Raw genomic sequence first — 144,179 nt, forward strand, 5'->3', positions numbered from 1 at the left:
TAAGGAGTTCAAAGCCTCTATTCGAGTGAGGTCAGATGCACAGCCCATCTGTAGGAAGGCCAGACCGGTGCCTTATTCCCTCAGAGAACCAGTGGAAAAAGAGCTGGACAGATTGGAAGCTATGGGCATAATTTCCAAAACGGACAGAAGTGAATGGGCATCGCCAATTGTTGTAGTCCCAAAAGCTGACAAGTCAATACGCATATGTGGTGATTACAAAGTTACCATAAACCAGAGCGTGGAGGAGGAAACATATCCACTGCCGAATACCGAAGATCTGTTCGCAACATTGGCTGGAGGCAAACTGTTCACAAAATTGGATTTGTCACATGCCTATCAGCAACTACAACTGGATAAGGATTCAGAAAAATACCTCACTGTAAACACTCACCGTGGGCTATATGTCTACCACCGTCTCGCTTATGGTGTCTCTAGTGCACCATCCATCTTCCAGGGAGTGATGGATCAAATACTGCAGGGTCTTGACCATGTGACCTGTTTTCTCGATGACATTCTAATCACAGCAGGGTCAAGACAAGATCACCTGAAAAAGCTGGAGGAGGTCCTGAGTCGTCTAGAGAAGTATGGTGTTCGAGTAAAACGATCCAAGTGCAAGTTCATGGAAAGCAGAGTGGAGTATTTGGGCCACATGGTGGACAGTGAAGGGCTTCACCCAACAGATGAGAAGGTGGAAGCTCTAGTCAATGCTCCATGCCCCACAAATGTGTCCGAGCTACGCTCGTTTCTAGGGCTCTTAAATTACTATGGACGTTTCCTGAAGGGTCTGTCCACCCTGTTACAGCCCCTGCATGCGCTACTCAAGAAGGAGAGTCCCTGGAAATGGACACCGGAATGCGAGGGAGCGTTCACAAAGACCAAGAAACTGTTGCTAGAAAGCAAAGTAGTTGTACACTACGACACCAAGAAGCCAGTGAGGCTAGCCTGCGACGCATCCCCTTACGGCGTGGGAGCGGTGATTTCACACATCATGGAAGATGGCGAAGAAAAGCCGATTGCCTTTGCGTCACGCACTCTATCGGATGCAGAGAGCAAGTATGCCCAAATAGAGAAAGAAGCTCTATCCATCATTTTCGGAGTGAGGAAGTTCCATAAATATCTCTACGGGAGAAAGTTTATCCTCACTACTGACCACAAGCCGCTCTTGGCGATCCTGGGGCCCAAGTCAGCGATTCCCACTTTAGCTGCTCTGAGGATGCAACGGTGGGCACTAATACTCATGGCCTACAACTACGACATTGAGTATCGCAAATCAGCAGATCATGCAAACGCAGACGCCTTGTCCAGGCTGCCGAGGCCAGACAAAGACAAAACAGCTGAAGAAAGCAGCATCTTCTACTTCTCTGTGGTGGATGACCTGCCAGTGCATGCCAGAGACATAGCGCACAGCACACGGAAGGATCCAGTATTGAGCAAAGTCAGAGAGTTCACTTTAAATGGGTGGCCCGACAGCGTTGATGATGAGACTCTCAGACCGTTCTTCACCCGGAGAACTGAACTGTCTGAAGAGCAAGGGTGTGTACTGTGGGGAATGAGGGTCATCGTGCCGCCCGCACATAGGGCGAGGCTGCTAAGTGACCTACACACCGGACATCCGGGTATCTGCCGCATGAAAGCACTGGCCAGGTCATATGTGTGGTGGCCCCACTTGGACAGTGACATTGAAGCAACCGTACAGAGCTGTGGGGCGTGCCAGTCAGTGAGAAGGCTGCCAGCGGTAGCCCCGTTGCACTCTTGGAGGTGGCCGGAACGTGTTTGGCAGAGAGTACACATAGACTTTTGTGAGAAAGACAAGCAGTACTTCTTAGTACTTGTGGACAGTCACTCTAAATGGCTGGAGGTCATGCCTATGAAGACCACCACATCGGCAAAGACCATTGATGTTCTACGCAACCTGTTTGCTTCTCAAGGTCTCCCGGAGGAGGTCGTAAGTGACAACGGACCTCAATTCACTTCCTGTGAGTTCAAACAGTTCCTGAGGAGCAACGGTATCAAGCAGACACTGGTGCCGGCTTATCATCCCGCGTCGAACGGCGCCGCTGAAAGGTCGGTGCAGACAGTCAAAGCTGCACTCCTGAAGCAAGTTCTTGGAGAAGAGTCTCAGCAGTTGACATTGCAACATAGGCTGGCTAATTTCCTGTTGATGTACAGGAGCACACCTCACGCAGTGACGGGGGTTTCGCCAGCGGAGTTGTTCCTGAAACGTCAACTGAGGACCAGGTTCAGCCTGCTTAAACCGAGCCTGGCTAGAACTGTTGAGGAAAAACAGCTTCAACAGAAGGTTCACCATGACAAAGCCACAACCAAATTGAGACACCTGTTCCCGGGTGATTTGGTTCGTGTGAGAAATTTTCGTGAGGGGAAGGAGAAGTGGTTGAGAGCCACAGTGGTGAAGCGCCTTGGACCAGTCACGTACCTGATCAACGATGGATTTAGAGAGCGCTCCGTCCATATCGATCACCTATTACACTCTAAGGAAGCTGATCTGCAACACATAAACTCCAGAGACCACACAACGCATCCCAGAGACTTAAATGAGCCATTCACCAGCCAAGTCTCTACTCTGCCTCAGTGGAACTGTGAGTCTACTCCTGGGCTGACACACCCGCCGCGGATGACTCCAGGAACACCTGCATGGACACCTGGTAGCAGCGACAGCTCTACACCGCCGCCGCAGAGCCCTGTCAAGCCCAGCACTCCGCAGCAGAGCCCTGTCAAGCCCAGCACTCCTGCCATGCGCCGCTACCCGGACCGGGTGCGCATGAAGACATGCAAGTACAATGATTAGTAGGGAACCAAGTCAAGGGCAGAATAATCCCTTTTTGGCTTGGTATACAAGGGTGGAGCAGTCTACCTCTCCCTTGTCAGTTAGGGTCAACAAAGACTCATTTTGCTTAAAGACATTCCTTTATTACAGTAAAAAAAATGTTATTTGAGAGTTATAGTAAAGAAGAATTTATTAGGCTGTTATTGCCAGCTGCACAAACAGAGGTTAAGTTGTTTGACAGTAAATTGTTGTTGTTGAGTTGATTGGTAAACAAGAACTTAAAGGGAGCTTTCATATAAAAGGGAGGACTGTAATGTATTGGCTTTAATACATATATTATGCTGTACTAGGGCTCCCCCTGTTGGCAACTGTTGTTGTGTGCATTCCAGCACACTGCGCATGTGCACAAACCCATGTTTTGCTCCCGCTTTCATTCAGTAAATAACCAGGCATCTAACACTAGCACTGTGTCCGTGTCCTTTCAATAATACTACTGAGAACCCGATATACTACACTTATGACATGCTGTATACCCACATAAAAACAGTAAGTAACTTACAGAGGTCTTGATGGTCATTGTGTCCTCCCTGTTGAGCAGAATTGATCCTGGTGTCCTTGATAGAGTTCATCTTCACCTGAAGCCTGCAGTCCACAGACAGATCTGATCAGAAATGATTGATATCCTGGAGGAGTTGTGGAGAACTGACAATTACAAGCTCTTCTTATACTAGAGAGCCTGAGTTGGAACCATTAACTGCTTGGGATTGATTGGCCAAAGAGGTGAACAATAGAACCCGCTCTAATGAGGCTCTTGTCACACTGTTCACACTAAACACATGTATCTCTCATATGTGTGCATGCCACGAGTCTCTCCCCCTCTTGTTATTCAAACGAACCATTAGATAGACAATCAAGTCCATATAGAAACCTAATTTTCACATGATTGCTCCAAATCCTTCCAGCTTTAGTGAAAGAACAGCTGTTTGTGATATTGTGTTAATAGTATTTGATTGTTCATAACAGCATCTTCATTAATCACTGTTATGTGATCCTACATTACAAGGTGTGTTATTGCCTCCCAAAGGGTATTTCATGTGATTGACTGAAATTACCACAGACTGTACTCCTATAAACACAAGCTCAAAAAACATCTCTTGACTTTGAAAGTTTGTCTTTATTTGTTGACTGCAAGACATAAAGTAATAAACACAAAATTACATCTCACTACATAGTGTCATTTTAAGTATATACAAAAAAGTATTAGTATTGTAAAAAGAAAATCCCAATTGCAACAGAAAAAAAGAATCATAGCTATTTTAAATATCCGTTGAATGACTAAATATATAGGCAGTTTGATTTAGTTGATTTAAACTAATAGTTAATGTAACCTAAAATGTATACAAAAATGTTTTTAATGAACAATTGCTTTACAAAGTCCATAATGGATCATCATGCTACACTTGGTTGTGTGGATTTGTTGATGTTTCTCACCTGCTCGAATGAAGCTCTTGTCATACTGTTCAAACTAAACAGATATGTGAATTCGTATTGTATTCTTTCCACACTGACCACAAGGGAACAGTTTAAATTGCGTGTACAGCCTTGTGAACTTCTATTAGTTCTTTTAATTACTACAATCTTTTCCGCACACATCACAATGATTTGGGTTTCTCTCCAGTGTGAATTCTCTGGTGTGTTTTAAGGTTTGACATTTAAGAGAAGTGTTGTCCACACTGATCACAAGCATAGGGTTTCTCTCCAGTGTGAACTCTCTGGTGGCTTTTAAGGCCAGTCAATGCAGATAAGTGTTGTCCGCACTGAATACATCCATAGGGTTTCTCTCCTGTGTGAAATTTCTGGTGTGTTTTAACGCTGGACATATGAGAGAAGTGTTGTCCACACTGACTGATCACATCCATAGGGTTTCTCTCCAGTGTGTATTCTCTGGTGGCTTTTAAGGCTGAACATATGAGAGAAGCATTGTCCACACTCATCACATTCATAGGGTTTCTCTCCAGTGTGAACTCTCTGGTGGCTTTTAAGGCCGGACAATGCAGAGAAGTGTTGTCCGCACTGAATACACCCATAGGGCTTCTCTCCAGTGTGAATTCTCTGGTGGATTTTAAGTTTGGACATTGTAGTGAAGAGTTTACCACACTGATCACAGCAGTGGCACTTGTGTTTAGCAAAGACTCTTTGTTCATTCACCTCTGGTAGAACAGGGAAGCCAGACTGTTCATTCAACACTGAAATGGAAACAAAGACAACGGTCAACCCCTATATTGTTTAAAGGTAATTTATGGTCAACAACAACATAAACACATTTGTACACAATTAACAATTTTACGAGACATTTCAAATTTGATTCTACAATTTCCCTCGCTATCTCTCCTGGCACTCCATCATGGCACAAATTATATGTATACAACAGTTATTCTCTGTTGATTTGTTAGTATTCTAGGCAGGGTTAAGATGGATAAACTGTTACATGTAGGCCTATGAGCATGCTGATTCTATATTATTTAGACGGTAATGGAACACATGTTTATGTGTTGATTAATTGCAAGGGAATTGTTGTGCATTTTAGAAAGACACAAAACAGGTTGTCTTTTAAGTCTATGCTAATGTTGCTAACAAAACGGTAAACATGACTAGATTAAAACATCCTTATGACATGCTGTATACCCACATAAAAACAGTAAGTAACTTACAGAGGTCTTGATGGTCATTGTGTCCTCCCTGTTGAGCAGAATTGATCCTGGTGTCCTTGATAGAGTTCATCTTCACCTGAAGCCTGCAGTCCACAGACAGATCTGATCAGAAATGATTGATATCCTGGAGGAGTTGTGGAGAACTGACAATTACAAGCTCTTCTTATACTAGAGAGCCTGAGTTGGAACCATTAACTGCTTGGGATTGATTGGCCAAAGAGGTGAACAATAGAACCCGCTCTAATGAGGCTCTTGTCACACTGTTCACACTAAACACATGTATCTCTCATATGTGTGCACGGCACGAGTCTCTCCCCCTCTTGTTATTCAAACGAACCATTAGATAGACAATCAAGTCCATATAGAAACCTAATTTTCACATGATTGCTCCAAATCCTTCCAGCTTTAGTGAAAGAACAGCTGTTTGTGATATTGTGTTAATAGTATTTGATTGTTCATAACAGCATCTTCATTAATCACTGTTATGTGATCCTACATTACAAGGCGTGTTATTGCCTCTCAAAGGGTATTTCATGTGATTGACTGAAATTACCACAGACTGTACTCCTATAAACACAAGCTCAGCAAACATCTCTTGACTTTGAAAGTTTGTCTTTATTTGTTGACTGCAAGACAAAGTAATAAACACAAAATTACATCTCACTACATAGTGTCATTTTAAGTATATACAAAAAAGTATTAGTATTGTAAAAAGAAAATCCCAATTGCAACAGAAAAAAATAATCATAGCTATTTTAAATATCTGTTGAATGACTAAATACATAGGCAGTTTGATTTAGTTGATTTAAACTAATAGTTAATGTAACCTAAAATGTATAAAAAAAATGTTCTTAATGAACAATTGCTTTACAAAGTCCATAATGGATCATCATGCTACACTTGGTTGTGTGGATTTGTTGATGTTTCTCACCTGCTCAAATGAAGCTCTTGTCATACTGTTCAAACTAAACAGATATGTGAATTCGTATTGTATTCTTTCCACACTGACCACAAGGGAACAGTTTAAATTGCGTGTACAGCCTTGTGAACTTCTATTAGTTATTTCAATTACTACAATCTTTTCCGCACACATCACAATGATTTGGGTTTCTCTCCAGTGTGAATTCTCTGGTGTGTTTTAAGGTTTGACATTTAAGAGAAGTGTTGTCCACACTGATCACAAGCATAGGGTTTCTCCAGTGTGAACTCTCTGGAGGCTTTTAAGGCCAGTCAATGCAGAGAAGTGTTGTCCGCACTGAATACATCCATAGGGTTTCTCTACTGTGTGAAATTTCTGGTGTGTTTTAACGCTGGACATATGAGAGAAGTGTTGTCCACACTGACTGATCACATCCATAGGGTTTCTCTCCAGTGTGTATTCTCTGGTGGCTTTTAAGGCTGAACATATGAGAGAAGCATTGTCCACACTCATCACATTCATAGGGTTTCTCTCCAGTGTGAACTCTCTGGTGGCTTTTAAGGCCGGACAATGCAGAGAAGTGTTGTCCGCACTGAATACACCCATAGGGCTTCTCTCCAGTGTGAATTCTCTGGTGGATTTTAAGTTTGGACATTGTAGTGAAGAGTTTACCACACTGATCACAGCAGTGGCACTTGTGTTTAGCAAAGACTCTTTGTTCATTCACCTCTGGTAGAACAGGGAAGCCAGACTGTTCATTCAACACTGAAATGGAAACAAAGACAACGGTCAACCCCTATATTGTTTAAAGGTAATTTATGGTCTACAACAACATAAACACATTTGTACACAATTAACAATTTTACGAGACATTTCAAATTTGATTCTACAATTTCCCTCGCTATCTCTCCTGGCACTCCATCATGGCACAAATTATATGTATACAACAGTTATTCTCTGTTGATTTGTTAGTATTCTAGGCAGGGTTAAGATGGATAAACTGTTACATGTAGGCCTATGAGCATGCTGATTCTATATTATTTAGACGGTAATGGAACACATGTTTATGTGTTGATTAATTGCAAGGGAATTGTTGTGCATTTTAGAAAGACACAAAACAGGTTGTCTTTTAAGTCTATGCTAATGCTGCTAACAAAACGGTAAACATGACTAGATTAAAACATCCTTATGACATGCTGTATACCCACATAAAAACAGTAAGTAACTTACAGAGGTCTTGATGGTCATTGTGTCCTCCCTGTTGAGCAGAATTGATCCTGGTGTCCTTGATAGAGTTCATCTTCACCTGAAGTCCACAGACAGATCTGATCAGAAATGATTGATATCCTGGAGGAGTTGTGGAGAACTGACAATTACAAGCTCTTCTTATACTAGAGAGCCTGAGTTGGAACCATTAACTGCTTGGGATTGATTGGCCAAAGAGGTGAACAATAGAACCCGCTCTAATGAGGCTCTTGTCACACTGTTCACACTAAACACATGTATCTCTCATATGTGTGCACGGCACGAGTCTCTCCCCCTCTTGTTATTCAAACGAACCATTAGATAGACAATCAAGTCCATATAGAAACCTAATTTTCACATGATTGCTCCAAATCCTTCCAGCTTTAGTGAAAGAACAGCTGTTTGTGATATTGTGTTAATAGTATTTGATTGTTCATAACAGCATCTTCATTAATCACTGTTATGTGATCCTACATTACAAGGCGTGTTATTGCCTCTCAAAGGGTATTTCATGTGATTGACTGAAATTACCACAGACTGTACTCCTATAAACACAAGCTCAACAAACATCTCTTGCCTTTGAAAGTTTGTCTTTATTTGTTGACTGCAAGACAAAGTAATAAACACAAAATTACATCTCACTACATAGTGTCATTTTAAGTATATACAAAAAAGTATTAGTATTGTAAAAAGAAAATCCCAATTGCAACAGAAAAAAATAATCATAGCTATTTTAAATATCTGTTGAATGACTAAATATATAGGCAGTTTGATTTAGTTGATTTAAACTAATAGTTAATGTAACCTAAAATGTATAAAAAAAATGTTCTTAATGAACAATTGCTTTACAAAGTCCATAATGGATCATCATGCTACACTTGGTTGTGTGGATTTGTTGATGTTTCTCACCTGCTCGAATGAAGCTCTTGTCATACTGTTCAAACTAAACAGATATGTGAATTCGTATTGTATTCTTTCCACACTGACCACAAGGGAACAGTTTAAATTGCGTGTACAGCCTTGTGAACTTCTATTAGTTCTTTTAATTACTACAATCTTTTCCGCACACATCACAATGATTTGGGTTTCTCTCCAGTGTGAATTCTCTGGTGTGTTTTAAGGTTTGACATTTAAGAGAAGTGTTGTCCACACTGATCACAAGCATAGGGTTTCTCTCCAGTGTGAACTCTCTGGTGGCTTTTAAGGCCAGTCAATGCAGAGAAGTGTTGTCCGCACTGAATACATCCATAGGGTTTCTCTACTGTGTGAAATTTCTGGTGTGTTTTAACGCTGGACATATGAGAGAAGTGTTGTCCACACTGACTGTTCAATTACTACAATCTTTTCCGCACACATCACAATGATTTGGGTTTCTCTCCAGTGTGAATTCTCTGGTGTGTTTTAAGGTTTGACATTTAAGAGAAGTGTTGTCCACACTGATCACAAGCATAGGGTTTCTCCAGTGTGAACTCTCTGGAGGCTTTTAAGGCCAGTCAATGCAGAGAAGTGTTGTCCGCACTGAATACATCCATAGGGTTTCTCTACTGTGTGAAATTTCTGGTGTGTTTTAACGCTGGACATATGAGAGAAGTGTTGTCCACACTGACTGATCACATCCATAGGGTTTCTCTCCAGTGTGTATTCTCTGGTGGCTTTTAAGGCTGAACATATGAGAGAAGCATTGTCCACACTCATCACATTCATAGGGTTTCTCTCCAGTGTGAACTCTCTGGTGGCTTTTAAGGCCGGACAATGCAGAGAAGTGTTGTCCGCACTGAATACACCCATAGGGCTTCTCTCCAGTGTGAATTCTCTGGTGGATTTTAAGTTTGGACATTGTAGTGAAGAGTTTACCACACTGATCACAGCAGTGGCACTTGTGTTTAGCAAAGACTCTTTGTTCATTCACCTCTGGTAGAACAGGGAAGCCAGACTGTTCATTCAACACTGAAATGGAAACAAAGACAACGGTCAACCCCTATATTGTTTAAAGGTAATTTATGGTCTACAACAACATAAACACATTTGTACACAATTAACAATTTTACGAGACATTTCAAATTTGATTCTACAATTTCCCTCGCTATCTCTCCTGGCACTCCATCATGGCACAAATTATATGTATACAACAGTTATTCTCTGTTGATTTGTTAGTATTCTAGGCAGGGTTAAGATGGATAAACTGTTACATGTAGGCCTATGAGCATGCTGATTCTATATTATTTAGACGGTAATGGAACACATGTTTATGTGTTGATTAATTGCAAGGGAATTGTTGTGCATTTTAGAAAGACACAAAACAGGTTGTCTTTTAAGTCTATGCTAATGCTGCTAACAAAACGGTAAACATGACTAGATTAAAACATCCTTATGACATGCTGTATACCCACATAAAAACAGTAAGTAACTTACAGAGGTCTTGATGGTCATTGTGTCCTCCCTGTTGAGCAGAATTGATCCTGGTGTCCTTGATAGAGTTCATCTTCACCTGAAGTCCACAGACAGATCTGATCAGAAATGATTGATATCCTGGAGGAGTTGTGGAGAACTGACAATTACAAGCTCTTCTTATACTAGAGAGCCTGAGTTGGAACCATTAACTGCTTGGGATTGATTGGCCAAAGAGGTGAACAATAGAACCCGCTCTAATGAGGCTCTTGTCACACTGTTCACACTAAACACATGTATCTCTCATATGTGTGCACGGCACGAGTCTCTCCCCCTCTTGTTATTCAAACGAACCATTAGATAGACAATCAAGTCCATATAGAAACCTAATTTTCACATGATTGCTCCAAATCCTTCCAGCTTTAGTGAAAGAACAGCTGTTTGTGATATTGTGTTAATAGTATTTGATTGTTCATAACAGCATCTTCATTAATCACTGTTATGTGATCCTACATTACAAGGCGTGTTATTGCCTCTCAAAGGGTATTTCATGTGATTGACTGAAATTACCACAGACTGTACTCCTATAAACACAAGCTCAACAAACATCTCTTGACTTTGAAAGTTTGTCTTTATTAGTTGACTGCAAGACATAAAGTAATAAACACAAAATTACATCTCACTACATAGTGTCATTTTAAGTATATACAAAAAAGTATTAGTATTGTAAAAAGAAAATCCCAATTGCAACAGAAAAAAATAATCATAGCTATTTTAAATATCTGTTGAATGACTAAATATATAGGCAGTTTGATTTAGTTGATTTAAACTAATAGTTAATGTAACCTAAAATGTATAAAAAAAATGTTCTTAATGAACAATTGCTTTACAAAGTCCATAATGGATCATCATGCTACACTTGGTTGTGTGGATTTGTTGATGTTTCTCACCTGCTCGAATGAAGCTCTTGTCATACTGTTCAAACTAAACAGATATGTGAATTCGTATTGTATTCTTTCCACACTGACCACAAGGGAACAGTTTAAATTGCGTGTACAGCCTTGTGAACTTCTATTAGTTATTTTAATTACTACAATCTTTTCCGCACACATCACAATGATTTGGGTTTCTCTCCAGTGTGAATTCTCTGGTGTGTTTTAAGGTTTGACATTTAAGAGAAGTGTTGTCCACACTGATCACAAGCATAGGGTTTCTCCAGTGTGAACTCTCTGGTGGCTTTTAAGGCCAGTCAATGCAGAGAAGTGTTGTCCGCACTGAATACATCCATAGGGTTTCTCTACTGTGTGAAATTTCTGGTGTGTTTTAACGCTGGACATATGAGAGAAGTGTTGTCCACACTGACTGATCACATCCATAGGGTTTCTCTCCAGTGTGTATTCTCTGGTGGCTTTTAAGGCTGAACATATGAGAGAAGCATTGTCCACACTCATCACATTCATAGGGTTTCTCTCCAGTGTGAACTCTCTGGTGGCTTTTAAGGCCGGACAATGCAGAGAAGTGTTGTCCGCACTGAATACACCCATAGGGCTTCTCTCCAGTGTGAATTCTCTGGTGGATTTTAAGTTTGGACATTGTAGTGAAGAGTTTACCACACTGATCACAGCAGTGGCACTTGTGTTTAGCAAAGACTCTTTGTTCATTCACCTCTGGTAGAACAGGGAAGCCAGACTGTTCATTCAACACTGAAATGGAAACAAAGACAACGGTCAACCCCTATATTGTTTAAAGGTAATTTATGGTCTACAACAACATAAACACATTTGTACACAATTAACAATTTTACGAGACATTTCAAATTTGATTCTACAATTTCCCTCGCTATCTCTCCTGGCACTCCATCATGGCACAAATTATATGTATACAACAGTTATTCTCTGTTGATTTGTTAGTATTCTAGGCAGGGTTAAGATGGATAAACTGTTACATGTAGGCCTATGAGCATGCTGATTCTATATTATTTAGACGGTAATGGAACACATGTTTATGTGTTGATTAATTGCAAGGGAATTGTTGTGCATTTTAGAAAGACACAAAACAGGTTGTCTTTTAAGTCTATGCTAATGTTGCTAACAAAACGGTAAACATGACTAGATTAAAACATCCTTATGACATGCTGTATACCCACATAAAAAACAGTAAGTAACTTACAGAGGTCTTGATGGTCATTGTGTCCTCCCTGTTGAGCAGAATTGATCCTGGTGTCCTTGATAGAGTTCATCTTCACCTGAAGCCTGCAGTCCACAGACAGATCTGATCAGAAATGATTGATATCCTGGAGGAGTTGTGGAGAACTGACAATTACAAGCTCTTCTTATACTAGAGAGCCTGAGTTGGAACCATTAACTGCTTGGGATTGATTGGCCAAAGAGGTGAACAATAGAACCTGCTCTAATGAGACTCTTGTCACACTGTTCACACTAAACACATGTATCTCTCATATGTGTGCACGGCACGAGTCTCTCCCCCTCTTGTTATTCAAACGAACCATTAGATAGACAATCAAGTCCATATAGAAACCTAATTTTCACATGATTGCTCCAAATCCTTCCAGCTTTAGTGAAAGAACAGCTGTTTGTGATATTGTGTTAATAGTATTTGATTGTTCATAACAGCATCTTCATTAATCACTGTTATGTGATCCTACATTACAAGGCGTGTTATTGCCTCTCAAAGGGTATTTCATGTGATTGACTGAAATTACCACAGACTGTACTCCTATAAACACAAGCTCAACAAACATCTCTTGCCTTTGAAAGTTTGTCTTTATTTGTTGACTGCAAGACAAAGTAATAAACACAAAATTACATCTCACTACATAGTGTCATTTTAAGTATATACAAAAAAGTATTAGTATTGTAAAAAGAAAATCCCAATTGCAACAGAAAAAAATAATCATAGCTATTTTAAATATCTGTTGAATGACTAAATATATAGGCAGTTTGATTTAGTTGATTTAAACTAATAGTTAATGTAACCTAAAATGTATAAAAAAAATGTTCTTAATGAACAATTGCTTTACAAAGTCCATAATGGATCATCATGCTACACTTGGTTGTGTGGATTTGTTGATGTTTCTCACCTGCTCGAATGAAGCTCTTGTCATACTGTTCAAACTAAACAGATATGTGAATTCGTATTGTATTCTTTCCACACTGACCACAAGGGAACAGTTTAAATTGCGTGTACAGCCTTGTGAACTTCTATTAGTTCTTTTAATTACTACAATCTTTTCCGCACACATCACAATGATTTGGGTTTCTCTCCAGTGTGAATTCTCTGGTGTGTTTTAAGGTTTGACATTTAAGAGAAGTGTTGTCCACACTGATCACAAGCATAGGGTTTCTCTCCAGTGTGAACTCTCTGGTGGCTTTTAAGGCCAGTCAATGCAGAGAAGTGTTGTCCGCACTGAATACATCCATAGGGTTTCTCTACTGTGTGAAATTTCTGGTGTGTTTTAACGCTGGACATATGAGAGAAGTGTTGTCCACACTGACTGATCACATCCATAGGGTTTCTCTCCAGTGTGTATTCTCTGGTGGCTTTTAAGGCTGAACATATGAGAGAAGCATTGTCCACACTCATCACATTCATAGGGTTTCTCTCCAGTGTGAACTCTCTGGTGGCTTTTAAGGCCGGACAATGCAGAGAAGTGTTGTCCGCACTGAATACACCCATAGGGCTTCTCTCCAGTGTGAATTCTCTGGTGGATTTTAAGTTTGGACATTGTAGTGAAGAGTTTACCACACTGATCACAGCAGTGGCACTTGTGTTTAGCAAAGACTCTTTGTTCATTCACCTCTGGTAGAACAGGGAAGCCAGACTGTTCATTCAACACTGAAATGGAAACAAAGACAACGGTCAACCCCTATATTGTTTAAAGGTAATTTATGGTCTACAACAACATAAACACACTTGTACACAATTAACAATTTTACGAGACATTTCAAATTTGATTCTACAATTTCCCTCGCTATCTCTCCTGGCACTCCATCATGGCACAAATTATATGTATACAACAGTTATTCTCTGTTGATTTGTTAGTATTCTAGGCAGGGTTAAGATGGATAAACTGTTACATGTAGGCCTATGAGCATGCTGATTCTATATTATTTAGACGGTAATGGAACACATGTTTATGTGTTGATTAATTGCAAGGGAATTGTTGTGCATTTTAGAAAGACACAAAACAGGTTGTCTTTTAAGTCTATGCTAATGTTGCTAACAAAAGGGTAAACATGACTAGATTAAAACATCCTTATGACATGCTGTATACCCACATAAAAACAGTAAGTAACTTACAGAGGTCTTGATGGTCATTGTGTCCTCCCTGTTGAGCAGAATTGATCCTGGTGTCCTTGATAGAGTTCATCTTCACCTGAAGCCTGCAGTCCACAGACAGATCTGATCAGAAATGATTGATATCCTGGAGGAGTTGTGGCGAACTGACAATTACAAGCTCTTCTTATACTAGAGAGCCTGAGTTGGAACCATTAACTGCTTGGGATTGATTGGCCAAAGAGGTGAACAATAGAACCCGCTCTAATGAGGCTCTTGTCACACTGTTCACACTAAACACATGTATCTCTCATATGTGTGCATGCCACGAGTCTCTCCCCCTCTTGTTATTCAAACGAACCATTAGATAGACAATCAAGTCCATATAGAAACCTAATTTTCACATGATTGCTCCAAATCCTTCCAGCTTTAGTGAAAGAACAGCTGTTTGTGATATTGTGTTAATAGTATTTGATTGTTCATAACGGCATCTTCATTAATCACTGTTATGTGATCCTACATTACAAGGTGTGTTATTGCCTCCCAAAGGGTATTTCATGTGATTGACTGAAATTACCACAGACTGTACTCCTATAAACACAAGCTCAAAAAACATCTCTTGACTTTGAAAGTTTGTCTTTATTTGTTGACTGCAAGACATAAAGTAATAAACACAAAATTACATCTCACTACATAGTGTCATTTTAAGTATATACAAAAAAGTATTAGTATTGTAAAAAGAAAATCCCAATTGCAACAGAAAAAAATAATCATAGCTATTTTAAATATCCGTTGAATGACTAAATATATAGGCAGTTTGATTTAGTTGATTTAAACTAATAGTTAATGTAACCTAAAATGTATAAAAAAAATGTTTTTAATGAACAATTGCTTTACAAAGTCCATAATGGATCATCATGCTACACTTGGTTGTGTGGATTTGTTGATGTTTCTCACCTGCTCGAATGAAGCTCTTGTCATACTGTTCAAACTAAACAGATATGTGAATTCGTATTGTATTCTTTCCACACTGACCACAAGGGAACAGTTTAAATTGCGTGTACAGCCTTGTGAACTTCTATTAGTTATTTTAATTACTACAATCTTTTCCGCACACATCACAATGATTTGGGTTTCTCTCCAGTGTGAATTCTCTGGTGTGTTTTAAGGTTTGACATTTAAGAGAAGTGTTGTCCACACTGATCACAAGCATAGGGTTTCTCTCCAGTGTGAACTCTCTGGTGGCTTTTAAGGCCAGTCAATGCAGAGAAGTGTTGTCCGCACTGAATACATCCATAGGGTTTCTCTACATTGTGAAATTTCTGGTGTGTTTTAACGCTGGACATATGAGAGAAGTGTTGTCCACACTGACTGATCACATCCATAGGGTTTCTCTCCAGTGTGTATTCTCTGGTGGCTTTTAAGGCTGAACATATGAGAGAAGCATTGTCCACACTCATCACATTCATAGGGTTTCTCTCCAGTGTGAACTCTCTGGTGGCTTTTAAGGCCGGACAATGCAGAGAAGTGTTGTCCGCACTGAATACACCCATAGGGCTTCTCTCCAGTGTGAATTCTCTGGTGGATTTTAAGTTTGGACATTGTAGTGAAGAGTTTACCACACTGATCACAGCAGTGGCACTTGTGTTTAGCAAAGACTCTTTGTTCATTCACCTCTGGTAGAACAGGGAAGCCAGACTGTTCATTCAACACTGAAATGGAAACAAAGACAACGGTCAACCCCTATATTGTTTAAAGGTAATTTATGGACTACAACAACATAAACACATTTGTACACAATTAACAATTTTACGAGACATTTCAAATTTGATTCTACAATTTCCCTCGCTATCTCTCCTGGCACTCCATCATGGCACAAATTATATGTATACAACAGTTATTCTCTGTTGATTTGTTAGTATTCTAGGCAGGGTTAAGATGGATAAACTGTTACATGTAGGCCTATGAGCATGCTGATTCTATATTATTTAGACGGTAATGGAACACATGTTTATGTGTTGATTAATTGCAAGGGAATTGTTGTGCATTTTAGAAAGACACAAAACAGGTTGTCTTTTAAGTCTATGCTAATGCTGCTAACAAAACGGTAAACATGACTAGATTAAAACATCCTTATGACATGCTGTATACCCACATAAAAACAGTAAGTAACTTACAGAGGTCTTGATGGTCATTGTGTCCTCCCTGTTGAGCAGAATTGATCCTGGTGTCCTTGATAGAGTTCATCTTCACCTGAAGCCTGCAGTCCACAGACAGATCTGATCAGAAATGATTGATATCCTGGAGGAGTTGTGGAGAACTGACAATTACAAGCTCTTCTTATACTAGAGAGCCTGAGTTGGAACCATTAACTGCTTGGGATTGATTGGCCAAAGAGGTGAACAATAGAACCCGCTCTAATGAGGCTCTTGTCACACTGTTCACACTAAACACATGTATCTCTCATATGTGTGCACGGCACGAGTCTCTCCCCCTCTTGTTATTCAAACGAACCATTAGATAGACAATCAAGTCCATATAGAAACCTAATTTTCACATGATTGCTCCAAATCCTTCCAGCTTTAGTGAAAGAACAGCTGTTTGTGATATTGTGTTAATAGTATTTGATTGTTCATAACAGCATCTTCATTAATCACTGTTATGTGATCCTACATTACAAGGCGTGTTATTGCCTCTCAAAGGGTATTTCATGTGATTGACTGAAATTACCACAGACTGTACTCCTATAAACACAAGCTCAACAAACATCTCTTGACTTTGAAAGTTTGTCTTTATTAGTTGACTGCAAGACATAAAGTAATAAACACAAAATTACATCTCACTACATAGTGTCATTTTAAGTATATACAAAAAAGTATTAGTATTGTAAAAAGAAAATCCCAATTGCAACAGAAAAAAATAATCATAGCTATTTTAAATATCTGTTGAATGACTAAATATATAGGCAGTTTGATTTAGTTGATTTAAACTAATAGTTAATGTAACCTAAAATGTATAAAAAAAATGTTCTTAATGAACAATTGCTTTACAAAGTCCATAATGGATCATCATGCTACACTTGGTTGTGTGGATTTGTTGATGTTTCTCACCTGCTCGAATGAAGCTCTTGTCATACTGTTCAAACTAAACAGATATGTGAATTCGTATTGTATTCTTTCCACACTGACCACAAGGGAACAGTTTAAATTGCGTGTACAGCCTTGTGAACTTCTATTAGTTATTTTAATTACTACAATCTTTTCCGCACACATCACAATGATTTGGGTTTCTCTCCAGTGTGAATTCTCTGGTGTGTTTTAAGGTTTGACATTTAAGAGAAGTGTTGTCCACACTGATCACAAGCATAGGGTTTCTCCAGTGTGAACTCTCTGGTGGCTTTTAAGGCCAGTCAATGCAGAGAAGTGTTGTCCGCACTGAATACATCCATAGGGTTTCTCTACTGTGTGAAATTTCTGGTGTGTTTTAACGCTGGACATATGAGAGAAGTGTTGTCCACACTGACTGATCACATCCATAGGGTTTCTCTCCAGTGTGTATTCTCTGGTGGCTTTTAAGGCTGAACATATGAGAGAAGCATTGTCCACACTCATCACATTCATAGGGTTTCTCTCCAGTGTGAACTCTCTGGTGGCTTTTAAGGCCGGACAATGCAGAGAAGTGTTGTCCGCACTGAATACACCCATAGGGCTTCTCTCCAGTGTGAATTCTCTGGTGGATTTTAAGTTTGGACATTGTAGTGAAGAGTTTACCACACTGATCACAGCAGTGGCACTTGTGTTTAGCAAAGACTCTTTGTTCATTCACCTCTGGTAGAACAGGGAAGCCAGACTGTTCATTCAACACTGAAATGGAAACAAAGACAACGGTCAACCCCTATATTGTTTAAAGGTAATTTATGGTCTACAACAACATAAACACATTTGTACACAATTAACAATTTTACGAGACATTTCAAATTTGATTCTACAATTTCCCTCGCTATCTCTCCTGGCACTCCATCATGGCACAAATTATATGTATACAACAGTTATTCTCTGTTGATTTGTTAGTATTCTAGGCAGGGTTAAGATGGATAAACTGTTACATGTAGGCCTATGAGCATGCTGATTCTATATTATTTAGACGGTAATGGAACACATGTTTATGTGTTGATTAATTGCAAGGGAATTGTTGTGCATTTTAGAAAGACACAAAACAGGTTGTCTTTTAAGTCTATGCTAATGTTGCTAACAAAACGGTAAACATGACTAGATTAAAACATCCTTATGACATGCTGTATACCCACATAAAAACAGTAAGTAACTTACAGAGGTCTTGATGGTCATTGTGTCCTCCCTGTTGAGCAGAATTGATCCTGGTGTCCTTGATAGAGTTCATCTTCACCTGAAGCCTGCAGTCCACAGACAGATCTGATCAGAAATGATTGATATCCTGGAGGAGTTGTGGAGAACTGACAATTACAAGCTCTTCTTATACTAGAGAGCCTGAGTTGGAACCATTAACTGCTTGGGATTGATTGGCCAAAGAGGTGAACAATAGAACCCGCTCTAATGAGACTCTTGTCACACTGTTCACACTAAACACATGTATCTCTCATATGTGTGCACGGCACGAGTCTCTCCCCCTCTTGTTATTCAAACGAACCATTAGATAGACAATCAAGTCCATATAGAAACCTAATTTTCACATGATTGCTCCAAATCCTTCCAGCTTTAGTGAAAGAACAGCTGTTTGTGATATTGTGTTAATAGTATTTGATTGTTCATAACAGCATCTTCATTAATCACTGTTATGTGATCCTACATTACAAGGCGTGTTATTGCCTCTCAAAGGGTATTTCATGTGATTGACTGAAATTACCACAGACTGTACTCCTATAAACACAAGCTCAACAAACATCTCTTGCCTTTGAAAGTTTGTCTTTATTTGTTGACTGCAAGACAAAGTAATAAACACAAAATTACATCTCACTACATAGTGTCATTTTAAGTATATACAAAAAAGTATTAGTATTGTAAAAAGAAAATCCCAATTGCAACAGAAAAAAATAATCATAGCTATTTTAAATATCTGTTGAATGACTAAATATATAGGCAGTTTGATTTAGTTGATTTAAACTAATAGTTAATGTAACCTAAAATGTATAAAAAAAATGTTCTTAATGAACAATTGCTTTACAAAGTCCATAATGGATCATCATGCTACACTTGGTTGTGTGGATTTGTTGATGTTTCTCACCTGCTCGAATGAAGCTCTTGTCATACTGTTCAAACTAAACAGATATGTGAATTCGTATTGTATTCTTTCCACACTGACCACAAGGGAACAGTTTAAATTGCGTGTACAGCCTTGTGAACTTCTATTAGTTCTTTTAATTACTACAATCTTTTCCGCACACATCACAATGATTTGGGTTTCTCTCCAGTGTGAATTCTCTGGTGTGTTTTAAGGTTTGACATTTAAGAGAAGTGTTGTCCACACTGATCACAAGCATAGGGTTTCTCTCCAGTGTGAACTCTCTGGTGGCTTTTAAGGCCAGTCAATGCAGAGAAGTGTTGTCCGCACTGAATACATCCATAGGGTTTCTCTACTGTGTGAAATTTCTGGTGTGTTTTAACGCTGGACATATGAGAGAAGTGTTGTCCACACTGACTGATCACATCCATAGGGTTTCTCTCCAGTGTGTATTCTCTGGTGGCTTTTAAGGCTGAACATATGAGAGAAGCATTGTCCACACTCATCACATTCATAGGGTTTCTCTCCAGTGTGAACTCTCTGGTGGCTTTTAAGGCCGGACAATGCAGAGAAGTGTTGTCCGCACTGAATACACCCATAGGGCTTCTCTCCAGTGTGAATTCTCTGGTGGATTTTAAGTTTGGACATTGTAGTGAAGAGTTTACCACACTGATCACAGCAGTGGCACTTGTGTTTAGCAAAGACTCTTTGTTCATTCACCTCTGGTAGAACAGGGAAGCCAGACTGTTCATTCAACACTGAAATGGAAACAAAGACAACGGTCAACCCCTATATTGTTTAAAGGTAATTTATGGTCTACAACAACATAAACACACTTGTACACAATTAACAATTTTACGAGACATTTCAAATTTGATTCTACAATTTCCCTCGCTATCTCTCCTGGCACTCCATCATGGCACAAATTATATGTATACAACAGTTATTCTCTGTTGATTTGTTAGTATTCTAGGCAGGGTTAAGATGGATAAACTGTTACATGTAGGCCTATGAGCATGCTGATTCTATATTATTTAGACGGTAATGGAACACATGTTTATGTGTTGATTAATTGCAAGGGAATTGTTGTGCATTTTAGAAAGACACAAAACAGGTTGTCTTTTAAGTCTATGCTAATGTTGCTAACAAAAGGGTAAACATGACTAGATTAAAACATCCTTATGACATGCTGTATACCCACATAAAAACAGTAAGTAACTTACAGAGGTCTTGATGGTCATTGTGTCCTCCCTGTTGAGCAGAATTGATCCTGGTGTCCTTGATAGAGTTCATCTTCACCTGAAGCCTGCAGTCCACAGACAGATCTGATCAGAAATGATTGATATCCTGGAGGAGTTGTGGCGAACTGACAATTACAAGCTCTTCTTATACTAGAGAGCCTGAGTTGGAACCATTAACTGCTTGGGATTGATTGGCCAAAGAGGTGAACAATAGAACCCGCTCTAATGAGGCTCTTGTCACACTGTTCACACTAAACACATGTATCTCTCATATGTGTGCATGCCACGAGTCTCTCCCCCTCTTGTTATTCAAACGAACCATTAGATAGACAATCAAGTCCATATAGAAACCTAATTTTCACATGATTGCTCCAAATCCTTCCAGCTTTAGTGAAAGAACAGCTGTTTGTGATATTGTGTTAATAGTATTTGATTGTTCATAACGGCATCTTCATTAATCACTGTTATGTGATCCTACATTACAAGGTGTGTTATTGCCTCCCAAAGGGTATTTCATGTGATTGACTGAAATTACCACAGACTGTACTCCTATAAACACAAGCTCAAAAAACATCTCTTGACTTTGAAAGTTTGTCTTTATTTGTTGACTGCAAGACATAAAGTAATAAACACAAAATTACATCTCACTACATAGTGTCATTTTAAGTATATACAAAAAAGTATTAGTATTGTAAAAAGAAAATCCCAATTGCAACAGAAAAAAATAATCATAGCTATTTTAAATATCCGTTGAATGACTAAATATATAGGCAGTTTGATTTAGTTGATTTAAACTAATAGTTAATGTAACCTAAAATGTATAAAAAAAATGTTTTTAATGAACAATTGCTTTACAAAGTCCATAATGGATCATCATGCTACACTTGGTTGTGTGGATTTGTTGATGTTTCTCACCTGCTCGAATGAAGCTCTTGTCATACTGTTCAAACTAAACAGATATGTGAATTCGTATTGTATTCTTTCCACACTGACCACAAGGGAACAGTTTAAATTGCGTGTACAGCCTTGTGAACTTCTATTAGTTATTTTAATTACTACAATCTTTTCCGCACACATCACAATGATTTGGGTTTCTCTCCAGTGTGAATTCTCTGGTGTGTTTTAAGGTTTGACATTTAAGAGAAGTGTTGTCCACACTGATCACAAGCATAGGGTTTCTCTCCAGTGTGAACTCTCTGGTGGCTTTTAAGGCCAGTCAATGCAGAGAAGTGTTGTCCGCACTGAATACATCCATAGGGTTTCTCTACATTGTGAAATTTCTGGTGTGTTTTAACGCTGGACATATGAGAGAAGTGTTGTCCACACTGACTGATCACATCCATAGGGTTTCTCTCCAGTGTGTATTCTCTGGTGGCTTTTAAGGCTGAACATATGAGAGAAGCATTGTCCACACTCATCACATTCATAGGGTTTCTCTCCAGTGTGAACTCTCTGGTGGCTTTTAAGGCCGGACAATGCAGAGAAGTGTTGTCCGCACTGAATACACCCATAGGGCTTCTCTCCAGTGTGAATTCTCTGGTGGATTTTAAGTTTGGACATTGTAGTGAAGAGTTTACCACACTGATCACAGCAGTGGCACTTGTGTTTAGCAAAGACTCTTTGTTCATTCACCTCTGGTAGAACAGGGAAGCCAGACTGTTCATTCAACACTGAAATGGAAACAAAGACAACGGTCAACCCCTATATTGTTTAAAGGTAATTTATGGACTACAACAACATAAACACATTTGTACACAATTAACAATTTTACGAGACATTTCAAATTTGATTCTACAATTTCCCTCGCTATCTCTCCTGGCACTCCATCATGGCACAAATTATATGTATACAACAGTTATTCTCTGTTGATTTGTTAGTATTCTAGGCAGGGTTAAGATGGATAAACTGTTACATGTAGGCCTATGAGCATGCTGATTCTATATTATTTAGACGGTAATGGAACACATGTTTATGTGTTGATTAATTGCAAGGGAATTGTTGTGCATTTTAGAAAGACACAAAACAGGTTGTCTTTTAAGTCTATGCTAATGCTGCTAACAAAACGGTAAACATGACTAGATTAAAACATCCTTATGACATGCTGTATACCCACATAAAAACAGTAAGTAACTTACAGAGGTCTTGATGGTCATTGTGTCCTCCCTGTTGAGCAGAATTGATCCTGGTGTCCTTGATAGAGTTCATCTTCACCTGAAGCCTGCAGTCCACAGACAGATCTGATCAGAAATGATTGATATCCTGGAGGAGTTGTGGAGAACTGACAATTACAAGCTCTTCTTATACTAGAGAGCCTGAGTTGGAACCATTAACTGCTTGGGATTGATTGGCCAAAGAGGTGAACAATAGAACCCGCTCTAATGAGGCTCTTGTCACACTGTTCACACTAAACACATGTATCTCTCATATGTGTGCACGGCACGAGTCTCTCCCCCTCTTGTTATTCAAACGAACCATTAGATAGACAATCAAGTCCATATAGAAACCTAATTTTCACATGATTGCTCCAAATCCTTCCAGCTTTAGTGAAAGAACAGCTGTTTGTGATATTGTGTTAATAGTATTTGATTGTTCATAACAGCATCTTCATTAATCACTGTTATGTGATCCTACATTACAAGGCGTGTTATTGCCTCTCAAAGGGTATTTCATGTGATTGACTGAAATTACCACAGACTGTACTCCTATAAACACAAGCTCAACAAACATCTCTTGACTTTGAAAGTTTGTCTTTATTTGTTGACTGCAAGACATAAAGTAATGAACACAAAATTACATCTCACTACATAGTGTCATTTTAAGTATATACAAAAAAGTATTAGTATTGTAAAAAGAAAATCCCAATTGCAACAGAAAAAAATAATCATAGCTATTTTAAATATCTGTTGAATGACTAAATATATAGGCAGTTTGATTTAGTTGATTTAAACTAATAGTTAATGTAACCTAAAATGTATAAAAAAAATGTTCTTAATGAACAATTGCTTTACAAAGTCCATAATGGATCATCATGCTACACTTGGTTGTGTGGATTTGTTGATGTTTCTCACCTGCTCGAATGAAGCTCTTGTCATACTGTTCAAACTAAACAGATATGTGAATTCGTATTGTATTCTTTCCACACTGACCACAAGGGAACAGTTTAAATTGCGTGTACAGCCTTGTGAACTTCTATTAGTTATTTTAATTACTACAATCTTTTCCGCACACATCACAATGATTTGGGTTTCTCTCCAGTGTGAATTCTCTGGTGTGTTTTAAGGTTTGACATTTAAGAGAAGTGTTGTCCACACTGATCACAAGCATAGGGTTTCTCCAGTGTGAACTCTCTGGTGGCTTTTAAGGCCAGTCAATGCAGAGAAGTGTTGTCCGCACTGAATACATCCATAGGGTTTCTCTACTGTGTGAAATTTCTGGTGTGTTTTAACGCTGGACATATGAGAGAAGTGTTGTCCACACTGACTGATCACATCCATAGGGTTTCTCTCCAGTGTGTATTCTCTGGTGGCTTTTAAGGCTGAACATATGAGAGAAGCATTGTCCACACTCATCACATTCATAGGGTTTCTCTCCAGTGTGAACTCTCTGGTGGCTTTTAAGGCCGGACAATGCAGAGAAGTGTTGTCCGCACTGAATACACCCATAGGGCTTCTCTCCAGTGTGAATTCTCTGGTGGATTTTAAGTTTGGACATTGTAGTGAAGAGTTTACCACACTGATCACAGCAGTGGCACTTGTGTTTAGCAAAGACTCTTTGTTCATTCACCTCTGGTAGAACAGGGAAGCCAGACTGTTCATTCAACACTGAAATGGAAACAAAGACAACGGTCAACCCCTATATTGTTTAAAGGTAATTTATGGTCTACAACAACATAAACACATTTGTACACAATTAACAATTTTACGAGACATTTCAAATTTGATTCTACAATTTCCCTCGCTATCTCTCCTGGCACTCCATCATGGCACAAATTATATGTATACAACAGTTATTCTCTGTTGATTTGTTAGTATTCTAGGCAGGGTTAAGATGGATAAACTGTTACATGTAGGCCTATGAGCATGCTGATTCTATATTATTTAGACGGTAATGGAACACATGTTTATGTGTTGATTAATTGCAAGGGAATTGTTGTGCATTTTAGAAAGACACAAAACAGGTTGTCTTTTAAGTCTATGCTAATGTTGCTAACAAAACGGTAAACATGACTAGATTAAAACATCCTTATGACATGCTGTATACCCACATAAAAACAGTAAGTAACTTACAGAGGTCTTGATGGTCATTGTGTCCTCCCTGTTGAGCAGAATTGATCCTGGTGTCCTTGATAGAGTTCATCTTCACCTGAAGCCTGCAGTCCACAGACAGATCTGATCAGAAATGATTGATATCCTGGAGGAGTTGTGGAGAACTGACAATTACAAGCTCTTCTTATACTAGAGAGCCTGAGTTGGAACCATTAACTGCTTGGGATTGATTGGCCAAAGAGGTGAACAATAGAACCCGCTCTAATGAGGCTCTTGTCACACTGTTCACACTAAACACATGTATCTCTCATATGTGTGCACGGCACGAGTCTCTCCCCCTCTTGTTATTCAAACGAACCATTAGATAGACAATCAAGTCCATATAGAAACCTAATTTTCACATGATTGCTCCAAATCCTTCCAGCTTTAGTGAAAGAACAGCTGTTTGTGATATTGTGTTAATAGTATTTGATTGTTCATAACAGCATCTTCATTAATCACTGTTATGTGATCCTACATTACAAGGCGTGTTATTGCCTCTCAAAGGGTATTTCATGTGATTGACTGAAATTACCACAGACTGTACTCCTATAAACACAAGCTCAACAAACATCTCTTGACTTTGAAAGTTTGTCTTTATTTGTTGACTGCAAGACAAAGTAATAAACACAAAATTACATCTCACTACATAGTGTCATTTTAAGTATATACAAAAAAGTATTAGTATTGTAAAAAGAAAATCCCAATTGCAACAGAAAAAAATAATCATAGCTATTTTAAATATCTGTTGAATGACTAAATATATAGGCAGTTTGATTTAGTTGATTTAAACTAATAGTTAATGTAACCTAAAATGTATAAAAAAAATGTTCTTAATGAACAATTGCTTTACAAAGTCCATAATGGATCATCATGCTACACTTGGTTGTGTGGATTTGTTGATGTTTCTCACCTGCTCGAATGAAGCTCTTGTCATACTGTTCAAACTAAACAGATATGTGAATTCGTATTGTATTCTTTCCACACTGACCACAAGGGAACAGTTTAAATTGCGTGTACAGCCTTGTGAACTTCTATTAGTTCTTTTAATTACTACAATCTTTTCCGCACACATCACAATGATTTGGGTTTCTCTCCAGTGTGAATTCTCTGGTGTGTTTTAAGGTTTGACATTTAACAGAAGTGTTGTCCACACTGATCACAAGCATAGGGTTTCTCTCCAGTGTGAACTCTCTGGTGGCTTTTAAGGCCAGTCAATGCAGAGAAGTGTTGTCCGCACTGAATACATCCATAGGGTTTCTCTACTGTGTGAAATTTCTGGTGTGTTTTAACGCTGGACATATGAGAGAAGTGTTGTCCACACTGACTGATCACATCCATAGGGTTTCTCTCCAGTGTGTATTCTCTGGTGGCTTTTAAGGCTGAACATATGAGAGAAGCATTGTCCACACTCATCACATTCATAGGGTTTCTCTCCAGTGTGAACTCTCTGGTGGCTTTTAAGGCCGGACAATGCAGAGAAGTGTTGTCCGCACTGAATACACCCATAGGGCTTCTCTCCAGTGTGAATTCTCTGGTGGATTTTAAGTTTGGACATTGTAGTGAAGAGTTTACCACACTGATCACAGCAGTGGCACTTGTGTTTAGCAAAGACTCTTTGTTCATTCACCTCTGGTAGAACAGGGAAGCCAGACTGTTCATTCAACACTGAAATGGAAACAAAGACAACGGTCAACCCCTATATTGTTTAAAGGTAATTTATGGTCTACAACAACATAAACACATTTGTACACAATTAACAATTTTACGAGACATTTCAAATTTGATTCTACAATTTCCCTCGCTATCTCTCCTGGCACTCCATCATGGCACAAATTATATGTGTAACCAAGTGGAGTCGCTACGTACTCCTAATGTCACAGTATTACTACGCCACTCCCAATTACAGGGTGGGAGACCCGGAATACACAAGGTAAGTGTTCAGTTTGAGTGAACAATAACTGTCGGTTGCTTCATGGAATATAACTTTATTCAGAGAAGATACACAGTATTGGCATTTAATAAAAACATTTAAATGTCACCAATATAGATTGCAACCGGCTTAATTAGTCAGATCATAACTTGGGTAAATAGCTGTACTGAGATGTACTATTTGATTAATTCCACACACAGTTAGCACAGCAAATCGAAGCCACTCTGAGCCAAAAGTAATTGGCATTAAACACTTTAAACACAGCAAAGATCACTGCAAAATAATATCAAAAGGCTAAAAGCCATAAACACAGCAAAAGGGTCAGTAATCAAGTGCCAGTCTGCAGCATAACCATTAACCAAGTATATGTCTGTCTTTAAGGGTAGCCTATTACAGCCTATTACAGCAAGACGACAATGCGGGACTCGTTTAAAGCCACCTGGGCTATTTCAGTACTAACACAAAAGAATAAAACGGTAGCAGCATAGAGTTTAAAAACCAAAACAAAAAGGTAAAAAAGAACAGCGGTTCAACAGTACACAGTCCTGTAATAGAGCAAACATTGAATTAGCCTCATTGAATTAGCATCACAATTCATCCTGGGTCTAACGTGCTTGTTCTAGTTGTACTTAATACAATTCGGACATCGCCATCATTAGCATTACACTAGTACTATGAAGTGCATTCAAAGTATTTATGTAGATTAGCACATACCCTGTTAACAGGTGTCAGGGCATCCCAGGTTGTTTGTACAGTGCGCGTTTGCTCGTTCAGAACGCCATCTGTGTAATATAAAGGCATCATGAGAACTCACATTGTATACATTACAAAAAGACGTAATGCTGTCGCAATACAGACGTTAAGCCTACCTCTAGTCTAGACTCATGTCACACACACACTTGCAGTCTCTCGTTCCAGGTCGTGTGTGTACCACGCACACACACACACAATAGCAGGGCTCTCGTTCACAGCGTCTACCAATGAGAGAAGCATTGACATAAATAACTGGAACACCATTTCTTAGATTCACGGATTGTTTGTGCTGTCGCCGTACGAGGCAAGCCTACCTTTGTTTCTAGCAGTCGGTGTATACCAACACGCCTACAATAACAGGGCTGTCCGCTCTAAGTCAGAGCTCCACCAACGTCTAACAAGAGAAGATATAAACGTAAGTACTTGGGAGGTTGTCTACATAAGTCAACCTAGAAACCAGACAGCACTATATTAATTAAAGCTTACCTCGACACGGCGACGCGGACACAAACATGAAGCAGCGCCAGACAGCTTAAACAAAGACGCCGGAAGTGGGCAACCTGGGTAATACGCAGCCTCACCCTATGCCTGACTAGCTACGTTATATGCTGAGCTGAGGGGGTGGTGCTATGAAACTATTGGTTCAGTCCCACTGATTACATTCGCCCCCCCAAAATGGAATCGGCGTCCCGACGATATGGCCCCTGAGAAGCAGGCCCCCCATTGTGCTGGTGACATACTGTTTGACGGTATGGCAGCCGGTGAGGGTTGGGGTGGCAACCAGCATTCCTTCGACTGCTACGGCGCAGACCAGGGGAAGGTGGCGATAGATGTTCTTCTGAGCCTTCAATGGATCCCGGGCTACTTCCCTGGTCTTGTCCCGGATGCAGTGGGCTCCCTTGATCCTCCGGTTCTGGTGTTCGTATGCCTGGATCTCTTCTCACCTCCTCCTCCAGGACCATAACGATCGATTCCTCCGAGTCACTTAGGGCATGACCAGGAGTGGTACGGTCCAGAGTGACAGGTACTGGATTTACCGGTTGGACATCAGGTCCCTCCCTCTCCGGTGCACTCCGCAGCTCTGTTCGGTGTAGTCGCAAGGCAGGGCCGTCCTGGTGGACAGGGGCAACGGTATATACCATCCCCTGGTCATGGGATCTGTTCACCACCCGATAAAGGCAGGAGTGCCAGCGGTCCTGGATCTTGTTCCTCCCTCTCACCTGGTGATTCCTCTTGTACACGAACTGGCCCACTTCTAGACCAGGACTAGTCACCTGCTGGTTATGTCGTCGGTTCCGTTGCTCTGCTTTGGTATGGAGTTGTTGCCGTACGTGGTCGTACACTGTCCTTAGGGACTCTTGGTGTTTTCGTACCCATTCCTCTGGGGCCTCCTCACCTGGGTCTTCGTCAACCCCAAGGAGAAAATCGACAGGGAGCTGGGGTTCGCGGCCAAACATGATATAGTGGGGAGCTAAACCAGTAGTGTGATGTGCAGTAGTATTGTAAGAGTAGGTTAATTGGGACAGGTGCTGAGGCCAGCGTCTTTTTTGCTCTGGTGGTAGAGTACGGAGGAGGTCATGGAGCGTCCTATTGAACCGCTCACACTGGCCATTTCCCTCCGGATGGTATGGGGTCGTCCTGGTTTTTTTGATGCCGTAGGTGGCACACAGCTGCTTTATTATTTTGCTTTCAAAGTTTCGGCCTTGGTCAGAATGAATGCGGCTGGGGGCCCCGAACAGGTGGAACCAGTGTTTCACCAATATATCTGCCACAGTGCTCGCCCGCTGGTCTCTTGTTGGTATTGCCTGTGTGAACTTAGAGAAAACATCTGTGATCACTAGAACATTTTCTCGTCCATCACTGGCTGGTTCTAGTAGAGTAAAATCCATAGCTAGTAGCTCATTAGGTCGAGATGCCTGGAGGCTTCCTCTGTATGCCCTTATTCTAGGGCCTTCCTTTGCTAGGATGCATCTCCCACAGTTACGGCACCACTTTTCAATGTCCTTTGACATACCTGGCCAGTACCCCCGGTCCCGTGTCAATTGTAAGGTGCGGTCTACACCCTGGTGTCCATGGCCATCGTGCACACTCTGGAAAACCTTTTCCCTCAGACACTGGGGTAATAGTATTTGGAGAAGTTCTTTACCCCCACCTGGAGGGTAGATCTTTCGGTAAAGGACCCCTTCCCTCTCCACCAGGCGTCCCCACTGGCGAAGCAGCTCTCTGCTCTCTTGGCTCAGCCGTTCACGCTCTTCCCGGCCAGGGTTCCGCCCTTCACGCCAGTATTTCTCCACAGGGCCAATTACTGCATCTTGCTTCTGTAGCGATGACAATTCCAGCAGTGACAAACTAGGCATGGCAGCCATCTCACGAATGTGAGTTTCATGGGAGACAGGCGAGGCAGGCTGAGAGTGGTGTAAAGCCGCCGGAACTTCCACCCCAGGGGCGAACCGGTCCAGATACTGTCTTGATAAAGCATCAGCATTGCCATTACTACGACCTGGACGATATTCCAAGGTGTAGTCGAAGGAAGCCAATTGGGAAGCCCATCGCTGCTCCAGTGCTCCCAGCTTAGCGGTTTGGAGGTGTCGGAGGGGGTTGTTGTCGGTGTAGATCGTTACTTTATTGCCCAAGAGGTATTCTCTAATTTTTTCTGTAACGGCCCATTTAAGGGCAAGGAACTCAAGCTTCATGGAGCTGTAATTCTCCATGTTTCTCTCAGTTGGTTTAAGGCCTCGACTAGCAAAGGCTATCGGCCTGCGCTTCCCGTCATGGTCTTGAGAAAGAACTGCCCCCAAACCACCATGGCTGGCGTCGGTCTCAAGGATGAAGGGCTTCTGAAAGTCGGCATAAGCTAGGACTGGGGCTGTCGTCAAGCCTTCTCTCAGCGCCATGAATGCCTGTTCACAGTGTTCGTCCCAGAAGGTGGACAAGGGGGTTTTAGGGGTCTTACCCTTTTTGTTGGGTCCACTCACACGTGCCACCAGGTGATGGAGAGGGGCTGCTAGCTTTGCGAAATTCTCCACAAACCTTCTATAATAGGAGGCGAAGCCCAGAAAGGATCGTAGTTCAGCCAAATGCGAAGGCCGCCTCCAATCACGCACTGCAGCTAACTTGTCTGGGTCTGTGGCTACCCCCTCTTCCGAGACAACATGGCCAAGATACTTGACTTTCTTTTGGAAGAAATGGCATTTGGATAGCTTGGCCTTCAGACCTTGTTGATCGAGACGGGAAAAGACCTCTTCTAGACGTTGCAAGTGTTGTTGTACAGTAGAGGAGTACACTATGATGTCATCAAGGTACAACAAGACAGATTGGAAACGCTGGTTGCCAAACATGCGCTCCATCAAGCGCTGAAAAGTCCCGGGTGCATTACATAAGCCAAAAGGCATTCGGTTAAACTCAAATAAGCCAAAGGGGGTACAGAATGCCGTTTTAGCCCGATCTGCTTCGGCCATCGGCACTTGGTTGTAGCCACTGGCTAGATCTAGTGTGGAGAACCACTTGGCTCCCGTTAAGGCATCAAGGGACTCTTCGATCCTTGGGAGTGGATATGCATCTTTCCGGGTCTTTGCGTTCAGCTGCCTGTAGTCAACGCACATGCGTAGGCCCCCATCCTTCTTAGCCACCAGCACAATAGGGGATGAATACGGGCTGCAACTCTCTCTGATCACTTGACTTTCAAGTAACTGTTTAATGTGTGCCCTGACTGCCTCATACTGCGAGGGGGGAATGCGGCGATAAGGTTGACGGACGGGTGCGTCGTCTAAGAGTGGGATCTCATGTGTAATGAGGTTGGTACATCCTAAATCGCCCTCACTTTTAGCGAATACATGCTTGTATTTAGTCAATAGGCGCTTTGCATCAATCTTATCTTCAGGCAAGAGGCCCGGAAAGTCAAGCTGTTCAATGTCAATGGAAGCCTTACTGTTCATCTCTACAGCCTGTACTGAAACATACGCTGTACATTCATGGGTGGATGCATCGATGGACAGGTCTATGCAAGGGGTATTACCCGCTACAATATCTCCACTCTCTATAACCTGTACAGTTCCTATCACTCTGCGGGGCACTAGCCATACATCAGACTGACCTACATTAGTGACGGGGGCATAGAGGGTACCTTTCTCAGCGTGGACTAGGGCAGGAGAGACAAGTAAGCCTTCTGGGAGACCAACATCCAATGGCCCAAGGGGTTCGAGCAAAAACGCCATAGATGGAACCTGGGGACAAGTAACCGGGACCATTAACAGTGTTCCAGCTGTAACACATATGGGGCGTTTTCCTTGTACCCTGACTTTAAAGGCAGAGGATGAACTTACTATGGCTTCTATTTTCTCACATTGGCGAAAGGCCAGCTTCCACGCCACCGCGGCAGACTGTACAGCAGAGCTCTGGAATAAGTTGGTGCCATGTTGTGCAAATAGTTCACGGTAACAGTCAATGATGATATTCATGCCCAGTATACCAGGGGTGGCTTTCTTTCGACTGGTTAGAACACCATCAGGTGGGTCTTTCACAATTAATATACCCATACTAGGCAGACAGGTGCCAAGCACCTTTACATCAAGCTCAATGTAGCCCAAATACGGTATGTCCAACCCATTAGCTGCCTTGAGACCAAGCCACTTACAGTCGCGCAGTTCATGTTTAGACAAGTGTGCAAAATGTTCATGGAAACAGCTTTCTGTAATGGTGGTAACCATGGAGCCAGTGTCCAGCAGACAAGGAACCTCCACTCCGCCCATGGGCACCACCACCACCGAGCAAGGCCCAATTAACTTGCGGATTATCTCTTGGTGTTCAGTATGTGAGTCGGAAAACCCCCCTTCCAGCGTTTGACTCTGCACACAGGAAGGTTCTAGTTTTCCGCCGGTGTAAGCGGTGCAGCCGTAGTGCTAGCCTGTGAGGGCGGGGTGCCTTGAGTACAATAACGAGCAATGTGGCCTGGCTGCGCACAACTAAGACATATGGGTCGGCCATCAGGGGCACGCTGGTATCTATTAACGCTGGAGAACGATCTGCCTCTACCTGCACCCATATTAGAATTTAGAGTCTGTGTGATCTTATCCAATTGAGCTTGTTGCTTAACAAACATGTGTTTTAACTCTTCATATTCCGATTTACCCACTCCAACTGCTTCACTAGTTGCAGTGGCCTGAGCTTCACAAGTTTGTGGAATGGGGCGTACATACTTTTCTCTTGAAGGCTGACCCTCCTCGACCCATCGGATCGCCTCTTTGCGAATGTCAAGTAGAGACAGTTCTCCATTTTGCCTCACCAATGTCTTTAGTTCTCTGCGCAGCATATGGTCTCTCACATTTTCACAGAACTGGTCTCGCAGCAAAATCTGTGAATTGGACATAGCGTTACACAATTGCACTTTTTCCATTAAAGTCATAAGAGCGTGGGAGAAATCCTGCAATGATTCTCCCTCTTTCTGTTTTCTCTCAAAGAATTTTTGTTGCAAAGTTACAAAGGATTTTGAACACCCATAGAACTCCTGTAGTATTGTAATAATCTGCTCAGAATCCTCCCTTACCCCTTGAGGTCTAAATTTAATTTCGGTACGAGCAGCACCTTCTAAATGGTCGTACACAAACAAGGCTCTGTCAATAGTGGACATGTGCCTTGCCCTCAAACAACCCTCCACCTCCTCCACCCACTCGTCCACAGTTAAAGCCCCAGAAAGTGAAGACCCTGAGAATTTGGAGCATTTTCTCTCCCTAGGGAGGTAAACAGTCTGTTCTCTTCTCTGTGGGGGTGGGGGTGTAGGTGCATTGTTTGCAGCCGTTTGGTCTGACCCAGAGAGTCTCTCAGTTTGACTAGTCGACAGTCTTCGATTTTCAGCTCGGAGCTGAGCCATCTCCTCCCGTAGGTTCTGGAGCTCTTCCTCCATAGCGACTGCAGTCCCAGGGAGAGCGACCAGTGGATTGAGTCGCGATAGGAAGGTTGACTGCCAACCGCTGTTCTTTAAAAAAAATAAAAAATAAAACCAGCTATGCTGCTACTAACAAATGCCAAGACCATGTACAACTCTCCAACCGACCAACAATAAGTCACTGCCGACTACGCCAATTGTAACCAAGTGGAGTCGCTACGTACTCCTAATGTCACAGTATTACTACGCCACTCCCAATTACAGGGTGGGAGACCCGGAATACACAAGGTAAGTGTTCAGTTTGAGTGAACAATAACTGTCGGTTGCTTCATGGAATATAACTTTATTCAGAGAAGATACACAGTATTGGCATTTGATAAAAACATTTAAATGTCACCAATATAGATTGCAACCGGCTTAATTAGTCAGATCATAACTTGGGTAAATAGCTGTACTGAGATGTACTATTTGATTAATTCCACACACAGTTAGCACAGCAAATCGAAGCCACTCTGAGCCAAAAGTAATTGGCATTAAACACTTTAAACACAGCAAAGATCACTGCAAAATAATATCAAAAGGCTAAAAGCCATAAACACAGCAAAAAGGTCAGTAATCAAGTGCCAGTCTGCAGCATAACCATTAACCAAGTATATGTCTGTCTTTAAGGGTAGCCTATTACAGCCTATTACAGCAAGACGACAATGCGGGACTCGTTTAAAGCCACCTGGGCTATTTCAGTACTAACACAAAAGAATAAAACGGTAGCAGCATAGAGTTTAAAAACCAAAACAAAAAGGTAAAAAAGAACAGCGGTTCAACAGTACACAGTCCTGTAATAGAGCAAACATTGAATTAGCCTCATTGAATTAGCATCACAATTCATCCTGGGTCTAACGTGCTTGTTCTAGTTGTACTTAATACAATTCGGACATCGCCATCATTAGCATTACACTAGTACTATGAAGTGCATTCAAAGTATTTATGTAGATTAGCACATACCCTGTTAACAGGTGTCAGGGCATCCCAGGTTGTTTGTACAGTGCGCGTTTGCTCGTTCAGAACGCCATCTGTGTAATATAAAGGCATCATGAGAACTCACATTGTATACATTACAAAAAGACGTAATGCTGTCGCAATACAGACGTTAAGCCTACCTCTAGTCTAGACTCATGTCACACACACACTTGCAGTCTCTCGTTCCAGGTCGTGTGTGTACCACGCACACACACACACAATAGCAGGGCTCTCGTTCACAGCGTCTACCAACGAGAGAAGCATTGACATAAATAACTGGAACACCATTTCTTAGATTCACGGATTGTTTGTGCTGTCGCCGTACGAGGCAAGCCTACCTTTGTTTCTAGCAGTCGGTGTATACCAACACGCCTACAATAACAGGGCTGTCCGCTCTAAGTCAGAGCTCCACCAACGTCTAACAAGAGAAGATATAAACGTAAGTACTTGGGAGGTTGTCTACATAAGTCAACCTAGAAACCAGACAGCACTATATTAATTAAAGCTTACCTCGACACGGCGACGCGGACACAAACATGAAGCAGCGCCAGACAGCTTAAACAAAGACGCCGGAAGTGGGCAACCTGGGTAATACGCAGCCTCACCCTATGCCTGACTAGCTACGTTATATGCTGAGCTGAGGGGGTGGTGCTATGAAACTATTGGTTCAGTCCCACTGATTACATATGTATACAACAGTTATTCTCTGTTGATTTGTTAGTATTCTAGGCAGGGTTAAGATGGATAAACTGTTACATGTAGGCCTATGAGCATGCTGATTCTATATTATTTAGACGGTAATGGAACACATGTTTATGTGTTGATTAATTGCAAGGGAATTGTTGTGCATTTTAGAAAGACACAAAACAGGTTGTCTTTTAAGTCTATGCTAATGTTGCTAACAAAACGGTAAACATGACTAGATTAAAACATCCTTATGACATGCTGTATACCCACATAAAAACAGTAAGTAACTTACAGAGGTCTTGATGGTCATTGTGTCCTCCCTGTTGAGCAGAATTGATCCTGGTGTCCTTGATAGAGTTCATCTTCACCTGAAGCCTGCAGTCCACAGACAGATCTGATCAGAAATGATTGATATCCTGGAGGAGTTGTGGAGAACTGACAATTACAAGCTCTTCTTATACTAGAGAGCCTGAGTTGGAACCATTAACTGCTTGGGATTGATTGGCCAAAGAGGTGAACAATAGAACCCGCTCTAATGAGGCTCTTGTCACACTGTTCACACTAAACACATGTATCTCTCATATGTGTGCATGGCACGAGTCTCTCCCCCTCTTGTTATTCAAACGAACCATTAGATAGACAATCAAGTCCATATAGAAACCTAATTTTCACATGATTGCTCCAAATCCTTCCAGCTTTAGTGAAAGAACAGCTGTTTGTGATATTGTGTTAATAGTATTTGATTGTTCATAACAGCATCTTCATTAATCACTGTTATGTGATCCTACATTACAAGGTGTGTTATTGCCTCCCAAAGGGTATTTCATGTGATTGACTGAAATTACCACAGACTGTACTCCTATAAACACAAGCTCAAAAAACATCTCTTGACTTTGAAAGTTTGTCTTTATTTGTTGACTGCAAGACATAAAGTAATAAACACAAAATTACATCTCACTACATAGTGTCATTTTAAGTATATACAAAAAAGTATTAGTATTGTAAAAAGAAAATCCCAATTGCAACAGAAAAAAATAATCATAGCTATTTTAAATATCCGTTGAATGACTAAATATATAGGCAGTTTGATTTAGTTGATTTAAACTAATAGTTAATGTAACCTAAAATGTATAAAAAATGTTTTTAATGAACAATTGCTTTACAAAGTCCATAATGGATCATCATGCTACACTTGGTTGTGTGGATTTGTTGATGTTTCTCACCTGCTCGAATGAAGCTCTTGTCATACTGTTCAAACTAAACAGATATGTGAATTCGTATTGTATTCTTTCCACACTGACCACAAGGGAACAGTTTAAATTGCGTGTACAGCCTTGTGAACTTCTATTAGTTATTTTAATTACTACAATCTTTTCCGCACACATCACAATGATTTGGGTTTCTCTCCAGTGTGAATTCTCTGGTGTGTTTTAAGGTTTGACATTTAAGAGAAGTGTTGTCCACACTGATCACAAGCATAGGGTTTCTCTCCAGTGTGAACTCTCTGGTGGCTTTTAAGGCCAGTCAATGCAGAGAAGTGTTGTCCGCACTGAATACATCCATAGGGTTTCTCTCCTGTGTGAAATTTCTGGTGTGTTTTAACGCTGGACATATGAGAGAAGTGTTGTCCACACTGACTGATCACATCCATAGGGTTTCTCTCCAGTGTGTATTCTCTGGTGGCTTTTAAGGCTGAACATATGAGAGAAGCATTGTCCACACTCATCACATTCATAGGGTTTCTCTCCAGTGTGAACTCTCTGGTGGCTTTTAAGGCCGGACAATGCAGAGAAGTGTTGTCCGCACTGAATACATCCATAGGGTTTCTCTACTGTGTGAACTTTCTGGTGTGTTTTAACGCTGGACATATGAGAGAAGTGTTGTCCACACTGACTGATCACATCCATAGGGTTTCTCTCCAGTGTGTATTCTCTGGTGGCTTTTAAGGCTGAACATATGAGAGAAGCATTGTCCACACTCATCACATTCATAGGGTTTCTCTCCAGTGTGAACTCTCTGGTGGCTTTTAAGGCCGGACAATGCAGAGAAGTGTTGTCCGCACTGAATACACCCATAGGGCTTCTCTCCAGTGTGAATTCTCTGGTGGATTTTAAGTTTGGACATTGTAGTGAAGAGTTTACCACACTGATCACAGCAGTGGCACTTGTGTTTAGCAAAGACTCTTTGTTCATTCACCTCTGGTAGAACAGGGAAGCCAGACTGTTCATTCAACACTTAAATGGAAACAAAGACAACGGTCAACCCCTATATTGTTTAAAGGTAATTTATGGTCTACAACAACATAAACACATTTGTACACAATTAACAATTTTACGAGACATTTCAAATTTGATTCTACAATTTCCCTCGCTATCTCTCCTGGCACTCCATCATGGCACAAATTATATGTATACAACAGTTATTCTCTGTTGATTTGTTAGTATTCTAGGCAGGGTTAAGATGGATAAACTGTTACATGTAGGCCTATGAGCATGCTGATTCTATATTATTTAGACGGTAATGGAACACATGTTTATGTGTTGATTAATTGCAAGGGAATTGTTGTGCATTTTAGAAAGACACAAAACAGGTTGTCTTTTAAGTCTATGCTAATGTTGCTAACAAAACGGTAAACATGACTAGATTAAAACATCCTTATGACATGCTGTATACCCACATAAAAACAGTAAGTAACTTACAGAGGTCTTGATGGTCATTGTGTCCTCCCTGTTGAGCAGAATTGATCCTGGTGTCCTTGATAGAGTTCATCTTCACCTGAAGCCTGCAGTCCACAGACAGATCTGATCAGAAATGATTGATATCCTGGAGGAGTTGTGGAGAACTGACAATTACAAGCTCTTCTTATACTAGAGAGCCTGAGTTGGAACCATTAACTGCTTGGGATTGATTGGCCAAAGAGGTGAACAATAGAACCCGCTCTAATGAGGCTCTTGTCACACTGTTCACACTAAACACATGTATCTCTCATATGTGTGCACGGCACGAGTCTCTCCCCCTCTTGTTATTCAAACGAACCATTAGATAGACAATCAAGTCCATATAGAAACCTAATTTTCACATGATTGCTCCAAATCCTTCCAGCTTTAGTGAAAGAACAGCTGTTTGTGATATTGTGTTAATAGTATTTGATTGTTCATAACAGCATCTTCATTAATCACTGTTATGTGATCCTACATTACAAGGTGTGTTATTGCCTCCCAAAGGGTATTTCATGTGATTGACTGAAATTACCACAGACTGTACTCCTATAAACACAAGCTCAAAAAACATCTCTTGACTTTGAAAGTTTGTCTTTATTTGTTGACTGCAAGACATAAAGTAATAAACACAAAATTACATCTCACTACATAGTGTCATTTTAAGTATATACAAAAAAGTATTAGTATTGTAAAAAGAAAATCCCAATTGCAACAGAAAAAAAATAATCATAGCTATTTTTAATATCCGTTGAATGACTAAATATATAGGCAGTTTGATTTAGTTGATTTAAACTAATAGTTAATGTAACCTAAAATGTATAAAAAAATGTTTTTAATGAACAATTGCTTTACAAAGTCCATAATGGATCATCATGCTACACTTGGTTGTGTGGATTTGTTGATGTTTCTCACCTGCTCGAATGAAGCTATTGTCATACTGTTCAAACTAAACAGATATGTGAATTCGTATTGTATTCTTTCCACACTGACCACAAGGGAACAGTTTAAATTGCGTGTACAGCCTTGTGAACTTCTATTAGTTATTTTAATTACTACAATCTTTTCCGCACACATCACAATGATTTGGGTTTCTCTCCAGTGTGAACTCTCTGGTGGCTTTTAAGGCCAGTCAATGCAGAGAAGTGTTGTCCGCACTGAATACATCCATAGGGTTTCTCTCCTGTGTGAAATTTCTGGTGTGTTTTAACGCTGGACATATGAGAGAAGTGTTGTCCACACTGACTGATCACATCCATAGGGTTTCTCTCCAGTGTGTATTCTCTGGTGGCTTTTAAGGCTGAACATATGAGAGAAGCATTGTCCACACTCATCACATTCATAGGGTTTCTCTCCAGTGTGAACTCTCTGGTGGCTTTTAAGGCCGGACAATGCAGAGAAGTGTTGTCCGCACTGAATACACCCATAGGGCTTCTCTCCAGTGTGAATTCTCTGGTGGATTTTAAGTTTGGACATTGTAGTGAAGAGTTTACCACACTGGTCACAGCAGTGGCACTTGTGTTTAGCAAAGACTCTTTGTTCATTCACCTCTGGTAGAACAGGGAAGCCAGACTGTTCATTCAACACTTAAATGGAAACAAAGACAACGGTCAACCCCTATATTGTTTAAAGGTAATTTATGGTCTACAACAACATAAACACATTTGTACACAATTAACAATTTTACGAGACATTTCAAATTTGATTCTACAATTTCCCTCGCTATCTCTCCTGGCACTCCATCATGGCACAAATTATATGTATACAACAGTTATTCTCTGTTGATTTGTTAGTATTCTAGGCAGGGTTAAGATGGATAAACTGTTACATGTATGAGCATGCTGATTCTATATTATTTAGACGGTAATGGAACACATGTTTATGTGTTGATTAATTGCAAGGGAATTGTTGTGCATTTTAGAAAGACACAAAACAGGTTGTCTTTTAAGTCTATGCTAATGTTGCTAACAAAACTGTAAACATGACTAGATTAAAACATCCTTATGACATGCTGTATACCCACATAAAAACAGTAAGTAACTTACAGAGACATAAAGTAATAAACACAAAATTACATCTCACTACATAGTGTCATTTTAAGTATATACAAAAAAGTATTAGTATTGTAAAAAGAAAATCCCAATTGCAACAGAAAAAAATAATCATAGCTATTTTAAATATCCGTTGAATGACTAAATATATAGGCAGTTTGATTTAGTTGATTTAAACTAATAGTTAATGTAACCTAAAATGTATAAAAAAATGTTTTTAATGAACAATTGCTTTACAAAGTCCATAATGGATCATCATGCTACACTTGGTTGTGTGGATTTGTTGATGTTTCTCACCTGCTCGAATGAAGCTATTGTCATACTGTTCAAACTAAACAGATATGTGAATTCGTATTGTATTCTTTCCACACTGACCACAAGGGAACAGTTTAAATTGCGTGTACAGCCTTGTGAACTTCTATTAGTTATTTTAATTACTACAATCTTTTCCGCACACATCACAATGATTTGGGTTTCTCTCCAGTGTGAATTCTCTGGTGGGTTTTAAGGTTTGACATTTAAGAGAAGTGTTGTCCACACTGATCACAAGCATAGGGTTTCTCTCCAGTGTGAACTCTCTGGTGGCTTTTAAGGCCAGTCAATGCAGAGCAGTGTTGTCCGCACTGAATACATCCATAGGGTTTCTCTCCTGTGTGAAATTTCTGGTGTGTTTTAACGCTGGACATATGAGAGAAGTGTTGTTGACTGATCACATCCATAGGGTTTCTCTCCAGTGTGTATTCTCTGGTGGCTTTTAAGGCTGAACATATGAGAGAAGCATTGTCCACACTCATCACATTCATAGGGTTTCTCTCCAGTGTGAACTCTCTGGTGGCTTTTAAGGCCGGACAATGCAGAGAAGTGTTGTCCGCACTGAATACACCCATAGGGCTTCTCTCCAGTGTGAATTCTCTGGTGGATTTTAAGTTTGGACATTGTAGTGAAGAGTTTACCACACTGATCACAGCAGTGGCACTTGTGTTTAGCAAAGACTCTTTGTTCATTCACCTCTGGTAGAACAGGGAAGCCAGACTGTTCATTCAACACTTAAATGGAAACAAAGACAACGGTCAACCCCTATATTGTTTAAAGGTAATTTATGGTCTACAACAACATAAACACATTTGTACACAATTAACAATTTTACGAGACATTTCAAATTTGATTCTACAATTTCCCTCGCTATCTCTCCTGGCACTCCATCATGGCACAAATTATATGTATACAACAGTTATTCTCTGTTGATTTGTTAGTATTCTAGGCAGGGTTAAGATGGATAAACTGTTACATGTAGGCCTATGAGCATGCTGATTCTATATTATTTAGACGGTAATGGAACACATGTTTATGTGTTGATTAATTGCAAGGGAATTGTTGTGCATTTTAGAAAGACACAAAACAGGTTGTCTTTTAAGTCTATGCTAATGTTGCTAACAAAACTGTAAACATGACTAGATTAAAACATCCTTATGACATGCTGTATACCCACATAAAAACAGTAAGTAACTTACAGAGGTCTTGATGGTCATTGTGTCCTCCCTGTTGAGCAGAATTGATCCTGGTGTCCTTGATAGAGTTCATCTTCACCTGAAGCCTGCAGTCCACAGACAGATCTGATCAGAAATGATTGATATCCTGGAGGAGTTGTGGAGAACTGACAATTACAAGCTCTTCTTATACTAGAGAGCCTGAGTTGGAACCATTAACTGCTTGGGATTGATTGGCCAAAGAGGTGAACAATAGAACCCGCTCTAATGAGGCTCTTGTCACACTGTTCACACTAAACACATGTATCTCTCATATGTGTGCACGGCACGAGTCTCTCCCCCTCTTGTTATTCAAACGAACCATTAGATAGACAATCAAGTCCATATAGAAACCTAATTTTCACATGATTGCTCCAAATCCTTCCAGCTTTAGTGAAAGAACAGCTGTTTGTGATATTGTGTTAATAGTATTTGATTGTTCATAACAGCATCTTCATTAATCACTGTTATGTGATCCTACATTACAAGGCGTGTTATTGCCTCCCAAAGGGTATTTCATGTGATTGACTGAAATTACCACAGACTGTACTCCTATAAACACAAGCTCAACAAACATCTCTTGACTTTGAAAGTTTGTCTTTATTTGTTGACTGCAAGACATAAAGTAATAAACACAAAATTACATCTCACTACATAGTGTCATTTTAATTATATACAAAAAAGTATTAGTATTGTAAAAAGAAAATCCCAATTGCAACAGAAAAAAATAATCATAGCTATTTTAAATATCCGTTGAATGACTAAATATATAGGCAGTTTGATTTAGTTGATTTAAACTAATAGTTAATGTAACCTAAAATGTATAAAAAAAATGTTTTTAATGAACAATTGCTTTACAAAGTCCATAATGGATCATCATGCTACACTTGGTTGTGTGGATTTGTTGATGTTTCTCACCTGCTCGAATGAAGCTCTTGTCATACTGTTCAAACTAAACAGATATGTGAATTCGTATTGTATTCTTTCCACACTGACCACAAGGGAACAGTTTAAATTGCGTGTACAGCCTTGTGAACTTCTATTAGTTCTTTTAATTACTACAATATTTTCCGCACACATCACAATGATTTGGGTTTCTCTCCAGTGTGAATTCTCTGGTGTGTTTTAAGGTTTGACATTTAAGAGAAGTGTTGTCCACACTGATCACAAGCATAGGGTTTCTCTCCAGTGTGAACTCTCTGGTGGCTTTTAAGGCCAGTCAATGCAGAGAAGTGTTGTCCGCACTGAATACATCCATAGGGTTTCTCTACATTGTGAAATTTCTGGTGTGTTTTAACGCTGGACATATGAGAGAAGTGTTGTCCACACTGACTGATCACATCCATAGGGTTTCTCTCCAGTGTGTATTCTCTGGTGGCTTTTAAGGCTGAACATATGAGAGAAGCATTGTCCACACTCATCACATTCATAGGGTTTCTCTCCAGTGTGAACTCTCTGGTGGCTTTTAAGGCCGGACAATGCAGAGAAGTGTTGTCCGCACTGAATACACCCATAGGGCTTCTCTCCAGTGTGAATTCTCTGGTGGATTTTAAGTTTGGACATTGTAGTGAAGAGTTTACCACACTGATCACAGCAGTGGCACTTGTGTTTAGCAAAGACTCTTTGTTCATTCACCTCTGGTAGAACAGGGAAGCCAGACTGTTCATTCAACACTGAAATGGAAACAAAGACAACGGTCAACCCCTATATTGTTTAAAGGTAATTTATGGTCTACAACAACATAAACACATTTGTACACAATTAACAATTTTACGAGACATTTCAAATTTGATTCTACAATTTCCCTCGCTATCTCTCCTGGCACTCCATCATGGCACAAATTATATGTATACAACAGTTATTCTCTGTTGATTTGTTAGTATTCTAGGCAGGGTTAAGATGGATAAACTGTTACATGTAGGCCTATGAGCATGCTGATTCTATATTATTTAGACGGTAATGGAACACATGTTTATGTGTTGATTAATTGCAAGGGAATTGTTGTGCATTTTAGAAAGACACAAAACAGGTTGTCTTTTAAGTCTATGCTAATGTTGCTAACAAAACGGTAAACATGACTAGATTAAAACATCCTTATGACATGCTGTATACCCACATAAAAACAGTAAGTAACTTACAGAGGTCTTGATGGTCATTGTGTCCTCCCTGTTGAGCAGAATTGATCCTGGTGTCCTTGATAGAGTTCATCTTCACCTGAAGCCTGCAGTCCACAGACAGATCTGATCAGAAATGATTGATATCCTGGAGGAGTTGTGGAGAACTGACAATTACAAGCTCTTCTTATACTAGAGAGCCTGAGTTGGAACCATTAACTGCTTGGGATTGATTGGCCAAAGAGGTGAACAATAGAACCCGCTCTAATGAGGCTCTTGTCACACTGTTCACACTAAACACATGTATCTCTCATATGTGTGCACGGCACGAGTCTCTCCCCCTCTTGTTATTCAAACGAACCATTAGATAGACAATCAAGTCCATATAGAAACCTAATTTTCACATGATTGCTCCAAATCCTTCCAGCTTTAGTGAAAGAACAGCTGTTTGTGATATTGTGTTAATAGTATTTGATTGTTCATAACAGCATCTTCATTAATCACTGTTATGTGATCCTACATTACAAGGCGTGTTATTGCCTCCCAAAGGGTATTTCATGTGATTGACTGAAATTACCACAGACTGTACTCCTATAAACACAAGCTCAACAAACATCTCTTGACTTTGAAAGTTTGTCTTTATTTGTTGACTGCAAGACATAAAGTAATAAACACAAAATTACATCTCACTACATAGTGTCATTTTAATTATATACAAAAAAGTATTAGTATTGTAAAAAGAAAATCCCAATTGCAACAGAAAAAAATAATCATAGCTATTTTAAATATCCGTTGAATGACTAAATATATAGGCAGTTTGATTTAGTTGATTTAAACTAATAGTTAATGTAACCTAAAATGTATAAAAAAAATGTTTTTAATGAACAATTGCTTTACAAAGTCCATAATGGATCATCATGCTACACTTGGTTGTGTGGATTTGTTGATGTTTCTCACCTGCTCGAATGAAGCTCTTGTCATACTGTTCAAACTAAACAGATATGTGAATTCGTATTGTATTCTTTCCACACTGACCACAAGGGAACAGTTTAAATTGCGTGTACAGCCTTGTGAACTTCTATTAGTTCTTTTAATTACTACAATCTTTTCCGCACACATCACAATGATTTGGGTTTCTCTCCAGTGTGAATTCTCTGGTGTGTTTTAAGGTTTGACATTTAAGATAAGTGTTGTCCACACTGATCACAAGCATAGGGTTTCTCTCCAGTGTGAACTCTCTGGTGGCTTTTAAGGCCAGTCAATGCAGAGAAGTGTTGTCCGCACTGAATACATCCATAGGGTTTCTCTACATTGTGAAATTTCTGGTGTGTTTTAACGCTGGACATATGAGAGAAGTGTTGTCCACACTGACTGATCACATCCATAGGGTTTCTCTCCAGTGTGTATTCTCTGGTGGCTTTTAAGGCTGAACATATGAGAGAAGCATTGTCCACACTCATCACATTCATAGGGTTTCTCTCCAGTGTGAACTCTCTGGTGGCTTTTAAGGCCGGACAATGCAGAGAAGTGTTGTCCGCACTGAATACACCCATAGGGCTTCTCTCCAGTGTGAATTCTCTGGTGGATTTTAAGTTTGGACATTGTAGTGAAGAGTTTACCACACTGATCACAGCAGTGGCACTTGTGTTTAGCAAAGACTCTTTGTTCATTCACCTCTGGTAGAACAGGGAAGCCAGACTGTTCATTCAACACTGAAATGGAAACAAAGACAACAGTCAACCCCTATATTGTTTAAAGGTAATTTATGGTCTACAACAACATAAACACATTTGTACACAATTAACAATTTTACGAGACATTTCAAATTTGATTCTACAATTTCCCTCGCTATCTCTCCTGGCACTCCATCATGGCACAAATTATATGTATACAACAGTTATTCTCTGTTGATTTGTTAGTATTCTAGGCAGGGTTAAGATGGATAAACTGTTACATGTAGGCCTATGAGCATGCTGATTCTATATTATTTAGACGGTAATGGAACACATGTTTATGTGTTGATTAATTGCAAGGGAATTGTTGTGCATTTTAGAAAGACACAAAACAGGTTGTCTTTTAAGTCTATGCTAATGTTGCTAACAAAACGGTAAACATGACTAGATTAAAACATCCTTATGACATGCTGTATACCCACATAAAAACAGTAAGTAACTTACAGAGGTCTTGATGGTCATTGTGTCCTCCCTGTTGAGCAGAATTGATCCTGGTGTCCTTGATAGAGTTCATCTTCACCTGAAGCCTGCAGTCCACAGACAGATCTGATCAGAAATGATTGATATCCTGGAGGAGTTGTGGAGAACTGACAATTACAAGCTCTTCTTATACTAGAGAGCCTGAGTTGGAACCATTAACTGCTTGGGATTGATTGGCCAAAGAGGTGAACAATAGAACCCGCTCTAATGAGGCTCTTGTCACACTGTTCACACTAAACACATGTATCTCTCATATGTGTGCACGGCACGAGTCTCTCCCCCTCTTGTTATTCAAACGAACCATTAGATAGACAATCAAGTCCATATAGAAACCTAATTTTCACATGATTGCTCCAAATCCTTCCAGCTTTAGTGAAAGAACAGCTGTTTGTGATATTGTGTTAATAGTATTTGATTGTTCATAACAGCATCTTCATTAATCACTGTTATGTGATCCTACATTACAAGGCGTGTTATTGCCTCCCAAAGGGTATTTCATGTGATTGACTGAAATTACCACAGACTGTACTCCTATAAACACAAGCTCAACAAACATCTCTTGACTTTGAAAGTTTGTCTTTATTTGTTGACTGCAAGACATAAAGTAATAAACACAAAATTACATCTCACTACATAGTGTCATTTTAATTATATACAAAAAAGTATTAGTATTGTAAAAAGAAAATCCCAATTGCAACAGAAAAAAATAATCATAGCTATTTTAAATATCCGTTGAATGACTAAATATATAGGCAGTTTGATTTAGTTGATTTAAACTAATAGTTAATGTAACCTAAAATGTATAAAAAAAATGTTTTTAATGAACAATTGCTTTACAAAGTCCATAATGGATCATCATGCTACACTTGGTTGTGTGGATTTGTTGATGTTTCTCACCTGCTCGAATGAAGCTCTTGTCATACTGTTCAAACTAAACAGATATGTGAATTCGTATTGTATTCTTTCCACACTGACCACAAGGGAACAGTTTAAATTGCGTGTACAGCCTTGTGAACTTCTATTAGTTCTTTTAATTACTACAATATTTTCCGCACACATCACAATGATTTGGGTTTCTCTCCAGTGTGAATTCTCTGGTGTGTTTTAAGGTTTGACATTTAAGAGAAGTGTTGTCCACACTGATCACTGGTGGCTTTTAAGGCCAGTCAATGCAGAGAAGTGTTGTCCGCACTGAATACATCCATAGGGTTTCTCTACATTGTGAAATTTCTGGTGTGTTTTAACGCTGGACATATGAGAGAAGTGTTGTCCACACTGACTGATCACATCCATAGGGTTTCTCTCCAGTGTGTATTCTCTGGTGGCTTTTAAGGCTGAACATATGAGAGAAGCATTGTCCACACTCATCACATTCATAGGGTTTCTCTCCAGTGTGAACTCTCTGGTGGCTTTTAAGGCCGGACAATGCAGAGAAGTGTTGTCCGCACTGAATACATCCATAGGGTTTCTCTACTGTGTGAACTTTCTGGTGTGTTTTAACGCTGGACATATGAGAGAAGTGTTGTCCACACTGACTGATCACATCCATAGGGTTTCTCTCCAGTGTGTATTCTCTGGTGGCTTTTAAGGCTGAACATATGAGAGAAGCATTGTCCACACTCATCACATTCATAGGGTTTCTCTCCAGTGTGAACTCTCTGGTGGCTTTTAAGGCCGGACAATGCAGAGAAGTGTTGTCCGCACTGAATACACCCATAGGGCTTCTCTCCAGTGTGAATTATCTGGTGGATTTTAAGTTTGGACATTGTAGTGAAGAGTTTACCACACTGATCACAGCAGTGGCACTTGTGTTTAGCAAAGACTCTTTGTTCATTCACCTCTGGTAGAACAGGGAAGCCAGACTGTTCAACCCCTATATTGTTTAAAGGTAATTTATGGTCTACAACAACATAAACACATTTGTACACAATTAACAATTTTACGAGACATTTCAAATTTGATTCTACAATTTCCCTCGCTATCTCTCCTGGCACTCCATCATGGCACAAATTATATGTATACAACAGTTATTCTCTGTTGATTTGTTAGTATTCTAGGCAGGGTTAAGATGGATAAACTGTTACATGTAGGCCTATGAGCATGCTGATTCTATATTATTTAGACGGTAATGGAACACATGTTTATGTGTTGATTAATTGCAAGGGAATTGTTGTGCATTTTAGAAAGACACAAAACAGGTTGTCTTTTAAGTCTATGCTAATGTTGCTAACAAAACGGTAAACATGACTAGATTAAAACATCCTTATGACATGCTGTATACCCACATAAAAACAGTAAGTAACTTACAGAGGTCTTGATGGTCATTGTGTCCTCCCTGTTGAGCAGAATTGATCCTGGTGTCCTTGATAGAGTTCATCTTCACCTGAAGCCTGCAGTCCACAGACAGATCTGATCAGAAATGATTGATATCCTGGAGGAGTTGTGGAGAACTGACAATTACAAGCTCTTCTTATACTAGAGAGCCTGAGTTGGAACCATTAACTGCTTGGGATTGATTGGCCAAAGAGGTGAACAATAGAACCCGCTCTAATGAGGCTCTTGTCACACGGTTCACACTAAACACATGTATCTCTCATATGTGTGCACGGCACGAGTCTCTCCCCCTCTTGTTATTCAAACGAACCATTAGATAGACAATCAAGTCCATATAGAAACCTAATTTTCACATGATTGCTCCAAATCCTTCCAGCTTTTGTGAAAGAACAGCTGTTTGTGATATTGGGTTAATAGTATTTGATTGTTCATAACAGCATCTTCATTAATCACTGTTATGTGATCCTACATTACAAGGTGTGTTATTGCCTCCCAAAGGGTATTTCATGTGATTGACTGAAATTACCACAGACTGTACTCCTATAAACACAAGCTCAAAAAACATCTCTTGACTTTGAAAGTTTGTCTTTATTTGTTGACTGCAAGACATAAAGTAATAAACACAAAATTACATCTCACTACATAGTGTCATTTTAAGTATATACAAAAAAGTATTAGTATTGTAAAAAGAAAATCCCAATTGCAACAGAAAAAAATAATCATAGCAATTTTAAATATCCGTTGAATGACTAAATATATAGGCAGTTTGATTTAGTTGATTTAAACTAATAGTTAATGTAACCTAAAATGTATAAAAAAAATGTTTTTAATGAACAATTGCTTTACAGTCCATAATGGATCATCATGCTACACTTGGTTGTGTGGATTTGTTGATGTTTCTCACCTGCTCGAATGAAGCTCTTGTCATACTGTTCAAACTAAACAGATATGTGAATTCGTATTGTATTCTTTCCACACTGACCACAAGGGAACAGTTTAAATTGCGTGTACAGCCTTGTGAACTTCTATTAGTTCTTATAATTACTCCAATCTTTTCCGCACACATCACAATGATTTGGGTTTCTCTCCAGTGTGAATTCTCTGGTGTGTTTTAAGGTTTTACATTTAAGAGAAGTGTTGTCCACACTGATCACAAGCATAGGGTTTCTCTCCAGTGTGAACTCTCTGGTGGCTTTTAAGGCCAGTCAATGCAGAGAAGTGTTGTCCGCACTGAATACATCCATAGGGTTTCTCTCCTGTGTGAAATTTCTGGTGTGTTTTAACGCTGGACATATGAGAGAAGTGTTGTCCACACTGACTGATCACATCCATAGGGTTTCTCTCCAGTGTGTATTCTCTGGTGGCTTTTAAGGCTGAACATATGAGAGAAGCATTGTCCACACTCATCACATTCATAGGGTTTCTCTCCAGTGTGAACTCTCTGGTGGCTTTTAAGGCCGGACAATGCAGAGAAGTGTTGTCCGCACTGAATACACCCATAGGGCTTCTCTCCAGTGTGAATTCTCTGGTGGATTTTAAGTTTGGACATTGTAGTGAAGAGTTTACCACACTGATCACAGCAGTGGCACTTGTGTTTAGCAAAGACTCTTTGTTCATTCACCTCTGGTAGAACAGGGAAGCCAGACTGTTCATTCAACACTGAAATGGAAACAAAGACAACGGTCAACCCCTATATTGTTTAAAGGTAATTTATGGTCTACAACAACATAAACACATTTGTACACAATTAACAATTTTGCGAGACATTTCAAATTTGATTCTACAATTTCCCTCGCTATCTCTCCTGGCACTCCATCATGGCACAAATTATATGTATACAACAGTTATTCTCTGTTGATTTGTTAGTATTCTAGGCAGGGTTAAGATGGATAAACTGTTACATGTAGGCCTATGAGCATGCTGATTCTATATTATTTAGACGGTAATGGAACACATGTTTATGTGTTGATTAATTGCAAGGGAATTGTTGTGCATTTTAGAAAGACACAAAACAGGTTGTCTTTTAAGTCTATGCTAATGTTGCTAACAAAACGGTAAACATGACTAGATTAAAACATCCTTATGACATGCTGTATACCCACATAAAAACAGTAAGTAACTTACAGAGGTCTTGATGGTCATTGTGTCCTCCCTGTTGAGCAGATTTGATCCTGGTGTCCTTGATAGAGTTCATCTTCACCTGAAGCCTGCAGTCCACAGACAGATCTGATCAGAAATGATTGATATCCTGGAGGAGTTGTGGAGAACTGACAATTACAAGCTCTTCTTATACTAGAGAGCCTGAGTTGGAACCATTAACTGCTTGGGATTGATTGGCCAAAGAGGTGAACAATAGAACCCGCTCTAATGAGGCTCTTGTCACACGGTTCACACTAAACACATGTATCTCTCATATGTGTGCACGGCACGAGTCTCTCCCCCTCTTGTTATTCAAACGAACCATTAGATAGACAATCAAGTCCATATAGAAACCTAATTTTCACATGATTGCTCCAAATCCTTCCAGCTTTTGTGAAAGAACAGCTGTTTGTGATATTGGGTTAATAGTATTTGATTGTTCATAACAGCATCTTCATTAATCACTGTTATGTGATCCTACATTACAAGGTGTGTTATTGCCTCCCAAAGGGTATTTCATGTGATTGACTGAAATTACCACAGACTGTACTCCTATAAACACAAGCTCAAAAAACATCTCTTGACTTTGAAAGTTTGTCTTTATTTGTTGACTGCAAGACATAAAGTAATAAACACAAAATTACATCTCACTACATAGTGTCATTTTAAGTATATACAAAAAAGTATTAGTATTGTAAAAAGAAAATCCCAATTGCAACAGAAAAAAAAATCATAGCAATTTTAAATATCCGTTGAATGACTAACTATATAGGCAGTTTGATTTAGTTGATTTAAACTAATAGTTAATGTAACCTAAAATGTATAAAAAAAATGTTTTTAATGAACAATTGCTTTACAGTCCATAATGGATCATCATGCTACACTTGGTTGTGTGGATTTGTTGATGTTTCTCACCTGCTCGAATGAAGCTCTTGTCATACTGTTCAAACTAAACAGATATGTGAATTCGTATTGTATTCTTTCCACACTGACCACAAGTGAACAGTTTAAATTGCGTGTACAGCCTTGTGAACTTCTATTAGTTCTTATAATTACTCCAATCTTTTCCGCACACATCACAATGATTTGGGTTTCTCTCCAGTGTGAATTCTCTGGTGTGTTTTAAGGTTTTACATTTAAGAGAAGTGTTGTCCACACTGATCACAAGCATAGGGTTTCTCTCCAGTGTGAACTCTCTGGTGGCTTTTAAGGCCAGTCAATGCAGAGAAGTGTTGTCCGCACTGAATACATCCATAGGGTTTCTCTCCTGTGTGAAATTTCTGGTGTGTTTTAACGCTGGACATATGAGAGAAGTGTTGTCCACACTGACTGATCACATCCATAGGGTTTCTCTCCAGTGTGTATTCTCTGGTGGCTTTTAAGGCTGAACATAATGAGAGAAGCATTGTCCACACTCATCACATTCATAGGGTTTCTCTCCAGTGTGAACTCTCTGGTGGCTTTTAAGGCCGGACAATGCAGAGAAGTGTTGTCCGCACTGAATACACCCATAGGGCTTCTCTCCAGTGTGAATTCTCTGGTGGATTTTAAGTTTGGACATTGTAGTGAAGAGTTTACCACACTGATCACAGCAGTGGCACTTGTGTTTAGCAAAGACTCTTTGTTCATTCACCTCTGGTAGAACAGGGAAGCCAGACTGTTCATTCAACACTGAAATGGAAACAAAGACAACGGTCAACCCCTATATTGTTTAAAGGTAATTTATGGTCTACAACAACATAAACACATTTGTACACAATTAACAATTTTACGAGACATTTCAAATTTGATTCTACAATTTCCCTCGCTATCTCTCCTGGCACTCCATCATGGCACAAATTATATGTATACAACAGTTATTCTCTGTTGATTTGTTAGTATTCTAGGCAGGGTTAAGATGGATAAACTGTTACATGTAGGCCTATGAGCATGCTGATTCTATATTATTTAGACGGTAATGGAACACATGTTTATTGATGTTTATTGATTGGCCAAAGAGGTGAACAATAGAACCCGCTCTAATGAGGCTCTTGTCACACTGTTCACACTAAACACATGTATCTCTCATATGTGTGCACGGCACGAGTCTCTCCCCCTCTTGTTATTCAAACGAACCATTAGATAGACAATCAAGTCCATATAGAAACCTAATTTTCACATGATTGCTCCAAATCCTTCCAGCTTTAGTGAAAGAACAGCTGTTTGTGATATTGTGTTAATAGTATTTGATTGTTCATAACAGCATCTTCATTAATCACTGTTATGTGATCCTACATTACAAGGCGTGTTATTGCCTCCCAAAGGGTATTTCATGTGATTGACTGAAATTACCACAGACTGTACTCCTATAAACACAAGCTCAACAAACATCTCTTGACTTTGAAAGTTTGTCTTTATTTGTTGACTGCAAGACATAAAGTAATAAACACAAAATTACATCTCACTACATAGTGTCATTTTAATTATATACAAAAAAGTATTAGTATTGTAAAAAGAAAATCCCAATTGCAACAGAAAAAAATAATCATAGCAATTTTAAATATCCGTTGAATGACTAAATATATAGGCAGTTTGATTTAGTTGATTTAAACTAATAGTTAATGTAACCTAAAATGTATAAAAAAAATGTTTTTAATGAACAATTGCTTTACAGTCCATAATGGATCATCATGCTACACTTGGTTGTGTGGATTTGTTGATGTTTCTCACCTGCTCGAATGAAGCTCTTGTCATACTGTTCAAACTAAACAGATATGTGAATTCGTATTGTATTCTTTCCACACTGACCACAAGGGAACAGTTTAAATTGCGTGTACAGCCTTGTGAACTTCTATTAGTTCTTATAATTACTCCAATCTTTTCCGCACACATCACAATGATTTGGGTTTCTCTCCAGTGTGAATTCTCTGGTGTGTTTTAAGGTTTTACATTTAAGAGAAGTGTTGTCCACACTGATCACAAGCATAGGGTTTCTCTCCAGTGTGAACTCTCTGGTGGCTTTTAAGGCCAGTCAATGCAGAGAAGTGTTGTCCGCACTGAATACATCCATAGGGTTTCTCTCCTGTGTGAAATTTCTGGTGTGTTTTAACGCTGGACATATGAGAGAAGTGTTGTCCACACTGACTGATCACATCCATAGGGTTTCTCTCCAGTGTGTATTCTCTGGTGGCTTTTAAGGCTGAACATATGAGAGAAGCATTGTCCACACTCATCACATTCATAGGGTTTCTCTCCAGTGTGAACTCTCTGGTGGCTTTTAAGGCCGGACAATGCAGAGAAGTGTTGTCCGCACTGAATACACCCATAGGGCTTCTCTCCAGTGTGAATTCTCTGGTGGATTTTAAGTTTGGACATTGTAGTGAAGAGTTTACCACACTGATCACAGCAGTGGCACTTGTGTTTAGCAAAGACTCTTTGTTCATTCACCTCTGGTAGAACAGGGAAGCCAGACTGTTCATTCAACACTGAAATGGAAACAAAGACAACGGTCAACCCCTATATTGTTTAAAGGTAATTTATGGTCTACAACAACATAAACACATTTGTACACAATTAACAATTTTGCGAGACATTTCAAATTTGATTCTACAATTTCCCTCGCTATCTCTCCTGGCACTCCATCATGGCACAAATTATATGTATACAACAGTTATTCTCTGTTGATTTGTTAGTATTCTAGGCAGGGTTAAGATGGATAAACTGTTACATGTAGGCCTATGAGCATGCTGATTCTATATTATTTAGACGGTAATGGAACACATGTTTATGTGTTGATTAATTGCAAGGGAATTGTTGTGCATTTTAGAAAGACACAAAACAGGTTGTCTTTTAAGTCTATGCTAATGTTGCTAACAAAACGGTAAACATGACTAGATTAAAACATCCTTATGACATGCTGTATACCCACATAAAAACAGTAAGTAACTTACAGAGGTCTTGATGGTCATTGTGTCCTCCCTGTTGAGCAGATTTGATCCTGGTGTCCTTGATAGAGTTCATCTTCACCTGAAGCCTGCAGTCCACAGACAGATCTGATCAGAAATTATTGATATCCTGGAGGAGTTGTGGAGAACTGACAATTACAAGCTCTTCTTATACTAGAGAGCCTGAGTTGGAACCATTAACTGCTTGGGATTGATTGGCCAAAGAGGTGAACAATAGAACCCGCTCTAATGAGGCTCTTGTCACACGGTTCACACTAAACACATGTATCTCTCATATGTGTGCACGGCACGAGTCTCTCCCCCTCTTGTTATTCAAACGAACCATTAGATAGACAATCAAGTCCATATAGAAACCTAATTTTCACATGATTGCTCCAAATCCTTCCAGCTTTTGTGAAAGAACAGCTGTTTGTGATATTGGGTTAATAGTATTTGATTGTTCATAACAGCATCTTCATTAATCACTGTTATGTGATCCTACATTACAAGGTGTGTTATTGCCTCCCAAAGGGTATTTCATGTGATTGACTGAAATTACCACAGACTGTACTCCTATAAACACAAGCTCAAAAAACATCTCTTGACTTTGAAAGTTTGTCTTTATTTGTTGACTGCAAGACATAAAGTAATAAACACAAAATTACATCTCACTACATAGTGTCATTTTAAGTATATACAAAAAAGTATTAGTATTGTAAAAAGAAAATCCCAATTGCAACAGAAAAAAAAATCATAGCAATTTTAAATATCCGTTGAATGACTAACTATATAGGCAGTTTGATTTAGTTGATTTAAACTAATAGTTAATGTAACCTAAAATGTATAAAAAAAATGTTTTTAATGAACAATTGCTTTACAGTCCATAATGGATCATCATGCTACACTTGGTTGTGTGGATTTGTTGATGTTTCTCACCTGCTCGAATGAAGCTCTTGTCATACTGTTCAAACTAAACAGATATGTGAATTCGTATTGTATTCTTTCCACACTGACCACAAGTGAACAGTTTAAATTGCGTGTACAGCCTTGTGAACTTCTATTAGTTCTTATAATTACTCCAATCTTTTCCGCACACATCACAATGATTTGGGTTTCTCTCCAGTGTGAATTCTCTGGTGTGTTTTAAGGTTTTACATTTAAGAGAAGTGTTGTCCACACTGATCACAAGCATAGGGTTTCTCTCCAGTGTGAACTCTCTGGTGGCTTTTAAGGCCAGTCAATGCAGAGAAGTGTTGTCCGCACTGAATACATCCATAGGGTTTCTCTCCTGTGTGAAATTTCTGGTGTGTTTTAACGCTGGACATATGAGAGAAGTGTTGTCCACACTGACTGATCACATCCATAGGGTTTCTCTCCAGTGTGTATTCTCTGGTGGCTTTTAAGGCTGAACATAATGAGAGAAGCATTGTCCACACTCATCACATTCATAGGGTTTCTCTCCAGTGTGAACTCTCTGGTGGCTTTTAAGGCCGGACAATGCAGAGAAGTGTTGTCCGCACTGAATACACCCATAGGGCTTCTCTCCAGTGTGAATTCTCTGGTGGATTTTAAGTTTGGACATTGTAGTGAAGAGTTTACCACACTGATCACAGCAGTGGCACTTGTGTTTAGCAAAGACTCTTTGTTCATTCACCTCTGGTAGAACAGGGAAGCCAGACTGTTCATTCAACACTGAAATGGAAACAAAGACAACGGTCAACCCCTATATTGTTTAAAGGTAATTTATGGTCTACAACAACATAAACACATTTGTACACAATTAACAATTTTACGAGACATTTCAAATTTGATTCTACAATTTCCCTCGCTATCTCTCCTGGCACTCCATCATGGCACAAATTATATGTATACAACAGTTATTCTCTGTTGATTTGTTAGTATTCTAGGCAGGGTTAAGATGGATAAACTGTTACATGTAGGCCTATGAGCATGCTGATTCTATATTATTTAGACGGTAATGGAACACATGTTTATTGATGTTTATTGATTGGCCAAAGAGGTGAACAATAGAACCCGCTCTAATGAGGCTCTTGTCACACTGTTCACACTAAACACATGTATCTCTCATATGTGTGCACGGCACGAGTCTCTCCCCCTCTTGTTATTCAAACGAACCATTAGATAGACAATCAAGTCCATATAGAAACCTAATTTTCACATGATTGCTCCAAATCCTTCCAGCTTTAGTGAAAGAACAGCTGTTTGTGATATTGTGTTAATAGTATTTGATTGTTCATAACAGCATCTTCATTAATCACTGTTATGTGATCCTACATTACAAGGCGTGTTATTGCCTCCCAAAGGGTATTTCATGTGATTGACTGAAATTACCACAGACTGTACTCCTATAAACACAAGCTCAACAAACATCTCTTGACTTTGAAAGTTTGTCTTTATTTGTTGACTGCAAGACATAAAGTAATAAACACAAAATTACATCTCACTACATAGTGTCATTTTAATTATATACAAAAAAGTATTAGTATTGTAAAAAGAAAATCCCAATTGCAACAGAAAAAAATAATCATAGCTATTTTAAATATCCGTTGAATGACTAAATATATAGGCAGTTTGATTTAGTTGATTTAAACTAATAGTTAATGTAACCTAAAATGTATAAAAAAAATGTTTTTAATGAACAATTGCTTTACAAAGTCCATAATGGATCATCATGCTACACTTGGTTGTGTGGATTTGTTGATGTTTCTCACCTGCTCGAATGAAGCTCTTGTCATACTGTTCAAACTAAACAGATATGTGAATTCGTATTGTATTCTTTCCACACTGACCACAAGGGAACAGTTTAAATTGCGTGTACAGCCTTGTGAACTTCTATTAGTTCTTATAATTACTCCAATCTTTTCCGCACACATCACAATGATTTGGGTTTCTCTCCAGTGTGAATTCTCTGGTGTGTTTTAAGGTTTTACATTTAAGAGAAGTGTTGTCCACACTGATCACAAGCATAGGGTTTCTCTCCAGTGTGAACTCTCTGGTGGCTTTTAAGGCCAGTCAATGCAGAGAAGTGTTGTCCGCACTGAATACATCCATAGGGTTTCTCTCCTGTGTGAAATTTCTGGTGTGTTTTAACGCTGGACATATGAGAGAAGTGTTGTCCACACTGACTGATCACATCCATAGGGTTTCTCTCCAGTGTGTATTCTCTGGTGGCTTTTAAGGCTGAACATATGAGAGAAGCATTGTCCACACTCATCACATTCATAGGGTTTCTCTCCAGTGTGAACTCTCTGGTGGCTTTTAAGGCCGGACAATGCAGAGAAGTGTTGTCCGCACTGAATACACCCATAGGGCTTCTCTCCAGTGTGAATTCTCTGGTGGATTTTAAGTTTGGACATTGTAGTGAAGAGTTTACCACACTGATCACAGCAGTGGCACTTGTGTTTAGCAAAGACTCTTTGTTCATTCACCTCTGGTAGAACAGGGAAGCCAGACTGTTCATTCAACACTGAAATGGAAACAAAGACAACGGTCAACCCCTATATTGTTTAAAGGTAATTTATGGTCTACAACAACATAAACACATTTGTACACAATTAACAATTTTACGAGACATTTCAAATTTGATTCTACAATTTCCCTCGCTATCTCTCCTGGCACTCCATCATGGCACAAATTATATGTATACAACAGTTATTCTCTGTTGATTTGTTAGTATTCTAGGCAGGGTTAAGATGGATAAACTGTTACATGTAGGCCTATGAGCATGCTGATTCTATATTATTTAGACGGTAATGGAACACATGTTTATTGATGTTTATTGATTGGCCAAAGAGGTGAACAATAGAACCCGCTCTAATGAGGCTCTTGTCACACTGTTCACACTAAACACATGTATCTCTCATATGTGTGCACGGCACGAGTCTCTCCCCCTCTTGTTATTCAAACGAACCATTAGATAGACAATCAAGTCCATATAGAAACCTAATTTTCACATGATTGCTCCAAATCCTTCCAGCTTTTGTGAAAGAACAGCTGTTTGTGATATTGGGTTAATAGTATTTGATTGTTCATAACAGCATCTTCATTAATCACTGTTATGTGATCCTACATTACAAGGTGTGTTATTGCCTCCCAAAGGGTATTTCATGTGATTGACTGAAATTACCACAGACTGTACTCCTATAAACACAAGCTCAAAAAACATCTCTTGACTTTGAAAGTTTGTCTTTATTTGTTGACTGCAAGACATAAAGTAATAAACACAAAATTACATCTCACTACATAGTGTCATTTTAAGTATATACAAAAAAGTATTAGTATTGTAAAAAGAAAATCCCAATTGCAACAGAAAAAAAAAATCATAGCAATTTTAAATATCCGTTGAATGACTAACTATATAGGCAGTTTGATTTAGTTGATTTAAACTAATAGTTAATGTAACCTAAAATGTATAAAAAAAATGTTTTTAATGAACAATTGCTTTACAGTCCATAATGGATCATCATGCTACACTTGGTTGTGTGGATTTGTTGATGTTTCTCACCTGCTCGAATGAAGCTCTTGTCATACTGTTCAAACTAAACAGATATGTGAATTCGTATTGTATTCTTTCCACACTGACCACAAGTGAACAGTTTAAATTGCGTGTACAGCCTTGTGAACTTCTATTAGTTCTTATAATTACTCCAATATTTTCCGCACACATCACAATGATTTGGGTTTCTCTCCAGTGTGAATTCTCTGGTGTGTTTTAAGGTTTTACATTTAAGAGAAGTGTTGTCCACACTGATCACAAGCATAGGGTTTCTCTCCAGTGTGAACTCTCTGGTGGCTTTTAAGGCCAGTCAATGCAGAGAAGTGTTGTCCGCACTGAATACATCCATAGGGTTTCTCTCCTGTGTGAAATTTCTGGTGTGTTTTAACGCTGGACATATGAGAGAAGTGTTGTCCACACTGACTGATCACATCCATAGGGTTTCTCTCCAGTGTGTATTCTCTGGTGGCTTTTAAGGCTGAACATATGAGAGAAGCATTGTCCACACTCATCACATTCATAGGGTTTCTCTCCAGTGTGAACTCTCTGGTGGCTTTTAAGGCCGGACAATGCAGAGAAGTGTTGTCCGCACTGAATACACCCATAGGGCTTCTCTCCAGTGTGAATTCTCTGGTGGATTTTAAGTTTGGACATTGTAGTGAAGAGTTTACCACACTGATCACAGCAGTGGCACTTGTGTTTAGCAAAGACTCTTTGTTCATTCACCTCTGGTAGAACAGGGAAGCCAGACTGTTCATTCAACACTGAAATGGAAACAAAGACAACGGTCAACCCCTATATTGTTTAAAGGTAATTTATGGTCTACAACAACATAAACACATTTGTACACAATTAACAATTTTACGAGACATTTCAAATTTGATTCTACAATTTCCCTCGCTATCTCTCCTGGCACTCCATCATGGCACAAATTATATGTATACAACAGTTATTCTCTGTTGATTTGTTAGTATTCTAGGCAGGGTTAAGATGGATAAACTGTTACATGTAGGCCTATGAGCATGCTGATTCTATATTATTTAGGCGGTAATGGAACACATGTTTATGTGTTGATTAATTGCAAGGGAATTGTTGTGCATTTTAGAAAGACACAAAACAGGTTGTCTTTTAAGTCTATGCTAATGTTGCTAACAAAACGGTAAACATGACTAGATTAAAACATCCTTATGACATGCTGTATACCCACATAAAAACAGTAAGTAACTTACAGAGGTCTTGATGGTCATTGTGTCCTCCCTGTTGAGCAGAATTGATCCTGGTGTCCTTGATAGAGTTCATCTTCACCTGAAGCCTGCAGTCCACAGACAGATCTGATCAGAAATGATTGATATCCTGGAGGAGTTGTGGAGAACTGACAATTACAAGCTCTTCTTATACTAGAGAGCCTGAGTTGGAACCATTAACTGCTTGGGATTGATTGGCCAAAGAGGTGAACAATAGAACCCGCTCTAATGAGGCTCTTGTCACACGGTTCACACTAAACACATGTATCTCTCATATGTGTGCACGGCACGAGTCTCTCCCCCTCTTGTTATTCAAACGAACCATTAGATAGACAATCAAGTCCATATAGAAACCTAATTTTCACATGATTGCTCCAAATCCTTCCAGCTTTTGTGAAAGAACAGCTGTTTGTGATATTGGGTTAATAGTATTTGATTGTTCATAACAGCATCTTCATTAATCACTGTTATGTGATCCTACATTACAAGGTGTGTTATTGCCTCCCAAAGGGTATTTCATGTGATTGACTGAAATTACCACAGACTGTACTCCTATAAACACAAGCTCAAAAAACATCTCTTGACTTTGAAAGTTTGTCTTTATTTGTTGACTGCAAGACATAAAGTAATAAACACAAAATTACATCTCACTACATAGTGTCATTTTAAGTATATACAAAAAAGTATTAGTATTGTAAAAAGAAAATCCCAATTGCAACAGAAAAAAATAATCATAGCAATTTTAAATATCCGTTGAATGACTAAATATATAGGCAGTTTTATTTAGTTGATTTAAACTAATAGTTAATGTAACCTAAAATGTATAAAAAAAATGTTTTTAATGAACAATTGCTTTACAGTCCATAATGGATCATCATGCTACACTTGGTTGTGTGGATTTGTTGATGTTTCTCACCTGCTCGAATGAAGCTCTTGTCATACTGTTCAAACTAAACAGATATGTGAATTCGTATTGTATTCTTTCCACACTGACCACAAGTGAACAGTTTAAATTGCGTGTACAGCCTTGTGAACTTCTATTAGTTCTTATAATTACTCCAATCTTTTCCGCACACATCACAATGATTTGGGTTTCTCTCCAGTGTGAATTCTCTGGTGTGTTTTAAGGTTTTACATTTAAGAGAAGTGTTGTCCACACTGATCACAAGCATAGGGTTTCTCTCCAGTGTGAACTCTCTGGTGGCTTTTAAGGCCAGTCAATGCAGAGAAGTGTTGTCCGCACTGAATACATCCATAGGGTTTCTCTCCTGTGTGAAATTTCTGGTGTGTTTTAACGCTGGACATATGAGAGAAGTGTTGTCCACACTGACTGATCACATCCATAGGGTTTCTCTCCAGTGTGTATTCTCTGGTGGCTTTTAAGGCTGAACATATGAGAGAAGCATTGTCCACACTCATCACATTCATAGGGTTTCTCTCCAGTGTGAACTCTCTGGTGGCTTTTAAGGCCGGACAATGCAGAGAAGTGTTGTCCGCACTGAATACACCCATAGGGCTTCTCTCCAGTGTGAATTCTCTGGTGGATTTTAAGTTTGGACATTGTAGTGAAGAGTTTACCACACTGATCACAGCAGTGGCACTTGTGTTTAGCAAAGACTCTTTGTTCATTCACCTCTGGTAGAACAGGGAAGCCAGACTGTTCATTCAACACTGAAATGGAAACAAAGACAACGGTCAACCCCTATATTGTTTAAAGGTAATTTATGGTCTACAACAACATAAACACATTTGTACAAAATTAACAATTTTACGAGACATTTCAAATTTGATTCTACAATTTCCCTCGCTATCTCTCCTGGCACTCCATCATGGCACAAATTATATGTATACAACAGTTATTCTCTGTTGATTTGTTAGTATTCTAGGCAGGGTTAAGATGGATAAACTGTTACATGTAGGCCTATGAGCATGCTGATTCTATATTATTTAGGCGGTAATGGAACACATGTTTATGTGTTGATTAATTGCAAGGGAATTGTTGTGCATTTTAGAAAGACACAAAACAGGTTGTCTTTTAAGTCTATGCTAATGTTGCTAACAAAACGGTAAACATGACTAGATTAAAACATCCTTATGACATGCTGTATACCCACATAAAAACAGTAAGTAACTTACAGAGGTCTTGATGGTCATTGTGTCCTCCCTGTTGAGCAGAATTGATCCTGGTGTCCTTGATAGAGTTCATCTTCACCTGAAGCCTGCAGTCCACAGACAGATCTGATCAGAAATGATTGATATCCTGGAGGAGTTGTGGAGAACTGACAATTACAAGCTCTTCTTATACTAGAGAGCCTGAGTTGGAACCATTAACTGCTTGGGATTGATTGGCCAAAGAGGTGAACAATAGAACCCGCTCTAATGAGGCTCTTGTCACACGGTTCACACTAAACACATGTATCTCTCATATGTGTGCACGGCACGAGTCTCTCCCCCTCTTGTTATTCAAACGAACCATTAGATAGACAATCAAGTCCATATAGAAACCTAATTTTCACATGATTGCTCCAAATCCTTCCAGCTTTTGTGAAAGAACAGCTGTTTGTGATATTGGGTTAATAGTATTTGATTGTTCATAACAGCATCTTCATTAATCACTGTTATGTGATCCTACATTACAAGGTGTGTTATTGCCTCCCAAAGGGTATTTCATGTGATTGACTGAAATTACCACAGACTGTACTCCTATAAACACAAGCTCAAAAAACATCTCTTGACTTTGAAAGTTTGTCTTTATTTGTTGACTGCAAGACATAAAGTAATAAACACAAAATTACATCTCACTACATAGTGTCATTTTAAGTATATACAAAAAAGTATTAGTATTGTAAAAAGAAAATCCCAATTGCAACAGAAAAAAAAAATCATAGCAATTTTAAATATCCGTTGAATGACTAACTATATAGGCAGTTTGATTTAGTTGATTTAAACTAATAGTTAATGTAACCTAAAATGTATAAAAAAAATGTTTTTAATGAACAATTGCTTTACAGTCCATAATGGATCATCATGCTACACTTGGTTGTGTGGATTTGTTGATGTTTCTCACCTGCTCGAATGAAGCTCTTGTCATACTGTTCAAACTAAACAGATATGTGAATTCGTATTGTATTCTTTCCACACTGACCACAAGTGAACAGTTTAAATTGCGTGTACAGCCTTGTGAACTTCTATTAGTTCTTATAATTACTCCAATATTTTCCGCACACATCACAATGATTTGGGTTTCTCTCCAGTGTGAATTCTCTGGTGTGTTTTAAGGTTTTACATTTAAGAGAAGTGTTGTCCACACTGATCACAAGCATAGGGTTTCTCTCCAGTGTGAACTCTCTGGTGGCTTTTAAGGCCAGTCAATGCAGAGAAGTGTTGTCCGCACTGAATACATCCATAGGGTTTCTCTCCTGTGTGAAATTTCTGGTGTGTTTTAACGCTGGACATATGAGAGAAGTGTTGTCCACACTGACTGATCACATCCATAGGGTTTCTCTCCAGTGTGTATTCTCTGGTGGCTTTTAAGGCTGAACATATGAGAGAAGCATTGTCCACACTCATCACATTCATAGGGTTTCTCTCCAGTGTGAACTCTCTGGTGGCTTTTAAGGCCGGACAATGCAGAGAAGTGTTGTCCGCACTGAATACACCCATAGGGCTTCTCTCCAGTGTGAATTCTCTGGTGGATTTTAAGTTTGGACATTGTAGTGAAGAGTTTACCACACTGATCACAGCAGTGGCACTTGTGTTTAGCAAAGACTCTTTGTTCATTCACCTCTGGTAGAACAGGGAAGCCAGACTGTTCATTCAACACTGAAATGGAAACAAAGACAACGGTCAACCCCTATATTGTTTAAAGGTAATTTATGGTCTACAACAACATAAACACATTTGTACACAATTAACAATTTTACGAGACATTTCAAATTTGATTCTACAATTTCCCTCGCTATCTCTCCTGGCACTCCATCATGGCACAAATTATATGTATACAACAGTTATTCTCTGTTGATTTGTTAGTATTCTAGGCAGGGTTAAGATGGATAAACTGTTACATGTAGGCCTATGAGCATGCTGATTCTATATTATTTAGGCGGTAATGGAACACATGTTTATGTGTTGATTAATTGCAAGGGAATTGTTGTGCATTTTAGAAAGACACAAAACAGGTTGTCTTTTAAGTCTATGCTAATGTTGCTAACAAAACGGTAAACATGACTAGATTAAAACATCCTTATGACATGCTGTATACCCACATAAAAACAGTAAGTAACTTACAGAGGTCTTGATGGTCATTGTGTCCTCCCTGTTGAGCAGAATTGATCCTGGTGTCCTTGATAGAGTTCATCTTCACCTGAAGCCTGCAGTCCACAGACAGATCTGATCAGAAATGATTGATATCCTGGAGGAGTTGTGGAGAACTGACAATTACAAGCTCTTCTTATACTAGAGAGCCTGAGTTGGAACCATTAACTGCTTGGGATTGATTGGCCAAAGAGGTGAACAATAGAACCCGCTCTAATGAGGCTCTTGTCACACGGTTCACACTAAACACATGTATCTCTCATATGTGTGCACGGCACGAGTCTCTCCCCCTCTTGTTATTCAAACGAACCATTAGATAGACAATCAAGTCCATATAGAAACCTAATTTTCACATGATTGCTCCAAATCCTTCCAGCTTTTGTGAAAGAACAGCTGTTTGTGATATTGGGTTAATAGTATTTGATTGTTCATAACAGCATCTTCATTAATCACTGTTATGTGATCCTACATTACAAGGTGTGTTATTGCCTCCCAAAGGGTATTTCATGTGATTGACTGAAATTACCACAGACTGTACTCCTATAAACACAAGCTCAAAAAACATCTCTTGACTTTGAAAGTTTGTCTTTATTTGTTGACTGCAAGACATAAAGTAATAAACACAAAATTACATCTCACTACATAGTGTCATTTTAAGTATATACAAAAAAGTATTAGTATTGTAAAAAGAAAATCCCAATTGCAACAGAAAAAAATAATCATAGCAATTTTAAATATCCGTTGAATGACTAACAATATAGGCAGTTTGATTTAGTTGATTTAAACTAATAGTTAATGTAACCTAAAATGTATAAAAAAAATGTTTTTAATGAACAATTGCTTTACAGTCCATAATGGATCATCATGCTACACTTGGTTGTGTGGATTTGTTGATGTTTCTCACCTGCTCGAATGAAGCTCTTGTCATACTGTTCAAACTAAACAGATATGTGAATTCATATTGTATTCTTTCCACACTGACCACAAGTGAACAGTTTAAATTGCGTGTACAGCCTTGTGAACTTCTATTAGTTCTTATAATTACTCCAATCTTTTCCGCACACATCACAATGATTTGGGTTTCTCTCCAGTGTGAATTCTCTGGTGTGTTTTAAGGTTTTACATTTAAGAGAAGTGTTGTCCACACTGATCACAAGCATAGGGTTTCTCTCCAGTGTGAACTCTCTGGTGGCTTTTAAGGCCAGTCAATGCAGAGAAGTGTTGTCCGCACTGAATACATCCATAGGGTTTCTCTCCTGTGTGAAATTTCTGGTGTGTTTTAACGCTGGACATATGAGAGAAGTGTTGTCCACACTGACTGATCACATCCATAGGGTTTCTCTCCAGTGTGTATTCTCTGGTGGCTTTTAAGGCTGAACATATGAGAGAAGCATTGTCCACACTCATCACATTCATAGGGTTTCTCTCCAGTGTGAACTCTCTGGTGGCTTTTAAGGCCGGACAATGCAGAGAAGTGTTGTCCGCACTGAATACACCCATAGGGCTTCTCTCCAGTGTGAATTCTCTGGTGGATTTTAAGTTTGGACATTGTAGTGAAGAGTTTACCACACTGATCACAGCAGTGGCACTTGTGTTTAGCAAAGACTCTTTGTTCATTCACCTCTGGTAGAACAGGGAAGCCAGACTGTTCATTCAACACTGAAATGGAAACAAAGACAACGGTCAACCCCTATATTGTTTAAAGGTAATTTATGGTCTACAACAACATAAACACATTTGTACACAATTAACAATTTTACGAGACATTTCAAATTTGATTCTACAATTTCCCTCGCTATCTCTCCTGGCACTCCATCATGGCACAAATTATATGTATACAACAGTTATTCTCTGTTGATTTGTTAGTATTCTAGGCAGGGTTAAGATGGATAAACTGTTACATGTAGGCCTATGAGCATGCTGATTCTATATTATTTAGGCGGTAATGGAACACATGTTTATGTGTTGATTAATTGCAAGGGAATTGTTGTGCATTTTAGAAAGACACAAAACAGGTTGTCTTTTAAGTCTATGCTAATGTTGCTAACAAAACGGTAAACATGACTAGATTAAAACATCCTTATGACATGCTGTATACCCACATAAAAACAGTAAGTAACTTACAGAGGTCTTGATGGTCATTGTGTCCTCCCTGTTGAGCAGAATTGATCCTGGTGTCCTTGATAGAGTTCATCTTCACCTGAAGCCTGCAGTCCACAGACAGATCTGATCAGAAATGATTGATATCCTGGAGGAGTTGTGGAGAACTGACAATTACAAGCTCTTCTTATACTAGAGAGCCTGAGTTGGAACCATTAACTGCTTGGGATTGATTGGCCAAAGAGGTGAACAATAGAACCCGCTCTAATGAGGCTCTTGTCACACGGTTCACACTAAACACATGTATCTCTCATATGTGTGCACGGCACGAGTCTCTCCCCCTCTTGTTATTCAAACGAACCATTAGATAGACAATCAAGTCCATATAGAAAGCTAATTTTCACATGATTGCTCCAAATCCTTCCAGCTTTTGTGAAAGAACAGCTGTTTGTGATATTGTGTTAATAGTATTTGATTGTTCATAACAGCATCTTCATTAATCACTGTTATGTGATCCTACATTACAAGGTGTGTTATTGCCTCCCAAAGGGTATTTCATGTGATTGACTGAAATTACCACAGACTGTACTCCTATAAACACAAGCTCAAAAAACATCTCTTGACTTTGAAAGTTTGTCTTTATTTGTTGACTGCAAGACATAAAGTAATAAACACAAAATTACATCTCACTACATAGTGTCATTTTAAGTATATACAAAAAAGTATTAGTATTGTAAAAAGAAAATCCCAATTGCAACAGAAAAAAATAATCATAGCAATTTTAAATATCCGTTGAATGACTAAATATATAGGCAGTTTTATTTAGTTGATTTAAACTAATAGTTAATGTAACCTAAAATGTATAAAAAAAATGTTTTTAATGAACAATTGCTTTACAGTCCATAATGGATCATCATGCTACACTTGGTTGTGTGGATTTGTTGATGTTTCTCACCTGCTCGAATGAAGCTCTTGTCATACTGTTCAAACTAAACAGATATGTGAATTCGTATTGTATTCTTTCCACACTGACCACAAGTGAACAGTTTAAATTGCGTGTACAGCCTTGTGAACTTCTATTAGTTCTTATAATTACTCCAATCTTTTCCGCACACATCACAATGATTTGGGTTTCTCTCCAGTGTGAATTCTCTGGTGTGTTTTAAGGTTTTACATTTAAGAGAAGTGTTGTCCACACTGATCACAAGCATAGGGTTTCTCTCCAGTGTGAACTCTCTGGTGGCTTTTAAGGCCAGTCAATGCAGAGAAGTGTTGTCCGCACTGAATACATCCATAGGGTTTCTCTCCTGTGTGAAATTTCTGGTGTGTTTTAACGCTGGACATATGAGAGAAGTGTTGTCCACACTGACTGATCACATCCATAGGGTTTCTCTCCAGTGTGTATTCTCTGGTGGCTTTTAAGGCTGAACATATGAGAGAAGCATTGTCCACACTCATCACATTCATAGGGTTTCTCTCCAGTGTGAACTCTCTGGTGGCTTTTAAGGCCGGACAATGCAGAGAAGTGTTGTCCGCACTGAATACACCCATAGGGCTTCTCTCCAGTGTGAATTCTCTGGTGGATTTTAAGTTTGGACATTGTAGTGAAGAGTTTACCACACTGATCACAGCAGTGGCACTTGTGTTTAGCAAAGACTCTTTGTTCATTCACCTCTGGTAGAACAGGGAAGCCAGACTGTTCATTCAACACTGAAATGGAAACAAAGACAACGGTCAACCCCTATATTGTTTAAAGGTAATTTATGGTCTACAACAACATAAACACATTTGTACAAAATTAACAATTTTACGAGACATTTCAAATTTGATTCTACAATTTCCCTCGCTATCTCTCCTGGCACTCCATCATGGCACAAATTATATGTATACAACAGTTATTCTCTGTTGATTTGTTAGTATTCTAGGCAGGGTTAAGATGGATAAACTGTTACATGTAGGCCTATGAGCATGCTGATTCTATATTATTTAGGCGGTAATGGAACACATGTTTATGTGTTGATTAATTGCAAGGGAATTGTTGTGCATTTTAGAAAGACACAAAACAGGTTGTCTTTTAAGTCTATGCTAATGTTGCTAACAAAACGGTAAACATGACTAGATTAAAACATCCTTATGACATGCTGTATACCCACATAAAAACAGTAAGTAACTTACAGAGGTCTTGATGGTCATTGTGTCCTCCCTGTTGAGCAGAATTGATCCTGGTGTCCTTGATAGAGTTCATCTTCACCTGAAGCCTGCAGTCCACAGACAGATCTGATCAGAAATGATTGATATCCTGGAGGAGTTGTGGAGAACTGACAATTACAAGCTCTTCTTATACTAGAGAGCCTGAGTTGGAACCATTAACTGCTTGGGATTGATTGGCCAAAGAGGTGAACAATAGAACCCGCTCTAATGAGGCTCTTGTCACACGGTTCACACTAAACACATGTATCTCTCATATGTGTGCACGGCACGAGTCTCTCCCCCTCTTGTTATTCAAACGAACCATTAGATAGACAATCAAGTCCATATAGAAACCTAATTTTCACATGATTGCTCCAAATCCTTCCAGCTTTTGTGAAAGAACAGCTGTTTGTGATATTGGGTTAATAGTATTTGATTGTTCATAACAGCATCTTCATTAATCACTGTTATGTGATCCTACATTACAAGGTGTGTTATTGCCTCCCAAAGGGTATTTCATGTGATTGACTGAAATTACCACAGACTGTACTCCTATAAACACAAGCTCAAAAAACATCTCTTGACTTTGAAAGTTTGTCTTTATTTGTTGACTGCAAGACATAAAGTAATAAACACAAAATTACATCTCACTACATAGTGTCATTTTAAGTATATACAAAAAAGTATTAGTATTGTAAAAAGAAAATCCCAATTGCAACAGAAAAAAAAAATCATAGCAATTTTAAATATCCGTTGAATGACTAACTATATAGGCAGTTTGATTTAGTTGATTTAAACTAATAGTTAATGTAACCTAAAATGTATAAAAAAAATGTTTTTAATGAACAATTGCTTTACAGTCCATAATGGATCATCATGCTACACTTGGTTGTGTGGATTTGTTGATGTTTCTCACCTGCTCGAATGAAGCTCTTGTCATACTGTTCAAACTAAACAGATATGTGAATTCGTATTGTATTCTTTCCACACTGACCACAAGTGAACAGTTTAAATTGCGTGTACAGCCTTGTGAACTTCTATTAGTTCTTATAATTACTCCAATATTTTCCGCACACATCACAATGATTTGGGTTTCTCTCCAGTGTGAATTCTCTGGTGTGTTTTAAGGTTTTACATTTAAGAGAAGTGTTGTCCACACTGATCACAAGCATAGGGTTTCTCTCCAGTGTGAACTCTCTGGTGGCTTTTAAGGCCAGTCAATGCAGAGAAGTGTTGTCCGCACTGAATACATCCATAGGGTTTCTCTCCTGTGTGAAATTTCTGGTGTGTTTTAACGCTGGACATATGAGAGAAGTGTTGTCCACACTGACTGATCACATCCATAGGGTTTCTCTCCAGTGTGTATTCTCTGGTGGCTTTTAAGGCTGAACATATGAGAGAAGCATTGTCCACACTCATCACATTCATAGGGTTTCTCTCCAGTGTGAACTCTCTGGTGGCTTTTAAGGCCGGACAATGCAGAGAAGTGTTGTCCGCACTGAATACACCCATAGGGCTTCTCTCCAGTGTGAATTCTCTGGTGGATTTTAAGTTTGGACATTGTAGTGAAGAGTTTACCACACTGATCACAGCAGTGGCACTTGTGTTTAGCAAAGACTCTTTGTTCATTCACCTCTGGTAGAACAGGGAAGCCAGACTGTTCATTCAACACTGAAATGGAAACAAAGACAACGGTCAACCCCTATATTGTTTAAAGGTAATTTATGGTCTACAACAACATAAACACATTTGTACACAATTAACAATTTTACGAGACATTTCAAATTTGATTCTACAATTTCCCTCGCTATCTCTCCTGGCACTCCATCATGGCACAAATTATATGTATACAACAGTTATTCTCTGTTGATTTGTTAGTATTCTAGGCAGGGTTAAGATGGATAAACTGTTACATGTAGGCCTATGAGCATGCTGATTCTATATTATTTAGGCGGTAATGGAACACATGTTTATGTGTTGATTAATTGCAAGGGAATTGTTGTGCATTTTAGAAAGACACAAAACAGGTTGTCTTTTAAGTCTATGCTAATGTTGCTAACAAAACGGTAAACATGACTAGATTAAAACATCCTTATGACATGCTGTATACCCACATAAAAACAGTAAGTAACTTACAGAGGTCTTGATGGTCATTGTGTCCTCCCTGTTGAGCAGAATTGATCCTGGTGTCCTTGATAGAGTTCATCTTCACCTGAAGCCTGCAGTCCACAGACAGATCTGATCAGAAATGATTGATATCCTGGAGGAGTTGTGGAGAACTGACAATTACAAGCTCTTCTTATACTAGAGAGCCTGAGTTGGAACCATTAACTGCTTGGGATTGATTGGCCAAAGAGGTGAACAATAGAACCCGCTCTAATGAGGCTCTTGTCACACGGTTCACACTAAACACATGTATCTCTCATATGTGTGCACGGCACGAGTCTCTCCCCCTCTTGTTATTCAAACGAACCATTAGATAGACAATCAAGTCCATATAGAAACCTAATTTTCACATGATTGCTCCAAATCCTTCCAGCTTTTGTGAAAGAACAGCTGTTTGTGATATTGGGTTAATAGTATTTGATTGTTCATAACAGCATCTTCATTAATCACTGTTATGTGATCCTACATTACAAGGTGTGTTATTGCCTCCCAAAGGGTATTTCATGTGATTGACTGAAATTACCACAGACTGTACTCCTATAAACACAAGCTCAAAAAACATCTCTTGACTTTGAAAGTTTGTCTTTATTTGTTGACTGCAAGACATAAAGTAATAAACACAAAATTACATCTCACTACATAGTGTCATTTTAAGTATATACAAAAAAGTATTAGTATTGTAAAAAGAAAATCCCAATTGCAACAGAAAAAAATAATCATAGCAATTTTAAATATCCGTTGAATGACTAACTATATAGGCAGTTTGATTTAGTTGATTTAAACTAATAGTTAATGTAACCTAAAATGTATAAAAAAAATGTTTTTAATGAACAATTGCTTTACAGTCCATAATGGATCATCATGCTACACTTGGTTGTGTGGATTTGTTGATGTTTCTCACCTGCTCGAATGAAGCTCTTGTCATACTGTTCAAACTAAACAGATATGTGAATTCGTATTGTATTCTTTCCACACTGACCACAAGTGAACAGTTTAAATTGCGTGTACAGCCTTGTGAACTTCTATTAGTTCTTATAATTACTCCAATCTTTTCCGCACACATCACAATGATTTGGGTTTCTCTCCAGTGTGAATTCTCTGGTGTGTTTTAAGGTTTTACATTTAAGAGAAGTGTTGTCCACACTGATCACAAGCATAGGGTTTCTCTCCAGTGTGAACTCTCTGGTGGCTTTTAAGGCCAGTCAATGCAGAGAAGTGTTGTCCGCACTGAATACATCCATAGGGTTTCTCTACTGTGTGAAATTTCTGGTGTGTTTTAACGCTGGACATATGAGAGAAGTGTTGTCCACACTGACTGATCACATCCATAGGGTTTCTCTCCAGTGTGTATTCTCTGGTGGCTTTTAAGGCTGAACATATGAGAGAAGCATTGTCCACACTCATCACATTCATAGGGTTTCTCTCCAGTGTGAACTCTCTGGTGGCTTTTAAGGCCGGACAATGCAGAGAAGTGTTGTCCGCACTGAATACACCCATAGGGCTTCTCTCCAGTGTGAATTCTCTGGTGGATTTTAAGTTTGGACATTGTAGTGAAGAGTTTACCACACTGATCACAGCAGTGGCACTTGTGTTTAGCAAAGACTCTTTGTTCATTCACCTCTGGTAGAACAGGGAAGCCAGACTGTTCATTCAACACTGAAATGGAAACAAAGACAACGGTCAACCCCTATATTGTTTAAAGGTAATTTATGGTCTACAACAACATAAACACATTTGTACACAATTAACAATTTTACGAGACATTTCAAATTTGATTCTACAATTTCCCTCGCTATCTCTCCTGGCACTCCATCATGGCACAAATTATATGTATACAACAGTTATTCTCTGTTGATTTGTTAGTATTCTAGGCAGGGTTAAGATGGATAAACTGTTACATGTAGGCCTATGAGCATGCTGATTCTATATTATTTAGGCGGTAATGGAACACATGTTTATGTGTTGATTAATTGCAAGGGAATTGTTGTGCATTTTAGAAAGACACAAAACAGGTTGTCTTTTAAGTCTATGCTAATGTTGCTAACAAAACGGTAAACATGACTAGATTAAAACATCCTTATGACATGCTGTATACCCACATAAAAACAGTAAGTAACTTACAGAGGTCTTGATGGTCATTGTGTCCTCCCTGTTGAGCAGAATTGATCCTGGTGTCCTTGATAGAGTTCATCTTCACCTGAAGCCTGCAGTCCACAGACAGATCTGATCAGAAATGATTGATATCCTGGAGGAGTTGTGGAGAACTGACAATTACAAGCTCTTCTTATACTAGAGAGCCTGAGTTGGAACCATTAACTGCTTGGGATTGATTGGCCAAAGAGGTGAACAATAGAACCCGCTCTAATGAGGCTCTTGTCACACGGTTCACACTAAACACATGTATCTCTCATATGTGTGCACGGCACGAGTCTCTCCCCCTCTTGTTATTCAAACGAACCATTAGATAGACAATCAAGTCCATATAGAAACCTAATTTTCACATGATTGCTCCAAATCCTTCCAGCTTTTGTGAAAGAACAGCTGTTTGTGATATTGGGTTAATAGTATTTGATTGTTCATAACAGCATCTTCATTAATCACTGTTATGTGATCCTACATTACAAGGTGTGTTATTGCCTCCCAAAGGGTATTTCATGTGATTGACTGAAATTACCACAGACTGTACTCCTATAAACACAAGCTCAAAAAACATCTCTTGACTTTGAAAGTTTGTCTTTATTTGTTGACTGCAAGACATAAAGTAATAAACACAAAATTACATCTCACTACATAGTGTCATTTTAAGTATATACAAAAAAGTATTAGTATTGTAAAAAGAAAATCCCAATTGCAACAGAAAAAAATAATCATAGCAATTTTAAATATCCGTTGAATGACTAACAATATAGGCAGTTTGATTTAGTTGATTTAAACTAATAGTTAATGTAACCTAAAATGTATAAAAAAAATGTTTTTAATGAACAATTGCTTTACAGTCCATAATGGATCATCATGCTACACTTGGTTGTGTGGATTTGTTGATGTTTCTCACCTGCTCGAATGAAGCTCTTGTCATACTGTTCAAACTAAACAGATATGTGAATTCATATTGTATTCTTTCCACACTGACCACAAGTGAACAGTTTAAATTGCGTGTACAGCCTTGTGAACTTCTATTAGTTCTTATAATTACTCCAATCTTTTCCGCACACATCACAATGATTTGGGTTTCTCTCCAGTGTGAATTCTCTGGTGTGTTTTAAGGTTTTACATTTAAGAGAAGTGTTGTCCACACTGATCACAAGCATAGGGTTTCTCTCCAGTGTGAACTCTCTGGTGGCTTTTAAGGCCAGTCAATGCAGAGAAGTGTTGTCCGCACTGAATACATCCATAGGGTTTCTCTACTGTGTGAAATTTCTGGTGTGTTTTAACGCTGGACATATGAGAGAAGTGTTGTCCACACTGACTGATCACATCCATAGGGTTTCTCTCCAGTGTGTATTCTCTGGTGGCTTTTAAGGCTGAACATATGAGAGAAGCATTGTCCACACTCATCACATTCATAGGGTTTCTCTCCAGTGTGAACTCTCTGGTGGCTTTTAAGGCCGGACAATGCAGAGAAGTGTTGTCCGCACTGAATACACCCATAGGGCTTCTCTCCAGTGTGAATTCTCTGGTGGATTTTAAGTTTGGACATTGTAGTGAAGAGTTTACCACACTGATCACAGCAGTGGCACTTGTGTTTAGCAAAGACTCTTTGTTCATTCACCTCTGGTAGAACAGGGAAGCCAGACTGTTCATTCAACACTGAAATGGAAACAAAGACAACGGTCAACCCCTATATTGTTTAAAGGTAATTTATGGTCTACAACAACATAAACACATTTGTACACAATTAACAATTTTACGAGACATTTCAAATTTGATTCTACAATTTCCCTCGCTATCTCTCCTGGCACTCCATCATGGCACAAATTATATGTATACAACAGTTATTCTCTGTTGATTTGTTAGTATTCTAGGCAGGGTTAAGATGGATAAACTGTTACATGTAGGCCTATGAGCATGCTGATTCTATATTATTTAGGCGGTAATGGAACACATGTTTATGTGTTGATTAATTGCAAGGGAATTGTTGTGCATTTTAGAAAGACACAAAACAGGTTGTCTTTTAAGTCTATGCTAATGTTGCTAACAAAACGGTAAACATGACTAGATTAAAACATCCTTATGACATGCTGTATACCCACATAAAAACAGTAAGTAACTTACAGAGGTCTTGATAGTCATTGTGTCCTCCCTGTTGAGCAGAATTGATCCTGGTGTCCTTGATAGAGTTCATCTTCACCTGAAGCCTGCAGTCCACAGACAGATCTGATCAGAAATGATTGATATCCTGGAGGAGTTGTGGAGAACTGACAATTACAAGCTCTTCTTATACTAGAGAGCCTGAGTTGGAACCATTAACTGCTTGGGATTGATTGGCCAAAGAGGTGAACAATAGAACCCGCTCTAATGAGGCTCTTGTCACACGGTTCACACTAAACACATGTATCTCTCATATGTGTGCACGGCACGAGTCTCTCCCCCTCTTGTTATTCAAACGAACCATTAGATAGACAATCAAGTCCATATAGAAACCTAATTTTCACATGATTGCTCCAAATCCTTCCAGCTTTTGTGAAAGAACAGCTGTTTGTGATATTGGGTTAATAGTATTTGATTGTTCATAACAGCATCTTCATTAATCACTGTTATGTGATCCTACATTACAAGGTGTGTTATTGCCTCCCAAAGGGTATTTCATGTGATTGACTGAAATTACCACAGACTGTACTCCTATAAACACAAGCTCAAAAAACATCTCTTGACTTTGAAAGTTTGTCTTTATTTGTTGACTGCAAGACATAAAGTAATAAACACAAAATTACATCTCACTACATAGTGTCATTTTAAGTATATACAAAAAAGTATTAGTATTGTAAAAAGAAAATCCCAATTGCAACAGAAAAAAAAAATCATAGCAATTTTAAATATCCGTTGAATGACTAACTATATAGGCAGTTTGATTTAGTTGATTTAAACTAATAGTTAATGTAACCTAAAATGTATAAAAAAAATGTTTTTAATGAACAATTGCTTTACAGTCCATAATGGATCATCATGCTACACTTGGTTGTGTGGATTTGTTGATGTTTCTCACCTGCTCGAATGAAGCTCTTGTCATACTGTTCAAACTAAACAGATATGTGAATTCGTATTGTATTCTTTCCACACTGACCACAAGTGAACAGTTTAAATTGCGTGTACAGCCTTGTGAACTTCTATTAGTTCTTATAATTACTCCAATATTTTCCGCACACATCACAATGATTTGGGTTTCTCTCCAGTGTGAATTCTCTGGTGTGTTTTAAGGTTTTACATTTAAGAGAAGTGTTGTCCACACTGATCACAAGCATAGGGTTTCTCTCCAGTGTGAACTCTCTGGTGGCTTTTAAGGCCAGTCAATGCAGAGAAGTGTTGTCCGCACTGAATACATCCATAGGGTTTCTCTCCTGTGTGAAATTTCTGGTGTGTTTTAACGCTGGACATATGAGAGAAGTGTTGTCCACACTGACTGATCACATCCATAGGGTTTCTCTCCAGTGTGTATTCTCTGGTGGCTTTTAAGGCTGAACATATGAGAGAAGCATTGTCCACACTCATCACATTCATAGGGTTTCTCTCCAGTGTGAACTCTCTGGTGGCTTTTAAGGCCGGACAATGCAGAGAAGTGTTGTCCGCACTGAATACACCCATAGGGCTTCTCTCCAGTGTGAATTCTCTGGTGGATTTTAAGTTTGGACATTGTAGTGAAGAGTTTACCACACTGATCACAGCAGTGGCACTTGTGTTTAGCAAAGACTCTTTGTTCATTCACCTCTGGTAGAACAGGGAAGCCAGACTGTTCATTCAACACTGAAATGGAAACAAAGACAACGGTCAACCCCTATATTGTTTAAAGGTAATTTATGGTCTACAACAACATAAACACATTTGTACACAATTAACAATTTTACGAGACATTTCAAATTTGATTCTACAATTTCCCTCGCTATCTCTCCTGGCACTCCATCATGGCACAAATTATATGTATACAACAGTTATTCTCTGTTGATTTGTTAGTATTCTAGGCAGGGTTAAGATGGATAAACTGTTACATGTAGGCCTATGAGCATGCTGATTCTATATTATTTAGGCGGTAATGGAACACATGTTTATGTGTTGATTAATTGCAAGGGAATTGTTGTGCATTTTAGAAAGACACAAAACAGGTTGTCTTTTAAGTCTATGCTAATGTTGCTAACAAAACGGTAAACATGACTAGATTAAAACATCCTTATGACATGCTGTATACCCACATAAAAACAGTAAGTAACTTACAGAGGTCTTGATGGTCATTGTGTCCTCCCTGTTGAGCAGAATTGATCCTGGTGTCCTTGATAGAGTTCATCTTCACCTGAAGCCTGCAGTCCACAGACAGATCTGATCAGAAATGATTGATATCCTGGAGGAGTTGTGGAGAACTGACAATTACAAGCTCTTCTTATACTAGAGAGCCTGAGTTGGAACCATTAACTGCTTGGGATTGATTGGCCAAAGAGGTGAACAATAGAACCCGCTCTAATGAGGCTCTTGTCACACGGTTCACACTAAACACATGTATCTCTCATATGTGTGCACGGCACGAGTCTCTCCCCCTCTTGTTATTCAAACGAACCATTAGATAGACAATCAAGTCCATATAGAAACCTAATTTTCACATGATTGCTCCAAATCCTTCCAGCTTTTGTGAAAGAACAGCTGTTTGTGATATTGGGTTAATAGTATTTGATTGTTCATAACAGCATCTTCATTAATCACTGTTATGTGATCCTACATTACAAGGTGTGTTATTGCCTCCCAAAGGGTATTTCATGTGATTGACTGAAATTACCACAGACTGTACTCCTATAAACACAAGCTCAAAAAACATCTCTTGACTTTGAAAGTTTGTCTTTATTTGTTGACTGCAAGACATAAAGTAATAAACACAAAATTACATCTCACTACATAGTGTCATTTTAAGTATATACAAAAAAGTATTAGTATTGTAAAAAGAAAATCCCAATTGCAACAGAAAAAAATAATCATAGCAATTTTAAATATCCGTTGAATGACTAAATATATAGGCAGTTTGATTTAGTTGATTTAAACTAATAGTTAATGTAACCTAAAATGTATAAAAAAAATGTTTTTAATGAACAATTGCTTTACAGTCCATAATGGATCATCATGCTACACTTGGTTGTGTGGATTTGTTGATGTTTCTCACCTGCTCGAATGAAGCTCTTGTCATACTGTTCAAACTAAACAGATATGTGAATTCGTATTGTATTCTTTCCACACTGACCACAAGGGAACAGTTTAAATTGCGTGTACAGCCTTGTGAACTTCTATTAGTTCTTATAATTACTCCAATCTTTTCCGCACACATCACAATGATTTGGGTTTCTCTCCAGTGTGAATTCTCTGGTGTGTTTTAAGGTTTTACATTTAAGAGAAGTGTTGTCCACACTGATCACAAGCATAGGGTTTCTCTCCAGTGTGAACTCTCTGGTGGCTTTTAAGGCCAGTCAATGCAGAGAAGTGTTGTCCGCACTGAATACATCCATAGGGTTTCTCTCCTGTGTGAAATTTCTGGTGTGTTTTAACGCTGGACATATGAGAGAAGTGTTGTCCACACTGACTGATCACATCCATAGGGTTTCTCTCCAGTGTGTATTCTCTGGTGGCTTTTAAGGCTGAACATATGAGAGAAGCATTGTCCACACTCATCACATTCATAGGGTTTCTCTCCAGTGTGAACTCTCTGGTGGCTTTTAAGGCCGGACAATGCAGAGAAGTGTTGTCCGCACTGAATACACCCATAGGGCTTCTCTCCAGTGTGAATTCTCTGGTGGATTTTAAGTTTGGACATTGTAGTGAAGAGTTTACCACACTGATCACAGCAGTGGCACTTGTGTTTAGCAAAGACTCTTTGTTCATTCACCTCTGGTAGAACAGGGAAGCCAGACTGTTCATTCAACACTGAAATGGAAACAAAGACAACGGTCAACCCCTATATTGTTTAAAGGTAATTTATGGTCTACAACAACATAAACACATTTGTACACAATTAACAATTTTACGAGACATTTCAAATTTGATTCTACAATTTCCCTCGCTATCTCTCCTGGCACTCCATCATGGCACAAATTATATGTATACAACAGTTATTCTCTGTTGATTTGTTAGTATTCTAGGCAGGGTTAAGATGGATAAACTGTTACATGTAGGCCTATGAGCATGCTGATTCTATATTATTTAGGCGGTAATGGAACACATGTTTATGTGTTGATTAATTGCAAGGGAATTGTTGTGCATTTTAGAAAGACACAAAACAGGTTGTCTTTTAAGTCTATGCTAATGTTGCTAACAAAACGGTAAACATGACTAGATTAAAACATCCTTATGACATGCTGTATACCCACATAAAAACAGTAAGTAACTTACAGAGGTCTTGATAGTCATTGTGTCCTCCCTGTTGAGCAGAATTGATCCTGGTGTCCTTGATAGAGTTCATCTTCACCTGAAGCCTGCAGTCCACAGACAGATCTGATCAGAAATGATTGATATCCTGGAGGAGTTGTGGAGAACTGACAATTACAAGCTCTTCTTATACTAGAGAGCCTGAGTTGGAACCATTAACTGCTTGGGATTGATTGGCCAAAGAGGTGAACAATAGAACCCGCTCTAATGAGGCTCTTGTCACACGGTTCACACTAAACACATGTATCTCTCATATGTGTGCACGGCACGAGTCTCTCCCCCTCTTGTTATTCAAACGAACCATTAGATAGACAATCAAGTCCATATAGAAACCTAATTTTCACATGATTGCTCCAAATCCTTCCAGCTTTTGTGAAAGAACAGCTGTTTGTGATATTGTGTTAATAGTATTTGATTGTTCATAACAGCATCTTCATTAATCACTGTTATGTGATCCTACATTACAAGGTGTGTTATTGCCTCCCAAAGGGTATTTCATGTGATTGACTGAAATTACCACAGACTGTACTCCTATAAACACAAGCTCAAAAAACATCTCTTGACTTTGAAAGTTTGTCTTTATTTGTTGACTGCAAGACATAAAGTAATAAACACAAAATTACATCTCACTACATAGTGTCATTTTAAGTATATACAAAAAAGTATTAGTATTGTAAAAAGAAAATCCCAATTGCAACAGAAAAAAATAATCATAGCAATTTTAAATATCCGTTGAATGACTAACTATATAGGCAGTTTGATTTAGTTGATTTAAACTAATAGTTAATGTAACCTAAAATGTATAAAAAAAATGTTTTTAATGAACAATTGCTTTACAGTCCATAATGGATCATCATGCTACACTTGGTTGTGTGGATTTGTTGATGTTTCTCACCTGCTCGAATGAAGCTCTTGTCATACTGTTCAAACTAAACAGATATGTGAATTCGTATTGTATTCTTTCCACACTGACCACAAGTGAACAGTTTAAATTGCGTGTACAGCCTTGTGAACTTCTATTAGTTCTTATAATTACTCCAATCTTTTCCGCACACATCACAATGATTTGGGTTTCTCTCCAGTGTGAATTCTCTGGTGTGTTTTAAGGTTTTACATTTAAGAGAAGTGTTGTCCACACTGATCACAAGCATAGGGTTTCTCTCCAGTGTGAACTCTCTGGTGGCTTTTAAGGCCAGTCAATGCAGAGAAGTGTTGTCCGCACTGAATACATCCATAGGGTTTCTCTCCTGTGTGAAATTTCTGGTGTGTTTTAACGCTGGACATATCAGAGAAGTGTTGTCCACACTGACTGATCACATCCATAGGGTTTCTCTCCAGTGTGTATTCTCTGGTGGCTTTTAAGGCTGAACATATGAGAGAAGCATTGTCCACACTCATCACATTCATAGGGTTTCTCTCCAGTGTGAACTCTCTGGTGGCTTTTAAGGCCGGACAATGCAGAGAAGTGTTGTCCGCACTGAATACACCCATAGGGCTTCTCTCCAGTGTGAATTATCTGGTGGATTTTAAGTTTGGACATTGTAGTGAAGAGTTTACCACACTGATCACAGCAGTGGCACTTGTAGCAAAGACTCTTTGTTCATTCACCTCTGGTAGAACAGGGAAGCCAGACTGTTCATTCAACACTGAAATGGAAACAAAGACAACGGTCAACCCCTATATTGTTTAAAGGTAATTTATGGTCTACAACAACATAAACACATTTGTACACAATTAACAATTTTACGAGACATTTCAAATTTGATTCTACAATTTCCCTCGCTATCTCTCCTGGCACTCCATCATGGCACAAATTATATGTATACAACAGTTATTCTCTGTTGATTTGTTAGTATTCTAGGCAGGGTTAAGATGGATAAACTGTTACATGTAGGCCTATGAGCATGCTGATTCTATATTATTTAGGCGGTAATGGAACACATGTTTATGTGTTGATTAATTGCAAGGGAATTGTTGTGCATTTTAGAAAGACACAAAACAGGTTGTCTTTTAAGTCTATGCTAATGTTGCTAACAAAACGGTACACATGACTAGATTAAAACATCCTTATGACATGCTGTATACCCACATAAAAACAGTAAGTAACTTACAGAGGTCTTGATGGTCATTGTGTCCTCCCTGTTGAGCAGAATTGATCCTGGTGTCCTTGATAGAGTTCATCTTCACCTGAAGCCTGCAGTCCACAGACAGATCTGATCAGAAATGATTGATATCCTGGAGGAGTTGTGGAGAACTGACAATTACAAGCTCTTCTTATACTAGAGAGCCTGAGTTGGAACCATTAACTGCTTGGGATTGATTGGCCAAAGAGGTGAACAATAGAACCCGCTCTAATGAGGCTCTTGTCACACGGTTCACACTAAACACATGTATCTCTCATATGTGTGCACGGCACGAGTCTCTCCCCCTCTTGTTATTCAAACGAACCATTAGATAGACAATCAAGTCCATATAGAAACCTAATTTTCACATGATTGCTCCAAATCCTTCCAGCTTTTGTGAAAGAACAGCTGTTTGTGATATTGTGTTAATAGTATTTAATTGTTCATAACAGCATCTTCATTAATCACTGTTATGTGATCCTACATTACAAGGTGTGTTATTGCCTCCCAAAGGGTATTTCATGTGATTGACTGAAATTACCACAGACTGTACTCCTATAAACACAAGCTCAAAAAACATCTCTTGACTTTGAAAGTTTGTCTTTATTTGTTGACTGCAAGACATAAAGTAATAAACACAAAATTACATCTCACTACATAGTGTCATTTTAAGTATATACAAAAAAGTATTAGTATTGTAAAAAGAAAATCCCAATTGCAACAGAAAGAAATAATCATAGCAATTTTAAATATCCGTTGAATGACTAACTATATAGGCAGTTTGATTTAGTTGATTTAAACTAATAGTTAATGTAACCTAAAATGTATAAAAAAAATGTTTTTAATGAACAATTGCTTTACAGTCCATAATGGATCATCATGCTACACTTGGTTGTGTGGATTTGTTGATGTTTCTCACCTGCTCGAATGAAGCTCTTGTCATACTGTTCAAACTAAACAGATATGTGAATTCGTATTGTATTCTTTCCACACTGACCACAAGTGAACAGTTTAAATTGCGTGTACAGCCTTGTGAACTTCTATTAGTTCTTATAATTACTCCAATCTTTTCCGCACACATCACAATGATTTGGGTTTCTCTCCAGTGTGAATTCTCTGGTGTGTTTTAAGGTTTTACATTTAAGAGAAGTGTTGTCCACACTGATCACAAGCATAGGGTTTCTCTCCAGTGTGAACTCTCTGGTGGCTTTTAAGGCCAGTCAATGCAGAGAAGTGTTGTCCGCACTGAATACATCCATAGGGTTTCTCTCCTGTGTGAAATTTCTGGTGTGTTTTAACGCTGGACATATGAGAGAAGTGTTGTCCACACTGACTGATCACATCCATAGGGTTTCTCTCCAGTGTGTATTCTCTGGTGGCTTTTAAGGCTGAACATATGAGAGAAGCATTGTCCACACTCATCACATTCATAGGGTTTCTCTCCAGTGTGAACTCTCTGGTGGCTTTTAAGGCCGGACAATGCAGAGAAGTGTTGTCCGCACTGAATACACCCATAGGGCTTCTCTCCAGTGTGAATTATCTGGTGGATTTTAAGTTTGGACATTGTAGTGAAGAGTTTACCACACTGATCACAGCAGTGGCACTTGTGTTTAGCAAAGACTCTTTGTTCATTCACCTCTGGTAGAACAGGGAAGCCAGACTGTTCATTCAACACTGAAATGGAAACAAAGACAACGGTCAACCCCTATATTGTTTAAAGGTAATTTATGGTCTACAACAACATAAACACATTTGTACACAATTAACAATTTTACGAGACATTTCAAATTTGATTCTACAATTTCCCTCGCTATCTCTCCTGGCACTCCATCATGGCACAAATTATATGTATACAACAGTTATTCTCTGTTGATTTGTTAGTATTCTAGGCAGGGTTAAGATGGATAAACTGTTACATGTAGGCCTATGAGCATGCTGATTCTATATTATTTAGACGGTAATGGAACACATGTTTATGTGTTGATTAATTGCAAGGGAATTGTTGTGCATTTTAGAAAGACACAAAACAGGTTGTCTTTTAAGTCTATGCTAATGTTGCTAACAAAACGGTAAACATGACTAGATTAAAACATCCTTATGACATGCTGTATACCCACATAAAAACAGTAAGTAACTTACAGAGGTCTTGATGGTCATTGTGTCCTCCCTGTTGAGCAGAATTGATCCTGGTGTCCTAGATAGAGTTCATCTTCACCTGAAGCCTGCAGTCCACAGACAGATCTGATCAGAAATGATTGATATCCTGGAGGAGTTGTGGAGAACTGACAATTACAAGCTCTTCTTATACTAGAGAGCCTGAGTTGGAACCATTAACTGCTTGGGATTGATTGGCCAAAGAGGTGAACAATAGAACCCGCTCTAATGAGGCTCTTGTCACACGGTTCACACTAAACACATGTATCTCTCATATGTGTGCACGGCACGAGTCTCTCCCCCTCTTGTTATTCAAACGAACCATTAGATAGACAATCAAGTCCATATAGAAACCTAATTTTCACATGATTGCTCCAAATCCTTCCAGCTTTTGTGAAAGAACAGCTGTTTGTGATATTGTGTTAATAGTATTTGATTGTTCATAACAGCATCTTCATTAATCACTGTTATGTGATCCTACATTACAAGGTGTGTTATTGCCTCCCAAAGGGTATTTCATGTGATTGACTGAAATTACCACAGACTGTACTCCTATAAACACAAGCTCAAAAAACATCTCTTGACTTTGAAAGTTTGTCTTTATTTGTTGACTGCAAGACATAAAGTAATAAACACAAAATTACATCTCACTACATAGTGTCATTTTAAGTATATACAAAAAAGTATTAGTATTGTAAAAAGAAAATCCCAATTGCAACAGAAAAAAATAATCATAGCTATTTTAAATATCCGTTGAATGACTAAATATATAGGCAGTTTGATTTAGTTGATTTAAACTAATAGTTAATGTAACCTAAAATGTATAAGAAAAAATGTTTTTAATGAACAATTGCTTTACAGTCCATAATGGATCATCATGCTACACTTGGTTGTGTGGATTTGTTGATGTTTCTCACCTGCTCGAATGAAGCTCTTGTCATACTGTTCAAACTAAACAGATATGTGAATTCGTATTGTATTCTTTCCACACTGACCACAAGGGAACAGTTTAAATTGCGTGTACAGCCTTGTGAACTTCTATTAGTTCTTATAATTACTCCAATCTTTTCCGCACACATCACAATGATTTGGGTTTCTCTCCAGTGTGAATTCTCTGGTGTGTTTTAAGGTTTGACATTTAAGAGAAGTGTTGTCCACACTGATCACAAGCATAGGGTTTCTCTCCAGTGTGAACTCTCTGGTGGCTTTTAAGGCCAGTCAATGCAGAGAAGTGTTGTCCGCACTGAATACATCCATAGGGTTTCTCTCCTGTGTGAAATTTCTGGTGTGTTTTAACGCTGGACATATGAGAGAAGTGTTGTCCACACTGACTGATCACATCCATAGGGTTTCTCTCCAGTGTGTATTCTCTGGTGGCTTTTAAGGCTGAACATATGAGAGAAGCATTGTCCACACTCATCACATTCATAGGGTTTCTCTCCAGTGTGAACTCTCTGGTGGCTTTTAAGGCCGGACAATGCAGAGAAGTGTTGTCCGCACTGAATACACCCATAGGGCTTCTCTCCAGTGTGAATTCTCTGGTGGATTTTAAGTTTGGACATTGTAGTGAAGAGTTTACCACACTGATCACAGCAGTGGCACTTGTGTTTAGCAAAGACTCTTTGTTCATTCACCTCTGGTAGAACAGGGAAGCCAGACTGTTCATTCAACACTGAAATGGAAACAAAGACAACGGTCAACCCCTATATTGTTTAAAGGTAATTTATGGTCTACAACACATTTGTACACAATTAACAATTTTACGAGACATTTCAAATTTGATTCTACAATTTCCCTCGCTATCTCTCCTGGCACTCCATCATGGCACAAATTATATGTATACAACAGTTATTCTCTGTTGATTTGTTAGTATTCTAGGCAGGGTTAAGATGGATAAACTGTTACATGTAGGCCTATGAGCATGCTGATTCTATATTATTTAGACGGTAATGGAACACATGTTTATGTGTTGATTAATTGCAAGGGAATTGTTGTGCATTTTAGAAAGACACAAAACAGGTTGTCTTTTAAGTCTATGCTAATGTTGCTAACACAACGGTAAACATGACTAGATTAAAACACCCTTATGACATGCTGTATACCCACATAAAAACAGTAAGTAACTTACAGAGGTCTTGATGGTCATTGTGTCCTCCCTGTTGAGCAGAATTGATCCTGGTGTCCTTTTAGAGTTCATCTTCACCTGAAGCCTGCAGTCCACAGACAGATCTGATCAGAAATGATTGATATCCTGGAGGAGTTGTGGAGAACTGACAATTACAAGCTCTTCTTATACTAGAGAGCCTGAGTTGGAACCATTAACTGCTTGGGATTGATTGGCCAAAGAGGTGAACAATAGAACCCGCTCTAATGAGGCTCTTGTCACACTGTTCACACTAAACACATGTATCTCTCATGTGTGCATGGCACGAGTCTCTCCCCCTCTTGTTATTCAAACGAACCATTAGATAGACAATCAAGTCCATATAGAAACCTAATTTTCACATGATTGCTCCAAATCCTTCCAGCTTTAGTGAAGGAACAGCTGTTTGTGATATTGTGTTAATAGTATTTGATTGTTCATAACAATAAAGCACAATAATAAAGGTCAAAAAACATCTCTTGACTTTGAAAGTTTGTCTTTATTTGTTGACTGCAAGACATAAAGTAATAAACACAAAATTACATCTCACTACATAGTGTCATTTTAAGTATATACAAAAAAGTATTAGTATTGTAAAAGAAAATCCCAATTGCAACAGAAAGAAATAATCATAGCTATTTTTACAATTGTTATTTAAGCAGAACCATTAGATAGATTAGATAGATGGACAATTCAATCCCCATATAGGAACCTAATTTGCACATGATTGCTCCTAATCCTTTCAACTTTGGTGAAGGAAAAGCGCTTTGTGTTAACAGTATTGTTCAGTCCATCATCTTCATTATTCTTGCATAACTGTTATGTGCTCCTACATTACAACTCAAGGTGTGATATTGCCTCCCAAAGGGTATTTCATGCGATGGACTGAAATTAGGCTACCATGTGAACATTAGCCTATATGACAAGTAATTAAATAAACATAACAAAAAAGAAATACAAATGTTGTATATGTGTCTCTGATACATTATATATTACACACAAATAGTGGTGGAAGAAGTGCAGTTTTCTGAAAAACCAGTCAGTGGTTCTCAAACATTTTCATGTCAAGGACCCCAACAAGTATATGTTATTGGCCTCCGACCCCCATCTGAAAATATGTTGTTCCAGGGACCCCCCCCCCCCCCCAGAAGCAAGGATTCAAATTAAAAACATTTGCTATGAACAAATAAATATGCAATGATTTGCACCACATATTCACGATTTTTCTGCCGCGCTACAAGCTTGTAGATCTGCTATTTTTCAATAGCTAAAGTAGCCTATAACATAACATTACCAGTCCTAAAAGTTGACACATTGAGAGCCAAAGTTACAAAGTATAAGTAGCCAAAGTATAGGGCTGTATTAGCCTGGATCCAGCCCAAAGACCCCGCCCACTCTCTGAGTGGACTGAAAGCTACAGTCTGATAATCAGGCTATAGGGCTGTATAGTGTTTTATGTATACGGTATGTTTTGCGTATCCAGACGACTATTCCACAATCTCCAAATGCTATAATATAGAGTCTGAAATGACACCTCCCTAAATCCAAGTAACGCCTGGGCTCCACTGGGCGTGTCAGCATGGTGTCTCCGTCACCGTCAGGGAATGTTCCCTTTTTAATCAATAAAGGGTGCCTCCACTGCCCGCGTTGCGCTGCGTGACTGCATTCGTTTTTTTTTGACGCACGCAACGTGCCCGGTGGAGCCCCGCCGTAAGGAAGCTGCCATTTCCCTTCCCGAAAAGAATATTTAAAAATATCTTTAGAACGTAATACTTTATTTTTTTTTCTGCTAAGCAACAAGCTATATATAATTAGATGATTTATATTTCCATTAGGATAAATGTGCGCGACTGTAAAGCCCAAACGGAAGTGGGGAGGAGGCTCCACTTCCACTTTATATTTTAATCACTCATGATAGAACTGCCGTTGCTCCAGATTGTATGACGGAAGCATTTGGAAATTGCGAGAGGGAACAGTCTGGCAACGCGAGACTAAGGTTTAAGTGGACATATGAGAGGGGAATAGACAGGCTTTTCAATAGTCAAGTCAAGTGGATTTTATTTATACAGCACGTTTAAAAACAACCAAAGGCTGACCAAAGTGCTGTACAGCATGGAAATTATATAAACAAGACATCAATATTATTGTTAATAATATTATTTCCATACAAACAATGTATGATGAACAACAATGTTACATACAATGCAATTATGTAATGCATGATTTAACTGTACAATTTTCTCTATACCACAAGTAATTCAATAAACATATTAAACAAAAAAATAAATAAAATTTTAACATTTTGTATATATTATGTGTCTCTGACACATGATATACGGTAGTACACACAAACAGTGGTGGAAGAAGTACAGTTTTCTGAAAAACCCATTTTTCTATATGTCAGTGGTTGTCAAACATTTTCATGTCAAGGACCCCCAAAAATATTATTTATTTTTTTGACCCCCATCTGAAAATATGTTGTTCCAGTGACCCCCCAGAAGCAAGGATTCAAGTTAAAAACTCAAATATCTTTCAATAGCTAAAGTATAACATAATGCTTAAAACACCAAAAGGGGTTCCTGCCCCGAATGGCTTAAGTAAAAGTACCAGTACTAAAGGTATTCTTTGTTTACGCAGTACAGTATGTCCCATTTCACTTTTCAACATATATAACAATCTGTTGAGAATAGCAGATCTACAAGCTCACAAGTTGACACAAGTAGCCAAAGTATAGGGCTGTATAGTGTTTTATGTAGGCTATACGTATGTTTTGTAATTATAATCAAAAATCTACAAAGTAGATAATTATAGGCCTACTGTAGTACAACATTTGCCTCTGAGAAGGTAAAGGAAACAGTATTAACAATTGGAAAACACTCCAGCTAAAGTAAAACATTCCTCTATATTGTGCTTAAGTGCAATACTATAATACAAAGGAAGCAAGGATTCGAGTTAAAAACATTTGCTATGAACGAATATATATTCAAAGATTTGCACCACATATTCACGATTTTTCTGCCGCGCTACAAGCTTGTAGATCTGCTATTTTTCAATAGCTAAAGTAGCCTATAACATAACATTACCAGTCCTAAAAGTATTTAAGTATACCATTTTCACTTTTCAACATCTATAACAATCTTTTGAAAATAGCAGATCTACAAGCTCAAAAGTTGACACATTTGTGAGCCAAAGTTACAAAGTATAAGTAGCCAAAGGGCTGTATAGTGTTTTATGTATACGGTATGTTTTGAAATTATAATCAAAAATCTACAAAGTAAATAATTATAGGCCTACTGTAGTACAATATTAGCCTCTGAGAAATAGTGGGGTAATGGAAAAAGTATTAACAATTGGAAACACTCCAGGTAAAGTAAAACATTCCTCTAAATTGTACTACAATAAACTATAAAGTTTGGTAAGAGATCTATCCTGCTTCAGAGCCCCTTGAAGCACGGCAGTTTCCCAGCTTTGTGGATGTAGAGCAGAGGATGAACCAATCCTGACATCAAGGTTAATGCATATATGACGTAATTGTACACAGGTGGGATATTGTTTTTGAACAGTGAAGTTACAAGGTTGGCGCTAAAGATCATCATAGTCAGTAGCATTACTATCAAGCTGGTCAGAATGATTTTGAAAGCCCTTCTCTTCGTGTCGTTTCCCTCCCCAACACCGTCCCTCTGTCCTTCTCCTGGTCCAGGCTGTTTCAGAGCTCTGAGGACCGAGAGGCAGCAGAAAGACACCACAGAAATGCACACAACGTAGAAGCCCAGTATGATGTAAGCCCCTACCCTTAATACTGTTTCTGAAGGATAAACTGTGAATCCGATGCTGAAGGCAAGCACCGCCAGCCAGACAACGCAGCAACAGGCCACCCTGTACCGAAGAGCTTTGCACCTGAGAAATACCACAGGGTGAATTACCGCTATGTAACGCTCCACACAGATACAACACTGGAACGAGGGGACAGAGACGTAGAACAAAAAGATGGCCGCGAATAAAGCGGGGTAGTAGACAAAGTAAAGTACAGAGGCCAGGAGAGAGGTGACCACAGACACGATCAGGTTGAGGAAATAGAACTCGGAGGCTATCGTCCCACCGGCTCCGCTCAGGATCAGCCACATAGCGTAGCTGTTGATGGGGAGACCCAGGATGATGTTGATTGAGCTGATGGCAGTTGGTATGGCGGTGTCGTCAGCTGCGGATATGTTGGGGAGGGAGTTGGTGCCATTTTCCAGTGTGTCGTTCATTCTTCAGACTCTCTTGCAGAGAAAAAAAACATAATGGCTGGATTTGAGTGCAATTGACTGAACATAAGAATGTATTTTTATAGTAAACAGTGCAGCTATCAAAAGTGCCAAAATGGAGAAAATCTCAACAACAACATGAAGCCGAAGCCCCCAAATATTTTAGCTCAAGACCCAAACGTGAAAATTGATGTCTCTCTGGGACCAGAGCTATAGCGAAAATAGCCGATCTACAAGTTCAGCACACGCCGCAACTGTTGTGAGCTTTATAGATCTGCTAAATGTTTTAACCCCTTTTGGGTGTTCTTGTTGCTACGTGTACAGTGTATTGGCAGCGTACGTTTTTAATTAATATTTAAAAAAAAATCAGAAAAGTTAGGTCAGAAGGCGTTTTTAGAATAGGAAATTAGGAATAGTCCCAAATGGGTTAATATAATTTGGACATAATGATCTTAAAACCTTGTATAGGAAGGAGGGGGGTACTTCTAATGAAAAATGAACACAAGGTTAAAGTGAACTCACGTTTCAGTCTCAGATGCCAGCAAAGTGTCTCAGATCTCTGAGTCAGGTGGTTTGTTGAAGTCTCTTCTTCAGACAGTCTGTCTTCCTGAGCGCAGATCCTCCAAATGGTGTCCTCTCTACTTTTCCTCCTCTAACCATTATTACCCATCCCTGCTCCTCCTTCGATCCACTGTATTGCGTGTTGTTGTACACCTGGCACAGCATTTCCATACACTGTTTAGTTTTGTTTTGAGTTATTTCCATGGAAAGGTGTATTTGATCCTCATTATGCAAACGTGGTTGGAAAAGCTCGGGCAACTACGATGACAACAATTTGTTTATCCCCCCGCCCCCCCACACACACACACACACACACACACACACACACCTTTGCCCTCTTCTCGCACTATTATGCTCAGATTGCACCTTTTCTAAACTGACCGTATGAACATGGCCTCGAATTGCGCCTTTTAAAACTAAAATGTGTTGTATATATGGAACCTAAGTTTGCTACTACAGGGAAAACATGCGTGTACATAATGTTACTCTTTTTGACTCGCCGTTCTCTCTTTCATGCACTGTTTATTCTATCCCTTTGTTTGCTGTGCTTGCTGTGACTGCTGTTCGATGTTGAACCTATGCTGCTGCATTGTCTGAAGGAAGCCAAACAAAAATAACTGTTACTGTTACTGTTACTGTTATGTACCTGTACACAAGATGTAACAATAAAGTACAACCTTGAACTCGAAGTCTCGAACCTTGAACCCAACCAAAGCCTTGCATGATTTATTGTGCATTGCCGTTGACTCTTTTCTTTTCTTTGTTATCATTCTCATGCTACTTCTGTCATGATATGCTCTCATGCCTGGTGCTGGGAGTCTGGTGCAACGCACAGGTCCTGGGCCTGGTGAGAGCAGGAGTGGACCTGGTGAGACGTAGGAGGGGCCCGGACAGGAGTCAACCAACAGAGCCTAGTCCTTCCACGCGCCATGATCTGGTTCTCCCAGTCCCGGCAGAGTAGTTCCGGAGCAACGGATTGCGTGGCCTTGCTCATTCCCTGATGGACTGATCGAGGGTAGCTATAGCTACGGCGACGTAAATCGGGATTTGATCAACCCCGGCTGGGTCGCCTGAGTGAGGGGTATGATGTTGGGAGACCCGAAACCCCGTTGACCTCAGGATACATCACTGAGGATACGTCCCAGTTGCATCCATGCAATGTATTTTATGGTTTTCTGTTATATAAAATATAATCCTACTTTTACCCCCATTTTAATTTTAATTTTCCAAATGTGCTTTTGTGCAAATGTGTCCATCATGCTCTGTGTCAGCCGCGTGCCTATAGGCTCTATGCACAAAGAATAACGCTTCCTACTTATCGGGCCCTAACCCTGCTTCCCTCACTTAGTGTTCACATAAAAATAATAATATCCATAATATAATAATAATATATCGCCCCTGTGTGCATGCATCCGCCTGAGTGACGGCAGACTGCTGGGCGAGCGCTGGCGCTTTGGCATGCGGGGTCAGAGCAACATATGTAATGAATCCTGTACTGGCCATATATGGCGCATGTCTTGAGTGTACAGGGTTTGATGAGGTCAGATCAATATATGGAAATTCAGAACAGGTCAACTCCATATATGGAGATCTAAGGGTTTGAGGTCAGATATAGAGTTGCAGACTGGCTCATCTAGGTGATGATCCAGTCTCCTCCATGTATGGTTATACAGGGTTTGATGAGGTCAGTGTCATGATCTTCGTATATGGAGATTGCCATATATGGTGGCGTGACGCGTCACGAGGCGTGACCATAAATGGAGGTGTGATGTCACAAGGTGTGACCATATATGGAGGCATGATGTCACTAGGTGTGACCATATATGGACGTGTGATGTCACACGACGTGACCATATATGGAGGCGTGACACACTGATGGGAAATGCGCAATTTCATAGTAACTGCAACCTTCGGTCGCAATAATAACGTCGTGCCTGCTGTGAATCCACAAAATGGATAACGTGGTTAAAATGATTGTGACGCTGTGCTAACTACTTTCCCTCTGGAACCTCCCCAAGGACCCCGGGTGGCGGTGGATCAGGGGGTAGAGTGGCCGGATGGGCACCGCAAGGTTGCCAGTTCGAATCCGGGCACCACCAGAATTGGTGTCGAAGTGTCCTTGAGCAAGACTCGGAAACCCCTAATTGCTCCTGATGTGCAGGTTGGTGCCTTGCATGGTTTCCTCTGCCATCGGTGTGTGAATGTGTGTGGAATGCCTTTATCCTTGGATAAAGGCGCTATATAAATGCACCATTTACCCATGGGGGGTCCCTGGACCTAACTTTGAGAGCCAATTATGTAAGGCACTTTGAATTGCATTGTTGTTGAGCTGTGTTGTACTAAATAAACTGTGCCACATGATTAATGTGCACAAACCACCATTCGTCCACCAATGTGTTTTCAGTGCATGTACAGCATGTTCAATGCAAATGTCTGCCGCCGAAATCAACAACAATCAATGTTGTTGTTGTTGTTGTTGCTTTTTACATATACATTTTTGTAGTGTTTTGTATAGGACATAACAGACAGAAACATTCAACGAGACATAGTAAAAAAAAAAAAAACACCATAGAGCCTATGAATTAAATGAAAATCAATTTGTCTGCACTTATTTTTTACAACTTATTATAAGCAACTCAACTGCTTTTGATTTGGCTCTAAATTTATCGCGCAACTGTTGAGAGCACAGCCTTTAGGTGCATATATAATGATATACCTCCATACATTGATTACTTTATACACAGTTTGCAGAAAAAAGCACAGGGACGTAGCCTACAGTTCACACTCACACCGACTCACTGGAGGCAACGTGGGGTACCTCAGAATTGTACTTACACGCGGCACTTAACCCATTCAGGGCGGGAACCCCTTTTGGTGTTTTAAACATGTTATAATCTAGCTATTGGAAAATAGCAGATCTACGAGCTTGTAGGTCTGCTATTTTGGAAAAATCGTGAAAATGTGGTGCAAATCTTTGAATATATATTCTTTACGTTTAATATATACGTTTTCAACTCAAATCTTTGCTTCTGGGGGGTTCCTGCAACAACATATTCTCAGATGGAGCTCGGTGAGCAATTGCATATGATTTTTGGGGTCCTTGAAATGAAATATTGAGCACCACTGAGTAAATGTAATACTTTCCACGTCTGGTAGAGAGCAGCGCTTAGGTGGAGAGAGGAGAATAACCTTAACCTTAATAACCTTCTTGAAATCCCAGAACATGCAGCTTTTTCTTTCTGGTCTTCGTTTAAACCAGTGGCTTTCAATCTTTTCATATCAAGGCCCGATATTTGCCTTATTTATTCAGCTTTTGGGCCACCTCTCAGATCCAAAACCTATATTTTGTTGTCGTTGGATAAGATTTTGTCCACAGTTCCATGCTGTACTATCGATGTTGGTACCATTAGGAGAGAGAACAGGCAAACGTTGATCAAAATAACAATTATTGTACATTCTCTAATTGTTGTAAATTACGTAATGCAGATGTTTAACAATAATTTAACTCTTAGAGCGTAAAATGAAACCAAATGGACCTGTACATTTTCATTTTTGCATGGTTTATTTGTACACTGTAACAAATTCAGTCACCACTCACCATAAATCATCATTGTAAAACAATTTATGTTTTAAAAAACAACGACAGCTTTGCAACTATCTGAAAGGAAGTCATGATCTAATGTCACATACTGTGGTATTGAGAATGTGAAAGACATGATTTGATGCTCATAATAAAAGTAGAAAATACAGTTCCTGAAGAAACAGTGTTTTCACTATTACAGTATGCTGTTGAATAGTGTTAAAGGTAGAGTACGTTGATATTGTTTTTGTTGAGGGTTAAATAGCTATATTCTGACATTGCTGTGTTGAGTGTTTGTTCAGGGGGCTCCCTGTCTTCCCAGCTTTAAAAAAAACATAAAATAAATAAATATTCAGGTCAGCTAGGATACCAATTTTACCACCGTTACTGAACAAACACTCTAGCAATGATGAGTACTCGGAAGCTTTAACCTTTTTCAATAGTTGTGTTCAATAGTTTTTAAGTACCGTATTGTAAATGTTTTGAAGATGGTATGGTGCATACTGTCTGTAAGTATACATTGCACAGCTTAGTTAATTGCATTTTAGCATTCAGCAGATTTGTGAACATTCTAAAAATATAAATATATCTACAGTGTAAAAATCATGGGCAGTTTTTCTAAAAAAGTACAAAATAAGAAATAAAGAATACAAATGGTGGCGGAGCGTTGTAGAGTTTGTTGTGGAAGGAAACCCCGTGCAGCTGGGCTTTAACATTGAGCGCTCGGTTGCACTTCTGCATTTGGGCACCAAAATTTGGTTTTTACGTTTTCTATTTCATCATATACAGTAGATCATATATTTCATCATGTCGTGCTTTAGCTATTGAAAAATAGCAGATCTACAAGCTCATACGAGCTTGTAGGGTCTGCTATTTTTGAAAAATCGAAGAGTGACTGACATAGAAGACATTTATTAGAATCTGATCTCGGGTCAGAATGGAAAACTGTCAAGATGTAGAAGACATTTTTAGAATCTGATCTCAGGTCAGAATGGGTTAACAACTGATCCTGGTGTATACTGTAGCTGCTGCTGGGAGATGTGGAGGTCTCCTGTAGTCGTAGCGGTGAGGCCTGGTTCTGGAGATCCAACGACCCTCTAGTCTACTCCAACACCACCACACCACCGTCCATCTCCTATGTTCAGTTAGCAATCAGTTGTGAGCTTGCAGATCTGCTATTTAAGCCAAAGTCAATAGCCACAGAATAGGGATACTAGGATTCAAGTGATTATAATCACTATTATTTCACGTCTATTCAGAAATGATAAACACGTCACTGTAGATCAGCATTCCCATGGAGGTCCCTGGTGGTGAATCCTTTCAAATGGGGGTCCACGGCACGGCCAAACATAATTATATCAATTTGAAACTGTTTGAGAATAATGACAAGCACCTAGATGATACATACAAGTCACATTATGTCACCATAAGATATGTGAGTCATGACAGATAAAGAGAAGCTCAGGGAATGATCCAGTATGAATAAGGTGTACAGTACAACATGATGTTCTACACTGTAGATGAGCTGTACGTCAACACTTTAATGATCCAGTATGAACTAGAAAAAGTGCCCTTCTGGGCACAGGTCTCCACCAGGATAGGAATGTAGGACATTGCAGCTTGCCTTCATCTGGTGGTTGGATAAAAGGGCAACAAAAGTAAATTATAGGTAAAAACACTTTTCGGCCAGTTATAGCGCCACCTTGAGGCTGAGTTGAAATTGTTCATGTGGCATTTCTTCCTCGGCCTAGTGGGAATGTGCATGCACAATTTCACGGAAATCACGCGATGTGTTCATGATTTGCAGCATTTTGTTTGAAACTGAGCACTCCTGTGAACTTTGGAAGCCAATCTTAACCAATCAGGATGGAGTCTGAGAAATCTGAAAGACCCGTTTCGTTGAATGGCTCGAGAGAGACTGTGTACCAATTTGCGCGATGTTTGGACAAAATCTGTAGGTGTACTGTGCAAAAACTTGTTTTGCACAAAGCGGCCTCCTGGTGGCGCTATAACAGGCCGTTCTGGAAATCTTGGGGCAGACGTTCATCGTTGGCATCCAGGGAGTGTGTGTGCAAAATTTGGCATCGACCGGGTTAACGGTGCCGGAGCTCACGGACACACACACGGACGGACGGACGGACACACGGACGGACACACGGACGGACGGAGTGCAAAACATACTCTCCCCCCATGCCTTCGGCCTGGTGGAGACAATAAGGTGTACAGTACAACATGATGTTCTACACTGTAGATGAGCTGTACGTCAACACTTTAATGATCCAGTATGAATAATGTGTACAGTACAACATGATGTTCTACACTGTAGATGAGCTGTACGTCAACACTTTAATGATCCAGTATGAATAAGGTGTACAGTACAACATGATGTTCTACACTGTAGATGAGCTGTACGTCAACACTTTAATGATCCAGTATGAATAAGGTGTACAGTACAACATGATGTTCTACACTGTAGATGAGCTGTACGTCAACACTTTAATGATCCAGTATGAATAAGGTGTACAATAAAACATGATGTTCTACACTGTAGATGAGCTGTACGTCAACACTTTAACGCTGTGTGTCTCTGATGTCCTGATACAACATGAGTGATCATGACGGCATGAGTTGACGGGAGCGAAACCCATGTTTAGCCTATATATAAAACGTAAAATATTAAATTAAATTATTAAAGAGACTTAACAAAAGCAAATGACACACGGAGCAACCCAGAAAAAAAAGATATATATATAATCATCCTATACCCAATTTTGAACCACTAACCTGACAAACACAAAATAAGGTACAATAGAATTCACTCATTGAACTAAAGTATTCTCTACTCTAATCTAATCTGGCAAAACTTCCGGCAGAAAACTGGCTTCTTGTAGATCTGCTATTTCTCAACAGTATACAACATACTGCTTAAAACACCAAAAGGGGTTCCCGCCAAAAATGGGTTAACAAAGGAATGTTACTGTGGAAATGTTCTTTGCGTATATAGTACACATTGTTCTCGCTTCGTACTGATTTGCTTATATCGTATCCTTAGCTTGAGAAAAGCAAATGTCTTCACATTTGCACCACATGCGTGTTCGTTCCTGCTGTGTGTACTAATTTGCTTTTATCATTTGTGATAACAAGCAGCAACACGGTCCTCACAAACAGCCACATATTTCTGTCCTTTAATTTCAGATATAGTTTAAGGACTAGCATTAAGCATTATAAGGCTATAGTTTTAGACTTACAGGGAGGTTATTATGTCTTAAAATGGAATGCATGAAGGTCATTTCTAATCCAAATTCTATACTGGGGGGCACTGCTTTTATTTATTAATTTAAATTTACTTTCAGGGTGAATTTAACACTTCCTGTGTGCCCCCCAGTGCCTCCCCAGTGTCCCCCCAGTGCCTCCCCAGTGCCCCCCCAGTGTCCCCCCAGTGCCTCCCCAGTGCCCCCCCAGTGCCTCCCCAGTGCCCCCCAGTGCCTCCCCAGTGCCTCCCCAGTGCCCCCCCAGTGCCCCCCAGTGCCTCCCCAGTGCCCCCCAGTGCCTCCCCAGTGCCCCCCCAGTGCCTCCCCAGTGCCCCCCAGTGCTTCCCCAGTGCCTCCCCAGTGCCCCCCCCCCCCCCCCCCCCCCCCCCCCTCCAGTGCCCCCCCAGAAAAAAACGACATGCTATAGTTCATGGTTTTGGAAGACAGACTATAGTTGTGTAGGGAATGATTAGACGGTACTAAACCAGAGCATGATGTTTCTAAAGAATTTATTGTAGAGAAAAATCACACCCGTGTGAAGTGAGGGGCGCTCTTATCAACATACACATACATCATCATCATCATCATCATCATCACGCCGGCCAATCACAATTTGCGTCTTCACTTTTCTGATCTCACAAATTTAACCCAGAGACTTTAACCCAGTGCTTCTCAAAGTGGGGTCCGGGGACCCCCAGGGGTCTTTAGGAGGGTTCTAGGGGGTCCCCATGGCATGCAGCTAAATGATTGATAATTCTGAGAGTGTGCAACATTTAACCAAATGGACCTGTACACTCTCAGAGGCTCTAATGCATAGGGGAAAATTAAATATAACGTTTGAGAACCACTGATTTAAACGTTTCCACTCACCTTCTACTAATCATTTAAAAACATCACGATATTTAAGTACACAAGTTACATCGTAGAGATAATAAAATATATAATATAATATCTCTGCTGTCGGGAAGAAACCATCTAACTCCAAAATGTTCATTTTTCAGGAAATGGAGAAAAAAATATATTTTCTTGAAATTTAGAAAACCTTGTATTTTGAAAACAAAGCAATACAGCCTCATCAAAGTTGGTGTTGTGACTTTATATATTGTCAATTACTTCCATGAGAGGGGGAGAGGTGGTGGAGTTAGTTGCTTTAGCAGACAATGTGAGGGTCCAATGGAGTTAAGAGGTTTTTTTACTACTTTTCATTGGTTCAATATTTCCAAAACAACACACAGTCTTAAAGGGTGTTCGATAGCACTGATTTAGGCTATGCCAACAAATGGAGTTAGGTGGTTTCATCCCGACAGCAATGATTATATATACAAACTGCTTCTTGAAGCATAAAAACATAACGATATTTAAGTACAAAAGTAACATCATAGAGATAAGAAAATATATTGCATACAAACTGCTTCTTGAAGCTGTAATCCACAACGTATTGTAATTCAAGTTTTATTTTAGCACATGTGTTTGGTACTGTATATGAATATGTGTACAGTACACCAGGGGGAGGAAACCTTAGGCACCGTGCCAACGTTGGCACAAAGGAACCTTAGGCACCGTTCCAACGTTGGCACAAAGGAACCTTAGGCACCGTGCCAACGTTGGCACAAAGGAACCTTAGGCACCGTTCCAACGTTGGAACAAAGGAAGGGGATCATAGATGAGAGAGGATTATTGGTTTTAAAATAAACTGTCAAATAAATGTCCCTCACATGTCAATTACATCCTGTACATTTTCTACATTCATTCAAGTTCTGAACTCTGACTATTGAGAGTCTGGGAGATAGGTGGGGTTATTGCTCTGAGTCTAATGATCATTTTAACAATGTTTAAAAAGAAGGGAAAACGTTATATTTGTGGACAATCAAAATTATTTTTATGTGGTGTCATTAAAATTAATGTTGACATGATGTGGTGTCATTAAAATTAATGTTGACATGATGTGGTGACATTTAAACAGTTCATATCTGTGTATGAATCCTGAGCTGGACATAAAACCTGTGGATTGCAGCTTTAACTGAGCTCACATATCAAAAAAGCAACAATAAAAAAAAGTACAAAATGGTTCATTTGATCAGAACTAATCCTGGTTGTTCTCAGTGTGAACACAACAACATTACATCAGAACTAATCCTGGTTGTTCTCAGTGTGAACACAACAACATTACATCAGAACTAATCCTGGTTGTTCTCAGTGTGAACACAACATTACATCAGAACTAATCCTGGTTGTTCTCAGTGTGAACACATTACATCAGAACTAATCCTGGTTGTTCTCAGTGTGAACACAACAACATTACATCAGAACTAATCCTGGTGGTTCTCAGTGTGAACACATTACATCAGAACTAATCCTGGTTGTTCTCAGTGTGAACACAACAACATTACATCAGAACTAATCCTGGTTGTTCTCAGTGTGAACACAACATTACATCAGAACTAATCCTGGTTGTTCTCAGTGTGAACACAACATTACATCAGAACTAATCCTGGTGGTTCTCAGTGTGAACACAACAACATTACATCAGAACTAATCCTGGTGGTTCTCAGTGTGAACACATTGCATCAGAACTAATCCTGCAAGGATCCTTGCAACTCAATGACAGCATAAGCCAGCGGAACGTTATTTTTTTAAAATATATTTCCCATCGCACCGGAACCGGAGTGCTACGGGCGCTTACAGAACAGTTTTGAACCGTAATCAATTTATATTTAAAAAAGGCGATCTCTGCGATGAGTGCGTTTGGGGCCAGAAGGCATCATAAGGCGATCTCGGCGGGGAATGAGTTAACACAGCGGTTCCCAAACCTTTTTGGCCAAGCACCCCCCCCATGCACCCCCTGTTACCTCCCGACGCACCCCCTCCCCCCATGCACCCCCTGTTACCTCCCGACACCCCCCCCCCCCCCCCATGCACCCCCTGTTACCTCCCGACGCACCCCCTCCCCCCCATGTTACCTCCCGGCGCACCCCCCCCCCCCCCATGCACCCCCTGTTACCTCCCGACGCACCCCCCCCCCCCCCCCCTACATGGAAATATATAAATGGCATAAGCTATATAGAGACATATATTTCCTATTCATCCACATATATGCACATGTATGGGCCGATTCATACTCCTATTTTACCTTACTGTTTCGGCGCTGTAGTGCCGAAATGATTTCGGCTCGTCAGAAATTTTCAGTATCACTGAAGAGCCGACTTTAGGACGGTACCTGCCCCCCCGAACCTCAAATGACGTCAAATGGTAGGCTCTACAGAGCCGAACCGACTTTTATTGGGCTCTAAAATAGGAGTATGAATCGGCCCTAAGAACCTGAATATGGCATATAGTAGATTACATAGATACATACCGGTAGGTTATATTCAGTGTGATATTTTTGTTTTAGTTTTTTCTTTTTTTTTCTTTTTTTTTTACACAATTTAGATGTAGGTTAGGAGGTAGGTTATTGAGTATGTCAATATTACAATACTTACCAAACATACATTAACCAATTCATATTTTATATCTTCAATAATAGCAGATCTTTGTTATCATGTCTGCTGTTTCCAAAACAGTTTGAAAACACCCAGAGCTTTTATTTTGGTAGCTGCTCTAAGAATGTTGCGATGCCAGTTTGAAAACATCCAGAGCTTTTACTTTGGTAGCTGCTTTAAGAATGAAAACATCCAGAGCTTTTACTTTGGTAGCTGCTTTAACCCATTCTGACCTGAGATCAGATTCTATAAACGTCTTCTACATCCTGACAGTTTTCTGATAAAGCTATGTTTCTATGTCAAGTCGTTCTTCGATTTTTCAAAAATATCAGACCTACAAGCTCGTATCGCGCCACTCGGTGGCGCGATATGAGCTTGTAGATCTGATATTTTTAAATAGCTAAAGCATAACATGATGCTGACACCAAAATGGGTTCCCGTTCAGAATGGGTTAAGAATGTGTTGATGTCAGTACTGTTGTACATTAAAGGAGAATTACATTGTAACAACGTCATGGCGCTGCATAGATTACATTGACAATGAACGGTAGACTGCATTGTTTCATCTACCCGTGTGAACGCAACAACAGAGTGAGTGGACAAAAATGGTGACATATTGTTTTAAATGGTGCATATATATATATAGCGCCTTTATCCAAGGCGCTTTACATAGATTGTGCATCACATTCACCCATTCACACACACATTCATACACCGATGGCGGAGGAAACCATGCAAGGCACCAACCAGCACATCAGGAGCAATCAGGGGTTCAGAGTCTTGCTCAAGGACACTTCGACACCAACTCTGGGGGAGCCCGGGTTTGAACTGGCAACCTTGCGGTTACCATCCGGCCACTCTACCCCTAAGCCACCGCCGCCCCGTCTCAGATCATTCCAGACGCTCCTTGTAGTCTCCTAATGAGCTGAGATCATTCCAGAAGCTCGTCTGGCTCCTCGTAGCCGTCTTCTTCTTCTTCTTCTTCTTCTTCTTCTTCTTCTTCTTCTTCTTCTTCACTGAGTCTGGCGTCAGCGCTGGAAGCCGCCACGTTAACGTAATCCATCTCCACGTTCTCCACGTCTACACGCTGCATCCTGGCGGCCTGGGAGACACACAGCAGCAGCAGCACACTTTGACTGAACTGGATCAGTGTCGTTTACACTGGCTCTAGGGTGAAATGGTTTAGTGATCTAGGCTCTAGGGTGAAATGGTTTAGTGTTCTAGGCTCTAGGGTGAAAGGGTTTAGTGTTCTAGGCTCTAGGGTGAAAGGGTTTAGTGTTTAGGGTTTAGAGTTATAGGGTTAAGGATTGTGGTTGAATGAAAGACAAGTATATTTACCCTCCTCTTCCAGAAGAAATATTGGAAGATGAACTGTCCACACAGAATGGTCATCGACACCGTCATTCTGATGACTCTCTGCTTCAGAGGAGAGGCTGTGGGAGAGAAATATGATAATAATACATTACATCATGTAGTAGGAAACAAACTCACATGACTTAGATAGATAGATAGATAGATAGATAGATAGATAGATAGATAGATAGATAGATAGATAGATAGATAGATAGATAGATAGATAGATAGATAGATAGATAGATACCTTCTACAGTGAGAGAGAGGACGTTGCTCTCGTAGGTGAAGTTATGACCGAACACAGTGGCGTGATAAACACAGGTGTAGTTTCCTTGGTGGGGGGCGTGGTCGGCGGCAGGAAACAGGAAGTGTGCAGAGTGATTGACAGCTGTCTGGGTGTAGCTGTGTGTGGCGTTGGGTCCAGTGAAGGTGAGCTGGAAGGAGCCTCCTGGGTACTGTGGCCGGACGGAGCAGTCCATGGAGAAGTTGAACGTCTCCATCACCCACAGCCCCTGATGCTGGCCCTCGGAAACCCCCTTCATGGGACAGGAGACGCTGAGGATTGGCTCAAACAGCAGGTCTGTAACAAGACAGAGGTGATTGGTTATTACCTTTGATTGATTGATTGATTGATTTATTGATTGATACAAGGCAGAGTCAGTGTGTGATAGTTATTACTAACATTTAAAAGTGACTTATACAGATCTATAGAGATGACATTTGCATTACATATTATTGATTGTATGCCAATAGAGTGGTCTGGAGATAACTACATTCTCTCACTAAAAGTCAATGGGTTTTTTGCTTTGGATGCGGATATGTGTGTGTGTGTGTGTGTGTGTGTGTGTGTGTGTGTGTGTGTGTGTGTGTGTGTGTGTGTGTGTGTGTGTGTGTGTGTGTGTGTGTGTGTGTGTGTGTGTGTGTGCGCGTGCGTGCTTGCACACACACACACACACACACACACACACACACACACACACACACACACACACACACGCACACACACACAGAGAGAGAGAACCTGGCACGACGGCCACATGTTGTTGATCATTCATAGATTAGTGTCATTGTTGAAGTGATTGTTCGTTACCTGAACAGATGCACCTGCAGTCTGTAGGAGGAAGTGGCAGACTCCATGTCTACACACTCCCTCAGTGCAGATTCAGATCCATCACAGGAAGATCTAATCCACCATACAGGTTGATCTGTAGAACCATCACTGTGTGTGTAGACAGCAGAGCCACAGCTCAGCTGTCTACACACTACAGATGATTCCTTCATGGTCCAGGACCCATAACGATCCCCTGCAGCTCTCCATTCTCTCTGGTATTTAACCTCCAACGTGCCAGTACAGCGACTGGCTCCTCCCACCAACCTGACATCATCAGGCTCTGGACACACATAGACAATAGAACAGACAATATAACAGGCAATAGAATATAACAATAGAACAGACGGCAAAAAACCAATATTACTTTTATTTCATCATCATTTCATCACTATTCCTGAAGAAACCGTGTGGGCTCGAGAAGATGACATCACATGGGGGGGGGGGGGGGAGTTGGAGATGAATTGCGAAAAAATAATCCCATTCATTTCAAATTTACAGGGAATGGTCGAAATAAAGAGTAATACTAATAATAATAATAACAAAATTAATAATAATAATCTTGTTCATTATCATCATCCAAACATAATGTGGTGTTTGTGTTTTCCTGATCAAAATGAGTAAGCCGTAAAACATAGTATTACTTTCATTAAATTATATCCCGGAACAATAATAATATTGTCATCATCAGGCTCAGGACACATAGACAATAGAACAGACAGCAAATAAATAAATGAGCGTCACGCTGATTGTAACATAATATTAATCCAAACTTGAAGTGTAGTTTTGTGGTCTTACCTGAGCAGGTGAGTCCAACAGTCTCGTCAGGAGAGCAGGTGTTTCTCGTTGAGTCTGAGGTTCTACAGTCCAGGAGAACAGACTCACTGCCTTCACACTGGAACTGTTTGGTCCACATCGGAGCCTTGCCTTCCCCGTAGAGCGCCCCCTGGAGGACTGAAGGAGCCCCGCAGCCAAACTCCCTACAGACCACCTCTGCCTCCTGCTGGTCAAAGTCACCTTCACACACCGAGAACCACGACTGGTCAGACTTCACCTCCACTCTGCCTGAACACAAACCACGCCCATTCACCAACCTCACTGACCCTGGAGAGAGAGAGAGAGAGAGAGAGAGAGAGAGAGAGAGAGAGAGACAGAGAGAGACAGAGAGACAGAGAGAGAGAGACAGAGAGAGAGACAGAGAGAGAGACAGAGAGACAGAGAGAGAGAGAGAAAGTAGTGTTTTGTCACCTATGCAAAAGCACAAATGCACACGCACTCACGCACACGCACACGCACACACACACACACACACATGCATGTGCGCACACACACACACACACACACACACACACACACACACACACACACACACACATGTGCGTGCGTGCACACACACACACACACACACACACACACACAGAGAGAGAGAGAGAACCTGGCAGGACGGCGACATGTTGGTGATCATTCATAGATTAGTGTCATTGTTGAAGTGATTGTTCGTTACCTGAACAGATCACCTGCACTCTGTAGGAGGAAGTGGCAGACTCCATGTCTACATCACACTCCCTCAGTGCAGATTCAGATCCATCACAGGAAGAGATAATCTCCCATACAGGTTGATATGTAGAACGATCACTGTGTGTGTGAACAGCAGAGCCACAGCTCAGCTGTCTACACACTACAGATGATTCCTTCCTGGTCCAGAGGGACAAGTAACCACCCCGTGCAGCTCTCCAATCTCCCTGGTGTTTAACCTCCAACGTGCCAGTACAGCGACTGGCTCCTCCCACCAACCTGACATCATCAGGCTCTGGACACACATAGACAATAGAACAGACAATATAACAGACAATAGAATATAACAATAGAACAGACGGCAAATAACCAATATTACTCATATTTCATCATCATTTCATCACTATTCCTGAAGAAACCGTGTGGGCTCGAGAAGATGACATCACATGGGGGGGGGGGGGGGGGGGGGGAGTTGGAGATGAATTGCGAAAAAAAATCCTATTCATTTCAATGGGGAAATTTACAGGGAATGGTCGGAAAAAAGAGTAATACTAATAATAATAATAACAATAATAATAATAATAATCTTGTTCATTATCATCATCCAAACATAATGTGGTGTTTGTGTTTTCCTGATCAAAATGATTACGCCGTAAAACTTTGTATTACATTCATTAAATTATATCCCGGAACAATAATAATATAAAATAGTTGATTATTCACCTGATGTTGTTGGTTTAGCACGGAGAGCTGAGGAGAAAAACAATGGTTTAGGATGGAGAGATGAGGAGAAAAACAATGGTTTTACTTAACACATTGAGTACGCCGACTGCCTTCAAAATATAGGCTATAGAATACCGGAGGTGTCTGATTGCTTTTACTTTGAAAGCCATGAACCGGAAACACTTTCCTAAAAAAGTTGACTTTACAAAGTGACCTCAACATCCCCGATCATCTTAATATATTGTTTTACGCTCCAAAAAGCGTTCATATTTTGCGGGAGAGACGGATGAGGAGCAGAAAATAAGCGCCAGCATATCGCTCTATTCATCACCACGGAGAGCGCCCTGGATTAGGAGCTACGAGTCATTCTTTCCGTCTCGCTAACGTGGGAGTCAATAATAAGCTAATAGTTGCACTGAGCGTTAGCATACGGCAAGCGAAAAGCGAAATGCCAAAAAAATAAATAGGAAAAATTCTGAATATTAATATCTCGCCCCGCATCGCTGGGATGTCGCTAGGACGTCCTCAGACGTCCTTAGAACTCTACGTTCGGTATCCTATGACGTTCTCAGGCGTCCTACGTGCTGTAAGTGTTAAAGGACCACTTCACCACTTTTCAACCTATCTTCATAATACTGTATAGGTCCTCACTAATAATCATGAAAGAATGGCGCAATTTTTTTCTACTCTGTCTGTGTCTCATAGGAGGGCTGTGGGCAGTTCAGAAAACGTCTTCCAGTGACATCATCGATGGGGAATACAAGCTAATAGAAACTGCAGGCTTTCGAGTCCTGAAAAGTTGCAATGCGAAAATGGAAGCCATCGTTATATGAAGATAGGTTGAAAAGTGGTGATGTGGTCCTTTAAGTAAAGAGTACAGTTATTCTATTTGAAAGTTACTTAAGTAAAAGTACAAAAGTTGCTCACTTACTGTATTAAGTATCAAAAGTAAAACACACACTGTGATGACCCATCCTGTGGGGTTGGTTTGGTTGGATACTAATTGTTATTCTCTGTCCCTGTGTAGGAGGAGAGTGCCAGCCTGCTGAGGTGTGTCTTGGGGATTGACACACCTGGTCCCAATTATCCCCTTGGGTATAAAAGCAGGCTGGCTGAGGCCATTCTGCCTCTCTCCCTTGCACAGGTCACACTGCTTGTTTGGTTATGTTTGTTTGAACTAGTTTCAGTTCAGTTGCTTTCTGCACTCGCACATACAGTCCATGTTCACACAGCCATACACACTTTACACTACTGATGTCACTGACCACTCACACCTCATACATTTTGCACCTTTTAAGCCTTATTTAGTTATAAATAAAATAATGTTAAGTTTAATCCTGTGTGTCGTCTCCCTTTTTGTCATGATGTAAGCCAGTTCATGACAAGATGGGGGCTCGCCACTCTAGTCTAGTTTATTGGTAGATTTGGTTGTTACTTCCTATTGGAGTTTTTTTCTATCAATGGTGTTGATAAACTTAGGCTTTGTTTGTTTGTTCTTAAATGGAACAAATTGTTTGGGGGACACACATGGGAATTGGTATTTTGTTTGGGGGGAGAGCATTAGGAACTTTTCGGTTTTTCGGTTTTCTCTGTGCAGGTTTTTGAGTTTTTAAAGTGCTTTAGTCTTTGGGGTTCCAACTCCCGGATAGCTTTTTAACATTGGGTCTCCCTATGGGACTCACTGTTTTTTGTTTCTGGGTTTAGACTGTGTTCCACAAAAGCTGGAACGCGGTGGTACCACTGAGCGGCCCTTGTTGGAGGGGGGGACTCGGGAGGGCCACTGAAGTCTAGGGTTGAGACAGTCAGTCAGTTTTTGGTAGGCAGTTTAGCTAGGGGAGTTGGGCTCTGGGGTCTTTTGCTACTTTTGGTTAAAGCCTCTGCACAGTTGTTTTGTTTTTTGTTTTTTTTGTTGTTTTTTTGAAAAAGACAAATGAGTTCTGCAGTTGAAGAATTTGTTCAGGCTCCATCTATGGAGCTGCTGGATAGATGCACAAAAGAGCAGCTGTTTAAGATAGCAGACTACTACAAAATTGAGATCCCTGCCAAACGGTCAAAGGATAGGGTAAAAATGTTTCTGGTGGACAACTTGGTGGCAAAGCAAGTGTTACCAGAGGAGGAGGAGGTCCCATCGGAGGAGGACACTGAAACAGATGCACAAGATGGTAAAACAGGTTTTCTTTCTTCAGGGCAATTAACCTTTGAACAACAAAAGGAATTGCTTCAAATTAAACTTGAACATGAGAAAGAGATTGAAGAGATGAAGCAAAGAACTATTGCAACTATTGAATTGAAAAAGTTGGAACTGGAGAAAGACAAGTTTAAATTGAGTGTTCATGAAGCCAATCAGTTTAATGTTGGTGCTAACCTGAAATTACTTCCCAAGTTTTCAGAAAAAGATCCGGATTTGTTCTTTTCCCTGTTTGAACGTGTGGCAGACACCAGGGATTGGTCTGATGGTGAGCGCACTCTACTGCTCCAATGTGTCCTCACAGGTAAGGCCCAGGAGGCCTATGCTTCTTTATCGGTGATGGATAGTCAAATATATGAGGTTGTTAAAGGAGCAGTATTACGGGCATACGAGTTAGTAGCCGAAGCCTACAGACAACGTTTTAGGGATTGGAGGAAAGAGGAAAGTCAAACATATGTGGAATTTGGGAGAGATATGTTAGTCCATTTTAACAGATGGTGTGTCGCATCAGAGGTTAAAACCTTTAATGGGCTTCGTGAGTTGGTTAGTCTGGAACAATTCAAAAACTGTGTGCCAGTTAATATTGCTACGTATATAACCGAGAGGAAAGTGAAAACCCCCCAGGAAGCAGCCGTGTTGGCTGATGAGTATTGTTTAACTCACAAATCATTTGGTGAGGACTGGGGTATGCATCAGACCAGTGGTCCAGGATGTAGGCCTACTGAAAAACCTGTTGTGGCTCAGGGAGCTTCAGATTGTGCTCAAGTTGAGCCTGGTTCATGGAAACAGGATGACCTTGACACTTGTCATTATTGCCATAGTAAGGGGCATTGGAAAAAGCATTGCCCTGCTATTAAAACTAAAGAGAAGTGGTCAGGCGGTGCACAAATAAAACCAGTCGCTTTGGCTGCTCCTGTCATTCCTTCAAATGAGGCTGTTTATTCAGCATTTATTTCAGAGGGTTATGTGTCTCTGCCTGGTGGAAAGGCAGTTGCAGTGAAAATCTTGAGAGATACAGGCGCACTACAAACATACATCCGTCAAGCCGTAATTCCATTCTCCCCAGTTTCAGACACGGGTGATTTCATGTTAATGCGAGGTATGGGGATGAAAATCAGCCCTGTCCCCTTACATAGACTGAGGTTAGTCTGTGGTTTGGTTTCTGGGGAGGTGGTGGTAGGAGTGTGTCATGCGTTGCCTGTGGAAGGGGTTGATGTAATCCTTGGCAATGACCTTGCAGGTGATAAAGTGTGGGCTGAGGCTCAATCACCTGTGGGCACACAGGGGCCTGAATCGCAACCTTTACGTTCAGAAAGGTTGAAAATAGGGGTGTCTGAGCCTTTAAAGTGCACGATGAGTCCTAGGAAAGCGCGTGGTCAACAGGTAAAAGCTGTTGCCAAAACCTTTTCAATACCTGTGCCACTTAAATCCATTTCCAGGACTGACTTAGTCCAAGAACAAAGGTCGGATCCCTCTTTGAAGGCTCTGTTTGTATCTGTGTCTCCTGCGGAAGACATGGAAATTGCTACAAAGGGCTATTTTGTGAAAAATGAAGTTCTTGTCCGTAAGTGGGGTGTACGGGGCGGGAATGGGCTGGAGAAACCCATTTTGCAGATTGTGGTGCCAGCTAAGTTCAGGGACATGGTGTTGAAGGCCTCATATGATGAGGTAGCTGGGCATATGGGGTGTAGGAACGTGTACAAGCACATCCGGCAACATTACTTCTGGCCCCGGTTGAAAAGGGATGTTTGGTTTGTTTTTATTAAAACATACAATGCTCGTTCAGTACAAATTGGTAAACCATCTCTGAGAGTTGGGCAACAAGACAAAGGCCCTAGAAATGTAGTGGCTGAGGCCCTATTACATGCATTCTAGTCTGTGTGAAGTACCCTATGTTTGTGCCTGCATCAGTCTCACCTTGCTGTCTCTCACTCTCCCCTTAAATATGCTCCTATACTACAGGTACCAAGGTTGCAGGGGGGGTGAGGTGGTGTTTGGTGGGATGGGGCAGGTATTGGTAATATGGTCATATGTAACTAACGCTAAGTTAATATTACGGAGTACCTGTTTGGTCTCCTCTCTTATGGGGGGGGATGTGATGACCCATCCTGTGGGGTTGGTTTGGTTGGATACTAATTGTTATTCTCTGTCCCTGTGTAGGAGGAGAGTGCCAGCCTGCTGAGGTGTGTCTTGGGGATTGACACACCTGGTCCCAATTATCCCCTTGGGTATAAAAGCAGGCTGGCTGAGGCCATTCTGCCTCTCTCCCTTGCACAGGTCACACTGCTTGTTTGGTTATGTTTGTTTGAACTAGTTTCAGTTCAGTTGCTTTCTGCACTCGCACATACAGTCCATGTTCACACAGCCATACACACTTTACACTACTGATGTCACTGACCACTCACACCTCATACATTTTGCACCTTTTAAGCCTTATTTAGTTATAAATAAAATAATGTTAAGTTTAATCCTGTGTGTCGTCTCCCTTTTTGTCATGATGTGAGCCAGTTCATGACACACACACACACACACACACACACACACACACACACACACACACACACACACACACACACACACACACACACACACACACACACACACACACACACACACACACTTATAAAGAACCCGCACAGGTCCATTTGGTTTCATTTTACACTCTCAAAGAGTTAGAAGAATTATTATTTTGAGTGACGTTTGCCTGTTATCTCTCCTAAGGGTACCAACATCAATACAGCATGGACATTGGCCAGACATGAGATGATGTAATATGATGAAAGATGATAAGAGCGCCCCTCACTTCACATGGGTGTGATTTGTTGTACTTCCGTCATGTTTCCATGTGTGGTTTTTCTCTGCAGCTTCACGGTGTTCTGACTCACAGGAAGTCAAACAAACAAAATGACCAGAGCAGGCCTCTCATTCTGTGGACCTTAATGACCAGAGCAGGCCTCTCATTCTGTGGACCTTAATGACCAGGGCAGGCCTCTCATTCTGTGGACCTTAATGACCAGAGCAGGCCTCTCATTCTGTGGACCTTAATGACCAGAGCAGGCCTCTCATTCTGTGGACCTTAATGACCAGAGCAGGCCTCTCATTCTGTGGACCTTAATGACCAGAGCAGGCCTCTCATTCTGTGGACCTTAATGACCAGAGCAGGTCTCTCATTCTGTGGACCTTAATGACCAGAGCAGACCTCTCATTCTGTGGACATTAATGACCAGAGCAGACCTCTCATTCTGTGGACCTTAATGACCAGAGCAGACCTCTTATTCTGTGGACCTTAATGACCAGAGCAGGCCTCTCATTCTGTGGACCTTAATGACCAGAGCAGGTCTCTCATTCTGTGGACCTTAATGACCAGAGCAGGCCTCTCATTCTGTGGACCTTAATGACCAGAGCAGACCTCTCATTCTGTGGACCTTAATGACCAGAGCAGACCTCTCATTCTGTGGACCTTAATGACCAGAGCAGGCCTCTCATTCTGTGGACCTTAATGACCAGAGCAGACCTCTCATTCTGTGGACCTTAATGACCAGAGCAGACCTCTCATTCTGTGGACCTTAATGACCAGAGCAGGCCTCTCATTCTGTGGACCTTAATGACCAGAGCAGACCTCTCATTCTGTGGACCTTAATGACCAGAGCAGACCTCTCATTCTGTGGACCTTAATGACCAAATTAATGGAAAAACCACAAATAAAAAGTACGGCATGACATCACAGGTCCTGTCCAATTTTGGACCGGTACTCCCCAGCTATAGGGAGAGAGAGAGAGGGAGAGAGAGAGAGAGAGAGAGAGAGAGAGAGAGAGTTAGAGAAAGAGAGAGAGAGAGAGAGAGCCCTCCTACCTACAGGCTCTGATGCGACTGCATATACCTAGACCAGTGAGTCCGGTAATCACAATTTACTTGAGTAAATAATTAATTGCATTTATAGCACTTTTGAAAATGCTCAAAGCGCTTTACAATGGTTCATTCATTCGTACATTGGGAGGTGAAGCCAGCGTCCTCACTTCCCACATTCACACACCGACGGTGGCGAGCTCACAGCCTCACACCGACGGTGGCGAGCTCACAGACATCAAAATATACTTTAAGTACCAAGTACTCATTATGCAGAATGTCCTGTTCCATAAAAAGTGGTAAATGTTCATGAGCACACAATTATACAAATGCCTTTTACACTTTGTGTTGAGTTGAGTCCTCAGTCCTGCAGCCCCACAATGGAGAGATCTCATCTGTCACTAACCTCTCTACAATGCCATATGCCAGTCTATCCTTAAAATCTAGATTTATATGTCATTCAATATATTACTTTAGCACAAAATATAGGCTTTTCTAAACCAAGCCCTCGTTAAAAAGTTATGTAAGTAAGTAAGTAAGTAAGTAACTAAGTAAATGTTATGTATAAAGCACCTTTCGAAACAAAGTTAGAAGGTGCTGAACAATTTGTACAGTATAAACAATAGAAGCAAATTAAAAACAAGGAACATACAGTATCACAGTTATATGACAATATAGCAGAACAAAAACAAACAAGGCAGAACAGAAACATAGGGCTATAAGAAATGAATGTAGGCTGTCTGTCATTGTATTTTCTGTGAATGAACTCACAATTTAATCCAGTGATCCTCAGCCATTTTAATTTCAAGGACCCCCAAATTAAATGTATATGAATTAGCCTAGGGTGACAGGGTCCCAGGCCATTTCATTATTATAACAGTAGCTACTTATATTTTGTTATTTAAATCTGTGATTATTTATTTAAGAATCATCCTTAACCTTTAAGCTAATAATGACTTAAAATCATTGTTTTAATGTATGGCCTTCATGCCCTAGACCTCGGCCTTGTGCCCTCAAAAAGTTGACCACACTAAAGGCCAAGTGGCCTTGCCCCTAGGCCCAGGCCTGCTCACTGCACTGCATTATACGGTCAAGCAGACACTAAAACACACTCCCTGCACACTGCACTGCATTATATGGTCAAGCAGACATTAAAACACACTCCCTGCTCACCGCACTGCATTATATGGTCAAGCAGACATTAAAACACAGTCCCTGCTCACCGCACTGCATTATATGGTCAAGCAGACATTAAAACCAAGTGCCAACTAACTGTACCTGAGCTCCACAGCAGGTAGACCAGAATCCATGTTGTATCCATATCTGTGTGTAGGACAGTTATCCAGACTGTATTCTCTCTGAACTGAACAAGCCTCCCCAGGCGAAAAATAAATATATTTATTCCATACTTAAGTACACTTTTAGCACAGAAAGTATGTTAAATGTATACTTGTAGTGTCTCTAATCATATTAATAGTACATTTTTGCTAAATATAATATAAGTGAACATAAATTAATTTGTGATTTAGCACATTTGTGATAAGTGTACTAAATGAGAAATATATTTCAAATAGTATGAAAGTATGCTTTTCATGAGTGCATTAATTTTATGTTTACTTTTGTCTAACTTAAATACATATAATCACAAATACATTTGTGATTATTATATTTTAAGTACTTTATCAATATATTCACAACAAGTTCTCCTGAACATGCATTTATTGTAAGATGTACTTTAATTATAATAATTAAAAATATATTGGTGATTATTATATTTTAAGTCCATTAGCAATATATTTATAGCAAGTTCTCCTGAACATGCATTTATTGTAAGATGTACTTTAATATAATAATTAAAAATACATTTGTGATTATTATATTTTAAGTCCATTAGCAATATATTCATAGCAAGTTCTCCTGAACATGCATTTATTGTAAGATGTACTTCAATTATAATAATTAAAAATACATTGGTGATTATTATATTTTAAGTCCATTAGCAATATATTCATAGCAAGTTCTCCTGAACATGCATTTATTGTAAGATGTACTTTAATATAATAATTAAAAATACATTTGTGATTATTATATTTTAAGTCCATTAGCAATATATTCATAGCAAGTTCTCCTGAACATGCATTTATTGTAAGATGTACTTTAATATAATAATTAAAAATACATTTGTGATTATTATATTTTAAGTCCATTAGCAATATATTCATAGCGAGTTCTCCTGAACATGCATTTATTGTAAGATGTACTTTAATATAATAATTAAAAATATATTTGTAGATTGTATTTTTTAAATGCACTCTTAGCATATTTTAAGTAAATATATTTGTAGATTGTATTTTTAATACATTATAAATACAATACAAGTATAAACTTTCAGTATATTAAGTTTAAGTACATTAAGTACTAATGTGCTATAAATACTGCCAGGTGAAATGGGAGTGGCTAGAGGAAGTCCATTTCCCAGCATACACTGGGGCGCCAAGGACCGTGTGTTATTGTTCTTATTTGTGTTATTATTTGAATATTAGAATGTATACTGGAGTTATGTTATGGGTAATTGTGTTTAGGGTTTTGTTGTGGAGTTATTTGGTGATTTATGTTGTTTTATGTGATTTGTTAGTAAAACCATGAATCTAAATGTCTGTTGGTTTGATCAGTCCCTCTCCCCTTTTCCCATTCATATGTATAGTAACATGGTTGCTCCAATTAAGAGTTATATATGCAAATATATGCAAATTTATACTTTTCCGAAGTATATATATAATATATATATATACTTTGGAAAAGTATAAATTTGCATATATATTATATATAATGCTTAAATTTTATTTGGAGTATAAAAGTCATTAATTTGAAGTATACGTACTATCAAATATATTTTAAGCACATGAGTTTGTAATGTTATTATATTAACACATTGGTAGTATATTTTAAATGTATTTATTTATATACTATACAAATACACTATAAATATAATATAAGTATGCTTTTCACTCATCGGAAAAAGTATACTTGGGATACTGGAAGTATATTTTCAATTTAACACTATTGTTTTGTCAGAAAAGGGTTAAAAAGTATAGAAAAAATATATTTAAGATATGTTTAAGTAGATCTGATAGTGTATTCGAGATAACAAAGTATATTTTAAGCACATTAGTTCATAATGTTATTCTATTAACACATTGGTAGTATATTTTAAATGCATTTATTTAATACTTGATATACACTCGATATATTCGAAAATACACTATAAATATAATCTAAGTATGCTTTTCAAAAGTATACTTGGAATACTGGAAGTATATTTTCAATTTAACACTATTTTTTGGTCACAAAAGGGTTAAAAAGTATAGAAAAAATATATTTAAGATATGTTTTAGCACATCTTAAGTGCAACTTAAGTATAAAAAGTACAACTTAAGTAGTTTCAAAATAGCACAATTTAAATTCAAATAGTTTCAAGTACAAATAAGTACATTTAGTATACTTTAAAAAAGTATACTAAATATATTTCTTTTTCGCCTGGGTCTCCGTCTCACAGTCTCTTTATTGAGGACGGACAGGATGTGTCACAACACGACTGTGTGGTTTCTCTGTTGTTTGGTACAGGCGGCAGAGACAGAGACGGCAGGTGTGAAACTAACAAGAGACGCATAGCGCTCTGAAGAGCTGACCACGAGACTGAGACGACAGGAAGCACTGCTGACATAATGTATAGAAGTTTCTCAGAAAACTGTTTTAGAAGCCTTTTTTCTTATTTTTTTAAATCGTCTTCATGTCTAAATGCGTTAAAGAGAATATATTTGAGAAATATAAAACATTATTATGAACCTTTCATAACTCATTATCGACACCAGGTGATGAAACCAAATGTCTTCCTGAATTGTTTTTGCATGTTGTATCGACGTGTTGTTATCGTTATTATAAATAACAATATTAACATATTGTTATTATAAATAACAATATTAACATATTGTTATTTATTTTATTACTGGTGTTATTATAATACCAGATAAAAAGGGTCGGCACAATAAGCTGTAGGCCTATAACAATATATATAAAATACATTATGAATATCTCTCCTCCACACATGGAGCTTACACACATTTATTGAAACATTAGGATCAAATTCACGGCAGCATTTTTTTTTCCAGTTGAGCTCTTATTTTGAAAAGCCACATTTCCTCTGTTCTTGCTTCGTACTGATTTGCTTATATCGTATCCTTAGCTTGAGAAAAGCAAATGTCTTCACATTTGCGCCACGTGCGTGTTTGTTCCTGCTGTGTAGCATACTAATTTGCTTTTATCATTTGTGTTAACAAGCAACGGTCCTCACAAACAGCCACAGATTTCTGTCCTTCAATTTCAGATATAGTTTAAGGACTAGCATTAAGCATTATAAGGCTATAGAGCGTCGCAGTCCCTCCCCCTTTCAGAACAACGAGTGGCCCAGGAAATAAATCCCAATACATTTTTCCCATAGGCATTGCTTAAAATAAATAAATAAATAATTTGATCGGCCCAAAATATTGTGTTCATTGTCATGATTTGTCACTTGGCTTTGTCCGCGGCGTAACCGTCTTTAAATAAATACTTTAAGAAATGCCTATATGGGAGAAATGCATTGGGATTTATTTCCTGGGCCACTCATCGTTCTGAAAGGGGGAGGGACTGCGACGCTCTATAGATTACAGTCTATAGTGATATTACAGTTGAGGAATATAGGAATAGGAGTATAGAGTCGACAGGAGAAAACAGCAGTACTAATCAGGCCAAATCTCACCACGTCGTACCACAAAATCATTCATGACACATACTCAATATTTCACAAATCCACAATTAAGCCTACAACAATGTCATCTTTCTCATCTGTAGCTAATTGTCTCCACCAGGCCAAAGGCATGGGGAGAGAGTATGTTTTGCACTCCGTCCGTCCGTGTGTCCGTCCGTCTGTCCGTCTGTGAACAGCTAATCTCCGGCACCGTTAACCCGGTCGATGCCAAATTTTGCACACACACTCCCTGGATGCCACCGATGAACCTCTGCCCCAGAATTTCCAGAACGGCGTGTTATAGCGCCACCAGGAGGCCGCTTTGTGCAAAACAAGTTTTTGGACAGTACACCTACAGATTTTGTCCAAACATCACGCAAATTGGTACATAGTCTCTCTAGAGCCATTCAACTAAACATGTCTTTCAGATTTCTCAGACTCCATCCTAATTGGCTAAGATTGGCTTCCAAAGTTCGCAGGAGTGCTCAGTTTCAAACAAAATGCTGCAAATCATGAACACATTGTGTGATTTCCGTGAAATTGTGCACGCACATTCCCACTAGGCCAAGGAAGAAATGCCGAGTGAACATTTTCAACTCAGCCTCATGGTGGCGCTATAACTGTCCGAAAAGTGTTTTTACCTCCAACTGCACGGATTTGTGGATAACTTTGTATGCCAACTCCCTAGAGGCCAAGGAAAAACCTTTGCCTGGATTTCTTCACATCTGCTCGTTATAGCGCCACCAGGATGCCGACATATGTAAAACACATTTTCTAATATTACTCCTTCAGATGTTATACAAATTTCACACAAATCGGTACACATGCTCTCCATAGTCATGTGATCAAGACGGGTTTGTTTGATTTCTCATAATCCACCTTCATTGCCTACGATTGGCTTCTAAACCTTTCAGGAGTAGCCCGCTTTGTGCCCGTTTTGTACAAATCACCACAACTATTCAACGCAGCATCCGATTGCGGTGAAACTGTGCATGCATATTCCCACTAGGCTGAGGAAGAAATGCCACTTGACAGTTTTCAAATCAGCCCTCATGGTGGCGCTACAACAGGCCAAGCCGTGTGTGTCACACACACACACACACACACACACACACACGATTATATTACTCCATAAACATTTTGCCAAGCATCACACACACTCTACCTCCTGGTGGTCTGTGTTTTGATCCCTAACTATAGTCTATAGTCCTTCATTTACTTTTAGCAAGACACTCAAAGTTCAAACTTTACAACGTGCGGCCTACTTAGGACATGTCAGCTAGTCGGCTACACCATTTGAATTGAACCTTTAGAGACGGTTCACTTTTATTTTCCCCATTAATTTCATTTGGACCTTTAGGTTAACCTTTTTGACCTTTCAGGCTTGAGAGGTCGATCTCGCTTGTGTCTGAGTAAACACACACTCCCTGGGAGGTCCGCCTTGACATTTGCATTTAGTTTATTAGTTTGTTTTTTCTTTCCATACAAAACATTCTTAGTTCATCAGTTTTTTTTTTCTTTTTCTTATTCTGGAAAAAAAAGGGCATAGACTGAAGCCTAGGCTTATTACGTCTACCCTTTTGTCCATTAAATTAAAATAATAAAAATGAAAATATTTATGTACATCCCTTTTACAGGTCCTCAAACAACATTTCTACAGTGCAACATTCAAGTTTCTTTTATTTTTTCTTCTTTCTGAAAAACAAGCAAAAGAATAACAAAAAAAAGAATATGCTAATAAAAGTCACAGACAGTATAGTAACATGTTCACACAAAACCAAAAGAAACAAATGCCACTTGAATTGAGCCTTTACTCTGTATAGCTATTTAATACTTTTTTTTTAATACCTTCTTAAATTTATCCTTAGCTACACAGTCTTTCAATTCATCATCACATCTATTCCACAGCTTCACACCCTTTATCGTTATACAATTACTTCTCACGTTGATCCTTTCTTTTTTTTGTTTGAACATACTTTTCCCTCTGAGTGAATAACAGCTCTCTCTCAGTGGCTACGTTTACATGGACAGTTAAATCCCCTTTTCATTCAGAATAAAAGTTAAATCCTATTAAAAGTTCTCATGTAAACACCTACAAAAACTTAAATCGGAATGAAAATGGTCAATCTGATTTAAACTTAGAACTGATGTAACTGACCGGTTTATTCCATTTTTAAATCCTATTGAAACAATTGTGGACTCATGTAAACACTCATTCAGATTGAAGTTCATTCTGGTCTTTCTGTGCATGCTTGTTTCCATGTAATTGGTATGGCTATATTATGCTCTTGTTTTGCGATTCATTATATTAAGAAATTATATTAGAAACCTCTCATAGGCTACAGGATACATCAAATATAAAGTAATACGGCATAAAAGTGTTTCTCTATTATTATTATTTTGTTTCACTGAAATGTAGTGTAGTAAAAGTAAAACAATTGGAAAGTAGAAGTAGAAATACCTCAAAATTGTACTTTAGTACTAAAGTAAATGTACTTTCCACCACTGGACGTAAACATATCCGCCCCGACCCCTATCCAATCAGAAGCCTTCCCAGCCCCAAACCTGATGTGGAATGAAATAATGGGATTTAAAAGTATTGTCCATGTAAACACAAAAAACATTACTTCTGAATGAATTCATTCTGAAGTTTTCATTCTGAATGAAAAAGCCCTCATGTAACCGCAGCCATTGTGAAATTGCATTCACTAAATAAATAAAAGCACTGTGTTTATAGACGGGTCTCACCACCTCCAAAGCCATCCACCACAACTGATCAGCGCTGGGCAAGTTACTTTATTTCTTATAACAGATATTACACATATTGTACTTATTATACCTTCATTTTAAAGTAATGATATATTACATTACATTATAATATTACTGTCTGAGTAAGAGCAATATAAATATTACATTTGAGTTAGTTAGTACTAAGGCACACAGTGCTTTAATTACCGTTAACCCATTTTGGGCGGGAATAACCCCTTTTGATGTTTTCATAAAATCCCATGTTTCTATGTCAGTGGTTCTTATAGATTTACGTTATGAAGAGAGGATATATACAAAACAATTATGAATTTGAACGATGGAAATAAGCGAATTAGCACAACACCCCATAGCCCCATTCAATTCCCATTCAATTCAATGCAATTCATTGAGGCCTTATGGTATAGGGAAATAGCCAATAAGGAGCTTTTGCACAAAATAACCCCTGGACCTCTTTGATGGGGACGTAACAACTACAAAGAAAGGTAAGAAAGCTTTTATAGTATGGAATTCTCCTGTAATAGATCACTTGACTTGACCTTGTTAATGTACATTTGATCTGCTCCACACCTATGCCGGTCTATTCCCCCCTTCTCGCTCAACGCCAGGGCTAAGGCGGGAAGTGGAGGACATGAAGAATGTATACTTTGGAATATTGGAACGTGGCCATTGCAATGCACAACATGGAGGTCTTAGAACTACTGTTTTTAGGATTGATTTTAAAATTATTTTACTTGTCTATAAAGCTCTCAATGGTCTCGCACATTCCTACCTACATGACTGCCTGTCTAAATATGTCCCAAACCGCCCCCTAAGGTCTTCCACTGCTGGCCTGCTCGCTTTGCCTAAAACAATGACAACTAAAAAATACGGGGAAGCAGCTTTTTGCTTATACGGGCCGTCGGCATGGAACAAGCTCCCACTGTACCTTCGTCAGGCAGCCTCTGTAGACATTTTTAAAGCTCAGCTCAAGACCCACTTCTACAACATTGCTTTTAATTGATCTTTTATTTTTTGTTATTCATGTCCTCACTGTATTGCATTACTGCTTGTTTTTTAATGCCGTTGCCTTGCTTTTCTTTTATTCTCCATTGTTCTGTAAAGCACTTTGAGCTGCATTTTATGTCATGAAAGGTGCTATACAAATAAAGTTTTATTATTATTATTATTACCACAGGGACAGACGAGCCCCAATCTCTTTAACCGCCTAATGAGCACTCGTCCTGGGCTCCACGTCCACATTGAGGAAACATGTCAAAATCAATACGCCTACACGAATAACGTCAGAAAATATAAACTACTAACTTCTACAGAGCTTTTTATTAGGCTTATTGTACAACTGTTGTTAATGGTGTTAATTTAGAACGCCAATTACTCGACGTCTTTCTGTCTGAATCACGTTAACTATAGAGCCATGAATTAAATGAAAATCAATTTGTCTGCACTTATTTTTTACAACTTATTATAAGCAACTCAACTGCTTTTGATTTGGCTCTAAATTAATCGCGCAACTGTTGAGAGCCCAGCCTTTAGGTGCATATATAATGATATACCTCCATACATTGATTACTTTATAAACAGTTTGCAGAAAAAAGCACAGGAACGTAGCCTAGTTCACACTCACACCGACTCACTGGAGGCGACGTGGGGTTCAGTGTCTTCTTGACCAAGGACACTTCCACATGTGGACAGGAGGAGGAGCCGCGACTCGAACCGCCGACCCAGGGATCATTGGACGACCTGCTCTACCTCCTATATGTACCTTTATTGAAAAGCCACAGCCGCCCAGAAATGGCATCAAAATGTACTTTAAGTACCAAAGGTAAAAGTACTCATTATGCAGAATGTCCTGTTTCATAATAAGTACACATACGTAGGCTAACTAAAAGTACCTCAGAATTGTACTTACACGCGGCACTTAACCCATTCAGGGCGGGAACCCCTTTTGGTGTTTTAAACATGTTATAATCTAGCTATTGAAAAATAGCAGATCTACGAGCTTGTAGGTCTGCTATTTTAGAAAGATCGTGAAAATGTGGTGCAAATCTTTGAATATATATATTCTTTCAGAGCGAACGTTTTCAACTCAAATCTTTGCTTCTGGGGGGTCCCTGGAACAACATATTTTCAGATGGAGCTCGGTGAGCAATTGCATAATGATTTTTGGGGTCCTTGAAATGAAATATTGAGCACCACTGAGTAAATGTAATACTTTCCACGTCTGGTAGAGAGCAGCGCTTAGGTGGAGAGAGGAGAATAACCTTAACCTTAATAACCTTCTCGAAATCCCAGAACATGCAGCTTTTTCTTTCTGGTCTTCGTTTAAACCAGTGGCTTTCAATCTTTTCATATCAAGGCCCGATATTTGCCTTATTTATTCAGCTTTTGGGCCACCTCTCAGATCCAAAACCTATATTTTGTTGTCGTTGGATAAGATTTTGTCCACAGTTCCATGCTGTACTATCGATGTTGGTACCATTAGGAGAGAGAACAGGCAAACGTTGATCAAAATAACAATTATTGTACATTCTCTAATTGTTGTAAATTACGTAATGCAGATGTTTAACAATAATTTAACTCTTAGAGCGTAAAATGAAACCAAATGGACCTGTACATTTTCATTTTTGCATGGTTTATTTGTACACTGTAACAAATTCAGTCACCACTCACCATAATCAAAAAACAATTTATGTTTTAAAAAACAACGACAGCTTTGCAACTATCTGAAAGGAATTCATGATCTAATGTCACATACTGTGGTATTGAGAATGTGAAAGACATGATTTGATGCTCATAATAAAAGTAGAAAATACAGTTCCTGAAGAAACATTGTTTTCACTATTACAGTATGCTGTTGAATAGTGTTAAAGGTAGAGTACGTTGATATTGTTTTTGTTGAGGGTTAAATAGCTATATTCTGACATTGCTGTGTTGAGTGTTTGTTCAGGGGGCTCCCTGTCTTCCCAGCTTTAAAAAAAACATAAAATAAATAAATGTTCAGGTCAGCTAGGATACCAATTTTACCACCGTTACTGAACAAACACTCTAGCAATGATGAGTACTCGGAAGCTTTAACCTTTTTCAATAGTTGTGTTCAATAGTTTTTAAGTAGCCTACCGTATTGTAAATGTTTTGAAGATAGTGTTAATTAAAAGTATGAACAGGGGGTCAGTTCAAATGTCATAATATGGTGCATACTGTCTGTAAGTATACATTGCACAGCTTAGTTAATTACATTTTAGCATTCAGCAGATTTGTGAACATTCTAAAAATATAAATATATCTTCAGTGTAAAAATCATGGGCGGAGTGAGTTTTTCTAAAAAAGTACAAAATAAGAAATAAAGAATACAAATGGTGGCGGAGCGTTGTAGAGTTTGTTGTGGAAGGAAACCCTGTGCAGCTGGGCTTTAACATTGAGCGCTCGGTTGCACTTCTGCATTTGGGCACCAAAATTTCGTTTTTACGTTTTCTATTTCATCATACAGTAGATCATATATTTCATCATGTCGTGCTTTAGCTATTGAAAAATAGCAGATCTACAAGCTCATACGAGCTTGTATAGGGTCTGCTATTTTTGAAAAATCGAAGAGCGACTGACATAGAAGACATTTTTTAGAATCTGATCTCGGGTCAGAATGGAAAACTGTCAAGATGTAGAAGACATTTTTAGAATCTGATCTCAGGTCAGAATGGGTTAACAACTGATCCTGGTGTATAGCTGCTGCAGGGAGATGTGGAGGTCTCCTGTAGTCGTAGCGGTGAGGCCTGGTTCTGGAGATCCAACGACCCTCTAGTCTACTCCAACACAACCACACCACCGTCCATCTCCTATGTTCAGTTAGCAATCAGTTGTGAGCTTGCAGATCTGCTATTTAAGCCAAAGTCAATAGCCACAGAATAGGGATACTATAGGATTCAAGTGATTATAATCACTTTTATTCCCCGTCTATTCAGAAATGATAAACACGTCACTGTAGATCGGCATTCCCTGCATGGGGGTCCCTGGTGGTGAATCCTTTCAAATGGGGGTCCACGGCACAGCCAAACATAATTATATCAATTTGAAACTGTTTGAGAATAATGAGAAGCACCTAGATGATACATACAGGTCACATTATGTCACCATAAGATATGTGAGTCATGACAGATAAAGAGAAGCTCAGGGAATGATCCAGTATGAATAAGGTGTACAGTACAACATGATGTTCTACACTGTAGATGAGCTGTACGTCAACACTTTAATGATCCAGTATGAACTAGAAAAAGTGCCCTTCTGGGCACAGGTCTCCACCAGGATAGGAATGTAGGACATTGCAGCTTGCCTTCATCTGGTGGTTGGATAAAAGGGCAACAAAAGTAAATTATAGGTAAAAACACTTTTCGGCCAGTTATAGCGCCACCTTGAGGCTGAGTTGAAATTGTTCATGTGGCATTTCTTCCTCTGCCTATTGGGAATGTGCGTGCACAATTTCACGGAAATCACGCGATGTGTTCATGATTTGCAGCATTTTGTTTGAAACTGAGCACTCCTGTGAACTTTGGAAGCCAATCTTAACCAATCAGGATGGAGTCTGAGAAATCTGAGAGACCCGTGTCGTTGAATGGCTCTAGAGAGACTGTGTACCAATTTGCGCGATGTTTGGACAAAATCTGTAGGTGTACTGTGCAAAAACTTGTTTTGCACAAAGCGGCCTCCTGGTGGCGCTATAACAGGCCGTTCTGGAAATGTTGGGGCAGAGGTTCATTATTTTTCAATAGCTAAAGTAGCCTATAACATAACATTACCAGTCCTAAAAGTATACCATTTTCACTTTTCAACATCTATAACAATCTTTTGAAAATAGCAGATCTACAAGCTCAAAAGTTGACACATTTGTGAGCCAAAGTTACAAAGTATAAGTAGCCAAAGGGCTGTATAGTGTTTTATGTATACGGTATGTTTTGCAATTATAATCAAAAATCTACAAAGTAAATAATTATAGGCCTACTGTAGTACAATATTAGCCTCTGAGAAATAGTGGGGTAATGGAAAAAGTATTAACAATTGGAAACACTCCAGGTAAAGTAAAACATTCCTCTAAATTGTACTACAATAAACTATAAAGTTTGGTAAGAGATCTATCCTGCTTCAGAGCCCCTTGAAGCACGGCAGTTTCCCAGCTTTGTGGATGTAGAGCAGAGGATGAACCAATCCTGACATCAAGGTTAATGCATATATGACGTAATTGTACACAGGTGGGATATTGTTTTTGAACAGTGAAGTTACAAGGTTGGCGCTAAAGACCATCATAGTCAGTAGCATTACTATCAAGCTGGTCAGAATGATTTTGAAAGCCCTTCTCTTCGTGTCGTTTCCCTCCCCAACACCGTCCCTCTGTCCTTCTCCTGGTCCAGGCTGTTTCAGAGCTCTGAGGACCGAGAGGCAGCAGAAAGACACCACAGAAATGCACACAACGTAGAAGCCCAGTATGATGTAAGCCCCTACCCTTAATACTGTTTCTGAAGGATAAACTGTGAATCCGATGCTGAAGGCAAGCACCGCCAGCCAGACAACGCAGCAACAGGCCACCCTGTACCGAAGAGCTTTGCACCTGAGAAATACCACAGGGTGAATTACCGCTATGTAACGCTCCACACAGATACAACACTGGAACGAGGGGACAGAGACGTAGAACAAAAAGATGGCAGCGAATAAAGCGGGGTAGTAGACAAAGTAAAGTACAGACTAGGCCAGGAGAGAGGTGACCACAGACACGATCAGGTTGAGGAAATAGAACTCGGAGGCTATCGTCCCACCGGCTCCGCTCAGGATCAGCCACATAGCGTAGCTGTTGATGGGGAGACCCAGGATGATGTTGATTGAGCTGATGGCAGTTGGTATGGCGGTGTCGTCAGCTGCGGATATGTTGGGGAGGGAGTTGGTGCCATTTTCCAGTGTGTCGTTCATTCTTCAGACTCTCTTGCAGAGAAAAAAAACATAATGGCTGGATTTGAGTGCAATTGACTGAACATAAGAATGTATTTTTATAGTAAACAGTGCAGCTATCAAAAGTGCCAAAATGGAGAAAATCTCAACAACAACATGAAGCCGAAGCCCCCAAATATTTTAGCTCAAGACCCAAACGTGAAAATTGATGTCTCTCTGGGACCAGAGCTATAGCGAAAATAGCCGATCTACAAGTTCAGCACACGCCGCAACTGTTGTGAGCTTTATAGATCTGCTAAATGTTTTAACCCCTGTTGGGTGTTCTTGTTGCTACGTGTACAGTGTATTGGCAGCGTACGTTTTTAATTAATATTTAAAAAAAAATCAGAAAAGTTAGGTCAGAAGGCGTTTTTAGAATAGGAAATTAGGAATAGTCCCAAATGGGTTAATATAATTTGGACATAATGATCTTAAAACCTTGTATAGGAAGGAGGGGGGTACTTCTAATGAACAATGAACACAAGGTTAAAGTGAACTCACGTTTCAGTCTCAGATGCCAGCAAAGTGTATCAGATCTCTGAGTCAGGTGGTTTGTTGAAGTCTCTTCTTCAGACAGTCTGTCTTCCTGAGCGCAGATCCTCCAAATGGTGTCCTCTCTACTTTTCCTCCTCTAACCATTATTACCCATCCCTGCTCCTCCTTCGATCCACTGTATTGCGTGTTGTTGTACACCTGGCACAGCATTTCCATACACTGTTTAGTTTAGTTTTGAGTTATTTCCATGGAAAGGTGTATTTGATCCTCATTATGCAAACGTGGTTGGAAAAGCTCGGGCAACTACGATGACAACAATTTGTTTATCCCCCCGCCCACACACACACACACACACACACCTTTGCCCTCTTCTCACACTATTATGCTCAGATTGCACCTTTTCTAAACTGACCGTATGAACATGGCCTCGAATTGCGCCTTTTAAAACTAAAATGTGTTGTATATATGGAACCTAAGTTTGCTACTACAGGGAAAACATGCATGTACATAATGTTACTCTTTTTGACTCGCCGTTCTCTCTTTCATGCACTGTTTATTCTATCCCTTTGTTTGCTGTGCTTGCTGTGACTGCTGTTCGATGTTGAACCTATGCTGCTGCATTGTCTGAAGGAAGCCAAACAAAAATAACTGTTACTGTTACTGTTATGTACCTGTACACAAGATGTAACAATAAAGTACAACCTTGAACTCGAAGTCTCGAACCTTGAACCCAACCAAAGCCTTGCATGATTTATTGTGCATTGCCGTTGACTCTTTTCTTTTCTTTGTTATCATTCTCATGCTACTTCTGTCATGATATGCTCTCATGCCTGGTGCTGGGAGTCTGGTGCAACGCACAGGTCCTGGGCCTGGTGAGAGCAGGAGTGGACCTGGTGAGACGTAGGAGGGGCCCGGACAGGAGTCAACCAACAGAGCCTAGTCCTTCCACGCGCCATGATCTGGTTCTCCCAGTCCCGGCAGAGTAGTTCCGGAGCAACGGATTGCGTGGCCTTGCTCATTCCCTGATGGACTGATCGAGGGTAGCTAGCTACGGCGACGTAAATCGGGACTTGATCAACCCCGGCTGGGTCGCCTGAGTGAGGGGTATGATGTTGGGAGACCCGAAACCCCGTTGACCTCAGGATACATCACTGAGGATACGTCCCAGTTGCATCCATGCAATGTATTTTATGGTTTTCTGTTATATAAAATATAATCCTACTTTTACCCCCATTTTTATTTGTTATTTTCCAAATGTGCTTTTGTGCAAATGTGTCCATCATGCTCTGTGTCAGCCGCGTGCCTATAGGCTCTATGCACAAAGAATAACGCTTCCTACTTATCGGGCCCTAACCCTGCTTCCCTCACAAGTGTTCACATAAAAATAATAATATCCATAATATAATAATAATATATCGCCCCTGTGTGCATGCATCCGCCTGAGTGACGGCAGACTGCTGGGCGAGCGCTGGCGCTTTGGCATGCGGGGTCAGAGCAACATATGTAATGAATCCTGTACTGGCCATATATGGCGCATGTCTTGAGTGTACAGGGTTTGATGAGGTCAGATCAATATATGGAAATTCAGAACAGGTCAACTCCATATATGGAGATCTAAGGGTTTGAGGTCAGATATAGAGTTGCAGGCTGGCTCATCTAGGTGATGATCCAGTCTTCTCCATGTATGGTTATACAGGGTTTGATGAGGTCAGTGTCATGATCTTCGTATATGGAGATGGTCATATATGGTGGCGTGACGCGTCACGAGGCGTGACCATAAATGGAGGTGTGATGTCACAAGGTGTGACCATATATGGTGGCATGATGTCACTAGGTGTGACCATATATGGACGTGTGATGTCACACGACGTGACCATATATGGAGGCGTGACACACTGATGGGAAATGCGCAATTTCATAGTAACTGCAACCTTCGGTCGCAATAATAACGTCGTGCCTGCTGTGAATCCACAAAATGGATAACGTGGTTAAAATGATTGTGACGCTGTGCTAACTACTTTCCCTCTGGAACCTCCTCAAGGACCCCGGGTGGCGGTGGATCAGGGGGTAGAGTGGCCGGATGGGCACCGCAAGGTTGCCAGTTCGAATCCGGGCACCCCCCAGAGTTGGTGTCGAAGTGTCCTTGAGCAAGACTCGGAAACCCCTAATTGCTCCTGATGTGCAGGTTGGTGCCTTGCATGGTTTCCTCTGCCATCGGTGTGTGAATGTGTGTGGAATGCCTTTATCCTTGGATAAAGGCGCTATATAAATGCACCATTTACCCATGGGGGGTCCCTGGACCTAACTTTGAGAGCCAATTATGTAAGGCACTTTGAATTGCATTGTTGTTGAGCTGTGTTGTACTAAATAAACTGTGCCACATGATTAATGTGCCACTCTGTGACGCACAAACCACCATTCGTCCACCAATGTGTTTTCAGTGCATGTACAGCATGTTCAATGCAAATGTCGAAATCAACAACAATCATTCAATCAATGTTGTTGTTGTCCATACACTGTTTAGTTTAGTTTTGAGTTATTTCCATGGAAAGGTGTATTTGATCCTCATTATGCAAACGTGGTTGGAAAAGCTCTGGCAACTACGATGACAACAATTTGTTTATCCCCCGCCCACACACACACACACACACACACACACACACACACCTTTGCCCTCTTCTCGCACTATTATGCTCAGATTGCACCTTTTCTAAACTGACCTTATGAACATGGCCTCGAATTGCGCCTTTTAAAACTAAAATGTGTTGTATATATGGAACCTAAGTTTGCTACTACAGGGAAAACATGCATGTACATAATGTTACTCTTTTTGACTCGCCGTTCGCTCTTTCCTGCACTGTTTATTCTATCCCTTTGTCCTCCAATCAATCAATGTTGTTGTTGTTGCTTTTTACATATACATTTTTGTATTGTTTTGTATAGGACATAACCGACAGAAACATTCAACGAGACATAGTAAAACAAACAAACACCATAGAGCCATGAATTAAATGAAAATCAATTTGTCTGCACTTATTTTTTACAACTTATAAGCAACTCAACTGCTTTTGTTTTGGCTCTAAATTTATCGCGCAACTGTTGAGAGCACAGCCTTTAGGTGCATATATAATGATATACCTCCATACATTGATTACTTTATAAACAGTTTGCAGAAAAAAGCACAGGGACGTAGCCTACAGTTCACACTCACACCGACTCACTGGAGTTCAGTGTCTTGCCCAGGGACACTTCCACATGTGGAGGAGCCGGGACTCGAACCGCCGACCCAGGGATCATTGGACGACCTGCTCTACCTCCTGAGCCACAGCCCCCCAGAAATGGCATCAAAACATACTTTAAGTACCAAAGGTAAAAGTACTCATCATGCAGAATGTCCTGTTTCATAATAAGTACACATAAGTAGGCTAAGTAAAAGTACCTCAGAATTGTACTTACACAAGGCACTTAACCCATTCAGGGCGGGAACCCCTTTTGGTGTTTTAAACATGTTATAATCTAGCTATTGAAAAATAGCAGATCTACGAGCTTGTAGGTCTGCTATTTTGGAAAAATCGTGAAAATGTGGTGCAAATCTTTGAATATATATATTCTTTCAGAGCGAACGTTTTCAACTCAAATCTTTGCTTCTGGGGGGTCCCTGCAACAACATATTTTCAGATGGAGCTCGGTGAGCAATTGCATATGATTTTTGGTGTCCTTGAAATGAAATATTGAGCACCACTGAGTAAATGTAATACTTTCCACGTCTGGTAGAGAGCAGCGCTTAGGTGGAGAGAGGAGAATAACCTTAACCTTAATAACCTTCTCGAAATCCCAGAACATGCAGCTTTTTCTTTCTGGTCTCTGTTTAAACCAGTGGCTTTCAATCTTTTCATATCAAGGCCCGATATTTGCCTTATTTATTCAGCTTTTGGGCCACCTCTCAGATCCAAAACCTATATTTTGTTGTCGTTGGATAAGATTTTGTCCACAGTTCCATGCTGTACTATCGATGTTGGTACCATTAGGAGAGAGAACAGGCAAACGTTGATCAAAATAACAATTATTGTACATTCTCTAATTGTTGTAAATTACGTAATGCAGATGTTTAACAATAATTTAACTCTTAGAGCGTAAAATGAAACCAAATGGACCTGTACATTTTCATTTTTGCATGGTTTATTTGTACACTGTAACAAATTCAGTCACCACTCACCATAAATCATCATTGTAAAAGAAAATTATGTTTTAAAAAACAACGACAGCTTTGCAACTATCTGAAAGGAATTCATGATCTAATGTCACATACTGTGGTATTGAGAATGTGAAAGACATGATTTGATGCTCATAATAAAAGTAGAAAATACAGTTCCTGAAGAAACAGTGTTTTCACTATTACAGTATGCTGTTGAATAGTTTTAAAGGTAGAGTACGTTGATATTGTTTTTGTTGAGGGTTAAATAGCTATATTCTGACATTGCTGTGTTGAGTGTTTGTTCAGGGGGCTCCCTGTCTTCCCAGCTTAAAAAAAAACATAAAATAAATAAATGTTCAGGTCAGCTAGGATACCAATTTTACCACCGTTACTGAACAAACACTCTAGCAATGATGAGTACTATCGGAAGCTTTAACCTTTTTCAATAGTTGTGTACAATAGCTTTTAAGTACCGTATTGTAAATGTTTTGAAGATAGTGTTAATTAAAAGTATGAACAGGGGGTCAGTTCAAATGTCATAATATGGTGCATACTGTCTGTAAGTATACATTGCACAGCTTAGTTAATTACATTTTAGCATTCAGCAGATTTGTGAACATTCTAAAAATATAAATATATCTACAGTGTAAAAATCATAGGCGGAGTGAGTTTAGGCTATATCTAAAAAAGTACAAAATAAGAAATAAAGAATACAAATGGTGGCGGAGAGTTGTAGAGTTTGTTGTGGAAGGAAACCCTGTGCAGCTGGGCTTTAACATTGAGCGCTCGGTTGCACTTCTGCATTTGGGCACCAAAATTTGGTTTTTGGGTGGGTGACGTGACATGGTGTCCCTGGCTGTCCTTAGTGTCACTAATGTATAAATAAGAAATATATTTGTCAAAAACCTTCTGAATATTGTGCAGGACATTATGGTCCATGTGAACATACTCAAGATTAAAACATTTCATTCCTCATTTCTTCAGAATTGTCAACCAAACACAGCAAAACTCATATGGTGCGACTGTCCTGGCCTTGTTTCTCAAAGTAGGAACTTAAATAAAACTAAGGAAAAAAATGCTAAAATTCTTTAACAAAATCCATAAATATAATATAGATGTCTATTTGTGAGCCTAATCTTTTCAAAGTCCAAGCATAATGTTTTCAGTCATTTCTGATCAAAAATATTTTGTCCCCCAAACCAAAATCATATTGTGTGACACCATTTTGGGAAATTTCAACAGGCAATTGTTTACACACCCATTGGGATAGAGAGGTACTTCTTCAGTAAGGCTGTTCAGCACTTGCATTACAATAGCATGACAGGTGTCTGTGGTGAATTATCATTTTAACATTTTCATAAAATACGATCTTGTTGGAACGCTGACAAATGCGACTCTTCCAAGTGTCTGTGGGTGTGACACCTTTTTCATTAAAAAAGCTTAAGGTATTAGATTTTTTGGTCATAATTACATGTAAATCTCTGTTGCTTTGTTATAGCTAGCATGTTGTTAGCATGCTAATGTGTAGCTAGTAGCCTCAAGGTTATGTTAAGTGCAGAAAACGTAATATGGTGTGACACTTTATCATAATGGTGTGACTGTTTTTCTGTCACGCCATATGACTTTTTTGTCACACCATATGATACAAACTGTAATTTCCTACAGATATAGCAATAAATAACAAAGTCCCATGTTTATTTTGTCCATTTAAACATTTGTTTTAAACATTTTCACCTAAAATCTGCAACTATCCACAATAAATTGTGTTTAATTTCGTTTTATTCAGTCATTGCCATGTTATTCAATGTTAAAGCAATTTTCCTGTTGCTGTTTTTCCTGAGTAATTGTTTAATCAATCTGTAAAGTTCAGTACTCACTAATAAGTAGGTTAAAACACAGTTTGCTTTGAAAAATGAAGATATGATCATACGGTGTGACACTAAATAATTTGGTTATTATAACTTATTATAACTTGCTCATTCCCTGATGGACTGATCGAGGGTAGCTAGCTACGGCGACGTAAATCGGGACTTGATCAACCCCGGCTGGGTCGCCTGAGTGAGGGGTATGATGTTGGGAGACCCGAAACCCCGTTGACCTCAGGATACATCACTGAGGATACGTCCCAGTTGCATCCATGCAATGTATTTTATGGTTTTCTGTTATATAAAATATAATCCTACTTTTACCCCCATTTTTATTTGTTATTTTCCAAATGTGCTTTTGTGCAAATGTGTCCATCATGCTCTGTGTCAGCCGCGTGCCTATAGGCTCTATGCACAAAGAATAACGCTTCCTACTTATCGGGCCCTAACCCTGCTTCCCTCACAAGTGTTCACATAAAAATAATAATATCCATAATATAATAATAATATATCGCCCCTGTGTGCATGCATCCGCCTGAGTGACGGCAGACTGCTGGGCGAGCGCTGGCGCTTTGGCATGCGGGGTCAGAGCAACATATGTAATGAATCCTGTACTGGCCATATATGGCGCATGTCTTGAGTGTACAGGGTTTGATGAGGTCAGATCAATATATGGAAATTCAGAACAGGTCAACTCCATATATGGAGATCTAAGGGTTTGAGGTCAGATATAGAGTTGCAGGCTGGCTCATCTAGGTGATGATCCAGTCTTCTCCATGTATGGTTATACAGGGTTTGATGAGGTCAGTGTCATGATCTTCGTATATGGAGATGGTCATATATGGTGGCGTGACGCGTCACGAGGCGTGACCATAAATGGAGGTGTGATGTCACAAGGTGTGACCATATATGGTGGCATGATGTCACTAGGTGTGACCATATATGGACGTGTGATGTCACACGACGTGACCATATATGGAGGCGTGACACACTGATGGGAAATGCGCAATTTCATAGTAACTGCAACCTTCGGTCGCAATAATAACGTCGTGCCTGCTGTGAATCCACAAAATGGATAACGTGGTTAAAATGATTGTGACGCTGTGCTAACTACTTTCCCTCTGGAACCTCCTCAAGGACCCCGGGTGGCGGTGGATCAGGGGGTAGAGTGGCCGGATGGGCACCGCAAGGTTGCCAGTTCGAATCCGGGCACCCCCCAGAGTTGGTGTCGAAGTGTCCTTGAGCAAGACTCGGAAACCCCTAATTGCTCCTGATGTGCAGGTTGGTGCCTTGCATGGTTTCCTCTGCCATCGGTGTGTGAATGTGTGTGGAATGCCTTTATCCTTGGATAAAGGCGCTATATAAATGCACCATTTACCCATGGGGGGTCCCTGGACCTAACTTTGAGAGCCAATTATGTAAGGCACTTTGAATTGCATTGTTGTTGAGCTGTGTTGTACTAAATAAACTGTGCCACATGATTAATGTGCCACTCTGTGACGCACAAACCACCATTCGTCCACCAATGTGTTTTCAGTGCATGTACAGCATGTTCAATGCAAATGTCGAAATCAACAACAATCATTCAATCAATGTTGTTGTTGTCCATACACTGTTTAGTTTAGTTTTGAGTTATTTCCATGGAAAGGTGTATTTGATCCTCATTATGCAAACGTGGTTGGAAAAGCTCTGGCAACTACGATGACAACAATTTGTTTATCCCCCGCCCACACACACACACACACACCTTTGCCCTCTTCTCGCACTATTATGCTCAGATTGCACCTTTTCTAAACTGACCTTATGAACATGGCCTCGAATTGCGCCTTTTAAAACTAAAATGTGTTGTATATATGGAACCTAAGTTTGCTACTACAGGGAAAACATGCATGTACATAATGTTACTCTTTTTGACTCGCCGTTCGCTCTTTCCTGCACTGTTTATTCTATCCCTTTGTCCTCCAATCAATCAATGTTGTTGTTGTTGCTTTTTACATATACATTTTTGTATTGTTTTGTATAGGACATAACCGACAGAAACATTCAACGAGACATAGTAAAACAAACAAACACCATAGAGCCATGAATTAAATGAAAATCAATTTGTCTGCACTTATTTTTTACAACTTATAAGCAACTCAACTGCTTTTGTTTTGGCTCTAAATTTATCGCGCAACTGTTGAGAGCACAGCCTTTAGGTGCATATATAATGATATACCTCCATACATTGATTACTTTATAAACAGTTTGCAGAAAAAAGCACAGGGACGTAGCCTACAGTTCACACTCACACCGACTCACTGGAGTTCAGTGTCTTGCCCAGGGACACTTCCACATGTGGAGGAGCCGGGACTCGAACCGCCGACCCAGGGATCATTGGACGACCTGCTCTACCTCCTGAGCCACAGCCCCCCAGAAATGGCATCAAAACATACTTTAAGTACCAAAGGTAAAAGTACTCATCATGCAGAATGTCCTGTTTCATAATAAGTACACATAAGTAGGCTAAGTAAAAGTACCTCAGAATTGTACTTACACAAGGCACTTAACCCATTCAGGGCGGGAACCCCTTTTGGTGTTTTAAACATGTTATAATCTAGCTATTGAAAAATAGCAGATCTACGAGCTTGTAGGTCTGCTATTTTGGAAAAATCGTGAAAATGTGGTGCAAATCTTTGAATATATATATTCTTTCAGAGCGAACGTTTTCAACTCAAATCTTTGCTTCTGGGGGGTCCCTGCAACAACATATTTTCAGATGGAGCTCGGTGAGCAATTGCATATGATTTTTGGTGTCCTTGAAATGAAATATTGAGCACCACTGAGTAAATGTAATACTTTCCACGTCTGGTAGAGAGCAGCGCTTAGGTGGAGAGAGGAGAATAACCTTAACCTTAATAACCTTCTCGAAATCCCAGAACATGCAGCTTTTTCTTTCTGGTCTCTGTTTAAACCAGTGGCTTTCAATCTTTTCATATCAAGGCCCGATATTTGCCTTATTTATTCAGCTTTTGGGCCACCTCTCAGATCCAAAACCTATATTTTGTTGTCGTTGGATAAGATTTTGTCCACAGTTCCATGCTGTACTATCGATGTTGGTACCATTAGGAGAGAGAACAGGCAAACGTTGATCAAAATAACAATTATTGTACATTCTCTAATTGTTGTAAATTACGTAATGCAGATGTTTAACAATAATTTAACTCTTAGAGCGTAAAATGAAACCAAATGGACCTGTACATTTTCATTTTTGCATGGTTTATTTGTACACTGTAACAAATTCAGTCACCACTCACCATAAATCATCATTGTAAAAGAAAATTATGTTTTAAAAAACAACGACAGCTTTGCAACTATCTGAAAGGAATTCATGATCTAATGTCACATACTGTGGTATTGAGAATGTGAAAGACATGATTTGATGCTCATAATAAAAGTAGAAAATACAGTTCCTGAAGAAACAGTGTTTTCACTATTACAGTATGCTGTTGAATAGTTTTAAAGGTAGAGTACGTTGATATTGTTTTTGTTGAGGGTTAAATAGCTATATTCTGACATTGCTGTGTTGAGTGTTTGTTCAGGGGGCTCCCTGTCTTCCCAGCTTAAAAAAAAACATAAAATAAATAAATGTTCAGGTCAGCTAGGATACCAATTTTACCACCGTTACTGAACAAACACTCTAGCAATGATGAGTACTATCGGAAGCTTTAACCTTTTTCAATAGTTGTGTACAATAGCTTTTAAGTACCGTATTGTAAATGTTTTGAAGATAGTGTTAATTAAAAGTATGAACAGGGGGTCAGTTCAAATGTCATAATATGGTGCATACTGTCTGTAAGTATACATTGCACAGCTTAGTTAATTACATTTTAGCATTCAGCAGATTTGTGAACATTCTAAAAATATAAATATATCTACAGTGTAAAAATCATAGGCGGAGTGAGTTTAGGCTATATCTAAAAAAGTACAAAATAAGAAATAAAGAATACAAATGGTGGCGGAGAGTTGTAGAGTTTGTTGTGGAAGGAAACCCTGTGCAGCTGGGCTTTAACATTGAGCGCTCGGTTGCACTTCTGCATTTGGGCACCAAAATTTGGTTTTTGGGTGGGTGACGTGACATGGTGTCCCTGGCTGTCCTTAGTGTCACTAATGTATAAATAAGAAATATATTTGTCAAAAACCTTCTGAATATTGTGCAGGACATTATGGTCCATGTGAACATACTCAAGATTAAAACATTTCATTCCTCATTTCTTCAGAATTGTCAACCAAACACAGCAAAACTCATATGGTGCGACTGTCCTGGCCTTGTTTCTCAAAGTAGGAACTTAAATAAAACTAAGGAAAAAAATGCTAAAATTCTTTAACAAAATCCATAAATATAATATAGATGTCTATTTGTGAGCCTAATCTTTTCAAAGTCCAAGCATAATGTTTTCAGTCATTTCTGATCAAAAATATTTTGTCCCCCAAACCAAAATCATATTGTGTGACACCATTTTGGGAAATTTCAACAGGCAATTGTTTACACACCCATTGGGATAGAGAGGTACTTCTTCAGTAAGGCTGTTCAGCACTTGCATTACAATAGCATGACAGGTGTCTGTGGTGAATTATCATTTTAACATTTTCATAAAATACGATCTTGTTGGAACGCTGACAAATGCGACTCTTCCAAGTGTCTGTGGGTGTGACACCTTTTTCATTAAAAAAGCTTAAGGTATTAGATTTTTTGGTCATAATTACATGTAAATCTCTGTTGCTTTGTTATAGCTAGCATGTTGTTAGCATGCTAATGTGTAGCTAGTAGCCTCAAGGTTATGTTAAGTGCAGAAAACGTAATATGGTGTGACACTTTATCATAATGGTGTGACTGTTTTTCTGTCACGCCATATGACTTTTTTGTCACACCATATGATACAAACTGTAATTTCCTACAGATATAGCAATAAATAACAAAGTCCCATGTTTATTTTGTCCATTTAAACATTTGTTTTAAACATTTTCACCTAAAATCTGCAACTATCCACAATAAATTGTGTTTAATTTCGTTTTATTCAGTCATTGCCATGTTATTCAATGTTAAAGCAATTTTCCTGTTGCTGTTTTTCCTGAGTAATTGTTTAATCAATCTGTAAAGTTCAGTACTCACTAATAAGTAGGTTAAAACACAGTTTGCTTTGAAAAATGAAGATATGATCATACGGTGTGACACTAAATAATTTGGTGTGACGTTCCAAATAGTGAAAAAATCATACCTTTATTAATGATGAAACCATTAATGTTTATGGATTACATAGCAAATAGTCTAAGGAAGAGTCACAAATATTTGTGTAATTTTAGAGAAAGTTTTGTCACAATAAATGCAAAATATATTGAAAGACCGATAACATGGGCCTCACATTGAGTGTTGATTACGAAAATAATATACAGATTTAATAAATTTTCACAAAACTATAGTGGATCACAGGTTAGTTATGATAAAGGACTTTGATAAAGTGAGCAACTTAAGAAAGTTGTACTCCATTTTCATTTTATAAACAATTATTGTCATGTCACACCATATGACGATTTTAGGCACAAGTACAACAAAATGCTGAATAAATTCTGATTCCAATAGAATATCTAAAAACAAAATATGTTTCCATAAAGATGAGAGTGAGTAGAACAAAAGTAAATCATTTTTATTCCTGTTATTTAAAGGTTTTAAAAAAACACTTTTTTTGGGGTGTCACGTCACTGACCCTTTTACGTTTTCTATTTCATCATATACAGTAGATCATATATTTCATCATGTCGTGCTTTAGCTATTGAAAAATAGCAGATCTACAAGCTCATACGAGCTTGTAGGGTCTGCTATTTTTGAAAAATCGAAGAGTGACTGACATAGAAGACATTTATTAGAATCTGATCTCGGGTCAGAATGGAAAACTGTCAAGATGTAGAAGACATTTTTAGAATCTGATCTCAGGTCAGAATGGGTTAACAACTGATCCTGGTGTATAGCTGCTGCTGGGAGATGTGGAGGTCTCCTGTAGTCGTAGCGGTGATGCCTGGTTCTGGAGATCCAACGACCCTCTAGTCTACTCCAACACCACCACACCACCGTCCATCTCCTATGTTCAGTTAGCAATCAGTTGTGAGCTTGCAGATCTGCTATTTAAGCCAAAGTCAATATAGCCACAGAATAGGGATACTAGGATTCAAGTGATTATAATCACTTTTATTTCCCGTCTATTCAGAAATGATAAACACGTCACTGTAGATCGGCATTCCCTGCATGGGGGTCCCTGGTGGTGAATCCTTTCAAATGGGGGTCCACGGCACGGCCAAACATAATTATATCAATTTGAAACTGTTTGAGAATAATGAGAAGCACCTAGATGATACATACAGGTCACATTATGTCACCATAAGATATGTGAGTCATGACAGATAAAGAGAAGCTCAGGGAATGATCCAGTATGAATAAGGTGTACAGTACAACATGATGTTCTACACTGTAGATGAGCTGTACGTCAACACTTTAATGATCCAGTATGAACTAGAAAAAGTGCCCTTCTGGGCACAGGTCTCCACCAGGATAGGAATGTAGGACATTGCAGCTTGCCTTCATCTGGTGGTTGGATAAAAGGGCAACAAAAGTAAATTATAGGTAAAAACACTTTTCGGCCAGTTATAGCGCCACCTTGAGGCTGAGTTGAAATTGTTCATGTGGCATTTCTTCCTCGGCCTAGTGGGAATGTGCGTGCACAATTCCACGGAAATCACGCGATGTGTTCATGATTTGCAGCATTTTGTTTGAAACTGAGCACTCCTGTGAACTTTGGAAGCCAATCTTAACCAATCAGGATAGAGTCTGAGAAATCTGAAAGACGCGTTTCGTTGAATGGCTCTAGAGAGACTGTGTACCAATTTGCGCGATGTTTGGACAAAATCTGTAGGTGTACTGTGCAAAAACTTGTTTTGCACAAAGCGGCCTCCTGGTGGCGCTATAACAGGCCGTTCTGGAAATTTTGGGGCAGAGGTTCATCGTTGGCATCCAGGGAGTGTGTGTGCAAAATTTGGCATCGACCGGGTTAACGGTGCCGGAGCTCACGGACACACACACGGACGGACGGACGGACACACAGACGGACGGACGGAGTGCAAAACATACTCTCCCCCCATAGGCCGTGTTGGGACCCATGAAAAAGTGCTTAGAAAATGAGTTTCGTTCCCATGTCAAGCGAACTACGCATTCAATGCATTTTTTCATAGATAATACCCTTCTAGACTTTGGGTTAAAAGTTCTACTCATAATATCCTGCTGTTTTTTTTTTAAGCCATAAATGTATAAACAGTGTATAACCAAAAAACGAAAATCTTGTGCTGCTGTTTTTGCTTGTAAAATGTGTTTTTGGCAACACAAAATCTTTCTCAAATGTCAAATGCATATACTTAACATCTGAAACAAGTATTGGTGCCTTTAGTTTACTCATATGTGAATTTAGATCATGTAATGTAGCATATTTCTTAAAGAATATGCTTCAACTTAAGTGTTTGCCACACAGTACAATGAAACCTACACAGAAAATTGTGCCAAGAGCTTATGTTTCATACCTGTTTCAACCTACTGTGTAATGAAAGGTAGAAAAGAAAATCAGGGCACCTTGGACCAAAATGGCAGAAAATCTATCCAAATGTTACCACGCCCCCTAAATTGCAATAATGCAAAAAATGCACAAGACTAAAAATTAGGTACTAGAGGTCAGAATGATTACAACATAATTGTATGAAACATTTATTTATTTACAAGTACCGCAAAGTGTCACAGCATCTGTCATTTGTACACCCCCCCCCCCCCTGCCAAGGAAATATATGAAAATACAAAATAGCATACAAATGCCTCACAATAAAACCTTCTGTTGGCTGTGTAAGTAGTCTGTGCTGTTTGCATTTATGCATTGCATTTAAATGGATGTAGGTAGTGTGGCAATTCTTTAACATCTTAATAATTCTTGAACAAAACAAGTAGTAGGCCTACATGGTAACATGTTGGGTTACTCATCCCTATCACTTTCATCAGTCATCATCCCATGTACCTCTTTCTTCTGTTTCTTTTGACACATTTTCACAGTCCTGGCAGTGACATAAATCAGTGCAAGACAGTTTTGCAGACATACATGAACATCTTTCAGTCTCACATTTGCTTTTTTTTTTTACAATTACAGTGGACTACCTGCAACACACTATCAGGGGCAGGATTTCTAGTCATCCATGTTACTGTTAACTCCCCATCCTCCATGCCCCATCCACTGCCAATGGGTGAAGGAGCACACATCCTACTAGTCAGAGAACGTCTCATCACTGCTGCTTGGTAGTTTGCCCTTTTGCAATGTTGGTGGAGAGCATCACTTGTTGGGGGAATGGACAGTTCTGGCAAAGCTGATGATGCCGTACAGAATGATTTGTACCTTGCATCATTCACGTTTTTGGCAGATGATTGGCCATACAGGTAGCACACATATTTGCTCAGTGTGTTGAAAGTTGACTGGTCAAGGTTAAAACTGCTGCCAAGATGAACCTGCTTGGCTTACCTCAGTTGACTCAAAGAATGCCAAAGAGGTAACCTAAAAGTTCCTCAGACAGATTGAGGCGCAGCTTCCTCAGTGTAAGCAGAAGTCTCTGAGTATCACTAAGTGACTGTTTTGCAGGAGGTGGTAAACTTGGTGACACAAAATTGAACAACAACATGAAAGTCCTGTGAAGAATTTCATTTTGCTGTCATCAAATTCTGAAGGATCAAGAGTACGATGTTTCAACTCACTTTCTAATTTGTTGACTTTATCCCTAAGTGATTGACATTCAGCATTTAAAGATTTAATCTGTTCATGTAATGAGGCAATGTCATTTTGTGTTTCCTCTGTCTGGACCCCAATGCCTGGGACTTCAACAACAGTCTGTACCTCTGCTGTACTTCGATCAGTGATGGAGGTGAAACCAAATAACCTTGGCACGTAGTCAGGATGTAGAGGATCATCACTCGTTTCCCCTTAAATAACAAAAACAACAAAAACATTTACTAGAAATATGATATTAATTTGTTTACATATATGGGGTGTTTTCACATATGTCCTGTTTCAGACATCAGCCTCAAAACAAACTCATCCGGGTCGGGGCTGCCAAATCATTGTGAGATTATTTTTTTACATTAACCACTGGAACAATAGCATCCCTATTCTGGAGGGAACATTTGCAGAAAATAGCAGATCTACAAGCTCACAACATTGTTGGTGTAGAGCAGGGGTAGGCAGCTTTAACCACGGGTGCCAAGGGTGACCACTGGCACACACTGGCAATGCCAGTGTCTCACTCTAATGCCAGTCTGGCATTAGAGTGAGAGAGGATTAGCCTGCATGTCTGCAACTGTGTACAAATGGAACCAATGGACCCCATTGGACCCTTCTTAGGAACCAAATGGACCTTACAGGTCTGTAACTCTGAGAGATGGAACCAAATGGACCCTTACAGCCTGAGTGTACAAATGGACACATGCAGGTCTGTAACTCTGACACTATGGGTCCATTTGGTTCCATTCGTACACTCTCAGAGTAAGTCCATTTGTGCAATAACAATCAAACGTTATGTGGGTCCTTGAAAAAAACAAACAAAAAAAGTTTGATATTAAACCACTGTAGTGGTTATCAGTGGACTCTTAATGTGTCATATAAATCAGTGTCATACGATATTCTGAGGGAAACCATGGAGACTTAACATTCAGTAACTGCAGGGTGTGTTGATCAATAAGAACATTAACATTAAAGTCTTTCCACGGACTCACGTAACATGTTGATGAGTAATTACTCCTGACCAGATCTCTTTCAGGGGAACGGACTATGTTAATCCACTTCTTGGTCCACAAGAAGAGAACTCCGTTAGGTTCATTTAAAACGGGACATTGTGTGAAAAGGCCCTTTTACTTTGAACGTATGGTTTTACAAAAAAAGCAACATACCTGACACAAAGTGAAAGTGGCACCCGCAAATCCATGTAGCCCTGAAACATGACTACATCGGCGAAGTGCAGCGATCCATTTACTTCTTTTTTCTTTACATTTCGGCAGTCTGTAAAAGGATAGCTCCGAGTTCTTTTTTAATCTGTTTGTACAGTCAATCGCACAACGGCTCTTTCCCATTTTCCCAGTTTAGAGAATGAAAACAGCGTCGCAACAGTGAGTTGCTAGGTTGCTATGGACAACAAAAAGTTCTTCCGCATACGAAGACGTTACGCGCATACTCAAGGGAATAAAGCGGCTACGCGATTGGTCCACGTGACCAAAACCACACCACTCCCCTTGCACATATTATTACGCCTTGTAAGAAATAGTCCCGTTTTAGATCGCGGATTATAAAATGACTGCAGCGTCGGACGAGTAGAACTTTTTTATTTAGACTGTCTACCTATAAATCTCTTTTATGGAGAAAAAATTGTGTAGTCCCCCTTCCGTGGGAACGGACCTGAACGAAAAGGGACCTCACAATACGGCCTACCATGCCTTCGGGCTGGTGGAGACAATAAGGTGTACAGTACAACATGATGTTCTACACTGTAGATGAGCTGTACGTCAACACTTTAATGATCCAGTATGAATAAGGTGTACAGTACAACATGTTCTACACTGTAGATGAGCTGTACGTCAACACTTTAATGATCCAGTATGAATAAGGTGTACAGTACAACATGATGTTCTACACTGTAGATGAGCTGTACGTCAACACTTTAATGATCCAGTATGAATAAGGTGTACAGTACAACATGATGTTCTACACTGTAGATGAGCTGTACGTCAACACTTTAATGATCCAGTATGAATAAGGTGTACAGTACAACATGATGTTCTACACTGTAGATGAGCTGTACGTCAACACTTTAATGATCCAGTATGAATAATGTGTACAGTACAACATGATGTTCTACACTGTAGATGAGCTGTACGTCAACACTTTAACACTGTGTGTCTCTGATGTCCTGATACAACATGAGTGATCATGACGGCATGAGTTGACGGGAGCGAAACCCATGTTTAGCCTATATATAAAACGTAAAATATTAAATTAAATTATTAAAGAGACTTAACAAAAGCAAATGACACACGGAGCAACCCAGAAAAAAAAGATATATATATATAATCATCCTATACCCAATTTTGAACCACTAACCTGACAAACACAAAATAAGGTACAATAGAATTCACTCATTGAACTAAAGTATTCTCTACTCTAATCTAATCTGGCAAAACTTCTGACAGAAACCTGGCTTCTTGTGGCACCGCGCTATGAGCTTGTAGATCTGCTATTTCTCAACAGTATACAACATACTGCTTAAAACACCAAAAGGGGTTCCCGCCAAAAATGGGTTAACAAAGGAATGTTACTGTGGAAATGTTCTTTGCGTATAGTACACATTGTTCTTGCTTCGTACTGATTTGCTTATATCGTATCCTTAGCTTGAGAAAAGCAAATGTCTTCACATTTGCACCACATGCGTGTTCGTTCCTGCTGTGTGTACTAATTTGCTTTTATCATTTGTGATAACAAGCAGCAACACGGTCCTCACAAACAGCCACATATTTCTGTCCTTTAATTTCAGATATAGTTTAAGGACTAGCATTAAGCATTATAAGGCTATAGTTTTAGACTTACAGGGAGGTTATTATGTCTTAAAATGGAATGCATGAAGGTCATTTCTATACTGGGGGGCACTGGGGGGCACTGCTTTTATTTATTCATTTAAATTTACTTTCAGGGTGAATTTAACACTTCCTGTGTGCCCCCCAGTGCCTCCCCAGTGCCCCCCCAGTGCCTCCCCAGTGCCCCCCCAGTGTCCCCCCAGTGCCTCCCCAGTGCCCCCCCAGTGCCCCCCCAGTGCCTCCCCAGTGCCCCCCAGTGCCTCCCCAGTGCCCCCCCAGTGTCCCCCCAGTGCCTCCCCAGTTTCATGGTTTTGGAAGACAGACTATAGTTGTGTAGGGAATGATTAGACGGTACTAAACCAGAGCATGATGTTTCTAAAGAATTTATTGTAGAGAAAAATCACACCCGTGTGAAGTGAGGGGCGCTCTTATCAACATACACATACATCATCATCATCATCATCACGCCGGCCAATCACAATTTGGGTCATATATATTCTTACAGTCCCTGAGGGGGGGTCCCGAAAAAATATTTGGAGGCTGGGGGGGGGATGAGGAAAAATAAAAAAATGAAATCACATCTGCACCACC

Source organism: Protomyctophum parallelum (genome assembly GCF_964188405.1).
Source record: "Protomyctophum parallelum genome assembly, chromosome: 6".
Lineage (NCBI taxonomy): Eukaryota > Metazoa > Chordata > Actinopteri > Myctophiformes > Myctophidae > Protomyctophum > Protomyctophum parallelum.